This window comes from Adiantum capillus-veneris, chromosome 18 (assembly GCF_014529385.1).
Source record: "Adiantum capillus-veneris isolate H3 chromosome 18, ASM1452938v2, whole genome shotgun sequence".
Classification (NCBI taxonomy): Eukaryota; Viridiplantae; Streptophyta; class Polypodiopsida; order Polypodiales; family Pteridaceae; genus Adiantum; species Adiantum capillus-veneris.
In genome coordinates, this window is record NC_140948.1 from 32,518,226 (window position 1) to 32,661,068 (window position 142,843).

Genomic DNA, 142,843 nt, shown 5'->3' on the forward strand with positions numbered 1-142,843 from the left:
AAATTATTTTTAGAAAGTTTCACATATGGAGGCAATGGAGTACTCAATGCCTTTCCCCTCTCCATATTGAAACGCTTGAGCAATTTAGCAATGTACTCAGATTGAGACAAATAGACCGATTTCTTGCATCTGTCTTGCCTAATGCACATGCCAAGGATATGACTTGCTTCACCCATGTCTTTCATTTCAATGTTTGTATGTAACTTTGACTTCAAAGCTGAAATCTCATCCCTGCATTTCCGAGCAATTAACATATCATCCACTTAAAGGACCAAAATCAGCAAACTACCATCTTTAGCTCGCTTAGTGTAGAGGCAATGGTCCATATCGCTACGTTTGTAGCCTTGAGAGAGCATGAAATGAGTAGAATTTAAGATACTACTCCGTTGATGAGTGTTTTAGACCATAAAGAGTTTTTTCTAACTGACACACCAAATCTTCATTGCCCTTTTCAACAAAACCTTATGGCTGTTGCATATAAATTTCTTCTTGAAGATCACCATGCAAGAACACCATCTTGACATCCATCTGGTCAAGTTCCATGTCTTCTATAGCGACCAACGCAAGTACACATCGCAGAGTAATCATCTTGACAATACCCTGTTGCTGCTTAAATCCTTTAGCAACAAGTCGTGCCTTGTACTTGGGTTTATTATCATGAGGTATAATTTTTTGCTTTTACGCCTATTTGCATGGTAATGCCTTTTTACCTTTAGACAACCGAGATATACAACACACTCCATAACTTATTTTTGAATTTGAAAAAAAATTGTTGATCAAAAGTAAATTTTTGTATCTACCTTGCGATTTTGACTTGCAACTGGTGTTTTGATGATTTGATCAACTTTTAATTAGTTTTGCTATGATGTCCTTTACAAAACTTGTCACAAATGGTTGTCAACTACTCACTGCTCAAATCTCAGCTCCATACGATCAAGGGGGACATGGACCGCAATCCATGTTTGACCACATCTAAACATTAAATTTGGTCAGTTATATGCTTGCACCCTGTAGATGTTAGATTTTTACTTATTTCTAAAATTGGATTTCAAAAAGTCCAAAAGGCCCAAATTTTGGTCAAATTCCAAGGACTTTGAAGGGTTTTCCCAATTTCTTGATTTTGAATGAGTTTTTTGTGTCAATTTCTTCCCAAAAGTGTATATCCAATGATCCAGAACCACTCTAGACCCAACTTTCGGAAGAGGATGGGGTGTAGGAGGGCCTCTTTATTTGCCACAAGCTTATGGAGGTGATTAAAATTTTGAAAAATAGGTATATGCCATGTGTGCAAGAATGGTGGGTGTGTAAGAGATATGTAAGAGTGGTCAAAGGATGAAGTTTCCACCCCAAAAAGGAGGTGGATAGTTTTATGATTTTTGGCCTTCTATAACTCCCATGTATGATCTTCGATTTGAGAGAAGATCATAGGTCTACAATCTACGTGTCAAGCTCTTTCCATAGATATGCTACATGGTATAGTTTTACCTGCTAGATTTTAAATTCCATTTTGGGGAAAAAACTTTGAATTCAAATAAACTAGCCGTTTTGCCTGTTTGAATTCAAAAGCTATCCTTTGATTACTTTCTTTATACAAAAGGTTTGATTTTCTTAAACTACCAAATAAAGTTGTCCTCCTAGACCCCATTCTCTTCCTAATGATGGTATCAATTCCTAGCCAAAATCTCATAGGGAGTCATGGATCACGATCCATGTTCCTACACCAATTTGCATGAAACTTTCCAAGTCAACTCTCCTTGGCTTGGTTTACTCCATTTTGCACTTATTTTTAGATTTGTTTCAACTTTTTGAGTTTTGACCATCAAATTGTTAAATTTTTAGAGTTCATGGTCTTTCCTACCAGAATATGATTTTGATAGTTTTTTCCATGAACTTTCCAGCTCAATTTTATGGTTTTAGATGTTACCTAACCTACTCCTAAGTACTAAAATGAATCCTATGAACAAAAACACACAAATGGTGCAAACTAAACGAAAAATGAAGATGGAACAATACTTTCAAAGCATTAAAAAAAATGTAGAGTGAAATGATTTTGTATCTCACTTACAACTCCCAATACCTCTCAAGAGTAGATCTAGAAAGTCTTTGACTTCTAGCCTCTACAAAGCACTAAACCCCTTGTGTAGATGCATGACTGTTAAAGTGTAAATGTAATGGAAATCAAAATCATAGGTCTCAAAAATAAAAGCTACAACTAAGTCACTCACCAGCTAAGGATCCTCTCCCCAACAACAACTCCAATGTTAGCGGGTTGCTGCGAGACGGACATCTGTAGCATAGCTATCTGGCACAAACATAATGTCAATACGCAGGGAAGTGACTCAGATGGGGCACGAAGACTCTTTGAGGGTGTCAACCTCAAGAAGTTAACCTATGGAACTAAGCTATCTCTAGCACTAACAAATCTATCACTCTCAAATCTGACAAACTGACTATATCCTATGTCACCACTCTCGGTCTTCACGCCATTTTGGCACTCAAACAAAGTCCAAATGCAAAGAAACCTTAGGAGGAGGTCTAAGAAACCTAGGGAACAGTCCTAGAAAGTTGGTTATAATCCAACAAGGTACCAAAATCACGATCCATCATGATCAAGGTCCTAAAAATTGCAACAAAACATATCAGAAAGGTCGTTTTATGGTCTACGGACACTCTGCTAAGGACGAAACGTTAAAAAAAAACCATAAAGCACTCAAATAAGCCAATTTTGCTCGCAAATATGTAGTCATGAGAAACAACAAAATTGACAATGGCTACACTTAAATTAAAGAGTAGTAGACAAGGAGCACAATGTAATAATTGGAATCAAATTCGGATTACTATAGTTGACCTTGATTTAGTTTTTCTTTGAAAGCAACTTCCAAGTTTGATTCTTATGCAACGAGTCCATTTGTGATTGCATAGCTTTCTCCCACTTTGCCTTATCATCCATTGACATGGCTTCCTTATAGCAGGAAGGCTCTCCGCAATCTACCAACATAATGTAGTCCAATGAGGGAGTAAATCTATCAGGAGGCCTTGAAACTCTTGTAGACATTCTAATAACTGCTTGAGCCGATTGTCCCTTAGCAACATCTTGTACTACATAAGGATTCTGTACTTGTTGTCTGACATTAGGCACTTCAGCCCTACAACTTCATCTTCTTGGAAGATAACTCTCCTGACCTCCACTGTATGCACAGGCTTCTTATGCATCTTTTCGTCATTGAAGTATACATCATTGCTACGAACTATCTTTTTAGCTTCAGGATCCCATAACGGAAATCCCATCTCGCCAGGATTGCCATAGCCAAGAAATATGCATTACTTTGACTCAGGAACCAACTTGCTTCGAAACTCCTTTGGAACATGGCAATATGCTTCACAGCCAAAGACTCTAAGATGCTTGTAAGAAGGTGGCTTCCTAGAGCAAAGCTCTTTAGGTACCTTCTCATCTAAAGCCTTGTAAGGAGATCTATTAATAAGATGGACAACAATTGTTAACGCTTCCGCCCAAAATACATTAGGCAACTCTGCATTAGACAACATACTACATAACTTCTCTTGTATGGTAAGGTTCATCCTCTTAGCAACACCATTTTGTGGAGGGTTTGTGGAGTAGTCAACTCTCTTTTGATGCCTTTGAAATCACAAAAATTCCGAAAGTATTTAGTGACATACTCACCACCATTGTCTGACCTTAAGCACTTGACTTTCTTGCCAGACTGATTCTCCACTAATGCCACAAAATTCTGGAATTTTGAAAGAACTTCATCCTTCCTCCTGAGAGGATATACCCACACTTTCCTTGAGAAGTCATCAATGAATGTAACAAAGTACAATGAACCTCCCATGGATACGTTAGGCATAGGTCCACACACATCACTATGCACTAACTCTATTGGCTCACTTTTTCGAGTGCTTCCCCTTTTGTGTGGTGACTATGTTTGTTTACCATAAAGACAATGCTCACAAACTGAAAAATCTGAGAAATTGAAGTTAGGAACCATGTGCTACCACTAAAGAACCTTTGGTGATCTTCCACAAACTATCACCAAATGTGCAGTAATAGCCTGCGTCATCCAATTGTCCTTTACTAATCAAGCTTTTGGTAAGCTTCGTCACATGTCTCACATTCTTGAGCATGAATGAAGAACCATTCTAACATTTCATATGTACATCACTGACACCAACTATGTCGCAAGCAAAATTATTGCCAAGACGAACACGACCTTTACGGGCTGCATCATATGTAGTGAACCACTCCCTGTGAGGAGTCACATGAAACGATGCACTTGAGTCAAGAACCGAATCCTGTAAAGCATAGTCATCAATGGAAACCAAAAATGCTGAATCCATGGCAGATGTGAGATAGATGTTTCCATCAAAATCTTCAACAAAAACATTGTTGATCTCTTCAATCTTTATACTAATTTCCTTTGTCTTGCCTTCTTCCGACTTCTTGTCTTTACCTTTCTTGTGTTTCCACTTTCGACAGTCTTTCTTCATATGACCCTTTTTGTGACAATGATAGCACTCAATGTCTTTTTGGCCACGTGATTTTCTACGAGGTTTTCCTCTCTGATTCTGCTTGCCCTTTTCTTATCATCCACCACGAACAACGAGAGCATTGCTAGTACCACGAGAAGCATCAAGATTCTTCATGCTAGCCTCTTCAGTAAGAAAACTACCCTCAACATCAACACATGTTAAACCATCAATAGGTGGTGAGTTACTTATGGATGTGCCAAAAGTATCCCAACTTTCTGGCAATGTAACTAGCAAGAACATTGCTTTGACCGAATTGTCAAAATTGACTCCTTGTGCACAAAGCTGACTGAAAATTGTGTTGAACTAATTGATATGGCTGCACATGGATGTGCCCTCATCCATCTTCAAATCAACTAACTTTCTCAGCCAATAAACCTGTGATGCTGCACTTTGCTTCTCATACAGGTCACATAACTTCTTCCACAGCTCATAGCTAGTATTTTCCATGTTCACATTGAAGTACACATTCTTTGACAAAGTCAGCATGATGGTGGACCTGGCTAGCTTTTCATCCAACTCCTGTCAATCATACTCATCCATATCCTCAGGATTTATCTCCTTCATCTTTATCGACCGGATCTGCTTCCTCTGTACTAAGACATTGTAAATTTGCTCCTTCCAAAATGGGAAGTTAATGTCATCTAACTTCTCAATGGTGAACAAAGAGTTCTCTGATGATAAAGCCATCACTCGACAAGGAAAAAAAGTGATAGATCAGCTGCACTAAAGAAGATGATAGAAGACCTAATTTTTATTGACAGAGTCTCTCTGCAAAACTGACTAACCCAAAACAAATGTGTACAATGACAAAAACGTTGATCAAAGTGGCTAAACTAGCAAGAGAGCTAGAATCTCAAAGAACTGTCACCGTCAGTGTATCCAACTCTAGACAACTCTAGACAAGTGTCTCTGACCAACTGAACATTGTCAAACCATATACATAAAGATGACAACAATGACAAGAATGGCAGGGTCACACCAATACTGCACTAATCGCATAAACATACATCCTATGTCGATGTCGAGACTATGGGGATGTCGGGGGATCACTCCAAAACCTGTATCACCGAAAGGATCTCCACATTTGAGAATCCCCCAGCTCAATAAAACCTTACCACGACCCTCAACAATAGGCTTTGCATATTTCCATCACAATACATAAACGGCATAAGATCTTACATCAAGCACATAAACCCTTTTCTGTAACCATTGCCGGTGGTTTGTTTGATTTAACAGACCCTCAAGATCTTACATCAAATATGTATGTGACAGAGATTGCAGAAAGAGTTTGCAACGAGAAACTGTATGCAGAAGAACCTTCGAAGGTATACCACCCTGCTATCTAAACTGAATATCTCTCAACTTGTGCAAAATTTGCAGAAACTTCCTTCTGCAAAGTTGTAGACCACGCCAAAACGGTTGGGAATTTCAGGAATGGACATGAAATAAGCTGTTTTTACAGGTCAAAATAGATCTGTAAAAATCTACAACATGTACTTCATGACCTACAGGCAATCTAAGTGACGTATCTCAAAGTTGGTGAAGATTTTGAGAAAACTTTCTTTTGCAAAGTTGAAGAGGGCAAAAATCCAATGTGGGAAATGAGAATCGGCTTGAATGAAGACGTTTTGATAGGTCAAAATAAATATGCAAAAACGTGCTGCAGTTTTTGCTGCTTCTTCGCCTGCTTCCGCGTTGAGCTCCAATGGTGCTCCCAATCCCTGAGTTTTGATACCAGTTGAGGTGCGCGTGCCAAAGCGCGTGTGTCTGTGAAGCAATGGAGAAGCGAGAAGAAGAAAGGAGACACAAGTTTGGGTGGACTACAAACACAATGGTGTTAGGGTTATGAGTATTCTTTTATGTAGAATGAATGGTCAGTGTTAGTTCCCGGTTAGTAGTCTCCCGCCACCCAACACTTAGGCGCAACACGTTGGGCTTTTCCACCCAACAATTAAAAAGGGCCATCTCTACAAAAAAATAAGAGTTTTATGATTTTTTTGGCAAAATAGTTTGAAATTTTACTAAGACTTATGACTTAGAACTTATCACAATTTTCTTCCCGGGGAGCGTATTTTGACATGGAGATAATTCCAATGTTTTTTTCCCTCAGAAACAACCTATGGTAGAAGCAAGGTGTAAAAATATTCTTTCTAGCTTGACAAATAAAATGCCAAAACTTGTTAGGAAAAGATGACACTTAAGTGTCCAATTCTAGGATTAGTGTTATAAAAGTAGTGGAATCAAAAGAAATCTTGTTGTGGAGTTATTGCAAGGAAAGGCCCTCTAACTCTCTGGAAGCAGGCGCCGACCATCGTGTAGTCTCTCTCTCTCTCTAAAATGCAACTCTTTGGGCAATGGTTGGTTCTCTATGTCTTTCTCTCTTTCTCAATCCCTCGGTTGTGTAATTCATGCGAGAGGCAGCGAGTATGTGCCAACGATTTCATAAAAAGAAGGAAATGGGGAATCAATGGCAGATGCTTCACTTGGTTAAAAGTTAAAACGTGCGTGTGGGGAGAGCAAGGGTGGATGGCAGTCGGTGTGGCTGGGATGCAAACATGGGAGGTAGGGCATCACTCTACTGCCAATACTTTTGAGCGTGGTGAGGCAGGCACCGGGGGGATCAACTATTACCATATACATGTGGTAGTGATGTGTGTGAACACACTAGGACAGCCGGGGCATTTTTTCCCTCTTTAGGAGGTTTTTCCCCCCGTGCATTGTATATACGCCCATCACTCTAGGGCTATCTATCTTTCCATTGCACACTAAGTAACACACTCTCTATAGTGTGCCTTGAGCTGCCTTCGTCTTCTCCAAGCTGTGTGTGTTTCTCTGCAACCCTAATTCCAACATCAACAAGGCGTGTGGATGGAAAGCCTCGAAAATGCGCAAGCCAACTGCATTCTTTTTTTTTAAAAAAAAGGTCTCACATGGTGAAAGCATGTTTAGGTGGTACCAAAGAGGAGTTTCTTTGACATCGGTGTGGGTTGTTTAATTTCAAATGCTATAAGTAAAAGTATAAAGCCCTTTTGGTAGAGAGGGAGGGAATAAGGCACAAGCTTAAAAACTCTGAAAGCATTTAAAAGTAAAGACAAATATACAATTAAGGAAAAATACCTTCCCATTAAATGGTATTGAACATCCTCTCGCCTCCCTCCGTCTGGACTCTGCAACGCTCTCTCAATGGGTCCCTTAGTCCTTGGCACTCTAGCTATGCCATCTCTCTCTCTCTCTCTCTCTCTCTCTCTCTCTCTTTGTACTGGATCTAACTGTGAATTGGATCTACCACATTATAACTTTTTGTCTTAATTTGGCCCCATTCAAACATTTAACTAGCATTTCTTTGCTTTTTTATATATCTTGAATCATCAAATAGGGAAGTGCCATGCTTTCATCCGATGATTGGGATTAAGATTACCACTAACATGGTGGTTTTGGGGAGTATAATTGAAGAAAACACTTTGGCACACCACGTGGCATGAGGTTTACATGTATCGAGGGCATGTGATGCCAAGTGAATGCCTAAAAGGGATTTTGGGTGGCAGTTGGATTCTGAAAGACTCATTTTTAAAGGCTAATCATTTGAATGCGCTATTCGACATGACAGAGAGGTAGCGCGTCCTCTACGGGTGCATGCGGACTTCAACCACCGCTCTCTAAATTGGGAACCCATGCAACTGGAACCGCCACACAACCTAGGCACTAGTGGTAGGTGAATTGAATGCAACTTGCCTTGATCAATCCTCTCCGGAGTGGGCTCTATGGCCAGCTGAAAGAACATGCGAGGTGTTGGCAACACTTTATAAGGTGAGCTTTGATGCTCACTTAGCTTTCATTCAGCAAGAGGTACTTCTATTCTTTTTTTGCATATGCTACATCGGTTGTGTGTAAAGGCTTCAACTCTGCAATAATTTTTGAGATGGCCCCCAACAAAAAGACTCCTGCCAAATCTACAGAGGTACTCTGCACTGTCTGTATTGATTTATGGTCTTTTGAATATGTTGTGGTATGGTATATTGGAAACGAACTATTGGAATAATGCTGGGTAATCCAATGTTGTGGATTACACTTTTTTAGACAAAAATAGGTGATACTCATTAACAAAACGTTCTTGAATTCATCTAAGCTAATGAGGAATGAGAGAGGATATGTTTTTGGGTTGTATTACAGCACATCCTAGCCGATAATAAGGCCTGCCAATGCCCTCCTCTCTTAGAATGCCAGGTGGGTTTTTTTTTGGGATGCCGACCCTTGACTCTAATCTTTGTTTTGCAGTTGGATGACGGGTAAGGTGGACTGGCCATGTATTTAGATGTTGGCTGGAATAAGTTATGATGTTGTATTTTGAGTTTATAGTGGAGCTTCTGATTGGTTCCTTGCTGTTCAAAGGTATGGGGTATTCCTTACTGTCTCTTGCTGGTCCTTGCTGTTGCCAATTCCTTTTCTCTGATTTTACCAGATATTTACTATGCTTCAAGCCTTGTCTTAAGTACTGACAATTGCACTATCTGGATTATACAACCTGTATTTGGCCTTGGTATAAGGTATAGCTTGGCCTTAGGTCTAAGTTATTTGGATTTTCATAACCATATACCTATGTTCCTACTCTCTCTATCTGGCTTGTACGGGTTCCTTTGTCTGCTTGGGATTTGATAGGACTCTAAAGTAAATACGGTTGGCATATTAATGCTACTGTTACGATGGAGTGCTCATGAATAACTCTTATCTTGATGGTTTTGCAGCACTAATGGTATTACCTCTTGTTGAGTACTCATTTTAAATGAGTGTACCAGCTTTAGATTGTTTTAAAATCACAGATTAGTTTAAGGTTTGGTTTGGGGATTGGAATTTGAATAATATGGTATATATGGGCTCTTTTCGGCCTTAGGTAAAGGATTGCGTAGCCTTTGTATCTGGCTTTTACATCATTTTCTCTCTCTATGAGGTAACTGGTCTATATGGCTCGTTGTAGGCCTGATGGACAGCATAGCTAGACTACGGATTGGTTGGCCCTCGACTAACTCTTATTTTGATGGTTTTTGCAGCACTAATGGTATTACCTGTTGTTGAATATTCATTTTATATGAGTGTACCAACTACAGACTGTAGTAAAATCACAGATTAGTTTAAGGTTTGGTTTGGGGATTGGAATTTGAATAATATGGTATATATGGGCTCTTTTCGGCCTTAGATAGTGGATTGCGTAGCTGTTGAAAGGACTCCCTTTCAACAACGTTTCCATAAAGATTCCATTAAGATTCCTCAAAGATTTTGTAAAGATTCCACATGAAGATGGTGATGAAGTAATGAAGATGAAGATGGATGATGCAACATGAAGATACGAGTTCACGGACGTCATCGAATATCCCGTTATTATTATTTTGAGCCATTACAACCACTTTTGTAATGTTTACGGGAACCTCATATTTTAAGTCGGCACTTGTATTTTGGCCGCAGATGCTTGTATAATGAGTAAAGCCAACTCAGTTTCTTGTAATTAAGCTCTGTAGAAGCCTAGGGACAATTCAGGTCATTTGGCCGGACATTAGGTTTGAAGGCTTGGTATATAAGCTAAAACCTAAAGCTTTGTAAAGGACACATTACGTTATCTCAATTAATATACAGCGTGGGTTCTGCAGCACACAGTAGTGAGCTTCACGCACACACACCGTCGCGCACACTAATCACATTGCAGATATGAGAGTAGGAGCGTGTTAGCATCAAGGAGCTCTCCGCGTCGACGCAAGCAATGCAAGCCGAGGACCACATCGCGAGCTCGCCTGCTACGAGCTATATTTGGTCGTAAGTACCTCAAACGACATCCGTTCTGAATGATCGAGTAGTCGTTAGAATCAGGGCGAGAAGCTCTTCGTGTTGATGTCTTTGTAGATCAGTTCCGGACACTTTGGAAATTGTTGTTTTGAGTCTATCACGATAGCGATTAGAGATCTTACAGTTATGGTTTTCAGGGTTTAGTGTTTGGCCATATAGGATACATCCTTGTGAGTCTCGCCCTCCGATTTCGAGTCATTCTGATATGATTTGAGACTATTTCGAGCTTGTGATTAATGTGCGCGATGGTGTGTGTGTGTGAAGCTCCTCGTAGCAGGCGGGCTCGCGATGTGGTCCTCGGCTTGCATTGCTTGCGTCGACGCGGAGAGCTCCTCGATGCTAACACGCTCCTACTCTCATATCTGCAATGTGATTAGTGTGCGCGATGGTGTGTGTGTGTGAAGCTCACTACTGTGTGCTGCAGAACCCACGCTGTATATTAATTGAGATAACGTAATGTGTCCTTTACAAAGCCTTAGGTTTTAGCTTATATACCAAGCCTTCAAACCTAACGTCAGGCCAAATGACCTGAATTGTCCCTAGGCTTCTACAGAGCTTAATTACAAGAAACTAAGTTGGCTTTACTCATTATACAAGCATCTGCGGCCAAAATACAAGTGCCGACTTAAAATATGAGGTTCTCGTAAACATTACAAAAGTGGCTGTAATGGCTCAAAATAATAATAACGGGATATTTGATGACGTCCGTGAACTCGTATCTTCATGTTGCAGCATCCATCTTTATCTTCATTACTTCATCACCATCTTCATGTGGAATCTTTACAGAATCTTTGAGGAATCTTAATGAAATCTTTATGGAAACGTGTTGTTGAAAGGGCGTCCTTTCAACACTCTCCCCCTCCGAATTCTTGTCGTCCCCGACAAGACCCTATGTCTTTGCTGGCCTTGACGAGTTCTTGATGTCTTGGTGTTGGTTGAAGTTGTTGTGGCAGCCTCTTCTGCAGTTGGTTGCTTTGCGTGATGTTAAAGCTGCCTTGAAGTTGTACCTGTAGTGTATCTGAAGCATGGAACTCTCCCCCTCCGATTGGTTGTTGTATCTTGAATTGCATGAGGTTGTATCGACTTGTTGGTGCAACAGGTCATTGTCATTGTAGCTCTATTTTTCTTTTCCTGTGGTTGTTATCTGGAAGTTGTACCTGTAAGTTGACTTGAAGCTTTGTCAAACTGTTTTTTGGCCTCTCCCTTTTGACTTGTCAGTAGATTTGCAATTAGTAGTGTGGGGATATCGTGGTTCTTCTTGTTTTTGTTGTTATAAAATATAAAAGAGTAAAAGTAAAATATAGCCTATATACAAAATGAAGGTCTTGGATACCTGGATAAGACTAAAGGGAAAAACCCAGTGGGAAAAAATGTCTTTAGTCATAATTAAATGCGAGGCTATATGTACTTAGGTTCTGATGTTATAGAGTTATGCTGAGTTAAAGTACATATGGCCATATGGCTACTAGTATGGACTTGATATACATGGATAAGTGTTAGTAGCTTGAAGTCAGAGTCATTGCTATTGAGCAAAGACTTATAAAACCTGTTTCCGCTTGGTCATCGTCATTTTGTTTGTGTAAGTGCATGGGTGGAATAAAAAAGAGTGCCTAATGCATATGTCCAATGATGGGACATCTATATGCTTGCACAAAGTTATGCATGCTAAACAAGATGCGGTGCAAGAGAAGAGTATTGATGGATTCTTCATGGAGTTAGTGTAGCGAGCAAACATATAACATGAGTGCTTCAAAAGCTTTCACTACTCATAGAAGGGTTTTTGCTGTCGAGGTTTCTCCACTCTTCCTCACTGTGTCAAGTGCGTGAGTGTTTTTTTTTTTTTTTGGACTACTCCGTCTTCTCCACCTTGTATATTATATGGACTTTGATTCTTATGCTCACCTCTTCCAGCATGAGCGACATGACTTTATGTATGCTCAACTCTCCAGCTTGAGCTTATACCTATTAGCTAGACTCATAGACCACAGAAAAATATTACTTGAAGCTTGGGTCTGACACTTTGCTCATTTAGTGGCTTAGCTGCCCGACTCTAGACTCTTATGCCATGTAAGTTTAATGGCGACTTGGACTTACCTGATCGCGGCCTAAAATCCAATTCCATATGCTTTTGATGTTTAGGCCTTTCTTGTTAGTTTCTGTTTGAGATGCCATGTTGTCCAATACATTGGCATATTTCTGCTCTTCATTCCTTGGTAGCAAATTGTGGTCGCTTGATGAGACAGGTATTGATGTTGAAGCAATGGTTGATGACGTCTTCTTCTTCCAGATAGTGTTCTTCAAAACTGTGACCTCCGCATTTACCATTGCTTTCTTTTTGTTGTTAAGAGGCTGTAAAGGAGTTGTGTATCTTTCTTGTTGTTGAGCCTCAATCGCGGATATTGGAACCCACATTGTTCTTGGGCCTGGTGTGATCTCCTTTGCCACTTGCTTTCTTTCTTGTTTGACTTGATGGTACCTTGTCTTTAATTTCCAAATATGGCTATTACTTTTGTAAAAGCCTTGCTCTTGTAGTAATTGACGAGGGATCCATCGATAGGTTGTAGTACTCTTGGGTGTAGCGGGTGGATGCTCTTGATTTCTTGATGTTTCTTGCTTTTCCTGGGTGATTCCTTGATAAGCTACTACCTTAGGTAACCAGATTTGAAAGTTACCCTCATAGAATCCTTGTGCTTCGAGTAACTTGACTGGAATGAATCTTTGGACTTGCTTGGAGGTGATCTTCACTTGACTTTGTTGGGTAGTTTGGTAGAATTCTGATTTCATTACCCAGACTTGTCGTATGGTTTGTCCAGTGGAAGACCTTCTCTCTTGCTTTTTGTACGTGTCCTTTCTCTTGGTTGAGTTATGTGATTGACGTTGACGGCTTTGTTGATTCCTGACTGAGTGGTTGTCGTGAGATGGATATCGCCAGGTTGTCATCTTGGGCTTGTTGACCCAAACATCTGAATTTCCTTTCTTGTAGCCTTGTGCAATAATTGACGCGCTTGATGTGATCCATCCTGTTACCTTTGCTTGTTGAGGTTGTTCCTGTGATTGTATCCAAATTGGATCATTAACTTTAATATGTGCCTTGGATACTAGCACTTGGTTGACCTGTTTTGACTTCCTTTGGAGACTTTCGGGTGATGGAAACTTTGGTTGATAGACTTTTTGCTTGGGTTTCCATTGTTTTGTTGATGGTTTGGCTTTTGATGTAGAGGCTTTGTCTTGCACTTGCATTGGCTGGGCTAGAGACTATGGGCTTATTTTAGCTTTGCCTTTTTTAATAGCCAAGAATCTTTGAACTGTTGTAGGCTTGACCTCTGTTGCCACTTGATGGCTCGTCATGATGACCATTGTTGAAGATTCAGGCTCGTTTTCAAAGACTTGTGCCCATGGCTTGGACAAAATCAAGTGTGTTCCCATTTGTCGAGAATCTACTGCCAATAATTTTTCTTTGACATTCTGTGAGTGTAGTTGGACAGTAGCTTCTGCAATCCCCATACTTATAACATCCACTTCAGGTGAGAGATTTACCTTTATCTGAATATCATAAAGCTTTGGCTTACCTAGAAGTAACCACATGCCATATGACATGACATTAGTCATGGAATTTGTATCAATTTATGCCATAAAATTCATCTTGACTCCGTCTTGTGCACTTAGCAAAAATTTGATCTTCTTTGGTACTAGATTGCCTGTGTTCTCTTGAGTGACTTGAGCAATCTTTGGCCTGGACTCCTTGTCATCTTCTTCTTCATTGTTCACACTTCTGAGTTCATCTGTGTGTTCTAGCTCCTGCTTAACCACCATTTCCTCTGATATGTCTTTTGGAGAGACAAAATCAACATTTAGTTCTTGTAGAGTCATAGGCTCTTCTTCCTCGACTTCAGCTGTTGAAATGTCACCAATAGTGTCTGAACTTCCTGTCACTTGCTGCACCTCTTCTTTGATTGATTCCAAGTCTTCATATTGCTCGTTTGTAGGCGTTGGACCTGAAGCATCTTCTTTGGATCTTAGCCCTTCTTCCTGCAACTTTGCTTCATTGACTTGCGGATCCTCCTTTGTACTATGCATTCGAGTTGGAAAATTTGTAATCAAGTGTGTTATCGCACACTGATCGCAAAGTGCACCTATTTCTATGTGACCAGTATTCGGGCTAGGTATCTGGTTTTGTGTTATCCCCATAGCTGATAACCCTGTTTCTAACTCATACTCAGATTTTTCATCTGTCTCACCCATAACCCTTAGCATGTAGTAGGGGACTATGTCATACCCATTCTCATCGCAAAATTTTGTTGGTGTGGTCTCATTAACACAAACATCCAAAGTAGCCAATATCTGAGTCCACTCTAGCGGTTCTAACGCCTCTTCCGGAAAAGGTTCTCTTATGTAAGCATCATCTTCTAAGACCCTCTCTAAGGAATTCTCATTTCTCCCAAAGTCACTACACTCCGATGCTCCGCACATCCAGATTTCTTTCTTTTTGCCCATCCACGGATGGTCTGTTGATCCACTTTGTGTTGCAGAATCAAAATCTTCCACGGGTGTTCTAGTTACATCTTGGTAACTATGATTTCTCATATTTACACGTATTGTGGTTTCAGCATGTCTCAAGTATAGATAATCATAACCCCAATCTTGTACCATCTTGAGTTGCCTCATGAATGGTCTTCCAAGGATGATTTCATAGTTATTTTTCTTGCCAAAGTCAACTATGGCAAAAGTATGCGCATACTCTATACCACAAGAAGACACCACTATCGCTTCTAGAAATCCCATGGGTCTTTCCACATGCCCATCAGCTAACTGTAATTTTATTCTGGTTGTTCTAAAGGCGGGCTTACCCCATTTCTCCCATATTCGTTTTGTTGCTATGACAATTCCTGCTCCACTGTCAAGTATAGCTTTCGTTTCAATCCCATTGTAGTCGACAGGCAAAGTGACATTACCATCTTCTCCTTCACAGTACTCTTCTACTTTGTTCAGAGGTACTGGTCTTACATTTGATCTAGGCTTCTCGATCTCATCTAGCTCTTTTTCCAGGAACCTTAACGGGCTTTTGATCACAATTTTTTCCAAGCATTTTCCTATATCCGTCCACATACTTGGCCTGATTTTCAAAAGTTCTGCCAACGTAATTGTGCACTTCACTGGCGTGGATAGCAAGTCAGTCAAAATTTTTCTGTCCAATTCTTTTGTCCCCCCTAGCCTCTGTGATGGAACTCTCACAATCTCAGACTTTGCCTCAAAATCTCCCATGTACTGTGGCAAAGTTCTTAACGATGCATGTCTACTGTCTTCGGAGGCTATCGATCCTACGTCACCATGATATGACCTCGCATCAACACTCATTTGTGGTCTATCTAATGTGATTTCTGGAAATGGTGCTGGTCCAGCATCCTCTTCTCTTTTTTGGGCATCTCGGACAACCTTCCATAACTCCTCTGGCCACTGCTTCTCAACTATAGGAACATAGGGTGGGAAATCCCTCATTGATTCATCTGTTGTATTTTGGACTACCCTCGAGTCTTGCGACCTTGGCAGTGGTTCTTCCCTATGATCCAATTCTTCTCTAGGCAATTCATCTACTTTAATGCTCTCATCTTTGTGCACTGGGGTGACTATCCTATCCTTCAATTCTAGTGGAGGTGGTTCTAGCAATGCTTGAGCAGTTTCAATGAGCTGCTTACACATTTCTAGCCTCTGCTTCTCTAGTTCAAGATAAGGATGGGTCATCCATATTTGTTCTAAGGTCTGTCTATTCACCAATCTAGCCTCATAAGCCTGTAAAATCGCGTCTAAAGGCTCATTCACTTTGTCCACTAGGACATATCCTCCTGAACTAGCACTCTTGGGTGCTTCAGCTCGTTTAAGGGTTTCAACTTCCCTTTGCTGTGTCTGTTGCTCTTGAGTTGTTTCCAACTCAGCTGTAACAGCCTTTTCTTCCCCTATTTCCCTTTCTAGTCTCGCTTTCATTCTAGTCCTTCTTGCTCATCTAGAGTTTCTACGACTTTTGGAACTCTTACTAGTCTCTCCATTTGTAGGCTTCTGCTCTTGCACTTTTGCTTGTGCTCTTGTGACAACGTTTACTGGAGAAACTTGCTTACTTTCATCTTCTTGTTGTTTAAGCACCTGTTCTTTTGCAATTGTTTCTTGCTCTGTTGTTGTCGTCGTCTCTCCTTTTGTTGCGGCTCGTTCTTTCTCTGATTTGCTGGTAGAAGGAAAGGTAACATGTGGTTGAATTTTACCTTTCTTTCTTGGATTCTTAGGACAATCTAAAATCATATGTGTGATTGCACACTCATTACAATATACATTTATCGTGATATCATGGTGTGGACAATCCTTAATCAAGTGATCACTACTACCACATCTGTCACATGGACGTATTGGTTGTTGTGGCCATACTTGATATTGACCTTGAAGTGGCCTCTGATCTACCACATTTATTTCTATTTGAAGCTCATGACTCACATATGCATTTCTAGCAGCTATGGGTCTTTCACTTAAGAACACTTGTTCCGCTAAAGGATGATATCTAGGTGGTTGAGACATAACATGCTCAAACCCTGGTGGAGTCTCAGGTCTATAGTCAGGACAATGTTGCGTCAGATGGTCCCCTCCACATGTCATGCACCTTCGTTGTTGAGGAACTCTATAGGCTGGTACTTTGTCAGAGCGGTTGATGCGTTGCATCACATTCTCTATGATTTGCTCCTCAACATTTATTTGGTTTTGTCCTAGATTCCCTCTTTGATCCTCAAGATCGGCAGTTTTCTTTTTCTCACTCGCATCATTCATCTTCTTCTGACCATCTTCATAGAATTCAAAATTGTCAACTAGGTCAACTGCCGCTTTGGTCACCTCTTCCAAGGTTTGGTATCTTTTCACATATAGGTCCTTTTGAAGATTCTCATTCCTAAGCCCTCTGATGAAGCATAGGATCTGACGTTCTGGCGTGGGTAACTCTTGGGTAGGACATCTAGCAACATATTGCTTGAAACGCAGTATTGCATGTCGCAATGTTTCTGTTTCGCCTTGTTTAAATTCCTGAATCTTAGGAAGGGTGTTATGTTTTATGCCCCTCTTGGTGAATTCTTGAACAAATTCATCCAAAATTTTCTCAATGGTTGTGAACTTTCTCGGGTTCAATAGTTCAAACCATGCTTGTGCATTGTCCTCCAATGTAAGTCCAAAACCCTCATACTGTGTGTGGAAGTCCTCTACTCGTTCTGCTCGTAGGACTTGCTTGAAAGCCGAGACATGGGCGTATGGGTCTCCTATGCCATTGTACTTTCTATTTACCCATTTTCTTAGCTGAGATGGTCTTATACTTTGGGGTGAAAAGTATGGAACCATACTCCTCTCTGGTATCATTTCATCTCTCGTTATCGCTCTAGGAGGAAATCCAGGCGGTGGTCCCCTCTTTGGAATTCTCTTAGAAGTTCGTGTGTTTGGTGGATGTATCTGAGGTCCTTCATTGACCAAATATCCACTCATCTCTAATTTGGTTCGCGGATTTGTGCTTTCTACAGCTCTATATTCTCGTCTATACTTGTCAACAAATAAAGATGTCCATTGTCGGTCGACCTCGTATGTATAGACATATAAGAGCTTGTACTCTGTCAGCTCATCTGGGTAAGGCTCTAAGCAACTGTAAAGGTTGAATTGATTTCCATTAATATACCTATATAGTCCTTCACTTTCATGGTTATACGTCCAAACTCTCTCCACAAAATTGGTCTTTATGTACTGCAGGTTTGGAAGATCTATTCTAGGCAGGTGCTCATCTATCCCTGCCATCCATGTGCTTGTATAAGCTGAGTCTGAGTCTGATGTAGACATGACTTCTAGGCTTAATAGCTCTAGCTTGCCATAGTAATACCTCTCTCAGTGTGTTCAATTGTTTTGGTTAGGGAAATACTATGTCCAAAACCATGAGCGTTTTCTCACAATTCTCTCAAATTGTCGGTTTTAGACACCCCTGACTTCCGGATGCATTTTGAGGCCTTAAACAACGTTTTTTTCAAAACTGACCAAAATGTATGCCGGTGGCAACCATTTTGCTCAATTTACTCTAAGATCTGTAGTGCTGCTCTCAAGCTACGTTTTGATAAAAAAAAGTTTTGGAATCGGAGTCCGTATGTGAAAGTTATGACCAAAACAGTGAGATGTAATTTGGAAAGTTACTCTATCTGATGTTTTTGCAAGTGGTCAGTTTGAGCCCAAAATTGGTGTGTGCACTCCTTAGGCATTGATAAACCCAGTGGTATACTTGGTTTCAAAAATTTTCTCAAAATTTTTTCCTGACTTGTCTATCGCGATAGGCTCACCAAGTACCCCTTGCAGATGTCTAAATGCACTCAAACTTTGTGTACAGGGTATAATGGGCCTTCTGAACCCAAATATGAAGTCAGATTTGAATTTTGATTTTTCTACAGTGAATTTTTGAGTCTATCACGATAGACTCACCAGAGTGTTACTGGGATACAGTTTTTCAACTGTTTTCACAGATTTGAGTTCCCCCTTCTCTTGAGATACTACTCACCAAGTTTCAACCAATTTGGAATACTTTTCCTTTGTAACTTGCATCAAACAACAGTCTCTTTTCTGATCTTATGAAGTAATCCTCTTAGATGCACTTACAATACTCCAAATTTACTCAAATTTTAACCATAGGCTCACAACAATATGTAGAACAAGGCCCTAAGGTCAGTTTTCAAAAATTTCAATTTCTGTGAAAAAGCCCCAGTCTATCGCGATAGACTCAGCAGACTCTTCAATTTTGAAAATTTTCCAGATTTCTCTTTACCACTGTGTTCCCTATGCTCTGTACACCTTGCTCACCAATTTCCACTTGTTTTGGACTTTTTCTTAGGTCTCTTAACTCCAACTCTAGAATTCTGAGTCTATCTGATCACTAGAAAATAGACTTAGGATGACTTCCCAATGTCCAAAATCCACCAAATTTTGTGTGTAACCTCCTGAGAGGCTAAACAAGCTATGCTCCAGAGGGTTTTGAAAATTTCAATTTCTTTGGCCTTGCTTTGAGTCTATCGCGATAGACTCAGCAAGTACCCCTTTTATAGGTCAAACTTGAACTTTGACTATACCACTATGTTCCAACACCTCTCCTTAGTCCTCCTACCAATTTTCAAGTGGTTTGGACTTTTACTTTGTCAGTTAGACCAGATCTGGTGTTTTCTACAAGCTGAATCCTCTCAAATGGTCTTAGACCCACTTTCTGATGTCCAAATAACTTCAATATTTTTATGTGTCCTTGATAGCACCTTTCCAAGCTATGCCACACAGGTTTTTGAAAAATTCAGTTTCTATCACTGGGTTGTTAGTCTATCGCGATAGACTCACCAAATATGCTAAATGACACTTTTTTCAAACTTTCTCTTCACAGATGTGTTCCCTACCCTCTGTAGATCATGTATACCAAGTTTCACAAGATTTGGAAATTTGGTCAAGTCCCTTTACCCAATTTGTCTCTGAAGTCTGACTCAAAACACCAGACTTAAGGTTTGGTGGTCAAGTAGGTGTCCAAGTACACTCAACTTTTGGGAGCAGCCTTGTATTGATGTGTTTTACCTGTGGTATGAGGGGTTTTGCCTGATTGTGAGTCTATCTCCAATTCATCAGTCTATCGCGATAGGCTGAGAAGAGAGCCATTGGGAAGTGATTTTTTTCTCTTTTTGGACAGTAATTTGGTTCCCAATGCCCTTAGAAGCCTATCCCCAAAGTTTCATTCAATTTGGACTTCTTTTCCTTTGGATTCAAGCATTTCACAATTCACTTCCTTACACTCAGAAGAAGCAAATTCCCACTTAGATGCACAAGCACTGATGCAAATGCTTTGAAATTTCACATACAAGCTCTAGAGCATAAGCAAAACAAGGTCATATGCAAAACTTTTTTTTTTGAAAATTACAGATTTGGTTTCAATTTTTTTTGGGATTTTTTAGGGTTTTTTTTTGTTGGATTGGACCAAATCTGTGTTTTCCCCATACCTTAAGGTCTCCAATGCAAAAACAAGAACTCAAATCGGCTTTCAAACGACCATTTTAGAGCACTTTTACCAAAATCAGCATAATTCCGCCTTTTGTGTTTTCAAGCACATTTTCATGTCAAAATTGCTCTAGATCAACATCAGATGTCCTACACTATCTAAAGTCCTACTTTGGATGGTTGAATGGTTGTTTTTGCTTTTTGGCAAGCAAACAGCCTCCTACTTACCTTTTGCGTTTTTTTTTTCTCTTTCAAGTTATTCACAACCATAAGTCACAACCAAACACACAAACCATAAAACCTAATCTAAACACAGCAAAATAATATAACCATACCTCAACCTCATGGTGGACCACCTCGGCGAGACGCAGGCTCCCTGGCTATCCCTCAATTAAGAGATCACCTCTCTGACTTCCCACTAAGAAGGCAAATGGTGACAACACTCTAGAAAACTCTAGAGAAACGCTATACTATCAAACATGAGTGATGCGGTCTACACTAGTTTAGGCACTTCGTCCCCGGCAACGGCGCCAATGTTAGCGGGTACACCGCGACAGACGATGGAGCACAACGAGAGCACAGACCAACAAACTGTCAATCCGAGGACGTAGCTGACCCGACTAGGGGAGGCAATCTCTAGGTTTTCAACCCTGAGCTAGACATGAACAACACTCTACAGTCACTAATCCTACCACAACACTATCATAAAGCAAAGAAACAGACAACGCATTCTACGAAACACTACAAGCTCGAAACAGTCTCAAATCATATCGGAATGACTCGAAACCTGAGGGTAAGACTCACAAGGACATATCCTATATGGCCAAACACCTAAACCCTGAAAACCATAACTTTAAGACCTCTAGTCGCTACCGCGATAGACTCAAAACAACAATTTCCAAAGTGTTCGGAACTGATCTACAAAGACATCAACACGAAGAGCTTCTCGCCCTGATTCTAACGACTACTCGATCATTCAGAACGGATGTCGTTTGAGGTACTTACGACCAAATATAGCTCGTAGCAGGCCGGCTCGCGATGTGGTCCTCGGCTTGCATTGCTTGCGTCGACGCGGAGAGCTCCTCGATGCTAACACGCTCCTACTCTCATATCTGCAATGTGATTAATGTGCGCAATGATGTGTGTGCGTGAAGCTCACTACTGTGTGCTGTAGAACCCACGCCGTATATTAATTGAGATAACGTAATGTGTCCTTTACAAAGCCTTAAGTTTTAGCTTATATACCAAGTCTTCAAACCTAATGTCCGGCCAAATGACCTGAATTGTCCCTAGGCTTCTATAGAGCTTAATTACAAGAAACTAAGTTGGCTTTACTCATTATACAAGCATCTACGACCAAAATACAAGTGTAGACTTAAAATATGAGGTTCCCGTAAACATTACAAAAGTGGCTGTAATGGCTCAAAATAATAATAACGGGATATTCGATGACGTCCATGAACTCGTATCTTCATGTTGCAGCATCCATCTTCATCTTCATTACTTCATCACCATCTTCATGTGGAATCTTTATAGAATCTTTGAGGAATCTTTATGGAAACGTTGTTGAAAGGGTGTCCTTTCAACAGTAGCCTTTGTTTTTACATCAATTTCTCTCTGTGGTATCTGGTCTATATGACTCGTTTTAGGTTGGATGGATGGCATAAGTGGACTATGAACTGGTTGGCCCTCAAAAGATTTTTTTTCCAACTAATAACTCTAATCATGACTTTTTGCAGATCGAGGATGGTTTCAAATGTACTGTGACTTCAATATTGCCTAAACTTACTGAAATATGCTTTCTAATGAAAATATAAGATGGCGGAAATGCTTGTGGGGCTGATAGCTGTTCTTACAGTAGATAAATTATGTCGGACTGAACTTAATTGAGGCTTGACTACACAGTAGCATAAAAGAATATTGCTGTAACATGAACTTTGTTCTGGTTTTAAACTTCACTTTAAGGTATGGAAGGTACGAGTGGAAAAGAGTCCGACTTGAACTAAACACTATACTGTGGGGTGTTTTTCAAGTTTCTTCAATGTTGTTTTTTCATAAAAATAAACAAAGGGTTCTAGTTTATGGAACTACATATCACTATAACTCTAGCAGCACGATTTTTCTCTTTTTGGTACCTTGGTGACATGGATGACAACTAGGTCACCCCAGTTACCTGCAATGCTATTTGAAAGCTAATGGAAAGTTTTTTTTCTTACTGTGGATGCAGTTAAGGGTGCCCTTTCCTTGGCTGTTGAGTGAGAAGATGAAATGCTGTACTATTAACTGTTGAACTAAAACAGGACCATCTTACCTTTTTATGGCCTGTATAACTGAGATGTATTTTTGGAATATACTGTCTAAAGGAATACATTATTTTGTACTACAACTGTAGGCCAAGATCTTTGTAGAATGTCTCATGTGTTATGTATATTGTTAATAGTTTAAACTCCATAGAAGAAAGTTGGACTCACTTTTGGGCCTTTCAGTTCTAGAGAGAGAGTGGCGCTCGACCAATGAGGAAGAGGCTAACATTACATTGAGAATTGACATTTTGGAGCCAAGATATTTTAGAAAAAAAGGAGAAAATATTATTTTTGTTCACCAAATTGCACAATTTCATGCTTTCAAGGCATAAATGCCATAAGTCGTACTAACTCTGTACCGACAAATTTCAAAACTTTCATTGAAGACTCTATCTAGTATCTATGTTCCCGCCCAAATATGACTTTGAGTAGCTCTACTTCCCTCTCAAAACTTTCTTCCCTTTTTCATATTTGTGCTAACTTTTTTGTGTATTCTAGTGCACACCATGACTACTTCTCGAAGGCATAGAACTACCATTGACTCTGTTAGCATTTTTAACAGTTATACTACAGATGATCAAACATGGATACCATCTCGAATAACTATTGAAAGTTGGGTACTATTGCAAACTAGGAGGAAGAAGAGGAGGCAACGCAATGATTTCGTGGAGGCTTTCAAGGGACAAGTTAAAGAGTTTAAAGTGTGTGCACAAAGCAAGCGGGTGAAAGAGGTCCTCATACAACATGCTTTCCAGCATGCAGACTTAAGGTTGCAAACATCTCCTCCACGTTTTCCACGGCATCAACCCAACTGTAAATTATATTGAGCATCTCACTTAGTGCATGATTAAATTCGAGGATTAAGTGGTGGATATCATCTTTGGTTTGTTTCATATATTTATCCATCGAATAGGACGGATTGGCAACCAGTTGCGAGCATAGTTGGGATTTTTGATGCTTTCCATGCATTTATTGGTGAGCAAATGTACCGAGGAAGACAACACAAGGAACTTGCAGATAATGGAATATTCTTTTGTGATATGTCATATTTGGAACCGAGAACTTCCTTTGGTTGGGGTCGTGTAGCTCCTTTGTCACTTCCATCCTTTGACAACAAGGATTGGTCTTTGCCAGCTTCGCAAACTAGTGAAAGCTTTAGGAATAGGTTGTTTCAGGATATACAAAAGTCCCTCAAGTATTCAATTGCCACAAAAATAATTCGGCTCACACTATTTATGCCTCTTGAAGTGTTTGTAGATTTCTTCTTTGATTAGCAAATAAGAACTACCACAACAATGTTCATTTGCAAGTCTGAGAGCTGTTTGGACTTTTTAGATGATAATTGGGATAGGAAATAGTCATGGGCAAAAGAAGTCCATAATTTGCAAGTTTATTATAAGCTCTCAAAATTACATAGTGTTGTTTTACTATTTTAGATATCATCTTCTTAGTGGGCAGCTTATTCCACTCGACTAAGATACAAAATCTAGCCTCGAGAACAAACCTTTATCAATGGAGCTCTACTTTTGAGACAATCTACTTACTGTGATGGAGACAATGTCAAGCACAACTCTTGCACAACTCAGGGTAGATCTTACATGTGAAGAATTTCCACTTTTGCTGGAATAGTATGCATTCGGTCTCAACAATAGAAAGGTGCTTACTAAATGAATGAATTTTGATTGTCTTTAATACATTGAGACATAGAATCTAATTCTTTCTTCTTCTCAGATTCCAAGACGCAAGGAGAAAACAACATTGTGCAAGGAGTCCCTTTCAAATACACTTCACTTTTTTGCTTCCACCGAAAGCTAGGTCACATACATTGTGCATGCAATGAGCTTTGATGCCATGCAAACCATGATGTACTCTTCAAAATGACTAATACAAAGACATTTTGCACCGCTCAAACAATGTTTAAAAAAGGTACACTTTTCATTGTCTCAAAACTTTACAAATTCTGTTGTTTCTGTCAAGATCTATATAAAGAGAGGTAGTTATTGCTCCCTTCCCCTGCTACTTCTCCCATGTCCTCTCCCCCAGTTGGTGCCAATGGTCCCCTGTACTCTCTCTCGGTTGCTGTGACTGGTCCCTTGCCCTCTCCCCCCGGTTGATGCCACTACTCCCCTGCCCTCTTCCCCGGTTGCTACTTCTTCTCCCTCGGGGGACGCTGGTCTCGGGATCATGGGCCTCTTCCATGGCTTCCCATGCATCTTGCACCTGTGAAGCTTTCCTATGTTCTTGCTCTTGCCGTTGATGTGTAGCCCATTCCTCTACTTCTGCGGCGTCCACATAATATTGATCGATTGCTTCTTGCATATTTCAAACCTCCCCTTGAGTCTGATGGTAGCACTGTGGCATTTCGTCAATGCGAGCCTGTTTGAACTCCTCAGCTCTCGCCCCTTCCTCTCTTATACGTTTGTTTACCGAGATTATAATATGCTGGATGGCCACTACAAAAAAAATGTTGCACATCGTTTGGGGGTGTAGTTATGTATTTGAAGTTCCCGTAGAAGCGTGATAATAAGAAAGTAGGTAAAGATGTTGCTTCTTTTAATACAAACGTTGCAGCAAATAAACAATGGAATAACACGATTACTTACATTTGGTACATCCAAAATTTGACTGAGGAGCAACAAGGTATTCAAACAAGTTTGCCAGCCACAACTATAGTCATCAACTTGTGTGGGCACGGTGACTTGTTTGTGCCGGATGGTAGTCCTTAGATCATGTTCTAACAAAACATGCTCTACAAAACATACATATTTTTTTCGCGGAACTACATACGTAACCACTTGAGTCGGTAATACATTACAAAGAGATACTACTCCCAAATGTATCCAGATGTGCCTTACGTTTTTATACGACTGTGAAACAACTTGCTTTGCCTGGAGTTTGCATAGTAGACAATCTTATCTTCAAGGTCAAATAACAACAGACTCCAATGATCACTACACCAAAACCATCAAAGATGAGAAAAAAGATCCTAAATTCAACATGGTTTTTACAAGGCAAGAATAAACTCTTGATTGATTGTATGCAGTGACAATGAAAACACGCTAGATCAAAATTGACTCTGCTAAACTAGCCCAACAGAGCCAAAAAGAAAACTCCGTTGTTCTATAGCATAGGCAAGATCAACGGATCTATTACGTATATTTTGTTCTGAATATCAGTGGGCAGAAGCAAAATAGCATGCCTAACATGAATCAATGGCAAAGATTAGACTTTAGATATTTTAGCGGGCTGTCACTGCCACAAACACATGAGTCAATACCCAGCGATTGGGGCACCTATCAAATTCCATAAGCCACTGACTCGCTTGGTATTGACCCATGTCTTAGTGGTAGTGAGCCATCTAATGAACCAAGCGTGACTTATAAAGAAAAGCTTGAGATGTAACACATAGCAACGTTGACGACTGCCGCGAAGACATGGGTCAACACCGAGCAAGTGGTATAACTATCCAATTCCATAAGCCACTGACTCGCTTGGTATTGAGCCCATGTTTTAGCGGTAGTGAGCCATCTAATGAACCAAGCATGACTTATAAAGAAAAGCTTGAGATGTAACACATAGAAACGTTGACGTCTGTCACTAAGGCATGGGTCAATACCGAGAGAGCGGTATAACTATCCAATTGCATAAGCCACTGACTCGCTTGGTATTGACCCATGTCTTAGTGGAAGTGAGCCATTTAATGAACCAAGCGTGATTTATAAAGAGCTTGAGAAGTACCACATAACAATGTTGACGATCGCAGCCGTTGCGTTGGAGTTGGAGAAACTACACATGCACAGGAAGTTTTGTTGATTGAGGTTGAAAATGCAGGCCTCCTCTGACCTTCTAGGTAGCAGTATTTGTGCATGCAGAGGCATTGTGCTGATCAAAACTTGCAACTCCTCTTCATTTTCTTCGTTGATTTGCTCTAAAATAATCAACTCCTCTGACAAAGGCTCCTCATTGGATGACCCTTGTGAAGCAGGGCTTTCCCTTGACTTTCTTGAGCTTTATCCGTGGCTGCCTCATTCTCCTCCCTTAATGGCACAAGAAACTACACATGCACAAGAAGTTTTGTTGATTGAGGTTGAAAATGCAGACCTCCTCTGACCTTCTAGGTAGCAGTATTTGTGCATGCAGAGGCATTGTGCTAATCAAAACTTGCAACTCCTCTTCATTTTCTTCGTTGATTTGCTCTAAAATAATCAACTCCTCTGACAAAGGCTCCTCATTGGATGACCCTTGTGAAGCAGGGCTTTCCCTTGACTTTCTTGAGCTTTATCCGTGGCTGCCTCATTCTCCTCCCTTAATGGCACAAGCTCCTCCCTTACTGGCACAGGCTCCTCCCTTACTGGCATAGGTTCCTTCCTAGCAGGCATAGGGTCCTCCTTAACAGGCTCCTTCCTTACTGGCACATGCTCCTCCCTTACTGGCATGGGCTCTTCCCTAACTGGCTCTGGATACTCCCTAACTGGCTCCGGATCTTCCATGCCTTGCTCATTTTGCTTCATAATTGGTTCCTCCATAACTATCTGTGTTTCTTCAATGACCGCCTCAGGGTCCACCCTGGCCTACTCATGCCCCTCATTGGCTGGCTCAACCTGCCCATCTATGTCATTTCTCTTGACCCGTGATCGTGTCCTTCTTCTGCTCAATTCAACCCTAGAAGGCTCTATCTGTTGTGCACGAGGAGGGGGGATGTTAAGAATATCCATGGTTCTACTATCCCGGATAGGTATTGGCTGAAGCAGCCCATCGTAGTGCAAGTGTAGCCTCCGAAGAGTGTCAAAATCCCACGGCATGATAGTAACGTGGCGTGCATGGGCACCCAGGATATATCCATCACTGAAGAATTCAACGAGGTAGTCTTCTGCAATTTCTTGCAGGTAGAGAAGTACACTGCTGGCCCATCACATGCCCACTCTCCAATGCTCACAAATCTCTCGCACTACTCGTTGGAAAGGAAGACGTGGAATGGCCGATTGCATGTGTCGTTCGATCCTTTGCAGCTCTTGCAGGACACCTCTGTGTGCCTCATATCAGTGTCTTCTTGCTTGAGCATGCAAAGAGTCACCTGTTGCCTTTCTAGGCGTGGCCTTTGCATCAGGAATCTCTACCAATAGCATAACAGAAAATGACATGTCATTTGTTGCACAAGGGACTTAAGATTCTAGGGTCAACACAAAGCAAAGAAGTGCACCAAATACGGTTGTATTGCCTCTATGCAATTGATACTGACCTCAGAAAAGTATGATAGCAAACATCATTAATAAAGACGATGGTCAGTTCAAGCGAACAGGTGCAACAAACAGAGTTTTCCTTCCCTTATTCGCTTGGTATTGACCTCAGAAAAGTATAATAGCAAACATCATCAATAAAGACGATGGTCAGTACCAAGCGAACATGTGCAACGATGGTCAGTACCAAGCGGACAGGTACAACGAACAGAGTTTGCCTTTCCTTATTCGCTTGGTACTGACCTCATAAAAGTATAATAGCAAACATCATTAATAAAGACGATGGTTAGTACCAAGCGAACAGGTGCAACAAACAGAGTTTGCCTTCCCTTATTCGCTTTGTAATGGCCATAGAAAAGTATTATAGAAAACATCAGTAATGAAGACGATGGTCAGTACCAAGCGAATAGGTGCAACAAATAGAGTTTGCCTTCCCTTATTCGCTTGGTGCTGACCTCACAAAATACAAGTGCACAAAAATGTAGTAGCAAACCTCTTAACTGTGTAGAGTTTTGCATCACTAAAGTGCTACAGAATAGGAGTAAGAGGAGGATGCGCAAAAAGAAGGAGCATTAGAGAGTAAGAGGAGGATGCACAAAAAGGGTTGGGAGCACAAAAGAGATGGTTTGCTTACTGCGTAGCATCGACGGGGGCAGAGGTAAAATACTGGGCAGTAGAGGATGCGAAAAGAGGCAGAAGAGCGCTCAAGCTTTTACTATTTGCTCACTGCATGAACGCTCATCTGGGTGAGGGTATAGTTAAAATGTTTGGCGGGGGTACTGCCTCTAAACTTAGTATGCTTACATCGGCGAGGGTGAAAACTTCACTTATGCGCATGATTACACCCGAGATTGTGGTTGGTAGATCATATTGCATGGGAAACTGAGCCCGTTAATTACTCCCAAACTGGTTGTCCTTGAGAGCACAACCCATGTGCCTTTTCCGAGTGACCGTTTAGAGTCAGACGCCGATCGCCGTTGCAGTCGCCATCTCCATCTCCATCTCCAAGTAGAACAAACAGACCGTCCTTGCCTTTGCCTTTTCTGCGCTCTTCCCCTTGGCCACCTCTCGCAATCCTGCGTTGAGCGACCTCCACTGGTTTGAGTCCTTTGCTGCCGCCTCGCCATCGCCCTTGCCTTCGCCTTTTTGTCCTCTTCCTCCTGACCACCTTCTGGTTCTTGCTCTCAGCGACCTGGGACTTCACCATCCAACTCGGTGCCATTGGATATTGCAGAGACAGGTTCTCTCTCTCTCTCTCTCTCTCCCCCCCCCTCCCTGCCTGTGTGTTGTTAACTGTGTGTGCACCGAAGCCACTGTGTTACAGGGTTAGGGCACAAGGGGAACAACACTCCAAGAGCCAAGAGTGGTCGTTAGGGTAAGATTAGAAGTCTCACAACCTCAAGATTGGCATAGTTACAAATTGTATGTATTAGTTGAGATTCTCCAAGCACCGCATGGTTGGAATAATTACTCCTTATGTGACCGTGCCTGAGTTGTTATTCAATGCTATGTTTGGGCATAGTGAGTGAGTAGGCCTATATATTTTTTACTGATAACATTAAATTCTCTGTTCCAATCCACCTGTTTTGAATGGTCGTGGGTACAACGTAAATTCAACTTGGGTCAGAACCAAGTGAATAGGGCCCTTCGGAGATTCTTGGGGCCTGGTTCTGACTCTAGTCACATCACCTATTATGACATTAGCGCATGGGACAGAACCAAGCGAATAGAGACCTTGAGGGATACTCTAGGCCCAACATTTGCTTGGTTATGACACCAAATATAGACCAATTTTCAATAGTAGTTTCGGCTTGCTTTTTCTTTCAGACATGGGGATCATAGTCCTGGAGACAGACAATGTGGGCGAGGATACAGAGCATTTACTGATACCATTAAATGCTCTGTTCCAATCCACCTGTTCCGAATGGACATGGGTACAACGTAAATTCAACTTGGGTCAGAACCAAGCGAATAGGGCCCTTTGGAGATTCTTGAGACCCCTATTTGCCTGGTTCTGACTCTAGTCACGTCACCTATTATGACATTAGTGCATGGGACAGAACCAAGCGAATAGAGACCTTGAGGGATACTCGAGGCTCAATATTCGCTTGGTTATGACATCAAATATAGACCAATTTTGAATAGTAGTTTTAGCTTGCTTTTTCTTTCAATCATGGGGATCATAGTCCTGGAGGCAGATGATGTGGATGAGGATACACGTGAAGAAAAACTATTCACGTTCTTATACAATGCCCGTGCTCATCACCGTGCACCAGAACTATCAAGAATGTTTAATGTAGAGTTTTCTATACAAAGGATCATAGATTGCTCATTTGAGTACCTACAAACCCATTTGCAACAGTATGAGGTAGTCATTTGTGATAATTCCATGACAATTGATGGCATGAGATATATGCACCCAGCCGACCTTGACCCTGACAAGAGTGCGGCAGGGAGACTGAATCGCTGTCTAGAAAAGTGTCCCTCCAATGCATTGCTTGTACAAGATAGGTGTATGAAGCACTTAAAAAAGTGTCACTTAAGTGGAATTCAACCACGAGTTTGTCTGTTACGTGTACTTGCAAACGGATGGTGAGTCAGAAACTTCATAGTCAACAACTTTCAGTAGTTGTCCATTGGCATTGGAGGAAGAGTTAGAAGATGTGGAGGTGCAGTTGGACCCAGAAGAAGAGTGGATAGAGGTATTAAAGGAAACATTTGATGCGGGCTTAAATCTTGCTTCAAATGCAACATTAGGGTGCAAGCAAGAAAGCCCAAATAAGGAAGTGACTTTGCCTCTGAATTTCGCTCCCAACTTTGCTATGGTGGGCGACACCCACTACATTCTGCTCACAGATATCATGCATGAGTTGAATATACAAGAGGACTATTGTCTAGCTGCAATTGTGAATTTTTGTGAGGCAGACATGGGATTTGTGGATGATGATGGAGTGGACCAACATCTTACTGCTGACACAGTTGTCCACGACTCACGGTTCACTTCAGGGTGGCAACTGATCAAAGATACATTCAATGAATCGAAGTCCGGAGAGGCCAATTTTCCTATAGATGAGCAGTTTCAATTGACAACAAAATAACTCGGCTTGGAAAACATAGGTAGGCCCGTGGCACCCAGAGCTCAAGTAATGAATAGTCAGTCTATTCACTTGTGGGGAAGATCGATGCTGGAAATGGACGAGAATCAAATGGTAATTTTTAAAGGCATTCAGATGGTATTGGAGATGGCCCAATGATGAAATATCATGAACAATATTTTTGTTGATAGGTGCTAGTGTATGACGATAGTTTCCTTAGAAGAGCGGGAGGTTCACGACAAGGGCTTGTCACTGGAGTACAAGGCAAGGATGCGGAGTTGTCTCACTACATCGGGCGTTTCAACCACAAAAAGGTTTGTAGAAACAATTTAAGTACTTGGCAATTGTACTCATCTCACTTACGACCCATAAATGTTTTACAATCTCATGTGTGAAGCAAAGAAGACTCTCTCTCCTTCTCAAGCTTTAATGAAAAGCTCATCATCTACTCCAAGCTTGTGAGAAGGGAGGCCTACACCAACAACTCTTGGCTTTGTGATGCAAATCCAACCAAGAGCCAAGCTACAATGCAAGTGAACCACCTTTTCAATTATTCGACATAGTGCATGAAGTGTACAAACGTGAACTCTACTCAAAGAAATATCAAGTGTTGGGGTATAGGCGCCTGTGCCTTGCCCGACCGCCCAAAGTCTGGGCGCCCACTGACTTGTATAACTTATACATAGCATAAGTGTATAGGGGGCTGCTCACTCTTTGAGTCTCCCCACCCATATCTGTGTGGCGTGTGTCTCCTTCTCTCTCTCACTCTCCGTCAGTGGTGCTCTCCGATCCCCTTCAATTGGTATCAGAGCGACAGGTTTGACAGCGTAGATGGATGGCTTCGCGATGAACTTGTCGGCTATGGCGGAGAGGTCACAGATTGAGCAAAGAAATAGAGGAGGCTTGTGGACAGCCATACACAGGCTTGCAGGAGATCTCTCAGGAGCTTCCTAGTGCTCACAGATCAATCCACAGTTTCTCTACAGATCAGCCCACTGTGTACAACATTTTTCCTCTTCTCGGCAAGCTTTGCAACGGCTACATCGGCGACAAATTGGAGCTTGGAGCTTCCATAGACATGGAAGCATTGTGAGATTGATGCCTTCAGCTCACTCATCGAGGTGGGAAGTGAGTTTGAGCCTTTCTATGAGCTCAAAGAAGCACAAAAGAAAGGCGTTCAGTTTTTGGCAGTTTGACAATAGTCTACTGTTTTGCTCATAACTTGAGCTACAAAGCTCCGATTCCAAAACTTTTTGGTTCAAAACGAAGCTCGCTTCAAGCTCTACGCCTTTATAGAAGCAACCATTTTCTGAATTCGGAGTGCAGGTGGGTCTGAAGTTAAAAACACAGAGACTGTTTTTCAGGAGAATTTTGGGCTCTGTTGTTTTCTTTGCTGCAGACAGCTTACCCGTGCACACTGCAGGTAGCAGGCACATATGAGGTGTTACAAGATCGGGTTTGACTCCCAGGTATAGGTTGAGTCTAGTACTCCCATAGGTGTTTCCAATTGCAGTTGAGTGGTTCTTCTGCAGTGTTGTGGCTTGCATACATGGTCTTTGAGCGGGTAATGCTCTATGTATGCTTATGTGGTGAGTAGTAGATCTTGTGAGCAAGTGCAAAGGTTGGTTGTGGATGACATGTATGGTCACCTGTGGTACTCTTTGTGAGCATTTGTTGGACACAGGTTTGCAGAGCTTATGCATGTATGTTGAGTGTAGTTTGATGCGCATTGATTGCTCATTCTATTGACCTTGCAGGACAATGGTTATTTTGTGTTGATAGCCATTGTGCGTCAAAACTCTGGTGAAATTTTCCCAAGAGTTTTATGCGCATCATTTATGCGATCTACGTAGAGATTGCGGGTTGCACTCAGCATTTGCGTGTGGTGTTCTCTGCAGGGGGGAGATTTGTGCGTGTGTATGCATCGATACCGCACAGTGTGGGCTTGGTGATTAGCTCAAGGTTTGATAGGCGTACAATTATCTTGGCACACTCACATGAGTGAATATTGTGATGTATGCTTGTGTGGTTACGAGTTGGGTAGCCGGATTCGAGCACTAATGGCTTGAGATTTTTCAGCAGGTTTCAGCTACTACAGGTTTACAAGTTTACAGGCAGGTTTGAGGGCTTATTTGGGCGCTGAATTTTCAGCCATTGTTTGCTCTTTGCAAGTGTCCATGTATGGCTCAGTTGTAGGCTGGTCTAGGACACGTTTGTGACTTGTTTATGCAGCTGTTTAAGAGCTGAATTTTGGGGCTGTTTTGCAGCCATATTTTACAGCCATACAGGAGCTTGGTTTACTCTACAGGAGCTTCGTACACTTGGCATTTGGGATTTGCATCATTGCCATTTGTGGAGCATAGACTACTGCGAGATATTTTATGTGTGGATTCACATGAGCATTGTAGGTGCTGGTGAGCTCTTTTTTTGAGAGAATTTTCTCATTGTTGCAGGTTGCTTCTTTTGGATCAGTTGAGTGCATTTCATTGCTACCGTACCTAGAGTAGAGTTACAACTCTTGGTTATTTTTGACATTCACTTATAGTAGTCAATATGTGTGAGACTTTCGAGTCTAGGACAATGACTCATGAGAGACGGCGTTCTCGTTCGTGTCGACACTTGAGATGTTGGCATTGTGGTCACAGAGGGCACATTAGACGGCGATGCTTTCATCGTATGAGATAGCACAGGAGACATGCTAGTCTCAAGGATGCAATAGATGCTATAGGCTCCGTTGACTTGACAGTTGCAGTATCAGATACAGAGTCTGAGTACCGTAGTGACAGTGAGGTCACATTTGCTTCCTGTATTACTCCTGATTTTTTGATGTCTGAGGATAGTGCACTTCTTTTGCAGTGGGTGCTAGACATGGACGCTACTTTTCATGTCACTCCGTATCGCGACTGGTTCAGTAGCTATTCTAGCAGAGTGCATGGTAGTGTGCGATTGGCAGATGGGTCACTGCATGAGATTGTTGGTTCAGAAGATGTGAGACTGTCATTACTGAGCAGTGCATCGTACGTGCTCAGAGATGTGCATCATGTGCCAGATTTGACGATGAGTTTGATCTCCGTTGGTCAGCTCAGGGATAGTGGATGTCGGGTATCGCTCCTTAAGCGATCTTTTGCGTTGCATTTGGGTTCACTGGTGATTACGAGAGGTGCTAGAGTTGGCACATGGTACCCATTGAATGTAGTACTGGTGCAAGATGGTCGAGTCTCAATCTTGTGACAGACATGCAGAGAGCGAGAGACCTGGACAGTCTCTTTTGCTCATGGGTTGCAGGGTGCTTTGTATGGAGTGCAGAGGAGTGAGCTCGTTGTGCACACAGTTGGGGCAGGACTTGAGCAGTCACACAGAAAGGTGACAGAGGTAGACATGCATGCTTTGCTAGTGACTGAGCAAAGCAGAGAGTCAGTTGTGTGAGATACTTCTATGTAGGATAGACAGGTAGATCGGTCTTGCTCTAGTGAGTCACGACAGGAGGAAGTTGTGCAAGAGTCTATGCATAAGGAGTTAGAGCATGAGAGCTCTAGGGAGTAACAACAGATTGAGTGGTCATGTTTGCAGTGGATGATTGCAGAGGAGGTTGAGATGTCAGCGTTTATGCAGTCATTCGTTTCTATGCTACAGTGAGCATGGGGATATAGTTGTGCAGGATATGTCTTCCAACAGACACCTAGAGCAGCTGGTTTGCTCTGAGGTTGCACGACAGGTTGATTCGTCTTTTGCGAACAGTCAGGAGATGAATGTGGCTGACACGCCTTGTCAATCAGAGATGCCTATTTCCAGGGATATATATGTTGATGCATGCTTCGTAGAGCTAGCAGGGCCCGCTAGCATTGCATCGGCATTTGGTGGTCTCATGTATGAGATGCTGATCTTGAGATTGGATATCGCAGCTACAGTGGGAGCATTTGTAGTTGGGGTTGTCAGTCGTTTGTTGACTGATGATGGCATAGTGCACAAGGGAGATATGCAGGTATTGTGTACATACTTGCAGTACGTGTGCGGTACGTCTGGTGGTGTATGGACTTACATAGGAGCAGGACAGCCGGATGCACACGATCACAGCCAGCCAATGGACATCGGTTGAGAGCGGTTTTCTCTTGCCTTTTGTAGTCTTTAGACTAGGTTCTCTTGCTTAAAGGCACAGTCGCCTTTAAGTGGGAGGTTGTTGGGGTATAGGTACCTGTGCCTTGCCCAGCCGCACAGAGTCTGGGCGCCCACTGACTTGTATACCTTATACATAGCATAAGTGTATAGGGGGCTGCTCACTCTTTGAGTCTCCCCACCCATATCTGTGTGTCATGTGTCTCCTTCTCTCTCTCACTCTCCGTCTGTGGTGCTCTCCGATCCCCTTTATCAAGCACTGGCCTAAAAGTTTTATCTTGAAGATGTCTGTTGGGAGCTCTATTCCATTGTACACTCTCAAGAGATTGTGCATCAGCCATGCAAATATAAGCATGGATTTGCCACAACTGCTTCGTGTCTTATGTTGTACATACACTTAAGAGTCTCTAACTGCCATGTGCCATTCCATTGTATAGTTACCAAATCCTTTGACTGAAAGAATGACTCCGTTTCTTTGTTCACTGATGATAGAAGGAATTTGGGTTTGACTAAAAACCCAATCGAGGATTTCAGAATCTTCCTTATCAACCTGCAATGAAAAATGAAAATAGAAAATCAACACAAAAATAATCAATATTTTATTATTATAGAGTGAACTAAGTATACCTGAAATGATCATAGAGTTAACATGTTGTTTTCGGATTCCACGCTGAAGTATCGTGGATCCTCTTTTGTTGTTGATGGATCCAGATCTCTGTTCATGAGGGTAATGGTTACTCTCTCCAGCTTCTTGTTCTTCAGGACCTTGCACTCCATTAGGAAAAATATGAACCCTCTAGGGGCCCTTTGGGATTAAGGTTAATTAGAGGCCAACCAATGAGAAGAGGGTGGTGGACACACTCTATGCCCTCAAAAATGTAGGGGAACAAAGTAGTCTTACACTTCTTAAATGGGCTCTTACCTAGTGAGAAGGTGGGGTGGGGGTGGGTGGGCCATATGGAACCTCCAACTTCCCTCCTTTTTGATCCGGTTTTGAAAACATCCCAAAAATTTGAAATTTTTCAAAATTTTCAAAACTCGAATTTCATCTTCTGAAAACCCCCCTAAAACTATTTTATGGTCAAAAAAGCATTTTTTGATCTAAAAAAGTCAAAACGTGCACCCAAAAACCCTAAAATTCAAAAATTTTAAAAAACTTTTGAAAAATCTTTTTTTGCTATCCAGAGCTCCCCCAAAAGTAGTTATTAGGCAAAAAGTGATTTTCTCTCTCTAGAACCCCTTTTCCAACCCCTCCTTGGTTGCAACCATCACACTCATCCTCTACTCCAATACTCTCTCTCTCTACACCATCTCCATTGCTGCAGCAAGGAAGCTCCTCTCTCCTCCCCTACCACCTTCCATTGCCACACCAAGCAAGGGTTATCCACCTTCTCCTCCCATTGCCAGAAGGGTTAACCACCTTCTCATATCACTTTATCCCACCTACATTGTAGCAACAAGCAAGGTCCTTCTCCTCCACCTAGTTTTCTATGCTCAACCATGGCCAACTCTACTTCGCAAAGGCGGCCAAAGGATGAGGTCACATCAGTTGCATGCCACAACACTAGAGGTGTAGATGATGAGTGGGTGCCACAAGAGTTCACCAAAGGTGCTTGGGTATACATGCAACCATCTGCTATTGGCGCTCATCGTGTGCGGTATCGTGTAAACTTGGATCTTCATTGGAAAGGAAAGCTCCCTTGCTTCAAGAACCGCAAAGACAAGGGGACCGTAGCCATTGTGCAACATGTTTTCTCAATGTCAACCATGCACCTGCAACAACCACCTCGATTTCCAACACATTGTAAGTACATGTTTTGAGAATACAAAGCTAGGCGTGAAATCACAGTGTAATGTTATTATGGATTCATACTTAACATTTGTCATGCATTTATAGTTATATTTCCATCCACGTTGGTGGAGGAGCAGCCACTACATAGTCTCTCCGGCACATTCAATGCTATACATGCGGATATTGGAGCAATAATGTTCCCACATCTTTGCCCAACCAAACTGGTTCAAAGAAGGATTTTCTTCTATTCTCACTCCTATATTGTCCCTACTTCTACACAAGCATTTGGAATGCTTGAACCAATCAAAGTAACTTCCTTATTAAGTATGGAGTGGCCGGTCCCAGATTTGTGGTCGGTAGCATCTTTCAAGCAAAAGATGATAATGGATGTCCAAAACTCTTTGAAATACTCTAAAGCTTCTAGGTTTGTGGGCTTGAGTTGGTGTTTGCCTATTCATTGTTTTGTGCACATTTTTAAAGAGTTTGGATTTGTGGAGACTACCACAATGCTTGTATGTAAAGATGCGCATTACGAGGAATTAGGAAGGCTTTTAGAAGAGGACTGGGGTTTTGTGGAGGGCATGCACAACGGGGACCGGTACCGTTGTAAAGTTGGAGCTTCAGGTATTGGAATGCGCTATTTGAAATCCCGCACCTCCTTGTACATACGATTTCACTATGATCCTTGGATGTGCAAGCTTGGAGTGTGGACTCCCTTACAGAGTGTAGACGGCGCTATTTCAATCTTTGACATTACAGTGAAGATGCCCAATGATGCTTTGGAGGCAGTCCAAGTGAACAAGCATTGGACTCTCAGTAATGTTCGAGAACATTTGGTTATTATGGGTTTTGAGGCCCTTCAACAAGCATAGTTTCGTTTACAAGGTCACAAGGTGAGAATCCTTCCATCACATTTTCAATACATCATGGTTTGTCGATCATTGGATGCTTATTGTAATGAATGTCCGCAGATTGGGAAGAGAATGGAAGACAAATTGAAGGTCGAGGAGGACCGGGGGATAGATGGAACTATGCTATAGATCTTATAACTTTGTAACTCTTGCAATTTTCATATTGATCCCCGCTGTAATCAACATGATTTGCTTCGGCAAATCATGCCTTTGAATATAATTTTTTGCATTGGGATGAGAAATCATTTTTTGGTGAAAGTGCCTTTTTTTTTTTAATGTCTTAAAAAAAGGGTCCATTATAAAAGGGGGGCCACCTAACTCATTCACTATTTTCACTTTTACAACTCTTGAGCTCCTCCGCTCTCTATCTACACCCTAGGCTAGACATGGATGCTTCCACAGCCTCTGCATCTGCACCCACATCCACCCCTTTGTCACGCTTCATCCTCTTCCTCGAGGACACCAAATACAAAGGGAAGTTGGACCTCCACACCTTTTTTACTCGTCTCCCTGACCTTGGCGCCACATTTGCCCTTCACATGGATGCATTTGAGGAGATTTTTGCGTTCATGGAGGAGCACATCATAAAACATTCTGTATCTATCCCCCCACATGTAGGGATCTGGGTGCCTTGCGATCTTTTGCGCTATATACACAAAGGTGATCGCCCATTCTCCAAGAATTTGCAACGATTCCAAGAAATTGCAACCGATACAGGCCATTACTTGGACGAGCAAGCCCCTGGGGTGTCAGCGCTCAAGAAGCGCAAGTTGGGGGTGGAGTACCTTTCTTGGCTCACAACATTTATCTTCTTGGTGAGCGAGGAACCTGATCTGGAGGAGCTCCGCTTACCACAGCTTCAAGTTGGGTCCTTTATCAAGGACACCAAGGAGCAGCAGGTTATACCCATGAACCCTGCAGCGGAAGGAAAAGCACACTGGCTCGAGTACCCTAGGGGTCTTGAGGAAGTGGTTGAGAAATCCATAGTTGCGGCTGGCCCTAGTGACACTCCAGTGCCACTACCACTGACGGATGTGGCTATCCCAGAGGTAGAAATAAGCTGCTTCTCCTCAGTGTTAGTGGATGGGGAGGAGTATGTGTTCCTGCATGATTTGGAGAAAGCATTTGGCCTGCGCATGGATGAATGCTTGAGTGTGCTATGCAAGAGCAGCAAATGTCCCTTAGACAATACGCCAGATGCCCTAGAAAGCAAGCTCTTGCCACATGGGGACTCTGTTGCTGACACTATTGCAGTTGTATGTGCGGAGGTCCTGGTAGCAGAGCAGTTTCACGTGGCCGATGAAGATTTCCAAGCCACGCAAGCCAAGGTTGAGGCTGCTAGGATGCCTATGCCATTATGCAACCTCCCATCTGATGATCCAAAGCTCGTATCTGTGGTGCATGGGAGCATTGACTTGGATGCAAAGGGCAACAGGGAGGAGGACGACAAGGAGAAGGAGGTAAACTGTATCCTAATTTTCATGTTACTATTTCATCCTTCATTGTCTTTTTTCTCAACCTTCATCGGTTTATGACAGGATGTTGTGGAGGTTGATGATTTTGCTACAAGGATGGGTGGCAAGCGGACGGGCTTTGGACCTCAAGCTTCCCTTGCACATTACCTAGGATAACTCCCCCCTGGTGATGTGGCCATTATCCATAATGAATTTACTCCCCAAGCCCATGCCATTTTATGACTTGGTCGTTAAAAGCTTTGAGCAAGTTTTTGTGTTTGAGCACCATTGCTCAAACTGCGCATCAAGTGTTCCTAGTGCGTAGATCCCTTGTATGCACAGCGTTTGGCACTGGCTTTCGTGGTAAAGTGATTGCCCAGATAGGGATACATGCTTCCATTGGCTCAACTGACCCAAAGGCCATAGCGCAGTCCCTCTTGACTGGGGAGTTGCCTTACGCGCAAAATAGGCGCCAGGAAATGGTCAAAAAAATTATGAACTCCTCAGATACATGATGTAAAATCACCGTTTTGGAAGGAATAAAAAATATTTGAAATTGTCTCTCTATATTGCAAATTCTTTTGAATGTGATTTGTCAATCTTCAAAATTGTTTCAATTGGTGATATGAACTTTTTTTTGATTGGTGACTTTGTAATTTCAAGTTTTGTATGTAATTGCAGTCAATTTCAGTAAATTTGTGCTTTTTAAGTACCCTTGGGGGTAGATAAGCCTATAAGGGGGAAAAAAAAGCTTGGCCACAAGAGCGCGAAAATGGCCCATCCATCAGTTTTGGATGGACCATTTGCGTGCCCTTGTGGCCAGGCTTTTTTTTGCCCCTATTAAGCTAATCTACCCCCTAGGATACCTACAAAGCACAAATTGATTGCAATGGATTGGTTTTGCATCACTCATTTAGATGCACCCTTTTTATGGCAATTCCAGCATATGTTCACACTCAAGGACACTAGAAAAGGTGAAATCAATTATGAGATGAAGTTTCCAGCACACTATCACCTGCTTCAGCTATACCTAGTACACCCCTACACCAAAAAGTCCAATTACATTGGACATTTGAAAAATCCAAATTACTGTTGTATAGACACTTGGTTTCACAATATGTTATTTATTTTTATATCCTATAGGGAATTCAAAGCTTGAAATGGCCAAAAAAGGGTGTCCACAAGGATCCATGTAAAATAATGATGCAAAACCAATAGGTTTTAGTAAATTTGTGCTTTGTAGGTATCCTAGGGGGTAGATAAGTCTACAAGGGGGAAAAAAAAGCCTGGCCACAAGGGCCCGCAAATGGCCCATCCATCACTTTTGAATAGGCCATTTGTGCGCCCTTGTGGCCAAGCTTTTTTTTCCCCTAGTAGGCTAATCTACCCCCTAGGATACCTACAAAGCACAAATTTATTGCAATGGATTGGTTTTGTATCATTCATTTAGATGCACCCTTTTTATGGTAATTCCAGCATATGTTCACACTCAAGGACACTAGAAAAGGTGAAATCAATTATGAAATGAAGTTTCCAACACACTATCACCTGCTTTAGCTCTACCTAGTACACCCTTGCACCAAAAAGTCCAATTACATTGGACATTTGAAAAATCCAAATTAATGTTGCATAGACGCTTGAAATGGCCAAAAAAGGGTGTCCAAAAGGATCCATGTAAAATAATGATGCAAAACCAATAGGTTTTAGTAAATTTGTGCTTTTTAAGTACCCTTGGGGGTAGATAAGCCTACAAGGGGCAAAAAAAAGCCTGGCCACAAGGGCGCGCAAATGGCCCATCCATCACTTTTGGATGGGCCATTTGCGCGCCCTTGTGGCCAGGAGTTTTTTTTGCCCCTTATAGGTTTATCTACCCTCAAGGGTACTTAAAAAGCATAAATTTACTGAAATTGACTGCAATTACATACAGAACTTGAAATTACAAAGTCATTTCATTACAAAGATAATAGACACAGTAGACACAACTGTTGATCATATTGTCATTGGAAAGTCAAATCATTACAAAGATAAGGGTGTGCAATACAAACAAAGGGGTAACTTCGGCTAATGCTCGAAGTCTCGTCGTAATCGATGTGCAAGCTGCATATCTTTTGGCTGTATTGTCACTCGCTTTGCATGTATGGCGCATAGGTTGGTATCTTCCAACACCGAAATGATGTGGGCCTCTGCAGCTTCTTGAATAGCCTCTAGCGCTATTGCTTGCATTCTATACTGATTTCCATAGCTTTGAAGCACCTCCTTCACAGTGCGAGCAAAGGGGGCGCGTCGAATCAAAAGCTCCGTCGTCTTCTGGTAGTGGCGGATTTCTGCAAATGCCCTTGCTATTTTTCGGCGCCGCTTTGGTTTTCTTGGGGGCACTTGCACATTTGCTGGCGGGCGGCGTTTAGGCTTCTTGAAAAAACTTAGACTTGCGCCTGTTTACATGCTTAGGGGCTGGTTCTGCAGCCTCTTCTGATTCTTCCTCTTCCCTTGGCTGCCGATCTTGTCGTGTGGGGAGAGCTCCCTGGCCTCCAGGCAATGTCTTCCCCCCAACGGCCACCCGGTGTGTGTGCGGTATTTTTTCTCGCAGCCATGGTGACTCACTCTCTGATTCAGTGTCTGTATGGACCACCCGAGTCCTGGATGGTCCTGCTTGTGATTGGTGGCGCGACGACTGCTCCCTATCGGACTCTGTTGTTTGCTGGCCCTCTTCTTCTCTCCAGCGCTGGGCACGTTGCTTCATTCTCCTTCTAAGTGTTATATCTTGAGGAGGTGGAGATTCAACAGTCCTCGATGACTCTCGTGCCCTACCACCATGCCCACTACCAGATGAGTTCCTGGAACGGCCAGGCGTTCGTGGCCGTTTTCTTGTGCCTTTAAGCCATCACGGCTTCTCACATCCTTGGAGGGTGTTTTTGTTGGCAGGTGGATGCTCTTTCGCGGTTTGTTTGGTGCGCACCATTTCGTTGGTAAGAGCTCACCTGTTCTTAAGAAATGAGCGGTTTTTGAGAGCATGCAATATTTATAAGGGCCCTGTTCACACTAATTTTTTTTTTAAAAGTATTATTTTTTAAATAAACATGTCGCTAAGAGTTGGACCTTGAGTTCACGTTTAGTGACTCGCGCAGTATCCACTTTGATCCTTGTCGCACTCAGCAGCACCGCCATGCAGCATGCTTGGTGGGACCTTGCGACATTTGCCACTTGTTGCTATGCTCTTGACGACTCCATTTCCGCACTTCAATAGCAATCTTGGATTGTCGTGCACGCTCCATTGTGAGCTTACGAGCAAATGTTGTGCGAAAAAACCAATTGAACATCTCCTCCAAATAATTGGATTGCACCATTCCACCACCATGTCGAGTATTTTTGAAGTACACTCCCCTTGCTCGATAATGGGACTTCTCCATGCCTTGAGTGCTAAAAATTTCAAGCGATCCATGTGCATAAAAAATGCACCATGCGCAAACAAGATATGCTGTTCACATAAGTAAACGATCCACATTATTAAATAAAAACAATCCCTTGTAATGAATACACCATGTAAAATGACTTACCATGTAATGTGTGATGTTATTTTCACCCCAAGAAAGGGTGAAGACCTTGGTAAAATCCGCCAAGGCTTCTTGAAATGATTGGCGTTGTTCTGTTAAGGCCCATAAGCTTGACCATTTTATCAAAATGTGCCCAAACTTGCTTGCGCTTGTTTGCAAGCTCGCCATTTGAATCATTGTCGGTAGTAGCTTTGCATAACTCCTTCCAAAGCTCCCAAAGGTTACCTGCCTACTGGTTGGAGCTGTTTTGAGCATCATATCGACTTGGCTTTCCTTGGGAAACTTTCTTCAAAAAGTGTCTAGCTTTTTGTCCACTCATTGACACTTGTTGAGCAATTTCATGGGCCTCCCCTGTGTTTTTTGCAGCAACGATAGACACATTTCCACCGTGACAGCCAATGGAACTCAAGAGTACCTCCACTCTTTCGATCGCTTCCTGGGACTTTTCCAACGGTTTCATTGTGAAAGCATAGTCAATGTGGAGCTTCAATCGCCTATCAAAAATGTGCATGAATGCGTGTAATGTACAAAAATGTACATTTGATAGAGGAAATCGAAAGATTGGATTCCAAGCGTGGTCCTTTTGATCACGGTCTGGGGCATTGAGCATGGGACATCTCAGAATAGACGCTTCCCATTCTTTACCTTCATCTCCGACATCACGACAATCTAACCCTTGTTCTCCATGCCCTTGCCATGGAAGCATGGAACCGGCCTTTGCAGTGCTCTTATGTGATTTGTTTCCATTAGGTTTGTACCCTCGAGTGCAAAATGGACAAGGCATGAGAGAAGAAGCCCCTTGTTTGTAGCCAAGCAAACACTTTATGGTCTTCAAATCCCCACCTAAGTGCCACTCTACATCATAACTACCAAAACCCTCAATCTCCAACTTCTGACCTGCAATTTGGGAGTGTATTACTTCTGTGATCCATGGAGTTCTCTCAAAAATCCATGAAAGTACTCCATTGGTCTCTTTGGGCACCTCAATAGCACCCAACCACCAAACGTCTTTCTCTGATTGCACGCTAAAAGATGGGGTGGGAGATGGCTCGATTGAATCCCTTCGCTTGGTTTGCAGAAGGGCCTCGTTCATTAGAGTGACACTTAGCCTCTCTAACCTTCGGCCTTTCACTATTTGACACTCATCGAGTTTCAACACAAAAGCGACTTTTGTGCCAAGCACTACAAAATAAATAGTGCTAAGACCTTAAACTTCAGAGTTATAATAAGAATAATACCAAAGAAAAAAGTAAAGTGTGTCACCTTCTTCAGGTAACTCGTAAAATCTAAGCATGGCTTCTTGAAGCCTTCTAAGATCCACGAAAATATTGTTCCACATTGTGTAAGGAAAGACCTTCTCCGAAGGTCTTATGGATTGTTTCGTACCTTTTCCCCTTGTCTTTGTTGCGAACGAAGCATAAAGGGAAGTTGGCATTGTGTCCTCAATGTGTAGGTATGTCCCAATGCGGGAGAACACATCTTCGTTTGTGGCCTTCTTTGCGAGCTTGACCTTGTGAGGAACGGGAAATAGGTTTTCCACAATGCCATATTCTTTGAGGGCATCCTTTAGGAGTTGGAAAATAGCATGATAGGCTTTGGTGCTGATTCCAGCCTCATCACAAGCTTGTTGAATGTCATCATCACTAACCACATTTCTTAATTTACGCATAAGGTCCTTGGTGACTGCATCCTTAATGTGCTTACCTCCAGGTGATTGTAAGATAGAAATCACGTCCTGGGTATTGAGACAACTAGTGAGAAGGTTGACTCGATCATCTTGGCTTGTTCCACCGCATGCCTCCTGGATGAAGTTTCTAGCAACAAATAAACATAAATGTTAGAAAATAGTGTGAAGTAAGAATGCATCATGCAAGTAAAGACCAAATCACTTTGTGGCTGTAACTCGTCGTTTGCGTGCTCCTCCCGAATGTGCAAGAGTTTCAATGGATGAATACGTGCGTTTGCGTTCCCTTGCACCAAGGGGTGTTTCTTTCAAGTATGTGATGGTGTTGGTAAGCTTCTGGATGTGGGACTCCTTTTCTTGCATTTGTTGTTCAAGAGTTTTAACTACCCTCTCCGAAGAGGCAACACTCTCTTGTAATGCTGTCGTCTTGAGGTGAAGAGCTTGACATTCGTGCATCCACATATGCAAAGAAGCACCTGCACCCATACACAACCGCTTGCAATAGCCTAACAAACCTGCTTCTCCCCTCCCAAGAAATTGAAGAAATGTGGAAAGGCTATTGGTGGATGGAAGCGGCTTATAGGATCGTAAGGGTACAAATGTCCATCCACCCAAATGTCAACATTGGTCTCATAAGCGGTGCGACGTTCCTGTGATGACTTTTTCACCTTCACTAGTGGTCTTCGGTGCAAATGCCGTGGGTAAGCGAATATGTATGCTTTTGGTGTGCGGAGTACGTGGTGGTGGAAGCAAACCATTTGTGATGTCCGTGAGCACCATGGAAGCTGTTGCGTGAGGAAGCAAATGATGAAAAGATAGAGGGGGAAGGGTAGAGAAGTTGAGGAAGATGGGAGGAGAGAAGGAGGGAGGGGGGGGAGGGAGAGATTGGGGAGGAGGAGGAAGGTAGGGGCAGGGAGGGAGAGGAGAGGGAGAGAGAGAGAGGAGGGAGGAGGGAGGAGAGAGGAGGAGGAGAGAACAAAATGTTTATTAGTTTTTGGGGGAAAAGAGTTTTGAAAAACTGGACTTTCTAAGCTTGTGGGTTAAAAAATGGGTCAAAAAATGATTTTTGGATATGTATATATGTTGGGAGGGAGTTTTAAGTTAGAAACAAGTAAAAATGATTTTTTTTTAAAAAAAGTCAAATTTTGTCTCTTTGTGACCCACGTTTTTGCTGATGTGGACACACCCCTATGCTTCCTTCACTTTAAAAAAAGCTAGAGAGAGAAAGTAACCCTTTAGGTCCACATCCTACATTTGTCTAAAAAAAAGGCTAGAAAAGCCTACTCAAAACTACCTTTTTCAATGCCCTTGCCCCCTAAACCCCACACAACATTAGCCTTAATCCCTAAAAATTAGGATTCCTTACAAGGCCCATACAAGGTTCATATTTCTCCTAATGTGTGGAGCTTCAAAACAAACTTGAGAACCCCACCGCATGCCTCTTGACTGATGTCAAAGAAGTGAACTACATACCTTTGCAATGCTTCAAGATCAACAAAGAGGTTGTTGTGCTTGTTAAACGGTACCTCTTTGCCGCCCTTGCCTAAGAACGTTGCTTCAATATAGAATGGTGACCCAAGTTTCTTAAACACCTCATCGTTTACGTGCCGGCGAGTAGGCTTTACATGTGATGGATTTGGCAGCAATGATCCTCTCTGTAGTTTATTTTGAAACTTTTTAGCTAATGCTTTGAAGAGTGCCTTGTATCCCATCTGCGAGATGCCACTCTCATCAAGTATTGCTTGCACTTCCATTGATTCTAGTTGATTCTCGTTAATGAAGGAGGTAAGGAGCCTTTCTTTCAACTTACAATTTTTTTTTGAGTTATCATCTCTTCAAGTACTTCTTTTGGAACTAGACAGTTGTAATGAACTCCGGCATTAAAGCCTACACCGTTCGAGTTTGGATGCAGTAAAGACCTACCAAAAAAGCACCATGCATTATGATCATGTATAGGAAAGTGTATTCGTTTCTTAGTGAAGCACATTGAAGATACAAAAGCAGAAACAAACTTTGAGTTACCTTAAAGCTCGTATTCGTTTTTTCAAGCCACCACTACCAATCTTCATGTGTTCTCAATGTTGCACAGATCTCATTTTCTTTTCCGACTACCAAGCACGGTGTCTCTCTCGCAAACTTGTGATCTTCTTCTCAGGGCTTTGGATTGTCTCTTTGTTTGATGAAATCTTCCGAGAGCATGCTTCATTAAGTTTCTTCAGCTGCATGTTCTCCATCGCCAAGAGGTTTATTTGCCTTTCCGCATTCAATCCTCTCATTTCCAAATGTTTGGTGTATCCCAATAGCTCATCCTTGCCATCGCCTGTGAAATGTAAGAGGTTAGTGATATTAGCAAAGGGAGGTGGCGCATTTGTCGTAGGATCCTTTGGATAAATAGAACCATTGATCCACAAATCCAAATGATGTTCCTTGTTTGTCCTTCTAAGTTCTTTCTCTCGTTGAGATAAGAAAGACTCCCTCCTACATTTCTGTAACGGTGTGTACTCTTGCAATACATCAACATGAAGATGATGTGTGTTCTTTCTTTGGGTAAGTGTTGAAGATGAAGGGGTTGAGGATTGCAAGTTCAAATTGTTGTTTTCATAAAAAAAAAGAAGCGTTCTCCATTTCTAGAGTTGATAGAGAAATAGACAGACACTCGAAACTCATGAAATATCTCAGCTTTTGGGAGGGAAGGCCATATTCTCATGTTTAGAGTTGATAGAGTTTGTGTGGATTATGTTTCTAGAGGGAACGCTTGTAAGTTGGCATTTCAAATCATTAGTCATACGGTTAGTTGGATTCGTGACAAGAGAACGAAGGATAAGAATGATAAAGACGGCGGCTACCTACCAAAGAATGTCATTTTGGCTTTTTGTTGGTGCAAAAAAGTATCACATAAAATGCACAATTTAACATTTTCATTTTCTCTCTCTAAACTGACGTGGAACTTCTTACAAGGCCCAAAAGTGAGTCCAACTTTTCCTAATGTATCTCTCTCTCTCTCTCTCTCTCTCTCTCTCTCTCCCCCCCCCCCCCCCCGTAGCCTCAGCTTCCAGGCTTAGAGCTATTCCTATGCAGAGTTGTCCCGCCTTAGCTTCTGCTTTCAGACTCAGAGCTATGTCTGAATTCCGGCTTTTGGGCATAGAGTGTTATCTATCCTTCATAGCCTCTGCAACTCCTAGCTTTCTCATTGTCCATCGGATGGTGGCTACTGCGGTATCTCAACAGCGTAGAAGGATGGTGACATTGATGAAAAAAAGGCAAAAGAAAATGTAGGGCCATTCAAAGTGTTGGCATAATCAAACAAACGGACTTTCCTAAGGGTCTTCAAATGAAGATTCTATAGCGACTCCTCCTTTATCCAACGTTCTTAGTGTTGCAACACACATCAGAGACAATTTAGCGAGTCCTTTTCTCTAAAATTTGTTATGCATTATGTGAGGTGAAGACACCTCATTCAAGTAATGAGTTGTTTTTGAAATGGGCTACTATCATGGTATGCCTTAATGGAGCGAGTGGGGGTGAAAATAAATTGAGCAGTAGAGATGTTACCAAGGCTTTAGTACTTCACCGAAGAGATGTCATAACTGCCAATTTTTGGTTGCAACATGATGTGGAGGAGGGGTCACTTTCCTTAGATGCTTGTCACTGTCAATTGCATAGAAGAAGAACCTTAATGACAATTAGGAATTCTGGTGGGTGGAAACCCGCATATCCCCAAACAATAAAGATGTTTTTCGAAAGAGAATAGGAAAGAGTACGCATGTACTATGTTGAGTGTATCTACTCGATTTTCCTTAAGTACATCAGCTTGAACATCTTGATAGTGTGTCATAATGCTTTATTATGTGTTATTTAGGTGCTTTACTATGTGCTTGTAATCTTTTCAAAATGCTTTACGGTGCTCAAAGGTGCCTCCAACTCTTTTCATGTGTATGGTAGTCCATTATAGTACTTGACGATGATATATAGTGCTTGACAAAAATTGATAAATGATTCCAACTGCTCATGATTCCTTTTGAGTGCATTTAGGTGCTTCCAAATGCCTTTAATGATTCCAAATGCTTTAGGGTCTTCCAAGTGCTTGTCAATCCATTCTTATGCATTACCACTTCTTATATTAGTTGTCACAAATTAAGGAATGATTACAAATGCTTCTTAGTGCCATTGAGTGCTTCCAACTGCTTCCAAAGAGTGTTTGTCAGTGCATTACAATACCTAACCAATCTTTATGGTCCTTCATAGAGCTTTATAATCCTTGTCGCTGCATTAAAGTGCTTGATTATGCTTTATGGTTCTTAAGAGAGATTCATAGGTGTTTACATGCTTCCAAGGGCTTCTCACTAAGTGCTTTCATTCAATTCTAACTGATGAAAAGTGCTTTAAAATCCTACAAGCCTCCAATATCCTCCAAGCACTCCTAAATGCCTCAAAGTGCTTCACTTTTTATTCCAAGTGCTTTTGAGTGCCTCCATGTGCTGTGATTATGATTGCTTCTTAGTGCTTTAAAAAGCTTCCAAGTACTTGAAAGTGCTTCTGAAGACTTTTAAGTGCTTGTTCCTAAGTGCTTCCAAGGTCTTATGAATTCTTCTTAGTGCTTCAAGTGCTTCCAAAAGCTTCCAAATACTTCATAGTGCTTTGAAGAGCTCATGAAAAACTCCAAGTGCTTCAAAGTGCTTATGAAGAAAGTCCTTTGGGTGTTGTCATGTGCTTCCAAATGCTTCCATGTGCTGCTGAATGCTTTTGAGTGCTCCCAATGCTTCCAAGGTCATGAAAAACTCCAAATGCTTCAAAGTGCTTGTGAAGAAAGTCATTTGAGTGTTGTCATGTGATTCCAAATGCTTCCATGTGCCGATGAATGCTTTTGAGTGCTTCCATGTGTCGATGAATGCTTTTGAGTGCTTCCATGTGTCGCTGAATGCTTTTGAGTGCTTCCAAGGTCTTGTGTCTGCTCCTGAGTGCTTTCAAGTGCTTCCAAAAGCTTCCAAATACTTTAAAGTGCCTTGAAGATCTCATGAAAGAATCCAAGTGCTTCTGAAGAAATTCCTTTGAATGTTTTCATGTTCTTCCAAATGCTTCATGTGTTGTTAAGTGATTTTCATTGCTTCCCAATGCTTTTGAAAGCTTTGAAGTGCTTGCAAGTGCTTTTGAATACTTTCAAGTGCTTCCAAAAGCTAAATTCATGAGTGATTCCAAGTCCGTGTGAGCGCTAATGAGTGATTTTGGACGTTTCAGAGTGCTTCGTCGTTGATTTTGAGTAATTGGAAGTGCAAACAAGTCCTTCCAAGTAATATTATGTGCTTGTGAGCGACTCTGTGTACTTCTTAGTGCTTCCAAGTGCTTCTAAGTGCATCTTAGAGCTACCCATATGTGTTTTATTGTGCTTGCAAGTAGTCTCCTATACTTCATAGTATTTTTTAATGTGTTTTCTATGTCAAGAAGAGAATTCTACATGCGGTTCCAAGAAGCTCATCCTAACAATAGGATATCCCTCGGATGCTTTGAGGGTCTAAAGCCATACTTCGTATGCAGGTTGAAGGATCACAACACTTGCTGTTGTGAATACCATGCCGAGCTTGCATACTTCAAAGAAGCCTTCAATCTAATGCACCAGGAAGATACGGGCTACATGGAACGTCATGCTTTTGTAGGTGTCTTGTTTGCAGTTCTCGTGATGGAACAATGTAGTGCACATCATCCAATGCCACATTTACATGCTTAATAAACCTATGGGATTTGTATTGTGTCCAAAGCCCATTGACAAGGCTTACTGCCATAGGAAATGTCTTTTGGGAACATACAAACATTGTGGCCTTTAAAGGCTCTCATTGTGTTCAAGAAAATAGAGTGATGATATCCCTAGGTTACGATGATTGTGAAGCTTTTTAACGAGGTTCTTACACAGAAAGTGGATGAAAAATGTAGCACAAAATCTCGAAAAGACCTTGTGGTTTGGCAGGTCACTCCGATGAGTTTCTTTTCTTACTTTAAAGAAAATTGGGAAAGCTCATCAAACACAACTACATGTATAGATGGCAAGCTCAAAAACTCAAGGAATGTTCGGGTAACTTTCTTGACAATGTTGTGGTGTCTATAGCAGATTTTGCAGAGAATTACTACTTTTCAAGGTGCAGAATGAGATTCAATCAAAGCATTGGTGTTCAACTTAGGTCATAATTTTGATTTACATTTCATATTTACGTGATGTGTTGGTGCCATTCAAAAGATGATCCACTTCTACATCTATAATGACAAGACACATGACACTTTGTTTATGCATCACTATTTTCTTTTGCACAATGAGTGGCTGAAAAGTCAAGGCTATAATGTCAAGCAACACTGGTTGTGGTCCGATGGTGCTGCTTCACAATTCAAAGTAACACGGCCATTCTATTTTGTATGTTGATTCTTCAATATGACCGGTATCGAGATACCCCTTCGTAAAGACCCTTCCCATGGCCGAAAGCAATGGTGTAGTTCTCAAAAGAGCTCTCACACATGAATAGTTGAAACCTTACGGATGGGTGTTACATAGTGCTCCAAGTGTTGTTGCATTCTTCAATGCAACCCTCAAAAAACAATGTCCATAGACATGGAAGAAAGTTGATCGCTTATTCTGGGAGGTCAAGCTCAGTGATGTCAACAAAGACATAAAGTGGGATTGCATGCGCATCAAAGGGTCTCAATTCTTTCACTGTGTCAATGGCTAGAGTCAAACAAATATGCATGCACTAAGGCACAAACTATTGTCTTGCTTTTTGCCATGCGTGAATCAAACGTCAATGGAGGAGATGCACAAGCAAACACCACATGGAGGGGTGGGAGTACTTTCAAATACAACCCACAGTTAGGGATGAAAGCGATGAAGAAGCATCAAATGAGGATGAGGATGAGTATGCCCCCATATATGTTGGCCACCATGATGACACAAGTTATTCCTTGATGGTTGGCCAAAAGCTTGTAGTGAATGTAGGGGAGCCAAGTGCATACTTCTACATCCTCAAATGCACTAAGACACAATGCTTGACCATAAACTTTGAAAGGGATGAATAGCACAAATGTATTAAGAAAACTTCATTTGTCATTGACTATTCTTCAACAAGGTAGCAGGAAATATCTTAATCATGTTATTTGCTACTATGCCCAAACTTCTCTACTTTTAGCAAAAAATTAAAGAGGAAAATAAATTACGTTTTGGTAACAATTATGTTCTAGAAGGTCAGGTAAACATTTGGTGGAGTTTCAAAAAAAATTGATTTTTTTTCTCTTTTGCTTGCTTTTTGTGTTTTTTGGTGCTTTTTTTGTGAAAAACAAGGCCGGATCCTTAATCTATGAGTCCCGAGGATGGTATGGTTCAATTTTGTAAAAATTTTCTTTTTGAAGACTTTTCACGCTATTTTTAGCTTTTCATGATTTTATGTGCTTTTTGGTGAAAAGAAAGTCCTGGACAAAGGGAACTCGTTGTTCAATTTTAGATTTTTTTTCTTTTTATGCTATTCTTCGCTTTTTGTGCGTTTTGGTATTTTCAAAAAGCAATGTGCTTTTTAGAAAGACCTAAATCTAAAAGTAATTTTTAGTCACCATTGGGTATAAAAACGACCATATGGTGAAGAAACAAGGTTAAACAAAGTTTTTATGAGAATTATTTTTAAAAAAAGCGACACCGTAAATTTGTCAGAGCAGTATGGAAAAGTAATAATTGTGCCAAGGCATCACAATGCAGTCTAGCTCGATTACGATCACATAAGTTATCGAGATACCGTTCCAATTAATCAATTTGCTGTGTCTAATGTTCACCTACTTTGAGAGAGTAATTGTGCATCAATTCGTGTAAGCTTTTAGTATCCATCTTTCTTGGTGTGGCTTTCCACTGAGATGGTACTACCCTAACCTCCAAATTGGTTTCATGTTCTCTCGAATATGATGGTGGAGTTCATAGAGAGTGTGGTTTGGTCTCTTCAGATGCTATAGACCCACATCACCATATAGAGATTGTATATCTCCTGGGTAAAACTCATGATCCATGTTGAATTCAGTGATAGGGGCAAGCTTAAAGGTCTAACTACCTTCTTTTGCACTCCTAATTGCTTCCCATAAGGCTTGTGGCCATGGCTCTTCCACTTTGGGAATTGCCATCATTACTTGTGACTTAGAGTCATATGTGGTATTAGCCACTACCCTTGTGTCCAATGGTGTTTAAGTCTCATGTGATCATTTGTTTCGTTTCTTTTGTGCTCAATTTTCCTGTCCTTTTGTAGATTAAAGCTTATTGTTCAGGGATGTTTAGTTTCTCTGGCTCCATTAGAGCTTGAGTTGTCTCTATGAGCCATTTGCACATTTCAAGTCTTTGTTTTTTGACTTCAGCATGTGGATATGTCATCCATATCTGTTCTAGTATCGGGTTTGTTTTTACTCTAGCCTCATAAGCTTGTAATAGAGCCTCTAAAGATTCTATAACATTTTCCACAGGATTGAACCTCTAAATGATATCTTGGATGACACGGCTCCTTCTATTTGATCCTTGTTTTTTCTTTCTTATTTCAACCACTCTTTGGTTTGTTGCAACTCCATTTTTTAGGCATTTTTCTCTTTCAATATTTTTGCTTTCATTTCGTCTTGTTTATCCTTCCAAGATTTTCTTTGATTCCATTGATAAGCTCTCAATTTCCATGTGAACAGGCAGTTTGTGTTTGTGCTCGACACGTTTGTCTTAGCAGCTTCTTGAGCTTGAGCTCTATTCATCGCATTTATAGGAACTATGGGTTCTACCTCAAATCCACTCAAAGAAGGCATCACTCCTACCACGTTCATTGTTTCTTTCTCCTTAAAATCATGATTTTTGGGACAATCTGAAAGAACATGACTGATTGCACGTTCATCAATTACAACCAAAAAGTCTCTTCATGTTCACCCTTGTGTGGACAACTCCTTGCCCAATGATCGCCTCCACACTCATAGCATGGTCCTACTTGTTGCATAGATGATGGTGCAATTGATGGTTGTTATTTTTCTATAGGAATGGTGTTTGATCCATACTCTCAATTGGCTATAAACATTAAGATGTTCTCATCCATCATAAAATGAACATACAATGGTTGCAATCTCCCAACACCTGGAACAATCCTATTTTGACCCATTGAAAATCTTGGAGTTGGCAATTGATGCCCTAATTGAGGTTTGTAAGGTCTCTCCCACACATAGTTCTAGCCAAAGTCTAGGCTCCATCGTCGTGTTACTTCTTCTACTAGGTCATCTAGATTGGACATTGGTAAAGATTGAGTAACCGTATCATGTTGGTTTCACTAGAAAATGAGGAGACATGGCTTCTCCATGGCTTGTCATGGATTCAAGATCCTTTGTAACCTCACCATAAGCTTTGTAGTTGTCCACAAGGTATAAAGCTTCTTTAGTGAGTTTCTCAAAGGTCGTGCATTAACAACTACAAGGTATAAAGCTTCTTTAGTGCGTTTCTCAAAGCTCGTGCATTCTTTCAAGTGTAGATCTTTTTTGAAAGTTTCATTTTGTAAGCCCTCTTTAAAGAGAACTAATAATCTTAACTCTTGTGGAGGACTTCTCTCAAGGTATTGTTTGGATTGAAGCAATTCTTTCTTGACCTTTTCATTGTCCTTTTGCTTGAAATCATAGATTTGTGTACTGTGTTTTGCTTAATCCCCCTTTTAGAGAACTCCTCCACAAATTCTTTGAAGAGTTGTTCAACGTTTGAAAAAGCCTCTATGCTCAATGGATGAAACCAAGTCATCACTATTCTTCCAAGGTTAGATCGAATCCCTTATATTATGTATGCAAATCAGGTACTTGTTCAACCCTTATCGCTTGTTTAAACAATGACATATGTGTGTACGGATCCCTTGACCCATTTTACTTTGTCTTGACACATTTGACCACTTGAGATGGTCTCATCTTTTGTGGTTCAGTCACCCATCTCACCAATTCAGGGTTCTTGCAAAGACGGGTCTCGCTCTCGCTTCTCGTCTTGGAGAAAATCCTGGTAGAATTTTCTCTGTTATATTCTCTGGCATCATTTTTGAAAATCTATGTCCAAATCGTGGTTCCATTGACCCCATAGATTGTGTCTCAACTCCTTGTGTTTTGGTCTCAAAGATCATTGGTGCACTCACACTTGGCTGAAAGTATGTAGAGATTGGAATACCCTTGCATGTATATCTTTCTAGGTCAATTGGATCAACAAGTTTTTATTATCTTTCATACTTATCTACCATCAAAACTTGCACTCCTTGGACATCTGTATACGTGAATGCATAGAGGTTCGTATGGTCTGTCAACTCTCTAGAGTTGGGTTCTACACACTTATAGAAGTTATGTGATCCCTATTTGTGAACCTATACAAGCCCTCATGAGCATAATCTGTCAAAACGTTCTTGGATTTTTTGGTTTTAATAAAGCTCACATTGGGTTTGGTGATCAATGGATGTTTCTTCTCTAGGTCTTCAGCAATTTTCGTTCTTGTATTTCCAGGAACACGCATTTGAGTTGAGGTGTATAATGGTTGGTGTGATTTCCAATGAGGTGTATAATCACTTGGAAAAGATCCATGAGCCATGCCTTGAGGTGTGGTGTTGTATGTTTGACACATCTCTACGTTCCTTCTCAATCCCACTGTCAAGGGTGTTGCAACATTTCTTGCAGTTTGCATATCTCTGAGTTAGTAGAAAATCCTAGTGGTGGATGATTTAATAGGGCTAACGCTCACTCAATACTCTCAAGATAGTCTTTGACAAGCCCACCTTGACTTAGTGCAACTTATCCCTTTTTGTCCCTTGTCAAGTCTCTCAAAAGGCAGGTCTTTGTGATCCTTTGGTATGGAAATTGCTTTTGGGTACCCTGCTAAAAATTTGGAATTTGGAAACCTGAAAAAATTTGGCTCTAAAAATTTTAATGGTGTTTCTTATTGCTCACAAATTTTTATCTAGGCTTTATTCGGCTCAATTTGGAGTTGTGTAATTTTGGTCAACTTCACTTACAACACTCAAAACGGTCTCAAGACCAGGACACAGGAACTCAAGTTTATCTACAGGCTCATCAAGTCAGATGCCCCCACTATGAAGAGGTACATGGATCACAATCCATGACCCTTGTCAAATTTTGACAGTAACTAGTCAAGGTCATCTATAGGCTCTGTACCAATTTTCATCAATTTTTGAGGTTGGGGAACATGGATCACGATCCATGTTCTGCCACATCTCTGTACTTGATCTCTTTAGAGCTTGTTACACTCTATGTATTCAAGCTATATCTCACAACTTTTTGAATTTGGAATTGTTTTGACTCGTCAAATGCCAAACCCTAGGTCTGATCTGTGGTTTCGAGCCTATCTTCTGTTTTGCTACATTTTGACCCAAATTTGCTCAATTTTTTTTTTCAAAGTTGGACTTGGGGATATGCTTTCTTATATATGCACTACAACCTGAAAAAACTTCAAGGCAACCTGTCACCCATGTAGACATGGATTATGATCCATGTTTGGAGGCCAAATTGAGTTTTGTGGTACCATTAGGCTCAACATGATTACTAGATGCTATGGTATCAAACTTTTTTGGGTTTGGACCTCCAGATTGAAAATTAGGTCAATTTTTGCACTTTCTTAAAGTACTTGGACAATTTTGGGATCTTGACTTGGTTTTTGATGTCCAAATGAGATGAAATTTTGGGATTTTACTAGAAATAGCATGTAGATTAAAGTGGCTAGGTTATGGCTCAAAAATTTGGGAAAGGACATGGATCGCGTTCCATGTTTAGAGACCTTTTGAACCCAAATTTGAACCACTTATAGATGAAGGTATTATAAGTGATATCAATTGTTAAAATTAGGGTTGCAAGGAAACACACAACTTGGAGAAGATGAAGAAGCTCAAGGCACACAACAGAAAGTATATTGCTTAGTGCACAATAGAAAGATAAGTTATCCCTAGAATGATGGGTGTATATACAATGCATGGGGAAAAACTTCTTGGTGAGGGAAACAATGCCTCGGCGGTCCTAAGTGTGTTCACACACATCACTACCACATATATAGTAACACAGAGAATAACTTGAACACTATCCTCAAGGAATGATTTAAGCACTATAGTAACTCCTAGTGCGAGTGAGCACTTTTCTAGAAGCATCCTACCAACAAATTGCTCAAAATTTTAAGCAACATCCATGATAGTAATCAAATAACAACATGATCAACCGGGGGTTTCTAATGATCGAGAAAAAAAAACTGAGCGTAGACAAATTTCGAGTGTATCTAAGGAAAAATTAGAATGAGCTATTGTGTAACCACCCAATATAATAGACCCCTTTGTTGTGGAAATGTCTAGTAAGAGTTCCACAACGCGCCAGCTTGTTGTTGACTCAGCTGCACCCGTGGCCTCTCTAGCTGGCCTAATCGCCTCATCCTTAGCCTTCACAGAAATTATAAGCTCATGTTTCAAGCTCCCCATAACATTTTATTGGTTTGTAACTCCATAAGTGCCAACTCATACCGCTACTTTTTAGCATCTAGTTCTACTTGCGGTCAACATTTCTTTTCCAAGAAAATTTGCACTTTCCTTCTCCACATAATGCACTTTGTCATTCTTACAAGCACCATTCATCCCATTAAGCTTCACTGTTAATTTGTCAACATTTTGCTTGGCTAGAGCCAAATCCTGCATCAAGTTGGACTTGGATCTCTCTATCAAACTCCTATCATCATCTTGTCCATCTCCCTCATTGTCAACTTCTGCTATAAAATAGTAATAACTTATGAGAAGCCTCTTCCACTAATCTTCATGCGTTGTTTCAAGCACATTTATACAACAAATGGAAGTGTCTACGTGCAAGGCGCATGAAAATCACAAATTGTGACTAGGATGAGCAGAAGCGTCCAAGGAACGGAGGTTTCTAAATACAAGTTCCATCATATACACATGCATCTCATAACTGTCTAGACAAGAAGATTGAAATTCATTAAAGCTTTCTCAAAACATTTTTCATGTAATACTGATTTTGCGATTTCGCAAGCAAATTAGTGATGCATAACAATTCTCAACATCAAATATTTATTTGGGAAAATGGATGCACTGGCTCACAAATTGAAGTGCCCACCCACATGCATTTCAAGGTAATCAAGCACGCAAACAAGCAACCAATTAATGGCGTCCAATAGGAAGAATGAATGGTTATAAACATAGTGGAGGGTTAAGTTGGGGCTCCGATGCTTCAGATCGCTCACAGATCCTTCAAATCCTTCATATCCAAGCAAGGTTTGGATTGACTTTCAAAGGAAGAGTGGAAGAGAAACAAGAACCAAGGGGTAAAGGAGGCAGAGATAGTCTTACAGTGAAGACGCAGGTGTACGCCACCGTCCTCCCGCTCTTTGTGAGTGCGTGCATGACCTGATCGATGAGAGTTATATATGGAAGTAGAGCGCGGTATATTGCAGTGTGCACCTTTTTCTGATTAGGATGCCTTTTGAAGCGGCTTGCCAAACGGCTATGCGCGCGCGCGTGTGTGTGTGTGTGTGTGTGTGAGAGAGAGAGAGAGAGAGAGTGTTGATGAGAGCACCCATTTCCATCTGGCATCAAGACGGACACTTGGCTGTCCCGCTCCAGCCAACCACCTCTATGTTCTACAATGGCTACAACACGTCATAGCTGGTGAGCTGAGCTGGGAGGCTGGCGAGAGAGAGAGAGAGAGAGAGAGAGAGAGAGTTCCAATTGAAAGGTCGCTGGCCACAAATGAGTGCGCAACCATGCGGATTGGTAACTTCCATGCCATGGGCATCAAACTGGTTGTTGTGTTCCTTGAGCAGTTATCTCCGTCCACCGCCTACATGCAAGCATGGTGCCTCACCATTGAATTTTGCTGCAAGCTGTAGCCGTTGGCGGCATCGCAAGCCATGTACACACAAGTGCAGTTTGCTGCTACAACAAATCTGCGCCTAACCATGCATCACACGACAGTTTTCTGCTACCTTCGTTGGCTACATCGCAAGCCATATCACGCTACTGGTTGTAGCAGCAAACTAATAGGCAGCTACCGTCGGAATCACTTATTCCTCATTTTTAGAAAAAATATTTGGGAAAATTATCAAAATATCCCTCTAATTTGTGGAAATTCCGAAGGTACCCCCAATACCATAAATTCCCAAAATGCCCTCCAAAATTTCCAAAATTCCTAAAATACCCCTCATTGTGAAATTAAATATCTCTGAAGATAAGAAATTTGCAGCTTTTCGTAAGAATGATTGTCTATCAATACAAGATGCAAAAACTAAAATTTGAATTGGTTATGTAGGTATTGTTTTTTGGCATAATTGCCTTTTTTAAAAGATAATTTGTGACATATTACATGCTAATCACTCAAAACGGGATCTCAATTATAAAAAAGAAATAAAGATTTAAAAATGTTGAACAATCCAACCAAAAGAGATACAAAGATATTTTGGGAATTTTTTTAATTTTAGGGGTATTTTGAAAATTTCCACAAATTAGAGGGGTATTTAGGTAATTTTCTCAAATATATATTGCTTGTCAAGCAGAAAGCGGCCATCTGAGATGGCGAGCCCTCCTTGGCTGCAAGAAAAGAAAATGGTGGTCTCCTCACCTTGTCAGAGGACCGGCCTTACCGGCCTGACCATCTTTTCTCTTGCGCGTAGCCGATGGCCATTCTCCAAAAGTGGGAGCGTGAATGTAGCTTGTAGGCTTTGGGCCTTGGCAGTCAGCAAGAAATGCGCACGCTTTACCACTTGACCACGGGCCACTCACTAAAAAACATGGCCAACATTTTGCTTATAGCCCAATGTGACACTATGAGGCTGCCTCTATCCAAATGGAAACTAGGCGGTTTCTCTTTGACATGTGGTTTAACCATACATTTTATGCATTCTCTGAATTTTGGGGCACTTGAATTTAATTTGAAGCAACAAGCTTGTTGGATAAGGACAACTAGACAATTGTTGACCATATGGCTGATGATCCACCACCACCTGTCTTGGCTATAACATTGGTGGCTCTGGTGTTTTTTGCAAGCAAAATATTATGCGTAATCAACCATCGCAATTTCAAATTTGTTTTAGTATTGGCATTTCTAAAGAGACTCACTTGTTAATTTTGTTGCTCCAAAATACTTGCTCGCCATCTCGTATAATCTGATCAACCCCAATTATCTCTCGTAAGTAAACAAGGATAATGCCTCTTAACATGGTAACCTTCTAAATTGTAATCCTCTAATATGCCTCAATCATTTTGAGCCTTCAATTGGAGCAATATTGACAGTCTATCCCTACCTCTTCACCATTATCGATCTTATATGCACTTACAAAGAACAGAAATCTCCTTATACTATGCTTTCTTTTGTAAAGGTTAATCTCTTTGAATGAGTATTTATCTACAAAATTGTTACTATATACATGTGGTAGTGATGTGTGTGAACACGCTTAGGACTGCCGGGGCATTTTTTCCCTCACTAGGAGGTTTTCCCCCCGTGCATACGCCCATCATACTAGGGCTATCAATCTTTCCATGGCACACTATCTAATACTCTCTCTATTGTGTGCCTTGAGCTTCCTTCGTCTTCTCCAAGCTGTGTGTATTTTCCTGCAACTCTTTCCGACGATTGGTATTAGAATAGGTTGCGTCCTCCCGGGCTTACTCGCCAGTAGCTCGAGCACACGTCTGCTCACTTTCTACGATTTCAATGCGCTTTGGCAAGCGTTTGTAGGTCGACAAAAATTTTGAGGTAGCTCTTAGAGCTTAGTCTGCTCATATTTATGACGCAGGCTCATTTCAACCTCTGTTTCCACTACAGGCAGTACTGCACAAGCTATTTCGTCATTTTGTACAGAGTTTTTGTCAGTGCCGTTTTTTTGCATAATAGGTCCCTTATAGTCTTCTACGGTTTGTGCTACACGTGTTGTTCTCGCTCCGTTTGTCCTCTTTTCGGGCAGTTTTCACATCATGTGCAGCATTTACCATGGTTGACAACAACACAGATGTGTTCAAGATGTTTGCTGCCGAGGACAGATTGGATGGGGATAATTACTCTATGTGACTTACATGATGCAACATGTTCTTGTGTTAAAGGGTATCTGGAATATTGTGCAGGGCATTGATGTATGTCCTGGTTCTGGAGGATGTAGGCGATGTTGAGGATGTTGCAGGTCTTGTTGCAAGGATTGCTGCTATTAGAGTTGTTTTGCCTACGGTAGAACAAGCTTGTTGAGATGTAAAGGACGCGCATGCTCATACGTTTATTGCGTTGTCTATGAAGCGCACCATTACTCCTCACATTCATTCAGTGAAATTTGCAAAACAGGTTTGGGGATATTCTGGCTCGTCTTTATGCAGACCGCAATGAGGCAAAAATTGCATTGATGCGTAAAGAGCTGGAGTCAAAGATTATGCATGAGGAAGATGATGGATACTTTCCTTGCTGGTGTCAATGATATCAATGAGCAACTTATTTCTGTAGGTGAAGTCGTTTCAGACAATTCCCTTATGTAGACTATTCTTGATGCCTTGCCAGACTCTTACCAGACTTTTGCTAGTACTTGGAGACTTATGACCTAAGGAAATCCTTAAGTTGTCAAGTTTGATGCATTGTTGACATTGCTGTTGCAAGAGTCACTTAAAAAAAAAAAAAAGGACTAGAGTGCGAGCGTGCACAGCGTGCAGTTGAACAGGCTTTTATTGCTACTCAAAGTAAGGGCGGTAATAGCAATGCAGCCACTTCTTATGGTTCTTCTACGAGTGAAAAATCACATGTTCCCAGTGCTTCTATTGGCAAAAATTCGTCTGAAAATTCTGGTGATAAGGAAAAAAAGAAGATGTGTTGCCATTATTGTAAAGCTAATGATCACTTGATCAAGCAGTGTCCTAGGTTAAAGGCCAAAGAGGCTAAGAAGAAAGAGGATGGTTCCACTGCAAATGCTGGTTCCACTACAAATGCAGCTATTGTTGAGTCTTCTGTGAAAGGAGACTGTGATGCTAACGTTGATGCAGAATGGGCTTTTAGTGTAGAGTGTACCTATAATCCTGCTGTCCATGATGCATGCATGTCAATTCTTGCAGATTCACATGTGTGGAATTTTGACAGTGATGCTACAAAGCACATTACCTCACATCGTAATTTGTTCACCTCTCTTGAGTCTGTCCCTCAAGGGAATTCAGTTACATGTGCCAACAATGCCTCTTATCTGGTTTACGGAGTTGGAAAGATTGTGCTTATTGCTGCAAATGGTAGTTCTTTCACACTTGTTGATGCACTTTATGTACCTGGGGTAAAGAAGAATCTTTTGTCTGTATCTGCACTTGCTCGACTTTGACTTGGTAGTCAAGTTTGTGGATGACGGATGTACAGTACATGATCTGAGTTTTGGTGATGAAATTGTTGTATCTGGCATATTATGTCGTTGACTGTATAAGCTCACTTTGTATGACAAGTGTGAGCAGAATTTTGCAAATGCAGTTGTGGATTCTAAGGCTATTTCAGATGCAAAACTTTGACATACACGTTTTGGGCATTTGAATTTTGCCAGTTTGTTGCGTTTGTAGAAATCTGATATGGATACTTCTTTGTCGCCTTTTGAAGCACCTGTCAAACATGTTTGTGAAGGCTGTATTTTGGGTAAGATGTAACGTTCTAAGTTTCCAAAGGATGGTTCAGTTAGGGCCACATGAAGGTTGCATCTTGTGCATAGTGATGGTTGTGGGCCCATGCAAACTCTGTCCTTGGAAAATTACCTTTACTTGTGACTTTCATTGATGATTACTCCAGGCATGCATGTGTATTTTCACTTAAATAAATTCTAGCTATGACTGAAAATGTCTCAAAATGTACTATGGGTACCCTCCGTTCCGATTGAGGGGGGGAGTATATGTCTCATGAATTTAATGCTTTCTGGCTAGTCGTGGGATAAAACACCAAGGTACAATGCTTTATACGCCTCGGCAAAATGGTGTTGCTGAGAGGAAAAACAGGTCACTTACGGAAATGGTACGATGTATGGTCAAAAGTCAAGCTTTAGACTTACTTCCCTTTGTGGATTGATCATGCCCTTAGGGCATGGCACTTCCCTTTACTCTATGTGCCAGCTCTTGTTCACCGCATGTCTCCACGGGAGATTTGTTACCATATACATGTGGTAGTGATGTGCGTGAACACACTTAGGACCGTCGGGGCATTTTTTCCCTCACTAGGAGAGTTTTTCCCATGCATTGTATATACGCCCATCATACTAAGGCTATCAATCTTTCCATTACACACTAAGTAATACTCTCTTTATTGTGTGCTTGAGCTTCCTTCGTCTTCTCCAAGCTGTGTTTTCTTGCAACCCTAATTCCAATAAGCATTACTGATGCTTATGCTCCTACATGCTAATTTCTAGCTTAAACCACCTCAAGGGATAAATGAAATGATGGAAAATTTCCAAATTACCCTTGCAATTTGTGGAATTTTCCAAAATACCCCTCAAATTTAAAAAATTCCCAAAATGCTCCTCATATTTTCTTCCCACCCAAAATGCCCTGTAATGTTTCCAAATTCCCAAAATACTCCTTAGTCATCCCCCAAACATCCCCAAAAACATGTTTTTGTGCAGCTTTTCATAGGAAGATTGGTCTCGATAGAAGATGATAAAAGCGGGATTTTGGATGGCATTGTGGGCTCTCTACATAAAATGGCTCATTATTTGCAGACGCAAAAGCCTCTATTTGTGAGCTCATCTGTGAAAACTTTTGTTTAGGACACTTAAAAGATAGATTTATATTGTCAAACAAATAAATCCTGCAAATTTTGGGGCAATTCATTCAAATTGGTCCAAGAATATTTGGGAAATTTTAAAATTTGAGGGGTATTTTGGGAATTCCCACATCTTTTAGGAGAAGGGTTCAATCACTTGACCAACGTTTGCCCTGCTCTCTTGTTTAGGCCTGTCAAAGCTAACGGATTCTGCCTCATATCTGCTCATTCAACAGGGTAGAGTATGACAAATTAGATGCAGTTAATCATGTTGCCTACACACATAAAAGAAGGATTCTGCATAGATATTGGACATGGAAATGTACACACCAGTCTCCCTTCCATCAAGTTCCAATGCTTGTTCAAAGAGAAACATGCCAAGCTTCTTATTTGTCTGCTTCCTACAACCCCCCAACAGTGTTTGCCACACGACAATCGAAGGATGAAATGGCATTGAGTCGACCATCATGAATGCCTTTTCTAGGCTTCCTGCACGTGCAAAAAGATCAATGATGCAACCACAATGCTCAAGATCTGGAAGAATTTCAAAGTATCTAATCATACACTCAAGGTACTTTTCACCTTCATCCAGTAAACCTGCATGCGCACAAGCCTTCAACACGCTGAGAAACGTAACCAAAACTGGACAATGGCCTTCCCCTAACATCCTGTTGAAAGCATCAAACACTTTCAGACTCTCACCGGCATCAGCGTACCCTGTGATTAACACAGTCCACAGGCCGCTACCATAACCTGAGAGCTTATCAAATGTCCTCTGTGCTTCCAACAGCAAGCCACACTTCGCATATATGTCGACCATAGCAACGCTTATCATTGGATCAATTTCCATGCCTCTCTGAAAAATCTGGTTGCATAGTTCTAGGCCTTTACACACGTTCTCTGTGCCAGCACAAGCTTTCAAGCCACAAACAAGTGTGACATTGCCAATAGAATAACCAAATTTCTGCATTTGGTCAAGGCAGTCTAGCACCATGTGGGCATTCCCATGTTCAAGATAACTTGCAATCAACACAGTCCATGTAACTTCAGTTTGAATAAAAAGCTTGTCAAATACGTCCTGCCCTTCCACAAGTGCATGGCACTTGCAATACATAAGAACCAAAGTGCAGCCCACATTGCAATCTTGCTCCAAACCCCGTTTTGCTATATCCATATGTAAATCCACACCCTTGTCTAGAGCTCCGAGCTTGGCAGACGCTCTCAGAGCAAGGGTGTACATGACTACATCAGGTGAGACACCTTCAGACTGCATCTGCTTCCAACACTCAAATACTTCTTTAGCACAGCCATTGTCAACAAGCCCTGTTATATGAGCTGTCCAACAGAAAATGGACTTCACTGGAATATTACTGAATATTTGATGTGCTTCCACTAGTAGTCCCCATTGACTATATGTTTCTATTAATGTGCAACCCACAATAGCATTTTCATTCAGCCCTTTCTTGATAATTTCACTATGCAATTGTTGGCCCTTATCGAGAAGTCCTAGGGTACTGCATGCATGCAAGGAGCAAGTGTAAGTGGCAGAGTCCGGATTCATGGCCTCATATAGCATCATGTCAAAACAATAGAGTGACTCTTCATACTCCTCACAATCCAGACAGCCCTTGATGAGTGTGTTCCATGTGCTTGTGCTTCGCACTAGAAGCTTGTCAATAGTTTCACGAGCTTCTGCACAGAGGCCACAATTGACATACATGTCAATCAAGCTGTTGACAAGAAAAAGGTCATTGTCAAAACCCTTTCTTAAAATCTCTGCATGAAGTTGTCGTCCTTTATTTGCATCTACTAAACTTGCACAAACCTTTAAGCAGCAAGAATAAATTGTGGCCCCAAAAGGAAGGTTTTCATTTTGCATTTGTTCAATCAAAAGTAATGCTTCTTCATTATGACCGTGTTCAACAGAACCTAAACAGAGTACAGTCCATGAGACTTTGTCTTTAACTGCGAGCCGACCAAGCAAGTTTCTTGCTTCCACCAACATGCCATACTTAGAGTAAACATCAATCAAAGTGTTCGCAACAAAAAGGCTTTCCTCAAGCCCCCTCTTTAAAACTGCAATGTGTATGTCCAGCACCTCAGATTCAGCTTCCATGTCACCACATGCTTTCAAAACATGCAGGAAAGTGACGTCATTAGGAGAAACCTTGGAACATTGCATCTGTTTGAAACATGCAAGTGCCTCTTTTGCTTGTTGATGTTCCACATATCCTCCAATGAGTACATTCCAAGACACAACAGATCGATTTTGTAAACGATCAAACACTGCTTGTGCTTCTGCAGGCGAGCTACTCTTGGCATACATGTCAACCAAAGTGTTCCCAACCGAAGGGTCTATGTCTTTCCCCTTGTCAATAATCAGAACATGAACTTCCTTACCAGAATTTAATGAACCCAACTTGCCAAAAGCTTGTAGCACACAATTGATAGTCACAAAATCTGGCAAAATGCCCTCATTCTGCAGCTGTCGGAAACACTCCAATGTCTTTTCACTATGCCCATGTTCTATTAAGCCTGAGAGCAATGCATTCCATGTAATTACGTTTCGCTTGGTAAGCGTTTGGAAAACTTTAAGAGCCTCTCCAACAAAATTGTTCTTTGCATACATGTCGATCAAAGTGCTATTGACAACAACATTCTCTTCTAGTCCTATCATTGTGAGACCAGCATGTAATTGTTGACCCTTGGCTACGACACCTGCAACACTACAAGCTTTCAAGCTGCCACTGAAAGTAAAAGCATCTGAATATACACCCTCTTGTTGCATTTTGTCAAAGCAAGCAAGGGCCGCCTCCTCTTGACCGTTTTCTACATATCCATTAATCAGAGCAGTCCAGCAAACAACATCTCTTTTTGAGAGTGTAGTGAACGTGTCGTACGCTTTGTCCATGGAACCACACTTGGCATACATGTCAACAAGCGTGCTTTGGAGAAATGCATCTGTTTGAAGTAAGCCACATTCAATTAAATGTTGATGTATCTGACTACCTATGTCCAAATCCTTCTGCTCAATGCATGCCTTTAGTAGGGCCAAGAGACAGTACCCATTAAGATGATGTGTTGAATCATGCTCCTGAATTTTTACATACAATTTGATAGCATGTAATGGCTTTCCATGTCTTACATATCCTATAATGAGGTCATTCAATGATACACTACAATAATTCAACACATGCTCAAAATCATGTTGCTCATGTGTCAAACGCCCACTTTCAGCCAACTGAAACTCAACCTTACTCCCAAGCATCCAATGAGCTACTAACCCAATTTTGTGGATGTGAGAATGCAACAGAATTTGGTTCCTTCTCTCTGGAAGACATCTCTGAAGCGTGGATACCAACCCTCCTATGACAGGGAAGGGCGGCATGGGCTGTTCTTGAGACAGGACAAGATGTTATATTTCTCCTAGCTGATCTTCCTGCACTTCCATCTCTTCCTTCTCCTCTTCATCACCTCCATCATAAGGGCGACTGTCATCTTACTACTAGCCGCGTCAACATGTTCTCAACGCAGCGCTCTCTCGCTCTCTCTCTCTCTCTGCCTGCTAACCAACTATTTTGCTTCCGGCCTTTCAAATTGTTATAGTTTTTTTGGAGAGAAGCGTATACTGTATGGGGTACGTACGGGGCACCAGCTAAGTATATCTGGCCGATTTTAAGAAAATGGAGGGAAAGGGAGAATCTATAAAAGATGCTTGTTTTTTTAATGGGAGGCAGGCAACGTGGGGGGCACTGGGAGCGTCAAATTTGGTAGCTCTGGCGGGCGGCGCTCCTGGCTATGGGGCAAGTAAAGCGGCATCGACGCTTGAATAGGTCTCCCGCTCGCTTCACACGACATGTGGGCGGCATGCATCCCTCTACAGCCTTCTAGAAACCTCTCTCTCTCTCTCTCTCTCTCTCTCTCTCTCCTCTTGACGCAGGGTGTCAATCGAACCAGCCACAGTGAAACTGAAGCAGGAGCCATATCGTGGGCTTGAGGGAGGGGATAAGGGAGCCGTTGGCTCTGTTCGTCGATCTCTGAAGGGGGGTGGGGGGAGGAGGTGCAAACGGAGGGAATAGCGGAGGCACACGAAATGGAGGGGGGAGTTGGCACATCGCGGGGGGGGGGGGGGCGGATATATTCGTAGGGGTTCTCTGTCTCTCTCGCTCGCTTGCTCGCGACAGGTCGCAGAGAGAGAGAGAGGGGAGGTCGACCTAGATTTTCCCTTTGGGGAAACGGGGGTGGAAAGAGAATATTCGTCAGCATTTGATAAAGAAACCGAGTTATTAGTGTGCCAGTAGTATGTCGATAAATATGTCTGTTAATACTGACAAAGTACGTTTTTCATGGCATCTCCTTCGGATACTTTCGCTTGGGTTTTATTTTTCGGAGGTCCAAGTGGCGGCGGACTCCAGAGCTTTCTCTTGCGACGAGCACCAAGTGGCTCGGGATTCGGGAAGCCTCTTTCGAAAGGCGGTGTAACCTCTCTCCCTCCCTCTCTCTCTCTCTCTCTCTCTCTCGCACACATCAAGGTGTGCAGCATGGCGCTCTCTCTCTGTGACCAGGCATGGAAGGGGGAATCGGAGGTGTGAGGTGGGTGACCGCCTCTGTCAAGGCAGCCAAGGGGCTTGTCAAGCCAGGGCTTCTCTCTCTCTCTCTAACTTGAGGCATCTTTTTGAGATGCTCTTTCCTCATTGGTGGGGGAGGGGATGTGTATCATTGTGGCCATCCCTCTCTCTCTCTCTCTCTCTCTCTCTAAGAACCCTATCGAATACTCTTGGGATAGTTTCCTACGACGTTAAAACTCCTTCTCCTCCTCCTCCTCCTCCTCTCTCTCTCTCTCTCTCTCTCTCTCTCTCTGTGTGAACCCTCTTGAATACTGTGGGTCGACAGCCGTTATCCAAGCTTCAGCGGATGTAAAGTTGACTCTGGTAGGGTGCGACGTGGAGCTGTCTACCCATGTGGAAGCTTGTCGTCGATGCTCATGAAGGTGGTGGGTGGTTCTGAAGTTCCATCATCTTCCTTGCGAGGCTCCCTCTCTGGCCTGTCGAGCAGACCATGCGAAGCTCTCTCTCTCTCTCTCTCTCTCTCTCTGTGCGTGTGGTGTGGCCGGATGTATGAGCGGAGCATGTGCGTGAGGAGGTGGTGGAGTCTGTTACTCTGCAGTGAAAGCACAACACGTTGTGGGTGAAGGTTGGACAATTGGGGCGGGGGCCGCGGGCCAGCCTCTCTCTCCTTCTCTCTTGCACGCGTGATACTAGTGAAGGGGATCGAAGTAGGGTCACAAGTGCAGAGGCGGATGTTGGGTGCTGCACGTGTAGTGGTGTGTACGCTAGCAGCAGAGGATGATAGAAAAGGGGGCGAGGGGAGTGCACACAGGAATAAAGGGTGGGTGCTCTCTCTCTCTCTCTCTCTCAGATCTGAACACATCTCTCTCTCTCTCTCTCTCTCTCTCTCTCTCGCCCGTTCGTGCAGGTTCACGAGCATGATAGGAGCTGCCTCTGAATCTCTCTCGCCCTCCCCGTGCGCTCTGCCCCGCGTACCCGCACCCGCAGGTGAGTCTCTCTATCTCCCACCCCACACCCGCTGCTCCTGCACTCTCTCTCTCTCTCTCTTCCCCCCCCCCCCCCCTTTTCGCGCAGGTAAGTCTCTCTCTTTTCCGCCCCGCGCGCTGTCCCCCCCCCCCCCTTGTTGCCCCTGCTCTATCGCGTTTTCATTTGCCCCCTGCTCTATCACGTTTTCATTTTCCACTTTCATTTTTTATTTATATTTTGCCTATCGTGCTCTACCGCGTACTCTGTCGTGTTTTCATTTATCCTTCGCCTATTGTGCTGCCCTCTGCAGTCTGGTCCAACCCTGCGAGCTGTCCCACCCCCCCCCCCCCCCCTACCCCCCGCCCCCCGCCCCCGCATACCATGCCCTCGGCTCGTCCTCCCTCCCCCAACTGCCCGCGCCCCTCGCGCTGTCCCACTTGCCTAGTCCTGCCCATGCGTTGCCCCTTCCCTCCACTTGCCACGCCCTTGCACTGTTCCTCCCCTGCCATATCTACTCGCGTTTCCCTCACTCGCCCAGCTACCACGCCCGCTTCTAGTGTGGATGCACACGTGCGCTTAGTGACTCTTTTTTGGACGACGATCAAGCATGAGGAAGTTGAACGATAAAACCGACCCCTTAGAGGATGCCATCCAAATGTGCAAAGAGAAAATGACAAAGACCATTACCAAGATGAACCGCAATCTCTTGGGCACAATAAAAATGCTCGAAGGACGCGTGCTGATCCAAGAGAGCAAGATAAATACACCGAGTGAAGACTCAGGACGAAGAGATTGCATCACTTAAGAAAGATCTCGCCGAAGCACGATCAAGAAACACATTGGAAGAGGGCGAACTTCAACCCTCAGTAATTGAAGAAATCAACACGATCAAGGAGCAAGTGCGGGCCATCAAAGAGGGAGAAGAGCAACACAAAGAGATGACGACTTCTTGGGCGGATGTTCTTACCAAAACTCAACAGAAGGCGGATGAAGCCGAGAAATGGATCAAGGTGGCCAAGAAAGGAAAAGACAAGGAGATAACGTCCACGTCCACACCCACTATCATTAATCAGACACTAGAGGATGTTACCATATACATGTGATAGTGATGTGTGTGAACACACTAGGACCGTCGGGGCATTTTTTCCCTCTTTAGGAGGTTTTTTCCTCCATGCATTGTATATACGCCCATCCCTCTAGGGCTATTTATCTTTCCATTGCACACTAAGTAACACACTCTCTATTGTGTGCCTTGAGCTTCCTTCATCTTCTCCAAGCTGTGTGTATTTCTCCGGAACCCTAATTCCAACGATTGGTATCAGAAAAGGTTGCGTCCTCCCGGGCTTAGTCGCCAGCTGCTCCAGTACACGTCTACTCACTTTCTCCGAGTTCAGTGAGCTTTGGCGAGCGTTCGCAGGTCGACAAATACTTTGGACAAGCTCGTAGAGCTTGGTCTGCTCAGATTTTCGATTTGGGCTCATTTCTGCCTCCATTTCCACTATATGCAGTACTGCACAGGCTATTTCGTCATTTTGTGTAGGATTTCTGTCAGTGCCGTTTTCTGCATAAGAGGTGCCCTTTAGTCTTCTACGGTTTGTGCTATATAGCATAGGTTGTTCCTGCTCCGTTTCTCCTATTTTCGGGCAGTTTTCACATCAGGTGCATCATTTACCATGGCTGACAACAACAACACAGATATGTTCAAGATGTTTGCTGCTGAGGACAGGTTGGATGGGGACAACTACCCTATGTGGGCTTATATGATGTAACATGTTCTTGTGTCAAAGGGTGTCTGGAACATTGTGCAGGGCATTGATGTACGTCTTGGTTCTGAGGATGTAGGCGATGTTGAGGATGTTGCAGGTCTTGCTGCAAGGATTGCAGCTGTTAGAGTTGTTTTACCTACGGCAGAACAAGCTCGTTGGGATGTTAAGGATGCGCAGGCTCATGCATTGATTGCGTTGTCTGTGAAGCGCACCATTGTTCCTCACATCAGTTCAACGAAATCTGCAAAACAGGCTTGGGATATTCTAGTAGGTCTTTATGTAAGCCGCAATGAGGCTAAAATTGCTTTGCTGCGTAAAGAGTTGGAGTCGAAGATTATGCATGAGGAAGATGACATGGAAACTTTCCTTGCTAGTGTTAAGGATATCAATGAGCAACTTATTTCTACAGGTGAAGTTATTTCAGACAGTTCCCTTGTGCAGACGGTTCTTGATGCCTTACCAGATTCTTACCAGACTTTTGCTAGTACTTGGAGACTTATGACCCAAGGAAATCCAGAAGTTGTCAAGTTTGATGCATTATGCACATTGCTGTTGCAAGAGTCACGTTCCAGAAAAAACAGGACTAGATAGCGTGCAGTTGAACAGGCTTTTATTGCTTCTCAAAGAAAGGGCGGTAATAGCAATGCAGCCACTTCTTATGGTTCTGCTGCGAGTGGCAAAAATTCTGTTCCTAATGCTTCTGCTGACAGCAATTCGTATGGAAATTCTGGTGATAAGGGCAAAACGAAGATGCATTGCCATTATTGTAAAGCCAATGATCACTTGATCAAGTCGTGTCCTAAGTTGAAGGCCAAAGAGGCTAAGAAGAAAGAGGGTGGTTCCACTACAAATGCTGGTTCCACTACAAATGCATCCATTGTTGAGTCTTCTGTGAAAGGAGACTGTGTTGCTGATGTTGATGCAGAAAGGGCTTTTAGCGCAGAGTGCACTTACAATCCTGCTGTCCATGATGCATGCTTGTCAGTTGCTGCAGATTCACATGTGTGGTATTTCGACAGTGGTGCTACAAAGCACATTATCTCACATCGTGAATTGTTTACCTATCTCGAGTCTGTTTCTCATGGGAATTCAGTCACTTGTGCCAACAACGCCTCTTATCCAGCTCAAGGAGTTGAAAAGATTGTGCTCACTACTGCTAATGGCAGCTCCTTCACACTTGTTGATGCACTTTATGTATCTGGGATCAAGAAGAATCTCTTGTCTGTATCCGCACTTGCTAGACTTGGACTTGTAGTCAAATTTGTGGATGACAGATGTACGGTTCATGATCTCAGTTTTGGTGATGAAATTGTTGCATCTGGGCTTTTGTGCCGTGGGCTGTATAAGCTCACTTTGTATGACAAGTGTGGACAAAATTTTGCAAATGCTGTTGCAGATTCAAGGGCTATTTCAGATGCAAAACTTTTGCATGCACGTTTTGGTCATCTGAATTTTGCCAGTTTGCTGCGTTTGCAAAAATCTGATATGGTTGATTCTTTGCCGCCTCTTGAAGCACCTGTCAAACATGTTTGTGAAGGCTGTATTCTGGGTAAGATACAACATTCTAAATTTTCAAAGGATGGTTCAGTTCGGGCCACATGCAGGTTGCAGCTTGTGCATAGTGATGTTTGTGGGCCCATGCAAACTCCGTCTTGGGAAATTACCTGTACTTCGTGACTTTCATTGATGATTACTCCAAGCATGCATGGGTATTTCCGCTTAAAGCGAAGTCCGAAGTTTTTATGTGCTTCAAACAATTTCTGGCTATGGCTGAAAATGTCTCGAAATGTACTATGGGCACCCTCCGTTCCGATCGAGGGGGGGAGTATATGTCTAATGAATTTAATGCATTTCTGGCTAGTCATGGGATAAAACACCAATGTACAGTGTCTTATACACCTCAGCAAAATGGTGTTGCTATGAGGAAAAACAGGTCATTGACGGAAATGACATGATGTATGGTCAGAAGTCAAGCTTTGCTGCATATTCTTTGGCTTGAGGCTATCATGTGTGCCACTTATGTACTTAACAGGTGTCCTACGAAAGCTTTGCAGTCTATTACTCCATATGAAGCATGGCATGATAGAAAGCCTTCTATTGAGCACATGCGTGTTTTTGGTTGTTTGGCATATGCTTTGGTGCCACAAACACAACGCAAAAAATTGGATGATAAGGCTGTCAAATGTATTTTTGTTGGTTATAGTGCTGAAAGCAAAGGTTATAGGTTGTATCATCCGCAAACAAAGCGTATTCTAGTTTCACCGGATGTAGTGTTTGCGGAAGATTCTGTTCAGTCCTTGATGTCTTGTACTAGAGACAGTAATGTAAGCTCACAGGACATTTATGACACTTTGTTGCCTCTTTTCAGTGGTGGAAGTTCGAATGTAAATTCCCGTGAGACAAATGTACAGCCTATGGGGGTTTCTGAAAATGTTACAGATCAGCCTATTACTGATGCAGATGTACATGATGTAATTGATGAGGAAAGGGCTGAAAAAGAGCAGGCTAGAGGTATGCCAAAATGTCTGGTGCACACTTTGCGTGACAGTTAATTGGATGCACCTTTTTCTAGTCGTACTCGTTCAGGCTCTCATCATGCATCTTATGCATCAGATTGTTATGCTTTGGCTGTCTACCTTACATGATGTTGAGGAGCCTCTGTCTTTTAATGAAGCACAGAATTCAAAAAATTGGATGGCTGCCATGCAATCAGAATATGATGCACTTATAGAAAATGACACATGGACTTTATGTGATTTGCCTCCTAGAAAAAAGGCCATTGGTACGAAGTGGGTTTACAAGTTGAAACGCAAGCCGGATGGTGAGATTGATCGCCATAAGTCTCGACTTGTTGCAAAAGGTTATGCACAACAAAAAGGCATAGATTATGAAGAGACCTTTTCTCCCACTTGTCGTATGACTACTGTGCATTTTCTATGTGCATTGGCAGCTCACTTGGGTTGGGATGTACATCAATCAAACATTGTTACTGCTTTCTTGAATGGTGGCATATTTGAGGAAGTTTATGTAACGCAGCCTCGCGGTTTTGTCATAAAAGGACAAGAGGACAAAGTGTGCAGATGTAAGAAGGCTTTGTATGGGTTGAAGCAATCTCCTCGTGCTTGGTATGAGAAAGTTGACACTCATTTGGTTGAACAAGGCTTTCGTAACAGTCCAACAGAAAGCACATTGTATGTAAAGCATGAGGGTGATGTACTTCTCATCGTGGTTCTTTATGTTGATGATTTGCTGATCACTGGACCAAATGAGAGACATATTGCTGAATTTAAGGCTGATTTGAATGCTACTTTCAAGATGAAAGATTTGGGAATGTTGCATCATTACTTGGGTATACAGTTTAAGCAGTGTGATGGTGGTATTGCCTTGTGTCAGAAAAATTACATAGAGACATTGCTATGTAAGTTTGGACTTGAGGATTGCAAACCTATTGCCACTCCCATGGAAACAGGTTTGAAGTTGAGTCTACATGATGCTGGCGATCCTACTTATGTCACTCTTTACCAAACTGCTGTTGGCTGCCTCATTTATGTATGCAACACGAGGCCGGATATTCAGTTTGCAGTCTCACAAGTCAGCAGATTTATGCATAGCCCAGGGTCTAAGCATTGGCAGGCTCTCAAGAGGATTTTCCGCTACCTTAGTGGCACTTTACATCTTGGCTTGTTTTATCCCAAGGGGGGATCATTGCCGCCAGACTTACATGCTTTTTCGGACTCAGATTGGGCCGGTTGTTTTGACACGCGAGTGTCCACAAGTGGTTTTTGTTTCATGCTTGGCAGTTCATGTATATCATGGTTGAGCAAGAAGCAACCAAGCAACCTACTGTGGCCACTTCGAGTTGTGAGGCTGAGTACAGGGCAGTCTTCACAGCTACGGTTGAGTGTGTATTGCTCAGACGCCTTATGGCTGATTTGGTGTTGGACAGGACACTACCAACACTATCTACACTGACAGTGAGAGTGCATTGGCAGTTGCGAGGAACCTAGTTTTTCATGCTCGCACAAAGCACATTGAGGTGCATTACCACTATGTCAGGGAGAGGCTCTCAGCAGGAGAGATCAGCTTGGTTATGTGCCAACACAGGACAACCTTGTAGATCTTTTCTCAAAGGCATTGTCTCGTGAGAAGCTTGAAGCTTTCCGCAAAGCTTTGGGTTTACTCCCCTTTGTGGACTGATCCTGTCCTCAGGGCATGGCACTTCCCTTTACTCATGTGCCAGCTCTCGTTCACCGCATCACTCCAGGGGGGATTTGTTACCATATACATGTGGTAGTAATGTGTGTGAACACACTAGGACCGCTGGGGCATTTTTTTCCTCTTTAGGAGGTATTTTCCCCCGTGCATTGCATATACGCCCATCACTCTAGGGCTATCTATCTTTCCATTGCACACTAAGTAACACACTCTCTATTGTGTGCATTGAGCTTCCTTCGTCTTCTCCAAGTTGTGTGTGTTTCTCTGCAACCCTAATTCCAACAGAGAAGGAGCAAAGAAGACGGGTGCGTGCTTTACATGTGAGAATTTGCGCTCTTAAAGACAAAGGAAATGTGGACAAAGAGGTAAAAGAACTCATGGCCTTGATGGGGGTTCATGAGCAGACACACACAAGAGCCTGGAGAGTGGGCAACATAAAGAAAAATGGAAGCAGTGGGGAAACCTCAAAAGAAATAGCACTCATCCTCCGTTTTCCCTCCATGGAAGCGAAGAAGTCCTTCTTGAAGAAAAGACCAACTCTTAAAGGGACGGGCATCTTTCTTGGGGATGATCTTTACCTCTCGCAGATCGCTCATATGCAGGAATTAATGCCGGAGATTAGAGCGGCAAGGGGAAAAGGCAAGATTTCCTTTTAACGAGATGGAAGAGTGGTAATACTAGAGCGACGCTCCACATGACGGTGCGAGACTTATTGTAATAGGACTAATCTTTGAAGTTCTTAAAGTCGAAAAGAATGTAGCAGGACATATCTTTCGTTTAGCACGATTTGAAAGATTGTTGAATAGTCTATTAAATAAAGCTTATATGAATGAGTTTGAGATATTAAGAGAAAACATATATTCTTTTTTTTAAATAATACACTAAAGACGTATTTGATAAAGATTAATGAATAACAGATAGTCTGTCTATGAACAATAAAATTGAGATTTTTATTAATATCAATGTTTTATATTTATGTGTTTTAGCTTAAAATGCATGGGTAGGCTTAAAATAAGTTGAAAAAGTAGTGGAGATCCAAAAATAGAGCTTTTATGAGTCGCGACCTAAAAGTTGCGTTTTCAACCAAAGAAAGACGTTTTTCGCAATTCTGTGTATGCGACCTTGTAGACCAGACCTATTCCCGTCGTTTTGAGTACCTGGATTGATCTGTTCTGAGTTTGTTTGTAGAAGTTATGATGAAAGTAAACAGAAAGCAGCAGCAGTGTAGTATACACAGGGACAGTCAGACATACAACATCATATAGCTCTCCCTGCTATCAACCAAGAAGTGGATTGTTTCTTCATGGTAGAGTATGACAATTGAGATTATGAAGGTATATAATTATGTTTTTTTACTTTGATTATCATGTTGAATTGGTTACACGAGTATGTTCTTTTGGCTATTTTGTAGGCGATGCAAAAATCAATGTGTGAAACAGGATCTGTGCAAAGTGTCATGATAGAAATCTAACCTTTACGGATTGCTTAGCGATCACGTTCTTATATTATTCTCGCAGGTATACTTGGTGCGAAAATCGTGCAGGCTTTTTGAGGAAAAGAAGGATAAACGCACGACGGGTGGTGCGTTTGGGGATCATTCACCGATCTCTTCTTCTGCGAGTGCGAGTGCGAGTGCGAGTAAGACGCTGCATGCAAGAGAACTGAAGCTCGGGGGTGGTCCGGAGGTTCGACCTCCGTACAACGGAGTGCGTCCATATTCAATTGCTCCTCTGTTTTATCAAAACTCTACAAAATTTCATCAATACAAAGATCTCTTTTTCTGTCGATCTCTATTATTCTGTTCCTGTGACAATTGGTATCAGAGCAACCGGTTGATTCTGGACATAGAAGGATATGAAAGGAGGATGAAGGAGCAAGAAGGCCTTATTCGACGACTATGGGAAGATCTGAAACAAGAAAATCGAGAGTGTGCTGATGCTCTGCAGGGCAAAGCAGCACGAGAGTCTGATATCTATGTGGACTTGATGGCAAACATGAAGGCGAAAATCATGGTACTCTACCAGGAAACAATAATCATCGTGGCGACGATGGGGCACCTGGCGGTGGTGATGATGGGAACGGTGGTGGACGTAGAGGTCGTCAATGCGAAAAAAAGAAACGATGACGATATGGGAAAAGCGACAACCAAATCATTCTTAACGAAGGCTAAACTTAAAGATTTTGATGGCATAAGAAAGATATGCGAAGATTTAGAAGTGTGGATTGAAGAACTCAAAGATTTAGAAGCGTGGATTGAAGAACTCAAAGATTTGGATTATACTTTCAATATCGAGAACATGATCACTAGACTTTCGAATGCTCGAGCAAGGTGACCGATAAGACAATACGTACCAAGGTGGCTCAATTGGAGACTTTTGACGATGTGTACGATAAAGGTAAGTCATCTACCCCTTCTTTGTGATGTTTTATGTCTTTGATACTTCCTTTGAAAGCTTCCATGATTGAATTTATGCTTAAAAGTTGAGATTTAAATTTGAATTTGTTAATTGATTTGGATAGTATTCATTGCTTCTTATCGTCTAAATTGATTGAGAAATTAAACTTGAAATTAAATCGAGAAGCTAAAAGACTTGTGGAGTTAACTAGTGGTCATAATAGTTTCACGAAAGAGTTAGTAGAAAATTTATTTTTTTCTTTTGAAGAGTCGGAAGCATAAAGATGGTTTCTATGTCATAAACATTGATATGCATGATGTTATCATTTGTATCAATTAGATGATTGAAAATCATGTTTTGATTGATTGTTAAGAAAGAAAAATCTATCTTTAATCATTTGATGATGATAAGTCACACTCTTCGTGGAAAGAAAGAGATTCTAAATCTAGTTTTGGCCATGGAATTGATAAAATGATTTAGATAAGAGTGTGAGACGTTTCTTGTGTTTGCTAATGAGATTAAAGAATAATCTGGGGATAATAAAAAAGAGACAAATTCGAAATTTGTAGAGAATCTCTTATATGAATTTAAGGATGTGTTTCCGGACGATCTTCCTGGTATGCCTCCGCCTAGAGCGGTAGACCATGCCATAGATCTATATCCAGGAGCAACACCTTATTCAAGGGCTCCATATAGGTTCAACATTGATGAGCTTAAAGAGCTCAAGATACAACTTGATGATCTTTTGAAAAAGGGTTTCATTAAACCTAGTGTATCTCCTTGGGGTAGTCCTGTGTTATTCCAAAAGAAAAAGGATGGTACACTGTAGGTTATGCATTGACTATAGGGGATTAAACAAACATACCATTTTAAGAACAAATATCCTTTTCCTCGTATAGATGAATTGCTTAGCCATTTGAGTGGTGACACAATATTTTCAAAGGTCGACCTTCGTTCTGGCTACCATCAAATCCGCATTAAGGCAAAGGATATTCCAAAGACTACTTTTCGTACACGTTATGGGCATTATGAATTTACAGTTCTTGCTTTTGGTTTGACTAATGCACCAATAACTTTCATGTGCTTAATGAATAATATTTTTCACCCGTATCTTGATGACTTCATTCTGGTATTCTTGGATGATATTTTTGTGTATTCTAAGAATGAAGAAGATCATGCATTGCACTTAAAGAAGAAAACATTTGAGGTTTTGCGTGAACATAAGTTGTATGCCAAAGCAAGTAAGTGCTCTTTTGCAAAGGATCAAATTGTGTATTTGGGAAGAGTGATTTCTAAAGAGGGGATTCACATTGATCTTGACAAAGTTAAGACTATTGTGGAGTGGCCAACACCAAAGTCATTAAGGGATGTGAGAAGCTTTATGGGTCTAGCACAATATGAGAGAGCACACATTAAAGATTTCTCTAAGATAGCAAGTCCCTTGACCGAACTGACCAAGAAAGACAAGGGTTTTGTGTGGACTTCTAGCTGGGAGACTGCTTTTGAGACCTTGAAGGCTAAAATAGCGAAAAATTGTGTTTTAAAAGTTCCTGAGATGGGCAAACCATTTGTTGTGTCCTGTGACGCTAGTGGTGAACAATTAGGTTGTGTTTTGACACAAGAAGGAAGAGTGGTTGCATATGAGTCTAGGAAATTAAGACGACATGAATTGAACTATGCAACACATGATCTAGAATTGCTTGTTGCTGTTGTTCATGCATTGAATCATTGGCGTCATCTCTTGCTTGGTATAAAATTTGAATTGCGTACTAATCATCAAAGCTTGAATTATATTTTTACTCAACCATTGTTAAATAACAGACAAAGGAGATGGATTGAATTTTTGGCTGAGTATGATTTTGATTTGAAGTATTTATGTGGAAAAGAAAATAAAGTTGCAGATGCATTGAGTCGTAGGTCCATGTGTAATTTGTTGACTGTTGTGCGATCCAATTTGATTGATGAGATACATGCCGAAGTTGAAAATGATTCTTTTTACATGCCTCTTTTGAAATTCTTGCGGGAGAATATTGGTGAGATGTATGAGAACAGATATCACTTGTATAAGGAAAATCTGTATTATTATGACCGCTTGTGTGTTCCTGCAAATTCTACTTTTAAGAGTCAAATTCTGCATGAGTGTCATAACTCACCTTTTTTTGGTCATCCTGGATTGAATAAGACATATGAAAAGATTAAGAGTTCATTCTTTTGGCCGCGTATGAAATTGGATGTTAAGAATTATGTGCGTGAATGCTTTCAATGTCAACAAGTTAAAATTGAACATAAGAGGATGCATGGTGACCTTCAACCCTTAGACATTCCTTTACAGAAGTGGGAGTCTATATCCATGGACTTTATCATTAGACTTCCTACTACTCGTGGAGGGTATGACTCGATCTTTGTGGTGGTAGATAAACTCACAAAACAAGCTCACTTCTTTCCTATAAAGATAACTGATACTGCATTGACCATTGCACGCTTGTTTGTGAAAGATATATTTTGTTTGCATGGCATGCCCAAGAGCATAGTGTCTGACAAAGATTCTAAGTTCACTTCTTATTTCTGGAGAGCGAGTTTTGACTCTATAGGTACGCAGTTACTCATGTCTACTGCTTTTCATCCTCAAACAGATGGGGAAACGGAGAGAGTGAATCGTATTTTAGAAGATATGTTACGAATGTATGTCATTGAAAACCAATCTAATTGGAATGAATATCTGCCTTTGGTTGAATTTGCATATAATAGTTTATATCATACATCTATTAGGATGACTCCGTTTGAGACCATGTATGGCTATAACTGTCCCACACCTATTAATTTTCTTAACTCGAGGAATAAGGTAGAACTGTCACGTGAGATGCTTGAGAAAATGGATAGCGAGTTGGCCAAAATCAGGGGGAATATTAGAGAAGCTCAAAAGAGACATAAATTGTATTATGATAAGAAACATCGTGTTGTGGAGTATGAAACTGGTGATATGATTTTTTTAAAGGTTATTCCTGAGAAGTCTCATTTGATTCTTGAAAAGGATAGAAGATTGTCTCCACGATTTGCTAGGCCGTTTAAAATTTTGAAGCGCATTGGTTCATTAACTTACAGATTTGAAATTGCCTTCTGATGTTAAAGTGCATCCTGTATTTCATGTGAGTTTATTGAAAAAGTATGTTTCTGATGTGCATCATGTTTTACAAGACAACTCTAAGTTGAAAGATGACGGACCATTGACAGTAGAACCAGACTTAGTGATAGATAGGCGTGTTAAACATCTGAGAAATAGAGACAATGTGGAAGTTTTGGTTAAGTGACAGAACTATCCAGTAGAGGAAGCATCATGGGTTGATCTTAGTGTTTTGCAAAGAGAATTTCCCTCTCTTTCCAACTCTGAGAACAGAGTTAATCTTGATAAGGGAAGAATGTAACATGACTAATCTTTGAAGTTCTTAAAGTCGAAAAGAATGTAGCAGGATATATCTTTCATTTAGCACGATTTGGAAGATTGTTGAATAGTTTACTAAATAAAGCTTATATGAATGAGTTTGAGATATTACGAGAGAACATATATTCTTTTTTTAAATAATACACTAAAGACGTATTTGATAAAGATTAATGAATAACAGATAGTCTGTTTATGAACAGTAAAATTGAGATTTTTATTAATATCGATGTTTTATATTTATGTGTTTTAGCTTAAAATGCATGGGTAGGCTTAAAATAAGTTGAAAAAGTAGTGGAGATAAAAAAATAGAGCTTTTATGAGTCGCGACCTAAAAGTTGCTTTTTCAGCTAAAGAAAAACGTTTTTTTGCAATTCTGTCTATGCTACCTTGTAGAACAGACCCATTCCCGTCGTTTTGAGTATCTGGATTGCTCTGTTCTGAGTTCGTTTGTAGAAGTTATGATGAAAATAAACAGAAGGCAGCAGCAGTCACTAAAAGAGGCTCTTTATATTAGCGGCGCTCACACAGGGATGCTCAAAAAAAATATTCCCGGCGTCGCTATGAGCGTCGCAAATTTCTTTGTAAATTTACGACGCTCATAGCGACGCTTATAGCGACGCTCATAGCGACGCCGGATGGGGTAAAAAAATAATCGAGCGCGTCCAAAAACTCAGATCTCAGATCTGAGTTTTTCGGCGCCCTCAAGCAAGGAGTAGGTAACGCTCTCCCTCACTCTCTCTCTCTCTCTCTCTCTCTCTCTTTTTCTTCTCCACACACACACACACACACACACACACACACACACACACACACACACACACACACGAGAAGAGGAAGGAGAGCCAGGTATGCTCCTTTCCTCTCCTCATTCTCATGTTCCCTTCCCCTCTTTCTCTCTCCCTCTCTCTCTCTCTCACACACACACATACACACACACACATAGTGTTTTTGAGAGAGAGAGAGAGAGAGAGAGAGAGAGAGAGAGAGAGAGAGAGTACAAACAAAAACAAAAACGCGCACATACACATACATAAACAAAGAATGCACACACACATTGAGAGAGAAAAAGAGAGAGAGAGCATGCATAAACAAAAAACGCACGCATTGAGAGAGGAAAAGAGAGAGAGAACATGCATAAACAAAAAACGCACACATTGAGAGAGGAAAAGAGAGAGAAAACATGCATACGATCTAAAAAAACGCACACACATTGAGAGAGAAAGAGAGAGAAATTAATTTAACGTCGTAGGAAACTAATTAAAATTAAAAGACCTAAAGATCTAGCCGACAAGGAGTTGAACTCAAGACCTATTATTCAAGAGGGAAATGGCATAATCAATCTACCATACTTGGTATGGGTGATAGAAAGGTTATACCATTTATCTCTTTTTATTGGCACACACATCCACACACGCGCACACACACAAGAAGAAGAGAGTTATAACGTCGTAGGAAACTATCTTAAAAGACGTTAAAGATTAGGTTATATGTAGACTTACATTAAATTAGATTTAGGTTTATTTTTAACTAGATTTACGTTTATTTAAGCTAGATTTAGATTTACGTTATATTAGATTAGATTTAGGTCTCCATAGACTGCGATGCCTGCATGAAGCGGGTGAAGAAAGCCCTCAATGGAATATAGGGTATTGCTGCCTTCACTCATGGTGGGCTCCGTCGATCCAAAAGTACTGGTGAAATGTCTTCAGAAGATAGGAAAGAAGGTGGATCTTCAGGGCGGCAAGAGTCACTACATCCCCGACACAATGACCATCTAGACAACCTCTAGTCATTAGACTTACGTTAAATTAGATTTAGCTTTATTTTTAGTTAGATTTACGTTTATTTAGATTTACGCTTATTTACGTTAGATCGAGTCCACGCAAGAATTACTTACGGTTTAGGGTTTAGAGTTAGACGAACAATGAAAAGATCTACTGTGAAAAGATGTTAAGATGAAGTGAAGTGCTACAGCTAGAGAAGAGGCAAAGGGGTTTTGTCCACTACATGCAGTATCATGTAGACGTGGGTGTGTAGATTTCTTGTACCCACAAATATAGGTATTGACCAATAAAGACGAGATTATAACCCGGTGGTTCTGATCTCCGTGCACCTCTAGACCGAGGTGTGCGGGGATTGGACATGACTAGAGAATGTGAGGTAGAGAGAGAGAGAGAGAGAGAGAGAGAGATAAGACGAAGAATGCCAATAGAATATTAAATTTGTTATCCAGGTTATAGGTTTTTTATCCTCATTATGAGTAGCGAAGAGGATGTGGGACCGTCCAACCGAAACACCTATCTCTCAACGAGGGTCTTATGTCCTTGTAATCAATGCAAGCATGCTGTGCGACGGACAAGACGTGTTTCTTTGCAGCACGTTCGCGAATTTGGTGAGTTCGATCCATCTATTATAGATCGAGTTGTTGCCAATTATAACTCGTCGGACTCTGACGCTGGCCAACAAGCAGCAATCTTGCAACCCAATAGACGTGTTCGCAGGCGCTTTGGTCAAGCAGCATATGTGAGGCCACAAGATGTAGCCTCTGACAGCTTGGGGGATGATCATGCAGAGCACATTCCCAACGAGGAAATGTTTGAGCCCGAGATTGATGAAATGATCGAGACGATCATGGATTCAGAAAGGCTTATCTATGATGATATGAAAAGTGAAGCTGATACGCCATTGTATAATGGAGCACGTATGTTTAGATTGAAAGCACTCCTGGTTCTTCTCAACATGCAGGCAAAGTTTGGATGGAGTGACACTAGCGTCACAGCGCTTTTCAGGTGATCTATTACCTGGCGCGCGGATATAAATCCCCGCCGGGCCCTTGTAGCAGAGACCAGACTGACTAGAGCCCACGCAGCATTGGGTAGACTGGAGAGGATGTGTTCGCAGGTTCAGTTTCAAGAGCCCCGGACGAAGCTCTGGCTCTTTGACACTTTGGTGGCTTTTGTATTGCTTGAGCTCTTAGATATGAAGCAATGCAACACTAATGTAGACGAATAATATTCTTTTTCCATGGCAAAAATCTCTGTGTGTGTGTGTGTGTGTGCGTGCGTTGGGCTTCACGTGGGCAGTCTGCTCTTTGAAAAATTCCTTCCCGCCGAAACCTTGAGGAACCAGGGTTTTGGGGGGGAGAAGGGTGGCACGGACGTGTGTTGGAACTGCAACGCAGGAAGGGGTTGGGGGTGGAAGGAGGCAAGTGTTCATATACAGGACGTGTCGACATGGAGGCGGTAGTTTACGTGAAAGAGGGAGGGGGAGGAATATCCGGGAGGAATCTTCGAAAGTAATGGGGTTTCCTATGTATGTTCGATCGTTTTTGAAAAACTGGAAAAGCCAAGAATCTAAAGCAGATGTTGTTTTCAAAGGGTGCGCACATGTAATTGAAAACAGACCGCTGCGGCAAAAAAACTTGAGCCGGCAAGAATCTTCTACCCGCTGCGTCAAACCCTTATAAGTAGGAAAAAACATGTAGTTTGCTATTGCGGCCGCTAGTCAGCTACAAAGCAAAAGAGGGAGAGAGCGATTTGATGGAGATGAGGCAAGCATGTGTGTGAAGAGGCCCTGACGGTTCCCTCCTGAATTCCAGGCTATGTGAATTTTCCTGCAGCCAAATTCTCGTGTGCGCAGCTCTTCACCAAGGAAAGTCGCTCTGTGTGTGTGTGTACACGTGTGTGTGTGTGTGGCCACTTCTATCGACCGCCGCCCACGGCGCGGGTGTCTTTGTATCTAGAAAGCTCTTTCAGAGGTGGTGGTGTTGTGTTTATAAGCGTCGGGTGCAGCTCTACGTCTCTCTCCTGCAGTCAACAAAAGCATGAGAGCAGTAAGCTTGGAGGGTGGTATGGTGTTCTCTCTCTCTCTCTCTCTCTCTCACACACACACACACACACACACACAAGGCGAGTAGGCTTGTGGGGCGATGGAAGGGAGGCTAAGAGAGGGTGCAAGGCGCGCAGAGGAGGGGGTGACGTGCAACGTCTCTGTGCAAGACTAGGGGAAAGCAGTAAAGCAAGGGTGGCTGATGCGGGTGCTGCCTGTGAGCAGGACTTGCGCAAGTGAGGTTTGCAACGAGGAGATAGCCGTAGCACATGGAGCTGGTGCGGCTAGCCAGCCAGCAAGGGGGAGGAGTAAGGTAGCCGGCTGCCATCGAGTGAATCTTGAGCATAGCAGGGCTGCCTGCCGCCGGAGGATCGAAGGTCCAAAAACTGCCAGCTAGGAGAGGAGGATGCGGGAAGAGACTGCAGAGGGTAAAGAACGCATGCCGGGGAGGGTCTGCCTTGGGCCACACCGGCCAGCCAGCCATGGTCCGACCACAAAAAGTGTTGGCCACTTCAGTGCACGTACCTCATTACAAGAGCTGGAGGAGGGTGAGTTGAGGGTTGGGGATATCCGGCGGCATCCTGTTGATTAATGGGATTTCATTAAGTAAGCCAGTATGTGAGAACACTAAGTTCTTTGCCTACAACCCTTCTTTTTGGAAAACATGGTGAGGTGTGGCCCAATGGCACAGGCCATAGACATGCCTTGAACCTTCTCTTTTTGACCGACTAGAGATAAGATGTTTTTGGCCTGCAGAGCAGCCTTAGTGAGAGTTTGGAAAGAAAGGTAGTTCATACATTTTGTCTTTTCTTCCCGCTTCTCACGCTACCTATTTGTGTGAGTTGGTTTGCTAAACTCTCTCGCTATTTTTGAACTGACAGTGTCCAGTCTTCTTCAATTGGCTATTCTTGCATGTATGAGTCTCCTTTGCGCGGCAACTTCGACACTCTCTGCACCTGGACACCTCTATTTTGAGGAAACTGAAGAAATCTGCTGATTAATTCGTGTGGCGCATTCAAAGCTATGCACATGTCATGCTCCTCGAATACATCTACAACACAGTCCACCAATGCAAGTAAGCTATCAGTTTTCTTTCAGCTCTTGAATCGTTAATGAGGCCTTCCCTCTTTCATTGTTTACTTGCAAAGCATCAGGCTCCTCAAATACATCTGCAACACAGTCCAACAACCCAAGTAAGCTATCATTTTTTTTTCAGCTCCTGAATTCCTCCATTGCTGCTGTTACTGCATTAATTAGACCCACGTTCTTTCATTGTTTACTTGCAAAGCATAAATTTTGGCATTTCTTCATGCTTCTGATCTGAATTGAGGTAATTGAGGTTCAACTTCAGTTCACTTCATTGTCTTTTACTGGAAGAGTTAATATGTGTAGCGTGCATAATGCACAGTGGATCTACCTCCTTTTGAATGTCACTGTGCAGGTATTGTTGCTCTTTTATGTTATCCTTATAAATTTTGTGGGTGCTAGCACTACAAGAGGCTATTCATATTAGCGACGCTCACACAGCGACGCTCAAAAAAAAATTCCCGGCGTCGCTATGAGCGTTGCAAATTTCTTTGTAAATTTGCGACGCTCATAGCGACGCCGGCTGGGCTAAAAAAATAACCGAGCGCGCCCAAAAACTCAGATCTCAGATCTGAGTTTTTCGGCGCCCTCAAACAAGGAGCAGGTAACGCTCTCCCTCACTCTCTCTCTCTCTCTCTCTCTCTCTCTTTTTCTTCTCCACACACACACACACACACACACACACACACACACACGAGGAGAGGAAGGAGAGCCAGGTATGCTCCTTCCCTCTCCTCATTCTCATGTTCCCTTCCCCTCTTTCTCTCTCCCTCTCTCTCTCTCTCTCACACACACACATACACACACACATAGTGTTTTTGAGAGAGAGAGAGAGAGAGAGAGAGAGTACAAACAAAAACAAAAACGCACACACACATACATAAACAAAGAATGCACACACACATTGAGAGAGAAAAAGAGAGAGAGAGAGAGAGAGAGAGAGAGAGAGAGAGAGAGAGAGAGAGAGAGTACAAACAAAAACAAAAACGCACACACACATACATAAACAAAGAATGCACACACACATTGAGAGAGAAAAAGAGAGAGAGAGAGCATGCATAAACAAAAAACGCACGCATTGAGAGAGGAAAAGAGAGAGAGAGAGAGAACATGCATAAACAAAAAACGCACACATTGAGAGAGGAAAAGAGAGAGAAAACATACATACGATCCAAAAAAACGCACACACATTGAGAGAGAAAGAGAGAGAAACTAATTTAACGTCGTAGGAAACTAATTAAAATTAAAAGACCTAAAGATCTAGCCGAAGAGGAGTTGAACTCAAGACCTATTATTCAAGAGGGAAATGGCATAATCAATCTATCATACTTGGCATGGGTGATAGAAAGGTTATACCATTTATCTCTTTTTATTGGCACACACATCCACACACGCGCACACACACAAGAAGAAGAGAGTTATAACGTCGTAGGAAACTATCTTAAAAGACGTTAAAGATTAGGTTATATGTAGACTTACATTAAATTAGATTTAGGTTTATTTTTAACTAGATTTACGTTTATTTACGCTAGATTTAGATTTACGTTATATTAGATTAGATTTAGGTCTCCATAGACTGTGATGCCTGCATGAAGCGGGTGAAGAAAGCCCTCAATGGAATATAGGGTATTGCTGCCTTCACTCATGGTGGGCTCCGTCGATCCAAAAGTACTGGTGAAATGTCTTCAGAAGATAGGGAAGAAGGTGGATCTTCAGGGCGGCAAGAGTCATTACATCCCCGACACAATGACCATCTAGACAATCTCTAGTCAGTCAACAGCAACTTCAAAGTTAGTAACAAGAGCAAGAACGGTCTAAAGGGCCAATTGCTGTCGTCAGATGTGGGTGGAGATGAGGCAGCGTCACCGCCGGAAGTTAACTCTCACATCTTTAGTGATGAGAATGCCAACTCTTGCCGAGTTATGTGAAAAATTATGTGTTAAATCAGTTTTAAGGTTCTTATAATCCCTGTTAGTTTAGTTCTTTGTTTTTAATATAACATAATTTACGTTAGATTTAGATTTATGTTATATTAGATTAGACTTAGGTTTATTTAGGTTTACCCACACACACACACACACACATACACACACACACACACACAAAAGAAGAAGAGAGTTTTAACGTCGTAGGAAACTATCCCAAAAGACGTTAAAGATTAGGTTAGATGTAGACTTACGTTAAATTAGATTTAGGTTTATTTTTAGTTAGATTTACGTTTATTTAGATTTACGCTTATTTATGTTAGATCGAGTCCACGCAAGAATTACTTACGGTTTAGGGTTTAGAGTTAGACGAACAGTGAAAAGATCTACAGTGAAAAGATGTTAAGATGCTGTGAAGTGCTACAGCTAGAGAAGAGGCAAAGGGGTTTTGTCCACTACATGCAGTATCATGTAGAAGTGGGTGTGTAGATTTCTTGTACCCACAAATATAGGTATTGACCAATAAAGACGAGATTATAACCCGGTGGTTCTGATCTCCGTGCACCTCTAGACCGAGGTGTGCGGGGATTGGACATGACTAGAGAATGTGAGGTAAAGAGAGAGAGAGAGAGAGAGAGAGAGAGAGAGAGAGAGAGAGAGAGAGAGAGAGAGAGAGAGAGAGAGATAAGACGAAGAATGCCAATAGAATATTAAATTTGTTGTCCAGGTTATAAGTTTTTAATCCTCATTATGAGTAGCGACGAGGATGTGGGACCGTCCAACCGACACACCTATCTCTCAACGAGGGTCTTATGTCCTTGTAATCAATGCAAGCATGCTGTGCGACGGACAAGACGTGTTTCTTTGCAGCACGTTCGCGAATTTGGCGAGTTCGATCCATCTATTATAGATCGAGTTGTTGCCAATTATAACTCGTCGGACTCTGACGCTGGCCAACAAGCAGCAATCTTGCAACCCAATAGACGTGTTCGCAGGCGCTTTGGTCAAGCAGCATATGTGAGGCCACAAGATGTAGCCTCTGACAGCTCGGGGGATGATCATGCAGAGCACATTCCCAACGAGGCAATGTTTGAGCCCGAGATTGATGAAATGATCGAGACGATCATGGATTCAGAAAGGCTTATCTATGATGATATGAAAAGTGAAGCCGATACGCCATTGTATAATGGAGCACGTATGTTTAGATTGAAAGCACTCCTGGTTCTTCTCAACATGCAGGCAAAGTTTGGATGGAGTGACCCTAGCGTCACACCGCTTTTCAGGTGATCTATTACAATTAGTTTACTTTAATAAAACTCTAAATGTATAATGATCTGATAGATTTTTACACGACTGTATCATATTTTTATGTTGTGTAGATTGCTGAAAGAGCACATACTACCAGCTGACAATGTGATGCCAGATTCCCGAGATGAAGCAAGAAAGATTTTGTGAAACTTGGGGATGGATTACAATTCTATCCACGCTTGTCCTAATGACTGCATTCTTTTCAGAGGGGAATACATAGACATGGAGAAGTGTCCGAAATGTGATTCCGAAAGATATCGAGTAGATCTCCACGGGACAAAAATTCCACAAAAGGTTTTGCGACATTTCCCTCTGCTTCCTCGCATCAAGCATTTCTTCGAATGTAAGTCCATGGCCGCCCTAGCATCATGGCATGAGGAGAATAAATCTTCGGATGGTGTGCTACGAATTCCTGCAGATTGCGTAGCGTGGAAACATATAGATGGAACATGGTCGGATTTTGCCAGGGAAGCTCAAAATTTGCGCTTAGGCCTGGCTATGGATGGCGTAAATCCATTTGGTCAAAGATCAACATCTTACAGTGTATGGCCCGTTGTCATCGTCAACTACAACATTCCCCCGTGGTTGACTACGAAGAAGGGGCACCTATGGCTAAGCTTGATTGTGCCAGGGCGATATAAAGTGGGGAATATGGATGTGTATCTTCGTCCACTATTGGAAGAGCTACAACAATTGTGGATTGGCATAGAGGTGGTGGATATGAGCCGACACACAGGACGACGGAATGCTTTGATCAGAGGCATTCTAATGTGGACCATGCATGACTATCCCAGGCTAACAGAATGCTCAGGTGATCTATTGACACTCCTCACTCAGACACTGTAAATCTTGTTTTTTCCCATAGTTGATCTATTATCATGTGTATACATGCAGGGCTTCAAACAAGCGGATATAGAGCATGTGTCACATGTGGACCTAGACTGAATGCACGTAGGGCACCCTCACTGAAGAAGCAAATCTACGAAGGTCATCAAGCGTATCTTCCAGAGAATCATGTGTTACGCGACGGCTTTTTGGGAAGAGAGCCACCAAGGATGTCTACACAAGCATGGTTAGAGCAGACGGAGATGTGCGATGACGGATTGCCTCCAGGGATGAAGAGACTATCTCTATGGTACGAGTTACCATACTGGCACCGACTCATGATCAATCACTTGCTCGATCCAATGCACATATTCAAGAATGTGGGTAATCTACTATGGGACCATCTGACCGGCAAGAAAGATACTTTGGGAGCCAGAGTTGACCTTAGAAATGTGGATCGTATGGAGCAATATTGGCCGCAAACAGCGTCTGATGGATCGATAAAACTCCCTAAAGCACCATGGATTTTCACAGGAGCCCAAGAACGCAAAGTAAAAGAGACCATTCGATCTTTGCGGACCCCCACTGGCGTAATGCACTCGCTCCGAACGTGTTTTACTAAAGAAGGAAAGCTTACCGGTTTGAAGTCACACGATTGGCATAAAATGTGTCAGGTACGTTCATAGTGGACTTTAATATCATTGCATAAAATGTGGACTTTAATATCATTGCTGCACATACTTTACAGTTTATTTTACCGGTTGCCATTCAGGGATGTTTGTCTCTCGACATCCGTAACACAATCTACAAACTTGCAAAGCTGGTGCAATGGATCTCACAAAAGGAGATCAACGTAGACTCCATACCATTCGCCAAACTAAATGCTGCGGAGCTTGTGTGCATGTTTGAACAGTCTAGTCGAGGACGTTCCTCTGATGCAGATCCTCTGGTGGCGGAACTCACTTACTTCGGCACGCTGCAAGAGATTTTGAGGATCGATTACAGAGGATTTTTTGTCGACTTGTTCGACGTGCAATGGTTCAAGATAATCATGGAGGGTCGCAACGCTACTGTGCGTAGAGGAGAGTCTGGTTTTCTTGAGATGGATTCTACTAAGAAATGGACTGACCTAAGAGACACTTTCGTACTACCCGAGCATTGTGAACAAGTATGTAAATAGTTAACATCCCCCTTTTACAAGTTATGTGCTTGAAAGCTCTCATGTAAGTTATGTGGCTCTGGCAGGTAATATTTCATCCTACAAAGTCTACATCAAACTGGTGGTACGTCATAGAGGTAGCCCCTCGTTTAAACGGAGAGCTCTATATAGATATAGAAAGTTATGCTGAGTTATGCGAGGATGAGAGAGAGATCTCTTAAAGCTACAAATATTGTATTTGAACAATTTTGCTCCGTGTTGTAAAAGCTCTGGCTCTCTAAGTACCTTCCATGGTGTATAACGCTCTTTTCTACTCACGCTCACATCTTTTGATTGAAAATTCTGAGTTTTCGACTTGCCTCTTCTATCACTCAATTCATTGCGTCATTGTATTTATATGCGTCATTACGTCATTGTATTTAATGGTCTTTGTGTCATTGTCTACTCTATTCATTCAATATTAAGTTTAAATATTCGTGTGTTTAATGCAGGTATGGATGATGAGGAGTTTCTTTCTTCTTTGTCACCGCAATAGAGACAATGGTATGTGGAGCGTCATCGCTCTGGCGCATCATCGCGCGTTCCTACTCCATCCGCATCTCCCTCTCTTTCGGAGCATTCGGCGCGCTCCGAAGCTTTGGCGTCGACGAGACGAGCTTCACACTCGTCTAGACACCGGCGCTCTAGTGGTGGCGGTGGCGGTTGTTGTGGGGATTCCGCCACCGATGCCTCCACACCGCCTCGTGTTCGACGAGGCTCTTTACCCTCCCCTTCTTTGCCCGCCCCCACACCAGCCACAACATCGCCATCTACGCCAGGTTTTGCACGGCTGACTGTTCCTAGAAGCTACACACCTCTACCTACTCCGCCAGGAGCCACCCCACTCGACACTCCTCGCTTCGGGGCCCAGACGCCGGTGGAGACACCTGACGTCCATACCCCCATCGACACGCCGCTAGAGACCCCTGCCGGGACACCCAGGTTCACGCGTCACCGGCCAGAGGGCTTGTCTTACTCCATCGACTTCAGCGGCGGCATCATCATGGATGATGACGGCAAGAAGGTGATCTCGCGCATGCGTGGTCTTTGCTCTCAACTGTTTAGACACTACATACTAAAAAAATGGAGTGAAGTACCAAGTGATTTAAAAAACAGAGTCATCAGCATACTTCATGATGAGTTTCCCGTTCCAACACGGGATCAACGCTTCAATGAAGACCTGATGAAGATTCGAATGCGCGAATACTGCAAACACAAGAGTTCCGAAGTGCAAAAAGCAATTAAGAATGGGTGGAACAGGCCAGATTGGCTGGCCAAAGAAGATTGGAAGAATGCGAAGAAAGCAGCGCGCGAAAATCCCGACAAGTGGAAGCAACAAAAGGATGCAGCCAGAGCACGAGTAGAGGCAGGGAGCTCGCACCACTTGGGGAGCGGTGGATGGGCATCATTTGAGGCCAATTTTGTAAGTGTTTTCACATTGCTCTTTATGTTCGATAGTTTAGGGTTTATGAGTTTTTTAATTCTAACCTAATGAAATCTTTGTATGTTTTGACAGTGGTCGATGACAGGACGTGATCCCACACCGTACGAGCGCGAGTACGCAGGCAGGAAGGGCTTAAACGCCCTGATGGACATTCTCAGTTCTCGCGGCGGCATGGTTAGTATTAGGGTTTACTCTTTTTTATTTTTTGTATTGTTTTATAAATGTCGTTATATGTTTATACTTACTGAAAGCTGTCTTATTGTCTTTTTTTGCAGAATCCGACAGATACGCCACTTGGACGCGATGAGACGTCTGACTAGACGACGTTAGTTTAGCCGTAGCTAGATAGCATTAGTTTAGGGTTTCTCATAGCTTATGTATCATGAGACGGATTTTATACGTCTTTTTGAACCATGTATATTATTACATTTGTCACCGCAGTTGCTTTTGCCAATCAATTCTTTATGCCTACGATGTTGTACAATTGTCATTATTACATTTGCCAATCAATTCATTTTGCCTATGATGTGTACAATTGTCAATTTTGCAAACAATGCGTCTTGTGGGTGACTATTTTGGGTCTATTATCTACCCTTGCACTTTTTAAAAAAAGTGAATCAAGTACAATATGGTTGATGGGTGGCAGGGCATTCAATGCCCTGCCACCAAAAAAAATTTCTCTCGGGCGTCGCTATAAGCGTCGCTATTTATGGCTCTGTAGCGTCGCTATGAGCGTCGCTATAGTCTTCTGTGTAAACGTCGCTATAACCGTCGCTATGAGCGTTGCTATATAGCGACGCATATAGCGACGCCTATAGCGACGCATATAGCGACGCTCTCGTAGCGACGCTCTCGTAGCGACGCTCGTAGCGACGGTTTTAGTGACGTCGGGGGTTATAAAAACCCAGTGTATTTTCGTCGCTAACAGCGTCACAAGAGCACACAACCTCTTGTAGTGTAGACTATGGCTGTAGAAATGATATGTGTATTGCGCTCTACTTAATTTTGTTCGAGCTCTTCTTCCTGTTGCATCTGCGAAACCAAGCTATTCTTGTTGCATCTGGAAAACGTTGAACTTTCCAAGGGGATAACGGTAAGTGCTCCTTTAGTTGTTTATGTTTTGTTTTGCTTCTACAAGAATAGAATTTCGAGTTAATTTGTGTCATTTGGAGTGTCCCACATCTTCAATGGGATTAGTACTTTGTTTTCCATCCAATTTAGTAGCTATAATAGTGTTTCATGGAAACCATAGTTTTGGTCATTTCATTAGGAGTGGCTGTAGGGTGCCAGCTGGGATGGTGTTAGAACCTTGCCCAATGTTGAGCTCTACTGTTAGGAAAATGCACTTGTCTAAGCACAGGCCCATATCTACCTCCGTCTGCAAAGCACCACTTGATGCTTGGCAACAAGCTACCGGAGGCGTCGAGAGACCTCCTTGGCTTGACTTTGTGTACTCAAATCGACACCTTTTGGATGATTACTTCTGATGCGTAGACATCTCAGATGCACAACAAAGGCTCCAACAGTCTGAACCTATTTGATGCGATCTATGGTGTCCTTCACTCCAAGGTGCTGTACTTCTACATCTCCATGATATCCAAAGATTATTTCTTGCCACTGATCGATATGTGGAGAGGGTTTGAAGAAGAGCATGTCATGCCCATTAGCGTCTACTTGTGATTGCAAATTTTCTCGTACACGCATCCAGCAGGTTACGTAAGCAGGCTATTGCGCATGTATAAGCCTGCAATTGTGCGATATATGTTTACCTATGGTCTCCTCCTCTTGGACGATAGTTGTGACGATATCCATGTGCATACCCGTTGACCCGACAAGCCTATGCATTAACTGTGCATTTCCTTCATGAGGGCCTGGCTCACACCCAGAGTGCATTGCAAAGAGCTTGAATATGGCCTTCCCTTCTTGCTGATAACAAAAGATCTTCTCTTTCTCGTTGTCACGCTTCTTTAGATTTTGCTCCCCCACACGATGACAATAGTAATCTTTCACCTCAGCCAGAAAGGGTTTGAATCTTACGTGCTTTTGCCGAATGCAAAGCACCACCTGATGCTTGGCAGCAAGCTGCTGGAGGCGCTGAGGGACCTCCTGAGCTTGACTCTATGTACTCAAATCAACGTGTTTTGGATGATTGCTTCTGATGCGCAGACATCCCAGATGCACAACAAAGAGCAAGAAGCGACACATACCTTAACGTATGCTTCGAGGATGCGATAAAGCTTGGCTCCAACAATCCAAACCTGTCTGATGCGATCTATGGTGTCCTTCACTCCAAGGTGCTACAGATCTGCATCTCCATGATATCGAAAGATTATGTCTTGCCACTGATCGATATGCCCATGCTAGCCCTCAAAAACATCTACATCCCTGCATCAATGCATACAATGGATAGCCCAAGCTGGCCTAAACTTGATCCTGATGCAGTGGTATGAATCAACCAACCCACTTTTTCCAGTCTCATTCTGAGCATCGGGAACATCATCACAATCCTCCATCCCTCTGACTTATCCTCCTCCTTAGGAGACGAGCAGAACCTCAAGTTATGGAACTCCTGCCAGCGTATATGTAATGAGCTAATTCTAGTATTTCTATCATGCAAAGCATGCCTCGCAGCCATAAGTGGATCCCTACTCCTTAATGTCTCAGCCCATTCCATGTCAAGTGCATCCTGATAACAAGGGATTTGATTCATCAAGTATGTGCAGTCCAAATAAACAAGAGCAACCTCCCCAAAACCACAAACACATCGCGCACAATTACATAATGACAAGAAATTGATGGCTCTGTTCTGTTGTTGTCTTGCCCCTTTCTGATGCTTTCTGATGTCTTGTCTTCTTTAATCTCTACTTGTGCTTGCAGCTTGTCCTGTATACACTTCCAGCAGGTTACATAACGAGGTTATTGTGCATGTATAAGGCTGCATCTGAGCGCAAGTGCACATGTACATGTGTACGTACATGTTTTGTCTTCTTTGAACTCTTTTTACCCTGTCCTGTTGCTGTCCTTCCCCTTTCTGATGCTTTCGTGTGTCATTGTGCGTATGCACATGCATAGACACAGATTGACTTCGAGTAATGCATAGACACAGATTGATCAAAACGTCCAAGTAATGCCGCTAGTGGCCATCACCCACCTCTTGGCTGAGAATGGCCTCCAGATACTTGAGTCACATCTTGCTGGTTTGTCTTTGGCCTGTGTGCATCCAACAATGGAAATCTTGGGCTGAGAGATTCTGACACATCAGCACGTGTAATTCTGGTCGCTGAGTTGGTGTGCTCTCATTGCTGCATGGAAAAATTTTACTTGGTGACTTGTGACAATGTCATTGGAGGAGGATCAATCTCATTACGACTGTTGATGTCTGACATCTGTCGGCTGCATCTATAAATTCTGTCGTGGAAACTGTTGTTAATGGACGTCTCAGATGCCGTGCCCCCTAACCCTCGACTGTGATGGAGAGTACCACGTCTAGCACTAATCAATACCTTCTTGTGGACCTCCCTGAACCACTGCCCCCAACAAGAGCGACAGTTCTTCCGGAAGGTTTGGATAAAGAGAAATTGTTGAAGATGATGACATCTGGCCTTGAAGGATAGCTCAAGACCACATTTCGCAGCTCAATGACACCTTTGACTTCAGTGAGCTTCAAACCATCCTCTACCTGGCAATTCATCTTCATTGGTTTATTCACCATTTCGATGATTTTGTATGCCGCCACCTTCCCATTACTAAAAGCACTTATATTCCCCATAGCTTGACCGAGAGCCTTGCATTACAAGGCAATAAATACAGAAAACCAATCATGCCAGATTTTTGAAGGAACTTCTAGATGCTATTTCACAGGGAAAAAAGTGCTTACATGCCCCCAAAAATTGCAGAGAAGATAGCACTTATGGCTTTCTCGCCTGTAGTCTCCTTACGACGAACAAGGACACCCCCATACCATAATATTAGGGCCCATGAAAAGAAGAGAATTGTGAATGTAACTCCAATACCCAATCCCTTGGCCAAACCCCCTTTATAACCTAATTTGAATGTCAAAGCTAAGGAGTCTGTAAAAGTAAAAGCCTGAGTAGCTCTCTTCTCACCAGCAAACGAATGAACAGTCAGAATCTGCCCAATTGTCTGTCCATAAAATCAACAAGGTGGTAATTAAGCCATTACTTTGTGCATTCAACATACACACACACACCCCATTCACCCATCTTTTTCTTAGTTTGTACCTGTTCTACAATGGCCCCTGCATTTCCATAAGTTTCTTGACTTTAATTCGTCAATCGCGTAAGTGTGTATGCATACAAGCCCCCAGAAAATGCTATTGCTGGTACAAGAGCCACTAAAACCAGGCATAATTTCCATTGCAACGAAAACCCCACTCCAAAACCTCCAACAAAAGTGCCCACATATTGCAAGAAATTTCCTGCCTGCAGATAAAACAAACTGCATATTGATCATGGATGAACATACAATAGGCAGTAGAATGCTCTTTTATGCAACTTGGGTCTGGATGCAAAGTCCCCTTGACCTCACCACACCATGATAAGGGCTATTGCCTACTTGAGTGGTCCATCCTTCTCTAAGGGTAGGTTATCCTTCAATGTTCCCAGAACGCGGCCCATATTCAACATCGTTTGTATGTTGTGGCTCCTGCGCATAATGGAGGGTTATGTCTGGGAGTCTATCTTTCACTGGAGCACACACGAGGAGGATAGTCAAAGTCGTGAGGCCCACAGGCTATTCATTTCACGAGGCAGATCCACCCATTTTATCTATCAGTTATATTGCTAGAGATGTGGATATGAGGCAGAAAGGTACACGTATACTACCAATTGCCATATGTAGATTACCAGCCTGGAGCAGTCCAGTTATTTAATTCCACAGATACAAGCACAAGGAGAAGAGGACCGAATTAGGTGAAACTGGAGCAGTGCCCTCTACGTCTTGCGAAAATTGCACAAAAACTTCAATTCTACAATCAGTACAATGGCTCCCCCCTCAAGAAAGAAAAACATTTGGACACATTTATCAACGAGAGGAAGAAATCAAATGAAAGATGGGAAAATGAATTTCATTTTTCGCCCTTATGATGAATGTGGAAGCAAAGGCAAGTATGGAAAACAAAATCTGACAGCAATCAGTTACCTTTTCACTTACAGCGTCTTGCACCAGCACTGTATCCTTGGCGATGCTATCGACTAGCGTGCCAGTGCGAGCATCCATGTCAAAGAAACCCACCTCTTGGCTGAGAATGGCCTCCAGATACTTGAGTCGCATCTTGCTGGTTTGTCTTTGGCCTGTCTGCATCCAACAATGGAAAGATTTCCTGTTGCTGTCCTCCCCCTTTCTGATGCTTTCGTGTGCTATGTGCTATTTTGATTTCTTTGATATGTGTTATTTTGATTTCTTTGATATGTGCTACTTTGATTGTCATTAATAATAATGATTATGATTAAGCCACAAACTGCTAATTGATTGAAACCAACATCTAATTGTCTTTTCTTCATTGTTTACAGGCTTAAACATGGATGGTAGCAACTTCGTCTCACGGGATGATAGAACACCTGAATGCAGTGAAGATTTTAGTGCAAATGACAGCATGGATGTGGAGTCCGGTACATTCTTCTGAATTGTCAACTTACACTTTCGCATTCAACTTCATTCACTAAAACTCGCTTTCCTCTCCTTCACAAACTCAAAATCGAGAATCTACATAGTCTTTCCACCTGAATACTACTTTTACAGATTCATGTCAAAATACGAAATCTCCTTCGTCCTCTCATGAACATCAACAAACTCCTTGCAAAACTCTTGCTATCTTACCCACGGCATCTTGCGCCCCTTTAGGAGTACCACCAAAGGTTTTTAAACGCATACAACAAAAAAACAAGGTAAAAAAGGACCTCCTTCCAAAATTCACACGAGAAGGTATGTTGTTTACAATTCTGAAAGCGAACAATATTTGTTAATTGCCTTGTATACAATTTGTGAAGTCATGTCCTTTTTCAGGCTTCTCCAACCCTCAGGCTGACAAAGGCAAACTCTCTCTTGTTGGCACACATAGCGAATCGACCCAGCTTGACCCTGAACACCACAACCTCAACTTAGTGCCTCATTCACCTAGCGCTATTCCTTTGTTGCATATTAGCGAGATCTCAGAATCCAGCCCTAGGTTTTCCTTGGAAGGAAAAATTTTAAATAGATATGGTACTTATAAGGTACCACCAGAACAAGCAAAATATGGGTGCTTCTTAAAAGTAGATCTGGTTGATGTCCAATGCATGCATACAATCACATTAGTTGTTGGGCAAGAATGCATTGAAAAGTATTCCAATAAACTATCTATTGGCGAGTTCATCAAGGTTGAAAATTTGTCAGTGAAACCGAGAATGATGGGGGAACTGCACCATACTCTCTTTACTTGGATGCAGCTGCATTTGTAATTAAGGCTGAACCTTTTCCAGTCAGCCTTAGCTTCTGTCTCCAAACCAGCATAAGAGCTTTCTTGGATGAAGCTCCTGCACTGCATGGAAGAGGAATAATGATGCCCCTGGCGACAGTAGCCTTTGTCATCATTCATAGAGAGGATCCATTGTCTACTTGTGGTACTGGTCGAGCAATTGGGGATCTCCTTGTGGCAGATGGTCCAACATCTTCAGACACAGCCATTGTAAGATTCTTCTTGTTTGTCTTTATCACAACATCAAAGTAATCATCTTGAACTTGTATTGATTGCTCTTATTTGTCGTGAAGCTCTCTTTTGTTAATGAACAAAAGACAGAGCTACAGTCACTGTTAGAGGACCTTGAAACAAATGATGTTTGCATGTATAATGGTCGAAATGTTGGCTCTTTCAAAGGTAGTTCAAACAAGCTATTTGTTAAGGACATGACCATCATCACACCTGCACAGAGCTCACAACTACGTGCAAAACTTACTTTTGTGTTTGAATCCCAAACCAAAGAACTTGGTTACGGAACTGAGGTTTGCCTATTATCTTTTTTGTTTTAGACTCTTATTTTCATTATCGAGTTTGACAATAGAATTAAGTTTCCAATGTTTCTATGCGTTGCTTTTACCGCTCATAGGTCACTGAGAGCCTTCGAATTGTGAACATCAACAGCATCCTCTTGGTGCAACAATGCGCTGCATGCAACTCTTCAAAGATTCATTGTGCAGGGAGCACAGGTTATTGCACATCTTGTGCAAAAACTTGTAGAATCAACAAGGTACCACAGTTAGAGGCAAAAATCACAACAGCAGACAACGTAATCAATGCAAAGATTCTTGGTGACATTGTAGATACAATTCTCTGCTTTGACAAGCCCTTCAAAGACCTTTACTTGGAATCAGCAATCGACGCACGAGATTCCCTTGCATCTACTGTGAAAATAAGAAGCTTCAAAGTTAGTGTCTCAGGACATATCACATCTTTTATCAAGCAAAGGGCTCTAGAAAATTGATGTGATTGTATCGAATTATTTACTTTGAACCTATGCTGATGCTTGTGTTCTTGTATTGATTTGTGGCTTTCAATCTAATTTTCATCGCAAGTTTCTATTTTTTAGCAACATCTCTCTCTCCCTCTCTCTCTGTCTCTCTCTCTCTCTCACACACACACACACCCCCACACACTCTCTCACTCACAAAAACACACACACACACACACACACACGCACATAGGCACACACATGCACATTTACATTGCATAATCCAACATCTAACCTTTTTGCAAGCATTAGCATTCTCTCTCTCTCTCTCTGTCTCTCTCTCTCTCACTCTCTCTCTCTCTCTCTCTGTCTCTCTCTCTCTCACTCTCTCTCTCTCTCTCTCTCTCTCTCTCTCTCTCTCTCTCTCTCTCTCTCACACACACACACACACACACACACACACACATCTATCTTATTAGATAACCATTTCTCTCTCACACAGATGACACAATGACACAACATCTCCTCGAAATCATACTCAAACATTCACATGACAGCTTTACCATTATTGCTAAAAAATTCATGGAAGCTCACCCTTCAACACCTTTCACATTGTCGTCAATTCTTTGTAAAGCAAAACGCATTAAAAAACCTTCCGAAAGACATTCAAACACTTAGACGTATAAACCAAGCCACAACCATCCACAAAAACAAAAACAAAGCCATTTCCACCTTCATAAAAGCAATAAATGATAAGCCCACTACTCCATGCAAATCTTGTGGTCGCTTAATGTTTAGATCACAATTAACATGTATCAAAAGAAATATTTTACAAGGTCAACGAGCCATACCCCGAGAAGACACAAACCTAGAAAAGGTATGCACAAGTTGCAAAGGATCTGTCAAATCTGCCTTCTCTCTCTCTCTTTGTCAACACTCAACACAATGGGTTTTAATACACCTTTGCCAAATGTTGCAGTTTTAAATAATGTAGAAGCACGCTTAGTATTCACACATATTCCATTTGCTAAGATAAGAGAACTTACTTTCGATGGACAATATGGAATTCGCGGAAGCGTTGTGAATGTCCTTGCAAACATCTCTGAAACCCACAAAGTGCTGCCACGTTTTGTGCACGAAGAAGCGTCTATTTTAATTGGAATTAAGAGAAAATTAGAGTATAAGCATTGTTATTTAAGTAACATGGTTAGACCATTAGTAACTATGAGGGCTACACAAGATCTACTGACTACTTCTTTATACTAGCAAGAAAATGTTACTTTGAATAAGTTCTGGTTGGATCATTTGGCACAAAGTAAAAAAAACTCAAATATGTCACTAGAAACTCCAATCAACCTAAACCTTGACGATGATGACGAGATTTACTCTGACGTTATGCTACATGGTATAGATACTCCTCAACAAGTTGTTGACTACAATGACAAAATTACATACGTTGCACCAAGTGAAGGAAACCATCCATTGGGATTATTTAATGACGAATTTTTTGAAGAGCTTAGCTTTCCAACCCTATTTTATGGAGAACCTAGAAGATATCACCAGTTTAAAACACATTACCAGACCATGGTAAAATGGGAGCTTATGCATAAAGATAGGCGCTTTTCACTAAATATTGAAAACTTGTTTTTCAAAGCTGTTAAAATTATGACTCAAAATGTATTGTCATCAATTTGGATTCGGTTACGTAAAGGAAAATTACAAGGTCTACCCTTACAAGCAAGTGATGTTCGTGAGGATACCAACATTGAACGCATCTTAGCTTCTCGAATTGGTTATAGAGATTTTGAAAGCTTGCGTTCCTCCCCAGAATACAAAGACAAACTTTAAAAAAATGCTTTTGCAATGATAAGACAATTAGGTCCTCCAACCTTCTTTGTCAGAGTCTCAGCATCAGAGAGACAATGGGATACGTTGCTCCACGCTTTACACGAAATAGTTACACTACCTAAAGAAACCAACGAAACCAACAACTCTTACCAAAAACGCCTAATTCGCTCAGATCCAGTCACTACTGCACGATACTACCTTCATAGATTCAAAGCTCTTAAAAGACTGTTGAAACACGACAACTCAATTTTAGGAAATTTGTTCGATTACTTCTTTGTCACAGAGTTTCAAAGTAGGGGTAGTCAACACGATCACGGGTTGATTTGGATTAAAGATGCTCCAATACTTGAAAATGCTCCCGATGACACCATACACTACAAGAGGCTATTCATATTAGTGACGCTCACACAGCGACGCTCAAAAAAAAAAAATCCCGGCGTCGCTATGAGCGTCGCAAATTTACAAGTAAATTTGCGACACTCATAGAGACACCGGATGGGCTAAAAAAAATAACAGAGAGCGCCCAAAAACTCAGATCTCAGATCTGAGTTTTTCGGCGCCCTCAAGCAAGGAGCAGGTAACGCTCTCCCTCTGTCTCTCTCTCTCTCTCTTTCTTCTCCACACACACACACACACACACACACGAGGAGAGGAAGGAGAGCCAGGTATGCTCCTTCCCTCTCCTCACTCTCATGTTCCCTTCCACTCTTTCTCTCTCCCTCTCTCTCTCTCTCTCTCACACACACACACACACACACACACACACGAGGAGAGGAAGGAGAGCCAGGTATGCTCCTTCCCTCTCCTCACTCTCATGTTCCCTTCCCCTCTTTCTCTCTCCCTCTCTCTCTCTCTCTCACACACACACACACACACACACACACATAGTGTTTTTGAGAGAGAGAGAGAGAGAGAGAGAGAGAGAGAGAGTACAAACATAAACAAAAACACACACACACATACATAAACAAAGAATGCACACACACATTGAGAGAGGAAAAGAGAGAGAGAGCATGCATAAACAAAAAACGCACACATTGAGAGAGGAAAAGAGAGAGAGAACATGCATAAACAAAAAACGCACACATTGAGAGAGGAAAAGAGAGAGAAAACATGCATAAACAAAAAAACGCACACACATTGAGAGAGAAACTAATTTAACGTCGTAGGAAACTAATTAAAATTAAAAGACCTAAAGATCTAGCCGACGAGGAGTTGAACTCAAGACCTATTATTCAAGAGGGAAATGGCATAACCAATCTATCATACTTGGCATGGGTGATAGAAAGGTTATACCATTTATCTCTTTTTATTGGCACACACATCTACACACGCGCACACACACAAGAAGAAGAGAGTTATAACGTCGTAGGAAACTATCCTAAAAGACGTTAAAGATTAGGTTAGATGTAGACTTACGTTAAATTAGATTTAGGTTTATTTAAGTTAAATTAGATTAGATTTAGGTTTATTTTTAGTTAGATTTACGTTTATTTACGCTAGATTTAGATTTACGTTATATTAGATTAGATTTAGGTCTCCATAGACTGCGATGCCTGCATGAAGCGGATGAAGAAAGCCCTCAATGGAATATAGGGTATTGCTGCCTTCACTCATGGTGGGCTCCGTCGATCCAAAAGTACTGGTGAAATGTCTTCAGAAGATAGGGAAGAAGGTGGATCTTCTGGGCGGCAAGAGTCACTACATCCCCGACAATGACCATCTAGACAACCTCTAGTCATTCAACAGCAACTTCAAAGTTAGTAACAAGAGCAAGAACGGTCCAAAGGGCCAATTGCTATCATCAAATGTGGATGGAGATGAGGTAGCGTCACCGCCGGAAGTTAACTCTCACATCTTTAGTGATGAGAATGCCAACTCTTGCCGAGTTATGTGAAAAATTATGTGTTAAATCAGTTTTAAGGTTCTTATAATCCCTGTTAGTTTAGTTCTTTGTTTTTAATATAACATAATTTACGTTAGATTTAGATTTATGTTATATTAGATTAGACTTAGGTTTATTTAGGTTTACCCACACACACACACACACACACACACACACACACAAGAAGAAGAGAGTTTTAACGTCGTAGGAAACTATCCCAAAAGACGTTAAAGATTAGGTTAGATGTAGACTTACGTTAAATTAGTTTTAGGTTTATTTTTAGTTAGATTTATGTTTATTTACGTTAGATCGAGTCTACGCAAGAATTACTTACGGTTTAGGGTTTAGAGTTAGATGAACAGTGAAAAGATCTACTGTAAAAAGATGTTAAGATGTTGTGAAGTGCTACAGCTAGAGAAGAGGCAAAGGGGTTTTGTCCACTACATGCAATATCATGTAGACGTGGGTCTGTAGATTTCTTGTACCCACAAATATAGGTATTGACCAATAAAGACGAGATTATAACCCGGTGGTTCTGATCTCCGTGCACCTCTAGACCGAGGTGTGCGGGGATTGGACATGATTAGAGAGAGAGAGAGAGAGAGAGAGAGAGAGAGAGAGAGAGAGAGAGAGAGAGAGTTTTTGCCAATTATAACTCGTCGGACTCTGACGCTGGCCAACAAGCAGGAATCTTGCAACCCAATAGACGTGTTCGCAGGCGCTTTGGTCAAGCAGCATATGTGAGGCCACAAGATGCCTCACATATGTGCGATAAAGCCCGGGACACGCTATGGCGAACCATAGATGATGAGCGCATATCTGGGATTGTCATGTGCAATCTCGGTGTTGAGAAGAAGATGACGGAAGATCTAGAGGCTAAAATCAACCGATTTTGCATGCTCCACAATCCAGTGATGCAAAAGTGGATTTCACAATATGAGGATGCAAAGCAAGAGCAACAAAGGGCACGAATCGAGTGGAGACGGGGAAGACGACCACCGATGCACTATCCGACGGGTCTGGAGAGCCTACCAACATTCATGAGCTTAAGATGGTTGCACAACCAATTGAAAAGCGCACAACAATGCGGTGATGAAGTGACTGAGGAAGAGTGGGAGTACTCTCGGGGTTGCACGACCAAGGTAAGTTTGCAATGTACGACTAGCTAGTGACTTTATTTCTAAACGTTTGAACGGCCACTCATAATCTTTGTTCGTTGTAGTATAAGTCATACACAGCAGCATTGTGTAAAGGTCGACATTTTAGGGTGGAACGGATCATCAAAAAGCGTTTTACTTTAGATTGTGGAATCATGGCAAAATTTGAACAGTCTAGTCGACGACGTTCCTCTGATGCAGATCCTGTGGTGGCGGAACTCACTTACTTCGGCACGCTACAAGAGATTTTGAGGATCGATTACAGAGGATTTTTTGTCGACTTATTCGACGTGCAATGGTTCAAGATAATCATGGAGGGTCGCAACGCTACTGTGCGTAGAAGAGAGTCTGGTTTTCTTGAGGTGGATTCTACTAAGAAATGGACTGACCTAAGAGACACTTTCGTACTACCCGAGCATTGTGAACAAGTAAGTATGTAAATAGTTAACATCCCCCTTTTACAAGTTATGTGCTTGAAAGCTCTCATGTAAGTTATGTGGCTCTGGCAGGTAATATTTCATCCTACAAAGTCTACATCAAACTGGTGGTACGTCATAGAGGTAGCCCCTCGTAGTGCAAGGACGTATGAAGGCTACCATGTACCAATCACAACGGCATCAATGGAGGAGATCAGAGAAGATGCTCAATCAGAAGCCGCTGCGGTGGTGCCAGACGAGCATCAAGATGCTACTACTCTATATGGGGTGCATGCAGAGGATCTACAAAATGAAACAGAGGATATGTGTTTAAATGGAGAGCTCTATATAGATATAGGAAGTTATGCTGAGTTATGCGAGGATGAGAGAGAGATCTCTTAAAGCCACAAATATTGTATTTGAACAATTTTGCTCCGTGTTGTAAAAGCTCTGGCTCTCTAAGTACCTTCCATGGTTTATAACGCTCTTTTCTACTCGCTCTCACATCTTTTGATTGAAAATTCTGAGTTTTCGACTTGCCTCTTCTATCACTCAATTCATTGCGTCATTGTATTTATAGGCATCATTACGTCATTGTATTTAATGGTCTTTGCGTCATTGTCTACTCTATTCATTCAATATTAAGTTTAAATATTCCTGTGTTTAATGCAGGTATGGATGATGAGGAGTTTCTTTCTTCTTTGTCACCGCAGCAGAGACAGTGGTACGTGGAGCGTCATCGCTCTGGCGCATCATCGCATGTTCCTACTCCATCCGCATCTCTCTCTCTTTCGGAGCATTTGGCGGGCTCCGAAGCTTCGGTGTCGACGAGACGATCTTCACACTCATCTAGACATCGGCGCTCTAGTGGTGGCGGTGGCAGTTGTTGTGGGGATTCCGCCGCCGATGCCTCCACACAGCCTCGTGTTCGACGAGGCTCTTTACCCTCCCCTTCTTTGCCCGCCCCCACACCAGCCACAACATCGCCATCTAAGCCAGGTTTTGCGCGGTTGACTGTTCCTAGCAGCTACACACCTCTACCTACTCCGCCAGGAGCCACCCCACTCGACACTCCTCGCTTCAGGGCCCAGACGCTGGTGGAGACACCTGACGTCCGTACCCCCATCGACATGCCGCTAGAGACCCCTGCCGGGACACCCAGGTTCACGCGTCACCGGCCAGAGGGCTTGCCTTACTCCGTCGACTTCAGCGGCGGCATCATCATGGATGATGACGGCAAGGAGGTGATCTCGCACATGCGTGGTCTTTTCTCTCAGCTGTTTAGACACTACATACTAAACAAATGGAGTGAAGTACCAAGTGATTTAAAAGACAGAGCCATCAGCATACTTCATGATGAGTTTCCCGTTCCAACACGGGATCAACGCTTCAATGAATACCTGATGAAGATTCGAATGCTCGAATACTGCAAACACAAGCGTTCCGAAGTGCAAAAAGCAGTCAAGCATGGGTGGAACAGGCCAGATTGGCTGGCCAAAGAAGATTGGAAGAATGCGAAGAAAGAAGCGCGCGAGAATCCCGACAAGTGGAAGCAACAAAAGGATGTAGCCAGAGCGCGAGTAGAGGCAGGGAGCTCGCACCACTTGGGGAGCGGTGGATGGGCATCATTTGAGGCCGATTTTGTAAGTGTTTTCGCATTGCTCTTTATGTTCGATAGTTTAGGGTTTATGAGTTTTTTAATTCTAACATAATGAAATCTTTGTATGTTTTGACAGTGGTCGATGACCGGACGTGATCCCACACTGTACGAGCGCGAGTATGCAGGCAGGAAGGGCTTAAACGCCCTGATGGACATTCTCAGTTCTCACGGCGGCATGGTTAGTATTAGGGTTTACTCTTTTCTATTTTTTGTATTGTTTTATAAATGTCGTTATATGTTTATACTTACTGAAAGCTGTCTTATTGTCGTTTTTTGCAGAATCTGACAGATACGCCGCTTGAACGCGATGAGACGTCTGACTAGACGACGTCAGTTTAGCCGTAGCTAGATAGAATTAGTTTAGGGTTTCTCATAGATTATGTATCATGAGACGGATTTTATACATCTTTTTGAACCATGTATATTATTACATTTGTCACCGCAGTTCATTTTGCCAATCAATTCTTTACGCCTATGATGTTGTACAATTGTCATTATTACATTTGCCAATCAATTCATTTTGCCTATGATGTGTACAATTGTCAATTTTACGCTTGTCAATTTTGCAAACAATGCATCTTGTGGGTGACTATTTTGGGTCTATTATATACCCTTGCACTTTTTTTAAAAAGTGAATCAAGTACAATATGGTTGATGGGTGGCAGGGCATTCAATGCCCTGTCACCAAAAAAAATTTCTCTCGGGTGTCGCTATAACCGTCGCTATTTATGGCTCTGTAGCGTCACTATGAGCGTCGCTATAGACTTCTGTGTAAACGTCACTATAACCGTCGCTATGAGCGTCTCTATATAGCGACGCTCTCGTAGCGACGCTTTTAGCGACGCCGGGGGTTATAAAAACCCAGTGTATTTCCGTCGCTAACAGCCTCACAAGAGCACACAACCTCTTGTAGTGATAATCACTTTCATTGATAAGTACATTAGCACAAACAAAACACTTATTTCTGAGAGCCTACGTGATGTATATACCCACAAACATCGAAAAACGTGTCAAAAAAAGGGAAGACGTGTCGTTTTGGCTTCCCTAGATTTCCAATGCCTTACACCATGATTCTTAGACCACTCGATTCTAACATGCAAAATAGTAAACTTCACAAACTAACACTTCGCGCTGTCAAAGAAAGCCTTCTTGAAGTTCAACCTGAATGCACTGTTACATTTGACTCATGGTTAAAAACTCTATCAATATCCCTTGAATCATAAATATACTCATTATGCACAAACATGAGTGAACCTACAATTTTCCTGCAACGTGAGCCAAAAAATGTTTACACAAATAATTTCAACCCAACACTAGCTACACTATGGGATGCCAACACTGACATACAATTTATACTCAATGCACATGGTGCAGCTAGTTATTGTACTTCATACATGACTAAGTTTGACAACACTCTAATCCAAGCCATAAAGAGTGAACTAGATTTCTGTGTGCAAAACAATTCAAACACCATCGAACGTCTGCGAAGAGTTTGCAACGCAATTCTCAATACACAACAAGTAAGCGCCCAACAAGCTGTCTATATTGCACTCTCATTACCACTACATAGCAGTACACGCGACTTCACTTTCATTAATACAAACACATCAACTGAACGAACATTATTACTAAAACGAAAGGCCGTTCTCCAAACACTTGATCCAAATAGTACATCAATATTCTTTTACTCCATAATTGACAAGTACGCAAAACGACCTAGCACACTTGCAAATATTTCTCTTGCAGATTTTGCTTCATTATACAAACAAATAGGCAACCAATATAGACCGCTTAAGAAAGCCAAGATCATACGATATATACGCTACAACATTGTCAAAAACCCAGATGCCTTCTATAGAGAACAATGCCTTTTATTTCTTCCTTGGATAATAGATGAGAACCAACATTTGCACAACTTAGGAACTTGGGAAAATGTATATTCAACGCACAAAGACCTCATTACTAACAATGAAGAAAAATACAACAAAGCAATTACAGTCTACAACACAACAAAGATCCATACCAATAGTACTTCAAATATTACCACATCTACCTCCTCTTGCAATCACAATCTCATCAATATTTCAACTGATTTAAATATGCATCCAAAAACACAAAAACCATTCTCTCTACATGCAACTAAAACTCTCACAATGTCAAATGCAGATTACTATCTTGCAGTGAGCAAACTAAACTCAGAGCAACGCCTAATCTTTGATGACATCATGCTAAGGAAAAGGGTAGAGCCAAACACTTCAATTCATTTGTTTCTCACAGGTGGTGCAGGCACAGGAAAAACATTTACACTATTACTACTAGTACAAGGATTGCTAAGATATTACAACTACCGCGCCAACTCCTCACTTGAAACACCAAAAGTACTCTTAATGGCCTACACAGGAAAAGCTGCTTTTAACATTGGAGGCACAACCATCCACTCTGCATTACTTTTACCGTTGATCACTTCTACAAACATAAGCCTTCATCCAGATAAACTAAATGCACTCTCTATACTTTACCAAGATCTTAAACTAGTCGTGTTTGACGAGGTCTCCTTAATAGGAAACAACATCTTCAAACTAGCAGACTCACGACTCCGAGCAATTAAAAGAGTGCACAATAAACCTTTTAGGGGCTTGGATGTTATACTATGTGGTGACCTTTGCCAAGCAAATCCTGTCAAAGATAGTTGGATTTTTACTCGCAAACTAGACTTATTGGAAACAGTATCACCTTCATACTGGCACACACACCCAAAATGTTATGAGCTTAAAACAACTATGCGGCAAGACGATCCAAACTTCATACAAATTCTAAATCGAATTAGAATAGGTACACAAACAAACTTAGACATAGACTACTTGAACAACTCGTACTTCAAATCTGTACCTACAAATGTATCTATCTCACATCTCTTTTACTCAAACGAAGACAAAGATAAACACAACAAAGAAGTCTTTGAGAAAGCTCTTGGCCATCCAAAAACATTCCTTGCCATTGAAAAACGACACAAGTCTTGCAATAAAACAATAGCTATACCCATTGACTCAAAGCTAACTGCGGGACTTCACTTAGCTCTACATCTTAAACTTGGCATTATAGTTGAGTTGTGTGCTGGCAACATAGACATTCTTGATGGTTTAGTCAATGGAGCTGATGGAATTTACAAAGCCCATACACTAACATCCCAAGGTCCTCTCTTATGGATAGAGTTTGGAAATCCTAAAATAGGTCAACGAAAACGATATGAACATAGTACCTTGTTCACCATATCAACACCAAAACATTGGACACCAATTGAAATGATCTCACGTGAGTTCCAAATAGGAAAAAACTCTTTGAATTCTATCACAAGAACTCAATTTCCAATTCAGCCAGCAGCTGCACGTACAATCCATAGAGCACAAGGCCTTACATTGCACACACTTGCATTTAACCCTCAAAACATCAGAGCACATGGCCTAACATACATTGCCCTCTCACGTGTTAAGGACCCAAACAACCTATACTTGCTAGAAAAAATAACATCACAACATATTCAAGTAGACCAACATGTGTTAAAGGAAATAAATAGACTACAAACACAAGCACAATGGATCCCATTACAACTGAACCTCTTTGCCTTTGCATTAGACCATTTTGTAATCCAATCACTTAACGTAAACAACTTTAATACTCACTATAAACAACTTTTAAATGACCAAATTTTTACATCTTCCCATGTCATTTGTCTACAAGAAACAAGGTTAAAATCAACTAACTCCACATTATTTCACAATTTTGAACATATACAATCATCAGGATTGGTTGGGGTATCTATCTTCTATAGGAGCATAGTTCACCTTTTATCGAGTGAAGTAATTACTACCAACAATGTCGAAGTAGTTATTGCAACACTACAAATAAAAGCACAAACATTCACGATAGCTTCATTGTACCGAAAACCAAACACACCATTTAAAAGCTTCTTACAAATCTTATCAAACATAATTACAAAACAAAAAATCACACATCCTTTATTGTTCTTTGGTGACTTCAACATCGACGCATCTTCAGATAATAAACAATATAATCACCTATCTTCATTCTTGCAACAACATAACTTCACCCAGCACATCACACAAAACACAACTATCTATAACTCCAAATTAGACTACATTTGGACATCACCAACTTTGCAAGGAATGATCACAGGAACAAACTTCTGCTATTGGAGTGATCACTCAACAACCTATGCCTTACTGCCTCTATCTATCTTCATTCTTGCAAGCCCTCGTGAATCCTCACCTTGTTTTATATAAGGAGCTAGAAATTTGATTGGTGAATGCTGCAATACGATTTCAATAACAATTTATGAGTACCGTTGTGCGTTGAGTAGGTTTAAGAATCTGGACCTATCCTATGTGAATAGGATGTAAGAATCTTGCCAGGTTGGACCTATCTTATGTGGATAGGTGAATAGGCTGCCAAGAAGGTGTGGTTGCCAAGACGTTATCATTTGTTATGAAAAGCTAGGGTTTTGTGGGAGTTGTTTTCTCATGGTTCCTCCACCCTCTCACTTTTGCATTTCCATGACCAGTCATCCCCTTTTTCTTTGGAACCCTAGGCTTTTCCCCTTCTATTGCTTTGCTTTTGTGTGAATCCGGCTTGCTCATCTTCTCTTCCTCCATACCCTTGCCTTTTCCTCAACATTTTTTGACGAACTTGAAGCATTGAAGCGGGATAGTAGAGACTTGGTTCACCATCATGCTTGAGGTGTTCAAGCGGGACAACACCCAAGAAGAAGTGGACGATGGTAATCCTTGTTGACGAGCTTCGTGTGTTACCTTGCTTTGGATGATAAGATGTGACTAGGATAATAGTTGTTTTTACCTTCTTGTTTTGAGCTTGTTGGACACAGTTATGAAAATGCCACGTGTATACGGAATTCTACATTGGTGTTTTATCCCATGACTCGCCAAAAATGCATTAAATTCATGAGACATACTCCCCCCCTCAATTTGAATGGAGGGTGTCCATACTACATTTAGAGACATTTTTAGCCATAATAAAAAATTGCTTGAAAGACATGAAAACTTATCGAGAATAACTTCAGCTACAAAAATGTCTTGCTCATTGATATCCTTGATATCATCAAAAAAGTGTCCATGCCATCTTCCTCTTGCATAATCTTTGACTCAGGCTCTTGATGCAGCAATGCAATTTTAGCCTCATTGTGACTTGCATAAAGACCAGGTAGAGTATCCTAAGTCTGTTTTACTGATTTTGTTGAACAATGTAAGGAGTAATAGTACACTTCATAAATAATGAAATTAATACATGAGCTTGCACATGAGCGGTATGTTCTTGAATCTTAAGTTACAATAGTGTTGTGTAGATTATTGTGCGTGCGAACCTGCCTTATCGGTGCCTCAAAACAAGAACACCCACACCCCTTCCAATCAACACATAATCACTTAGTCCCTCAATCTATCTGGGTCTATCTCGCATGTTGTTGGTTGTCATCAAACCACCTCACACACACATATTGTTTATCAATAATTGGTGCTTGTCAACTAATACAGCAACCCAACCCACTTGCCTCACCATGCGGGCTGCTTGCCAATAATTGGTGCTAATCAACACACACACACACACACACACACACACACACACACACACACACACACACACACACACACACACACACACACACACACACACACACACACACACACACACACACACACACTAAAGTACTGGTCTATGCTTGCTTTAGTTCAACTATCTCCCACCACTTCGGTTTTTTCCCCCCCTATTGGGACTATAGAGCTTTCTTTGCTCTTCCATACTTTCCTTGTAGTGGGGCTAGGCGCTTGCATAATCGAAGTGTGAAAATTTGGGTATCATTATAAGGGGTAGGCGGCCCTGTCTACTCTCTTCTACTCTCTGAGTATGGACTTCCCAGGCAATGGCAATCGCGGGCCGAATGTGGGATTGCACAGTAAGGGGCGGCCAGGCGCATTCATCCCCACCTCTCTGGAAACGTGCACACCTACATATTTAAACAGAGGTGAGGGCACACCTTGGCCCTCACTTAGCCTTGGATTAGGTTTTCTTCTCTCTGCTCTGTATCGTTACTGTCTGAACTTGTTGAGCGATGGAGCTTGCTGCTCAAACATCTCAGGTGCCTTGTTTTACCTGCTTTAGCTTTTTTCAGTTATGGTACTATGCATGGTTGGCTCCGAGTGAGATCTGGTTGGTGTAAATACTGTTAATTGATCTTGAAATTAAACTACTGTGTCGAACATGTTCAGATTGTACCTTGAGACCTCTTATGCATAAAAAAGGGGAGGCTGAGTTGCTCTAGAAAACTTGGGCGGATTGTGGTTTAATACTAGTTGTTGTACTAGCTCTATTTCAAGCCATGGAAGGTTTATAGCTACTGGTTGTTATGGCTCTATTTTCAGCCGCTGCAGGTTGAGCACTACTAACTGTAAGATTGGCGCTTGTAATAACCGGTTGTATAAGTTTGTTGCAGGTGGTTGTACTTAAACCACTGAGGGTTGCTTGTTACATTTATTTAAAGATGATCTTCTTTAAACAAACTGATGTGCATGACTGGCTGGGGTCTTGAGACCTCGTATTGGTAGCTATTTCTGTTGAAACACTGGCGTGGACTGAGGTTCCTCTTGCAAGTAGGTATGGGCTCTGTGCTTGCAACTAAGGATTGTTGATTTCACTAATTGTTATCATAACCACCTGGCAGTTTGATGCTGCAGGGGTTGCTCTGAACTTGCCGATAAAGGCTGTGTGTTTTTTAAAAAAAAACTGTGTTGAGCTATTGCATAGTTGGCTTGGGTCTTGACCTTGTTTTGCATGTGGTAAATGACCTCTATCGAACACTGGCAAGGATTGAAAGTTTCTAGCAGTCTCTATGCTAGCAGCTAAGGGTTGTTTTTTCAATAACCGGTTATCTTACCTACCTAGTAAAATGTTGATACTGATGTGTTAGCTTATGGGTTTCCCTGGTCGTAACCTTTCTCTTGGATATTCAATATTCAAAGGGGGAAGGAGCTTGACTGGCAGGATTCAGAAACTGTTGGTTTTGATAAAACTGGTTGCCACACTTGGGCTTATCACAATTGGAATTCCATAGCAGATAAGGGGATGGAGTGGTTTTTTAAAGTAACCATGACAGTTGAAACTTTAAAGCATCATACTTTATTCGGGCCGGATACTACAGTCCGTGATAACTTGGAATTCTGAAGGTAAGTATACAGCTGATACTTTCGGCTTTGGGAAAAAGCTATGGTTGGTAATCCATGAGTCTACTTAGTATAGATGGAGTTTTTGATACTCTGTTGATTGGTCATACTGTCATTTTTTGTTGCAAAAAGGGAGATGATACATTAACCTCTTTTTTTATACCATTAGGCATCTTAAACAGTTTAAGTCGTTCTTGACCTCTTGGTGTGTAAAGGAATACCAATGACACCTTGAAATTGTTTCTTAGGAAGGTAAGTATATGGTTACTACTGCAAAGCATAGCTACCAAGCTATGGTGTTAAAAATAGATCTCACTATGATTAAATTGATATATGGATTCTTGGTGGGCTTCACAGCTCAGTAAAAAAGGTAGAAGGTAACACTCATCTTTTGATGTAATAAGTAAAAGATTGCCATCATACAAGTTCTAATTAATAACCTAGCTTGTCTAAAGTAAATAAAATCTGTAAGATGGACATGGATAACAACTGATAGGGTCCATTGATACCTGTAAAACACATCCAAGGCTAACTGAATTGTTGTCTTGTTTGGATGGATGCAGGTAAGGACTCTATCCTATCTTGGAGGGTTTTCTTTTCTTTTGGCAAGCAACCTTACTTAATGAAGCACTCACTGAAGAACGGGGAAGTTCTTTTACTACTGGTCTAACTGAAAAAGGATCTCTTTCCTACAATCATTCTACCTAAATAATTCTGATATTGAGTTATTTTTGTACTTATCTATTCATTGTTCCTTGGCTAGCTGTCTTTTGAATGTAAAAATTCAATTATGTCTTATTAGTTAAGATTTAAACAGCTACACACACACACACACACACACACACACACACACACACACACACACACACACACACACACACACACACACACACACACACACACACACACACACGCACACACAGTGGTACTTAATGAAGTTCCTGGCTTATTTTTTTAACTTCACCTCCACACCATGGGACTAGGCCCATCTCTAATACTTGCAAGTAGGTTTTTTCCTAAGTAGTTTACTACCCTATTACCAAAACTTTTTGTGAAGGCGCAGGGGCTTTCTCTCTGCAACCATAGGCGGCCTCACTGTCGTGTAATGGATTCGGTACACTCATGGCGATTCTGCTCATTCCTACGATCTGGCGGGCCACCTCCCTCCTCTATATAAAGAGGTGAGGGTGCTTCTTTGGCCCTCACTTAGCTTTGTTTGGAAAGTTTTGCATTGTGTTTTGACATTGAAGCAGGGAGCTCACTACTATTGACACACAGGTCGGCCTCCTTGCCCTTGTGTATTTCCTTGCAGGTTTTTGTTTTTATAAAAAAGAAAAGGGGACCATTGTTTACTTTGAAATAACTGCTGTAGAGGGTGTTTTGCTCTTGCTCTAAAACCTTGTTGTGATACTCCATGGTAGGAAGCATATATGGCTAAACATGCGATGTCATGATGACTGTGGTAAGTCGCGGGCACTATAAAAAGTAAAGGTGTTATTCGTATTTACTGGTTGCTTATGGCATGAGGTTTTCACTGGCTTTTTTTGATGAGGACTCTTGTTTGCCACTCTGCTGAACTTGACTATATTTGTTGAGGGTAACTAAGCATATCGAGGTGGCCTAATGGGCTTCAAAATACTACTTGCATTAGATTATATTGTTGTTGTTTTTGACAATGGTCGTAAAAATAGTCCTTCTTAGCTAGACGGATATGGATTACCAACTGCTGGGCCGCTTAATAAAATTCTGTCATTAATTAAAGTTTGAGTATGTGATTACTCTACTTTAACAATGGGTTGTCCTCTTGGGATTGCTGCTGCGTTATCTTGCTTGACAAAAAGTTCTTGGTGGTAATCGATTAAGGGCCTACCGATGACCTGTTAGTACATGGATTTTGTAAACTTGCTAGACATATATAATTACTTAAGGGGTCGGAGTTTTCTATCTTACTTTGCTCTGGCTCTTGGAATGTTTTGAGCCTGGTTGCACCATCCGGTTGTTCTTACTACCTAATGGGCTAGGTTAAGCTATACATTGCATTGCCAAAAATACATAGACTGTTGGCTAATTGTGTTTTTCTCTGTCCAGTTGCGCTGTAGTTTGTTTTTGTAAAAAATGTTGGGCCGATTGTACCATGGCCGCACTAAGGACTATACTGTATTCAGCTAGGATATATTTACTTGGTCTAATGGTGCTCCTCTCATAAACTTTGAGTACTAAGGTAAGTATAAACATGGTAAATAACATGACATATGGGGTATTTTTTTTTTAGTGAAAGAGAAAAGATGGGTAAGTTGTAATGGTTTCTTCAGAGATCATTCTACCGCAATGGACTTCTGACCTGTTGTTTTTTTTTTACTAAAGTTTGAGAACTTGGATTTTTTTTTTGGGAAAACTTCTCACTTTTAGTACACTTGATTGTGTTTCTACGAACTAAATGACTTCAAAAGGATGGTGAATTTAAACACTTGGGGTGATGGCCTTCTAATCAGAATGATAGTCTTTAAAAACTCTGGTTTTTTTGATAAAAAATGGGGGATAATAATTAACATTTTTTCTAAAAATCTATGCACATAGCTTGGTAAAGTTTTTAAAAAAATCTTGTAAGATGGACATGGATAAAAAATGGTATGGTCCATTGATACCTGTAAAACACATCCAAGGCTAACTGAATTGTTGTTTTGTTTGGATGGATGCAGGTAAGGACTCTATCTTATCTTGGAGGGTTTTTTTTTTAACTTTGGCAAGCTGACCTACATTGGATTGCACACTCCCTTATGATTTGGGAAGTTCTTCTACTATCTGTATATTGGAATGGGACCTCATTCGTACAAACATTGTACAAAAATGATTCTAATATTGAGTTGTTTTTGTACTTATCTTTTCGTTTTTCTAAAGCCAGCTGTCTTTTGAATGTAAAAGTTCAATTATGTTTTATTATCTAAGGTAAAATAGCTACATACACATCCTATACATAAGGTTTTTATTTCTAAAGAAACCGGGATGCTGGCTTTGGAAATTAATTCCAAACTTTAGCTCTATGATGGACCCACAGTCTATAATCCCTTGAGTGGTTGACTGGTGTTAGGTGGTCCTTCATAGACTCTATTACTGGTCTCTTGCTCACGGCTATTGTAGTCTTTGACTTTATCGGTTTAAGGTTTGTAGGCCGAAACTAGAGTTACTGTTTTTATTTATGTTCAAACTGTTCTTTTTTTAGGACCACATACCCTTTAGAAAGACTGCCTGCATGAGTACTAAACACAACCCTGAGAATCATGCAAAGATTCTCGAACAGATTAAGTTGTACCTTAAGGACCATAAACCAAAGAATGCTTTGGCAGTTAGAACTAGACCCTTCCTTACTAGGAAAGCCAAAGATTGTATTACTTACTACGGTAAGAAAAAATAGCCTCACCACACTTTTTTGAAATATTGCAGACTCTTGCTCTCTCACAATTGAAATTGACATCTGAGCCCCTCTCAGTGGCCACATCTCTTGCACTCAGATGTGTTAGCAGCTTGGATGCTTCTCAACTAATATATGACTCGGCTCTTACCTCTGACAAGAAATTGTCTATCTTACAATGCTATCTTTTAATGATTGGGTTAAAATTTTGGGATAAGGACTCCAAGGAAGGGGTAAATTTGATTACCCAATACATAGCCCAGCTTCCCATACTTTCTTCACAATACCAACAAGAGCTTGCCGTATTCTCTTCCTCAGGAGCTGATCTGTCTTTCTAAGGAAGCTGTGCGGTCTCAATCCCTCTTTTGTCTGTACACCGGCTACTCCGACTATCCTGCAAATTGGTGGTATCTTTTGTAGGGATAGTGCAGCTCTTGAAGCAGTAAAATAATTTTAGAGTAATCTTTGTTCCCTCAATGACTCTAACCTCTTGGAGATGGTACCAAAGATCTCTAAAGTTTTTCCTATCTTACCTATTAGACAAATTGAAATTGAATCCCTGGGGTTGATCATCAGCTTTGGGTCCTGCCCAACAAGGCGTTCTTAGCACCCATTCTGAGTGAAACTTGGGTATACCTTGCCAACCTCCCTGCCTCTACTATGGAGGACTGCAGACTCAAGATTTTAAAAGGTGAACAATTTCTTGACAAAGGGGAGCTCATCAAAGCACCCTTCAACCTCAATCTCATTGACCACTCCAAATGCCCTTCCAATAATGGCCTCTACATCCGTACTAAAGGAAACATGGAATTTGTTAAAAGTAACCCAGATTTCTACACTGAATCCATCTTGAATGTCTTTTGACCTTATGTAAAATGTGCCTGCAGATTTCTTGACCCTAAAGCCTCTTGTGAATCCAGCATCATGTGGTTCGATCATACCATTTGGTTTATTCTCAACCATCTTGACCTGATCTTCCCAGAAAAACCAGTGGATTTTCACTTCTCTCTCATTTGTTCTTGGTTGGGTGGCCAAGCTAAGAAAATTGTAATTGCGCAGATTGCCTTTAATATCTTTCATGGATTGATGTTGGATATCTTGAAGGAATTAAAATATGACGAACCTGGGATTTACCTTACTACTTATGCTAACTACAAAGGCGTTAAGATCATCACTAGTTTACTTAAACCATGTATTGATGAGGATGACTCCCCTGCTCTGAAAAGACCCAACTCTTTGACTACCCCCAACTCCTTTACTTCCTTTTTAACTCCTAGCTCATCTTCTGGCCGGGGGAAAGCTCGTAGCTACAATAGGGATAGAGACAGGATTTCCCCCATCAAGAATTTCCTTGAATTGTAATCCTTGGTGATATTGCAGGTTACTACAAACCCTTGCGGTAGAAGAACTCTCTGTCTCTTTCACAATGTACTTCTCGATTGGATTCAAACTAAAAACTTTTTTCGTGAGTGTTTTGACCTTCTTTTCGGCAATCACAAATTACTTGATAATATACTCATTGGATGGAAGTATCATCAACCCGTGAAAAATTTGGTTTATAGTAATGACTTTCTTCGGCAATATTCTGTTCCCGAATGTACATGCTATCAATTTGTCACTTTTTGCAGGAACTTCGAGGCATATGGAAAACATGTTTGTACTTTGTGATCTTAGCATTATTGAAAATATAAAAGTACAGAAAATCTTGGCCAATGGGCTCAATCATATACCTAACTTTCCCAAAAACCCTTACCTTGCTCTATCAGCTATACTAAGCTGCCTCGCTAACCTTGTCAGTGCTCTCCAACTGGAGATGACAGTCCTACTGGACTTAACTAAAGTTGTGAAGGAATGCTTCCTTAGAAAAATATCACAAATTCCTAGAAAATGGTTATCCTCTGATGAATCCTGGCTTACATCACAGATGGATTTTGATTTTCAAAATATCTCTGATAAATGGTTTGTAGTCAGGCTTGACAAAATCTCTAACTATTCCACTCTTATTTGCAAAAACCTTGCTTGGAAGGCTATCCGCGATCGAGTATTTGGAAAGGAATTCTGTAGAATTAACTCTTCATTACAAAAATTACCAATAACATCTCAAAATGCGTAAGGAATCTAGGCTACTTTGTACAGAACTCTAAGCTACCAGTATTGTTTCCCACCTATAAGATTCATAAGCATAAGTTCAGATGAATATCTGATGCTTCCAATGATATCTTTACTGATGTCACCAAGGATATCATGCTTTGCCTTGACCTTATACTACCTGAGTTTGTGCTTATTTGTGCCACTAAACAAAAAATCTACCACGACTTCCTTTAAATACAATACAACCCCTTTTGGCTTACAAAAAACTCTACATAAGTCTCACTTAACCTCCCACATCAAATCTTCCACATTTTCATTGTGGATATTACATAATGCTACGAAAACATTCCCCTTGATGGGGATCTTGGCCTTAAGACTGTTCTTGCCAAGGTGATTAAAATGGATTTCTCCAATGCTAGAAAGAAGAAACTTTTTTACATCTCTCTATCCAAAAAACCTAGGTGGATTAAAAAGACTCACTCCTTACACTTCAATGAAGAAAAGATTTGTTTCTACATCTTATGGATGCTTAATAATTGTACTATAGTTTCTGACGGTTTCTACTTCAACCATTCCCTAGGCATCCCCATGGGGTTCTCATGTTCTCCACTTATGTGTAATATCTACCTTGCTTTCTTTGAATACAAATGGTTTCTCAGAGCCATGGAATCTTGCAAAAATAATCTTTCATAGTTCGGACATACCTATAGGTATATAGATGACTTATTAAGCATCAACAATAAAGCCTTCCTCAAAGAAATTTGTCTGATTTATCCTCACTACCTAAAAATTGAACCTACATCTATACATGGGCTCATTACCCCCAATGGGGCTTTTTGCACACCGGTTCAATTCCTTAACCTTTCCATATCTCTTCATGTTCCTTCTGTCGGAGGATATGACCTAAGGTTTGTTTGGAAAAGGGATCTCCTGAAATTGTCACCTGTGGAGTTCATAAAAAGGACTAGCAATATGCCTCACAAGGTTGTTATTAGCTCGTGTATCAGCCTACTACATTTAATTTGCTATTCCTCCTCTGACTATTTCCTTGCCTGGGAGGATGTTAAATTATTAATAAGAAAGTATTTCCTTAACGGGTTTAACAGAAACCAGGTCTTAAACATATTACACAATCTCTCACTCAGCATGATTGGCCTGGGTTACACGTTAACCAAGATAATCTCATTTCTCTAATAAGGTAGTAGGCCCATACACTGTGGGCCTACTACCGACCCATTGTGTATGGTGCCTCGGTTGGGGGAGTACACACACACACACACACACACACACACACACACACACACACACACACACACACACACACACACACACACACACACACATACACACACTATGGTACTTAATGAAGTTTTTGGCTTATTTTTTTAACTTCACCTCCACACCATGGGACTAGGCCCGTCTCTAATACTTGCAAGTAGGTTTTTCCTAAGTAGTTTACTACCCTACTCACTGTCGTGTAATGGACTCGATACACTCATGGCGATTCTGCTCATTACTACGATCTGGCAGGCCACCTCCCTCCTCTATATAAAGACGTGAGGGCGCTTCTTTGGCCCTCACTTAGCTTTGTTTGGTTGTTGCTTTGCCTAGAAAGTTTTGTGTTGTGTTTTGACATTGAAGCAGGGAGCTCACTACTATTGACACACATGTCGGCCTCCTTGCCCTTGTGTATTTCCTTGCAGGTTTTTGTTTTTATAAAAAAGAAAAGGGGACCATTGTTTACTTTGAAATAACTATTGTAGAGGGTGTTTTGCTCTTGCTCTAAAACCTTGTTGTGATACTCCATGGTCGGAAGCATATATGGCTAAACATGCTATGTCATGATGACTGTGGTAAGTCGTGGGCACTATAAAAAATAAAGGTGTTATTCGTATTTACTTGTTGCTTATGGAATGAGGTTTTCAACTAGCTTTTTTGATGAGGATCTTGTCTTCTGCTCTGCTCAACTTGACTATATTTGTTGAGGGTAACTAAGCATAGCGAGGTGGCCTAATGGGCAACATACTACTTGGATTAGCTGATATTGTTGCTTTTTTTTGCTACTGGTCATAAAAATAGTCCTTCTCAGTTAGCGGTATGGATTACCAACTACTAGGCCGCTTGATAAAATCATGTCATTAATTTGTTTGAGTATGTGATTACTCTACTTTAGCAATGGGTTGTCCTCTTGGGATTGCTGCTGCGTTACCTTGCTTGACAAAAAGTTCTCGATGATAATCGGTTAAGAGCCTACCGATGATCTGTTAGTACATGTATTTTGTAAACTTGCTAGACATATAATTACTTAAGGGGTCGGAGTTTTCTATCTTACTTTGCTCTGGATCTTGGAATGTTTTGAGCCCGGTTGCACCATCCGGTTGCTCTTACTACCTAATGGGCTAGGTTAAGCTATACATTGCATTGCCTAAAAACACATAGATTGTTGGCTAACTGTGTTGTTCTCTGCCCAATTGCACTATAGTTTGTTTTTGTAAAAAATGTTGGGCCGATTGTACCATGGATGCACTAAGGACTATACTGTATTCAGTTAGGATATATTTACTTGGGCTAATGGTGCTCCTCTCATAAACTTTGAGTACCAAGGTAAGTATAGACATGGTAAATAACATGACATATGGGGTATATTTTTTTTAATTTTTTTCAATGAAAGAGAAAAGATGGTTAAGTTTTAATGGTTTCTTTAGAGATCATTCTACCGCAATGGACTTCTGACCTGTTGTTTTTTTGACTAAATTTTGAGAACTTGGAATTTTTTTAGGGAAAAAATTCTCACTTTTAGTACACTTGATTGGGTTTCTAGGAACTAAATGACTTCAAAATGATGGTGGATTCAGACACTTGGGGTGATGGCCTTCTAATAAGAATGATAGTCTTTAAAAACTCTGGTTTTTTATTTTAAAAAATGGGGGATAATAATTAACATTTTTTCTAAAAATCTATGGACGTAGCTTGGTAAAGTGTTTTAAAAAAGCTTGGAAGATGGACATGGATAACAATTGGTATGGTCCATTGATACCTGTAAAACACATCCAAGGCTAACTGAATTGTTGTCTTGTTTGGATGGATGTAGGTAAGGACTCTATCTTATCTTGGAGGGTTTTTTTTTAAACTTTGGCAAGCTGACCTACACTGGATTGCACACTCACTTATGATTTGGGAAGTTCTTCTACTATCTGTATACTGAAATGGAACCTCATTCTTACAAACATTGTACAAAAATGAATCTAATACTGAGTTGTTTTTGTACTTATCTTTTCATTTTTCTAAAGCTAGCTGTCTTTTGAATGTAAAAGTTCAATTATGTCTTATTATCTAAGGTAAAACAACTACACACACACACACACACACACACACACACACACACACACACACACACACACACACACACACACACGCGTGCACGCACACACACATGGCATGTTATAGCTTGTTGCTTTTTCCCTGGTATATTTTGCTGGGATTGTTGGCCTGGGGTACCTTTGATGAATAACATGCTTGTATTCACTGGGCAAAAAAAAAATTAGGTGGTTCCTTAATGGTACCTAACCCTTTGTTGTTAAAGGGGTTAAGGGCGGGTTGCCCATCTCTACAAATACTATTGTCTACTACCTAATAACGAGGTCGCTACCTCCTGGCGGGTCTACGTTTTAGCACTCTAATGCTCTTCTCTCTATCTGTGTGTGTGTGTGTGTGTGTGTGTGTGTGTGTGTGTGTGTGTGTGTGTGTGTGTGTGTGTGTGTGTGTGTGTGTGTGTGTGTGTGTGTGTGTGTGTGTGTGTGTGTGTGTGTGTGTACATGGCGGCGCTGTTGCACCATCCCCCTCTTGAAGACAGGCCCACCTTACGGCTGTGAACGAAGGTGGTTACCTGCTCCAAATCCTATAAAAAGGTGAGCTTTACATGCTCACTTAGCATTGGTGGTGTGTGTGTGTGTGTACTTGTGAGTAGTTGTCCATAGCATAGGACCCTGAGAGCTTTACCTGCAAAGGGGTTGTGTTAAGTGTCAGATCTATGGAAACTCAAGCTCAGGTGATTTATGGCTTTCAAATGGAATGCTCTCCGATCTGTTGAAGTTATTCTTAAACTTTTGGTGAACAACCCTATATAGTGGGGTTGCCCTACTTGTAAGGTGTTAGGCAAGCGGCTTGTATTTTTTGATAATGCTGTCATGGCAGTTATACTATGGTGATGTACCTCTGGGTTGGTTATCATGCTTACCACTCTTGTTCAAATATGGAACTACATGATGTTGTGTATATGGATCTTGGGCAAAAGTGATAGGGTGAATGACCCTATATGATAGGGTTGACCTATTTGTAGAGGGTAAACTTAGGGTCAGGTATTCTCTATTAAGGTTGCCGCGCTTGGTATGTTACTGATGATGTGCCTCTAAGTTTGTTATCAAGCTTACCATTACCGCTTGGACACGGTCTATACCGTTTTAGTGTTGTGGATATAGAGCTTTGGCAAATTTTCTCACTTAGCCAAGAGTGGTTGGTTGTGTACTGGGTTAAGTTTGATACTAGCCACAAAGGTTATTCTACTGATGTTTGCTTTTGGGTTTGATATCGAGCTTACCAATATTGCTCAGATACGGTCTATGCCACTTTAGTGTTATACAGATCCTTTGAAAATTTCTCAAACGTGGCCAAATATGGTTATTAAGGGTTGGTTGTGTGAACAGGGGTATGGCTGATTGTGGTCGAATATGGTTAAGATAATTGTTATGTAAGGTTGTGGATTATAGTAGATACGGTTGTAAATGGGTTGCTTATGACGCTGTTAATTGCTGCTTATTGCATCGAATGTATGGGCTAGGGCGACTCAATTTCCTAGCTTTTGGAAAAAATGTGGAGTTTCTATATGTTGTATGTTTTTAGGCAATTTCACTAATACTTACTACCTTACATATGGTTTTGACTCCGTCTAGGAAGGTGTAGGACTTACTTACTAATATCTTTTAATGTTACACGTGACTCCAAAGTATAGATTGAGTGCACGTATGAGCATTGTCACTGACCCTGAGAAAATAGAGGCAATTAATGCCAAACTCTGTAAAGTCAAGAAACAGGTATATGTGCCAAATTTTGAGGCTAATTTGCCTCATAAAACTCATCTCCGGCCTTATCTCATGAGAGCTTGTAAAGCTAAAGAGGCTCCAAATGTTTTTTCCCCCTGTAAATGAAACCATCTTTGAATATATGTGTAGCTTCACATTTCTTATTATTTATCTTTGAAAGCATTTTAGTTGGGTGACATCTATAACATGTGGGATACCCATGCATCACCTCCATACGGTGCCAATGCTAACTGAAAGTTGTGTTGTTTCCATGGGTGAAGGTGAGGGTTACCTTCTCAATTATGGTTTTCAAAGTCCTTTGGCTTGAAGATGGCAGACTTATATGTCTTCAGGCTCTCGTTTCTCTTGTACTTATGTATAAAGTCCGTTTAGTATATGAATGGAAATTATACCACCTTTTCATTAAATAGTTTCTAGTGTCTTTTGTAATTTGAAAGGATTCTTTGGTGTTTATGCTATATTTTTATTGGAACACACACACACACACACACACAGACTTACTTGGTCACTTCATCTAACATTAATTGTTGCATCCAACTACACACACACACACACACACACACACACACACCTTCTAGCTATGCATTTTTACTTTGGTTCCCTAATAACTCTTGATTTGGCACTTCATCGGGGTGTGGTTGCTCTAGCACTTCATTTGGAGGTGATTTTGATTGTGCTCTGAATCACTTTATCTAGCTAGGTATAGTGACATCCAACTATATACCCTCATTTTAACTTGAGTTGTTGAGTTAACTGATGCCTTGTGGGAGATTACCTTAGTCTTTGTTGTGCACCTCCCTTAACGATAATTCCTAACTTTTGATATGCATAATATATTGGATAAGTATAACTGTCTACCATAAAATTTTATCTGGTAAACCCCTCACCCATTGGTTACAATGCTTACCCAATGGGATGAACCCCTTAATATAACTCTTACTAGGTTTTTTAAACCCCATTTTTGCCTCATGCCTGGGCAAGATTCAGGGCTTCCTATTTGGTCGGGATACCTAAGATATGGCGCCCTGCCCTTGTTATGATGATCACTGCCTAGCTATCTCCCTTGATTTCTCTGCAAAACCCTTTCCCCATCCACCGAATGTGCAACGCAATGTCTAGTGCCTTGGTGGATACTTGAACTCAGTGCCCCTTCAAGTGGCTGCTCTTTGCAGGATACGATTTGCCTCGTCTTGGACATATGACCTCAATTCCCCCTTCATTCAATCATTTTTGGCATCTAGCCCCTCGCTTTACAAACTGGCAGGGCACTGGGCTACATCACTGCATGGTTTCCTTCAACCCCTACATATACAAGTGAGGGATGTGTGTTCTTCACTTAGGCTTGGTTTTGTTTTTTTGAAAAGAGGGAGAGAGAGATAGTGTGAGTAGGACATATGATTGGCTATGAATTTCCCCGAGCACTTTTGTGACTATTTGGAATGCTTCTGCTCCACATGTTCTACATTTCACTCAAAACCCAGTTTTAGAAAATTTCTAATGCTATACCACTATGAGACTTTTTGGAAGGGTACTAGCTCTTGATTGGATGATTGGATGTTTATGATAGGATTTGGTTCTTGCCTTGGAACATTGATTCTAAAAAGGATGTTTTTTGTCCTTGTTGGGTGTTGAATGCAAAGAGAAAATGTAGCTTTCCACTAACTTTGCTTTGAGCTCGCATTAGTAAATATTAAATATGTGCATTAGGACTTGAATTCCATGCTGACTAATTTAATCGGCCTAATTGGATCAAATGGTTCCATTTATGGTTATTGATTATAGAAAGAGAGTTGTTTATTGACTGGTTGTCGGTTGATGTTTAGGCTAGTTCACTTGGTAATCATATGGATCGTAAACTCTTTATTACAACATCTTCAAAGGTTTTATTTATTTACCATTAACAGTGTGTGCTGTGTATTTTACCACATTGGCATTTAACCTGATTGGCTTCTGTTCTAACTGGTTTTTTTACTAATGTTAATTTCTAAAATACTTGTTATAATCGGGTGTTGTAAGGATATTCTGAAACTTAAAATCTTACATTCTTGATCTTACTAAACTTTGAATTTGTTATATGCCTATAATGGGAAGACTTAGGCACAAAAAATGGTGAGAACGGTTCCTAATGATGGTCTTTTGTCTAAAAAAAGGTGAACTCTGGCCTTGTTCTGAGCTGGATACACTTTTGAGAAAAATTGATATACAAGCTAGGCAAGACCTTGTGCTTATGTTATATGAAATAAAAGATGGGGGATTCTAGCACTAGCTTCTGACCAGCATATGGTTATTGATCTAGTTTTGATGATTTAGTACCTAAAATTTGGCATAACCAGAGATTCTACCAGCATATGGTTACTGATTTGGTTTTATGCTGTTGTGATATGGGGAAACCTGTTTGCATGTTACCTTTTCAAGCTCTTTAGTGTGATACTACCATGAGACGGTGGTATCCTTTTTCATACATACATATTCAAGTGGACCTACTTCAGAATTGAAGATCACTCTCCCTAGCTGGGGCTTGATATTTAAAGAGTCTCAAGGCATGATAATGGATCATGGTGATTTGAGTTGTACTATAGTTTCAATGGCTGGTTATTGTTGATGATTGATGTCTTGATTTAAGATCTATTTTATAGCTGGACTTTTGATCATGGTCTCTAGCTGTTGCTAGTATGGTCTTTTTTTTAATGGGATTGAATTCTACCTGATGACCCGACTTTTTTTGGTTAGAGTCTGTTGGTGAGGAAGTTAATTTTTAAAGAAAAGCTCCGCCTAAATATGTATCTACTGGTAATACTGGGTATTTTCAATAAAAGGTTTTTGGCAAGATCTACTATATAATAGTACTTGATCTTGTCTAAGTTCTAGGAGATATGAGACCATGTATATAGTGGAAATACTTGATTAGGAGCTTTTTTATCTACTTTGGCCAGGAACTATAAATCTATGGGAGTGTTGAGCTCCATAGTCAAGGAAAAGGCAAGCTATATAAAGAAAGAACTTGTGGGACTCTCTTAAATTGGGTTTTCATATCTCTCCCCCAACTCTCATCATTGAGGTGGTTGCCTTGGGCTGTACTACCCCATTGATTGGACATACTATCAAATGCTCTCTCGGTTGTTTCCATGTTTTGTTATGTTGTAGGTCTCATACCCATGACGATTTCTTGGATTGAGTAGCCGTGGTATTTTGTCTATTCATCCTCCTTTGGAGTTATCAAAACAAAGTTACAACAATCCTTAGAGATGTACGGGAAGGTCTATTGGTCCTTTCTCCCTGATCTTGAAAATATACATTATTTTCAAGGGTGTCAACTACCCTCATTTAGCATGAGCTATCCATATCAAGTTTGTGACATTATTGTCCAAACAGTAAGCTATGAGTTGTGGGTTATCGTTAGGTATGTGTTTGAGAGGTTTGGCATCTATCTGGTTATACCCTTCTGACTCTAACATTGGTGGCCCCTCCTTAGTGGCCATGTTTGGAATCAGTGTATCAACTTTCGAGCCCCATCACTCTAGTGTTGGGATCTCCAATTTTTAGATATTCCACTCCGTTTTGATTCATATAGAAGGTTTCTTTTTTGTTAGCCCTAAACTCCTCTTCGAATTCAATTGTGTGGTCATCAACCTCATCACATACTCTTCATTGGGATCCACGTAAATTTGAGCCCCATGCTTGTTGATCTTATAGAAGCTCAAAATGTGTTTGAACTTGAGAGAGGTTCTAGTCCTTGATTGAGTAAAAAAGGAAGACATTTCAAAACTTGATTTGGAATAAGCGTTAGACCCTTCCTTAACTATAGTCTCTAAAATCCCCCCTTGGTTCACACTTTCCTTAGTAGATACTCTACTCTCAGTTTCTCTATTATAGCCTTGATTTGCTATGATAGGGTCTAACCTAAGATACGTAAAGACTCAAAATACTCAATGGAAACAAATACTTGGACTTAGTACGGATACCAACCCGTTTCAATTGCCGTAAATCTAATTTGGTTGTTGCTTAAGCTGGATCGTGATCACTCTTGTAAAATCAAAGGTGATGAAGTTAGTCCACCAATAAACAAATATATACAAGGACTCTTGGTCAAAATTTTCAGCTTCAAAGTAGCCAAAGGACCAATCTGTAACCTTCAAATCCAAAAAACTCAATTTTAAGTAGCAAACAGTGTCCTATTGGCTTCAAACTTTCTAGGCTATCAGTATGAGGTGTCTATCAGCCTTGTGAACAAAAAAATGTCAAAAATGAGCTCTCTGGCTATTAGGAGGTAATAAGCGCGCTTATTATCTATTGAGTAAAAACATCTTCATTTTCCACTTTTGTTGGCCCACAATGGTCAATCATGTATTCGAGAAGCCTTGAATGAGGTTTACAATTTTTTGGACAAGTTGAGCTCAATCTCTTAATAATTTTTGTGTCTGGCAGCTTCAGATGTAAATCAAGTGGTCATGCAAGTCAAATGGTGTCCAAATTACTTGAAATTTCTCCCAAGTACTCTATTACTACTCTAGACCCAATCCCCTTTGAAAAAATGTCCAAAAGTTGAGTTTTTGGGGTAAGAGATAATAAGCGTGCTTATTATCTCGGGGGTCAAAATGATGACTTTCTTGGCTTTGTGCTAGATATTCACACCTTAAACAAGTCACAAATCAAGTTTAGTGGAATTTGGTTTAATGTTGAAGTTTTTAGGCCAGATTTTGTATTTGTAGTTTGCTTTCAATGATTTTTGACATATCTAGTAATTTACAAATCCAACTACTACCAAACTTGAATTAGGGTCTTAATACAATATGTTGATGCATGTGGAGCTAAAAAATGGTCAAAATTTTACTTATTCAAGTCTCAACATAATAAGTGCACTTATTATGTAAGTGCCCAATTTTGCAAGTTTTTTCCACTTTTTCACTTCCCACAGTTCTAACAAAGTGTTTTAAGACTTGTCAAGGAATATTATCAATTTATGTTCAATTTCAAGTGTTCTAAGCCCCAATTGTATGTTCATTTAGAGTGAAGGGTGTTTTGGTCCAATTTTGTCGCCATATGTAATTATAATCTCTTGAGCCTTCACAAAACTACTAACATATCACCTAAACAAGATATGCAATTGAAAAAAGTTCAATTTTAGGCCTTTATAAAAAGCACTTATTACCTACATGCTAGAATTTGCACTTTTTTGGAATTTTGATTGCATTCAGATTTTATGCAGCCTATTGCAAATACTTTTGGCCAACAAAACTCACATTTGCATGCATCTATCATAGGGGAGATAATAAGCCCATTTTTTTGTAGAACTTTGAGTTTTTTCTTGAAAGATAATTTTTGACTTACTAGCGGGTTGCTACAACCTTTCCAAGATCAATGATGACCAAAAATATTATTTTGATGCTTTGTACTCACCTTATAAGTCTCGTACCTGAAAAATATGAAATTTCTACAAACAACTTCTCTGATGACAATTAAGAGGTTTGAAACCTTCCTCGATGCCAATCCTCGCTATCTTATTGCAGTGATGACAAGATCCACAAACATTAATGTCATACCGTGGGACGGAGTCAACTCGACTAGTGCATGGAGGCTATGAGAGGGTGACAATCTCTTAGAAAACACACTTAATCCCTATCTACTCAAAGCTACACTCAACTGCATGTCAGGCAACAAATGCTATCTACAAGACTCCAAGCAAAATCTCGTCGATTCACTACGCAAACGAAGTTCAAACGAGATGAAACTTATAGGATGACTAGGCAACATCTAAAGACACCTTCAATGTATAAAATGGAGTTTCTTAATGTAAATCCTAAGTTATCATCAAATCAAGGAGAAGGTGAGCTACAACAAAAACACAGTTATATCACAAGAGAAGCACAATTTTGCCAAGAGCTTTCACCTATGAACGTGATGAAGCAAATGGCACTTCAACAGACACTTCACAAGGAACTTATGAGCTTGAAAATATGACAAGAGAGTACACAATGCTCTTCAGAAACATCGTAACACTTATTATCCAAAAAGAACTCTTTTAGGTTTTACAAAAATTGGCTTTTATACTTTAGCCAAAGGTTTTGGACCTAGGGCTTTACAAAGATGGTGATGGGTCCTCTAAAATCTTCATTATTTTTGTTTTGGTAAAAATATTGATGAGATCAAGATCCTAACTTGGATTCTTTCAAATTCTCCGTGTTCAAAAATTCTCTAATACGCTACCTTTGAAAGGTTATCAATATTCTCTAATAGTACTAGCTTAATGTACTTTATAATAAACATTGTGGCACCCTTCTAGTCGTCCCACTCTATAAGTATGTCCTCTAAAATATTACATTAATCTCTTTGAACTGAAGGTGTGAGCATGTCCTCGTTTGCATATGAGTGATACCGTTCTTATGAGAGTGAGCGGTTCATCACATGCATCTACATGTTGCCATGGAGCATAGCATTTCTAAATATGAAATAATCAACAAAGTAAGGAAAATTCTTGGAAAATTCATATGGTGTTTTCCATCCATCTATATGGTGTATGCTGGCGAAGTCAATGAGGCATTGAGATCTATTATAGCCATTGAATAGGATCTTTACATTGTGTGGGTTATGGATATGAACCTCTTATAAAGTTCAAAGAATGATTCCCATGGCATTGGATTAAAAGAATGGGTGCAATTATTTATACATTTCCTTCCCCACACATTAAACATAACATTGTTAAAACATCGTGGAGCCATTACTAAAGGAAGGAAAACTCTTGTTGATCACCTCTCCTTCATTGATCTCGTGATAAGCTTGTGGACGTGGTTGTAAAATAGTTGATTGGTGATGGTGATTTCTTTCCCCATATTGGATTGTACCCACTCAATACTCCCCATTGGTGTCGCTATGTGCTTAGGTAGTCTAAATTCAAGGTTCCTCACAACGTAGTGGCACCATGCTTTGTGCTCATCCGTTCTGAACTATGGGTTCCCTGCAGCATAGTGGTACCATACTCTAAAGGTATTTGGTACTACACAGTCTATGGATATCAGTCTCTTCTTCTCCGTCACATTACATCTGGTAGTGATGAGATGTTGTACCTCAACTCCCATCTATAGACTCTCTTCAACTATCAACCATGAGAGTATGTTTACCCATATCCCATGAGGTAAAAATGTCAATCATCTATACACACACCCCATCACTCAAGTTAGTCAAAAACTAGAAAAACGTAGGTTACAACTCAAAGATTATTACCTCAAAACAACTCAAACCGACTCAAAATCATTTTTTTTTCAATTATAAATGATAAAAGGTCACATTCTACTTTGGGAAAGGTACATAAATATGTAAGGTCCAATAAACCAATTCTTGGATCCTATGATAGAGGTTCTACCCTTGTATCTACTCACATCTCGGGTTTAAAAAATTCAAAACTTCTACTTGAGCACTTAAGTTTACATCTTCTTCCTTAAACCATTCTTCTCCACGAGAGATATATGTCTGTGATAATGCACAAATGAAATTTCCATGAGCATGTTGCTCATTAACATCCTCCCTATAGAAATACTCGCTTGGTTTCATCACCCTAGATATGCTTGAGCAAAATACGAAACACAACTTGGCTTCTCATATTATCAAAAGTGATAATGATATTGTGAGGATTGTACTTAAGAATAAGACCATAGACTTTACTAAACCAATCTTGAGGTGCATAGTAGAATCAATTCCTGCTATTTGACTTCTTTCATACTCTAAATATGACCTTCTCGCAGAAGCCATAACTTTGATTAAGCATGAGTGCTTTCTTACCAATACATATATCACAGTTGCATACTTCTGAAGGTGAGCATATATTAATGTTAAGGACATATCCTTGAATGTCACCTTCTTGAATCTGTTCCTTAACCCAAAGCTATGGGTCGGCCATGTATACGTGCGTTCAATTTTTGGGTTGGCACACAATTCCCATGCTATGTAGGTTGGCATACTTCAACTCCCCAACACACATTGAATCCAATAGCATAGTTGAAAAAGACATTTCTCGTTAAGTCACTTGGGAGTTCATCTAGATGATTAAGGAGGTCCATTTAAAAACAAGACAAGCAGAGAGAAGACTTAGTACCCATGGATACCAAAGTCCAATCTACACTATTTATTCATTGAAATTTAATTTTTAATGGGTTCTTACAATATTACACATGCCATGAAGCTAACTCTTTAAATACCCTCTTAACTCGCATCACTAGAAATTCCCTCATATCTCTCATATGATCATGTGGTCTATAGTTATCTTCCAATATTTCCTTCCCTATGATGGCAGCAATTGCTTCAAATTTTTTGGCAACTTTGACAATTCTAAGCATCTGTGAGCACATTGCGAAGTAATAATACATATTCCCTAGGCCTAACCATGTCCTAAGTTAGAGTAGCTTGAGGTTGGCAAACCAATTCTTTATGATATCATCAATATATATAAAGAATTAACAAAACGTTTCTTAGTTACAAGGTAGGTACTATCAACACTCTTCCAACAAGTCATGGTCCATGGTATTGTGAAGACTTTGGTCCCAATTTGAGATAGAAACATTACTTTGCATCCCTTGGTAATTGTGTCATCATGTTGTTGAACACTAGGGCCAAAAATTTGTTTCCCTTACTAAAGCATTCAGACATCACTTTAGGAGCCATTTTTGACTGCAAAACAACCATTCAAAAATCCTTAATACATTTATATGCCACTCCAATCAATTATTTGTCTCGGGGGGTTCACTATGTGTAAAACTACCATATCACATACGTTCAAGACATGTTTGTAAAACCCCTTATCTGTGAATTTTGTTAGGAATATAATGTACCCTTTTCTTTTAAAATCTGTAAGTTTTTTTCAAATTTGAAAAAGTAATGCCCTTCTGTATATATATTTATGTAAGTTTCAAGAACTTTAAATACCCTTATGTTGAACTTACGTGATATGTTACATTTTTATTGGGTGACCTCCCCGGGTTATTTGTAACCCAATACTACGCTAATCCACACAAGAAACAATTCAAGAAAGCATCACCAATCATTTCACTCATAAATGCTCATGAATACAATATTCTTTGTCAAGCAACATGCATGAATGCGTGCATGATGCATGACTAAACTGACTAATATCAAGCTTCACGATATCCCCACAATCTTAGGCCCTGATACTAGGTGAGAGATACCCCTCCCGAGGGGTCTATGCAAAAATTATACAATTTACACTTTTATATAAATTCAATATACATCAAAGTTGTAAAAGTGTTTCCATAAGGGAGGAGTTCTCAACACCTGACCTAACATGGAGTTTAAGCCATGAGTCGGGATTCCATCCAAAGATTCCTAGCGTCTAGTGCTACCCCTATATGTGTGGTGTGAATGAAAGAGTACTCAATAAAAGGACTAAGTGGAGAGTGAATATATGTGTACACCCGGTTGCGAGAAGAGAGAGAGAGAGAGAGAGAGAGAGAGAGAGAGAGAGAGAGAGAGAGAGAGAGAATTGGAGGGTGAAATAGAGTGTGCGGAGACACATGAGAAGACGTTTCCCAAAGAGAGAGAGAGAGAGAGAGAGAGAGAGAGAGAGAGAGAGAGAGAGAGAGAAGTGGAGGGTGAAATAGAGTACACAAAGACACATGATAAAGACAAAAGAGAATCTTTAAATGCCCCATCTAAATGAAACACGCAACCATGAATTAATGCAAGTAAAAAATTTGGATATACCATAACTTCAAAATATAAATGACCTTGTGTAGGGATCAAATGTTCCACCCATCCACTTCCGTTCCTACTATGGACAGAGAGTACACAAAGACACATGATAAAGACAAAAGAGAATCTTTAAATGCCCCATCTAAATGAAACACCCGACCATGAATTAATGCAAGTAAAAAATTTGGATATACCATAACTTCAAAATATAAATGACCTTGTGTAAGGATCAAATGTTCCACCCATCCACTTCCGTTCCTACTATGGACAGAGAGAATTTCACTTTGTAGGGAACGAGCCAGAACACCTCCAACTTACATGAGATGGACATAAGCTGAGTCCGCTTCGCCTCTCTTCATGAATTCAAGCTCTAAAAGGATTTCAAATACCAATAGGTGGTAGGAAATCAACACCAACCATATTAGTTTAGGTGCCATACCTCTTTGATGTCCAACACCGGGTGTTTAATCAAAGCCAAGGCAAGATAGACGATGCGTTAGCCGTGTAGGTCATTCAATCCCCACACACTAATCATGTAAATGAGCCTAACAAAAAAGAAAAAGATTGAGGCAACACACATAATGCATGAGTCCAATCTAAATAGACTTTTTCATATGCACAAACAATCATTTCCAAGCAGTGAGATTGTACAACGTCTCTACTCTTACACATCCACCATTAAAATGCCTCATTAAACACTTACACTCCAATCTAAATAGCCTTTTGCATATGCACAAACAATCCTTCCCAAGCAGTGAAATTGTACAGTGTCTCTACCCTTACACGTCCACCATAAAACCATTAAACCACTCCATAATGCAATCCAAAATAGTAAACCATAATCTAATCCTTGTGAGCACTCCACTGAACTCATGGGGATGCATATCCAACCTGCAAAACCACTTTAGCACATAACATGGCTTCAAAAATTTTGACAGCACAATTATTAAAAAAATGATCTAAGAGCCACACCTACTTCCACCATCAAAATCACTACCATGATCCATGAGGGATCCCAGCGCTTTACCATAAACCATATTCCTTACTGAACCAACTCCCACACTTGGAGTTTTGACTATATACACAGCAACCAAACCAAGCCAACACACATGGCCCTTAAGGAATGAAATTTTTATACGTAAAAGAAATCCCACTAGCAACTAAACATAGCTTTAGAATCCCGTTTTGATAATGTTTATCACACCTCAATCTCCTTGCACATAAAGTTAGTTTTGACCTAGAAGGGAGAAAAGTACTATACACATGCATACGAGACATCCACATTCATCCATGAGGTTTCATAAATAATATGACATTGCCACATCAACCCAATCATGATGCGAAACAGCCCCACCACTTTGGTCAAGCATATGACGTAACTTCATATATATGCAAAAAAAAACTTTTTTCTGTTTTCAGATGTATGCATGACATGCATGTGAAATTATTTGACCTCAAAACAATGCATCAATCTCAATTCCATAACATAATCTAACACCTTATCACATCACTTTGCACGTATGAGACTTACGCGAACAACTGTGACATAAAAGGAAAGGCACCTTACCCATATTTGTATGTACAATTTGGGTTGACTAACCCTATACCCCCATATAGTTTTATGGACATCAAACACTTGAAAGAAACTAGCTACAACAAACCATAAAACATATATGAACCACTCATCAAACTCACGACTCCATATGGTACTCCCTCTCTACAAGCGTATAGGTATCCCCGTACAAGGAACAATTAATAACTCGCACTCAGAAAGTGATATTGGTAACCTAAATACATCTATCATCAATTTTAATCAAGTTTTTGATTTGGTTAAGTGGGTTCTTTCATTTGATGAATGTATATAGTGGTTCTCCAAGCTGCCTCTATCCAAAATATTAACTAAGTACAATGGACAACAAGGTGTATTTTGACCATAACTCTTTACTCCTGTGGAATTTTGTGTCACACACATAGATAAGATATTCTATATGATTTTTTTATTTATTAGTTCAAAGGGTTTGACAGATTCATAGCGGTTTGGGAGATACCATCAACCTAGTGTCCCTACTACCCACGTGATGTGAACCGAAAAACGCTTTCTATGCACCTACAAGACCATAAACGCACTTTATGAATATATCATCATGCTAAACATGATGAAACAAGCATGGAGTATCCTGGTACACATTTGAAAAGCCCATACATACTTATGTATATGTAATGAAACCATTGAGAGGGTAGTTACTCAGAAACCAAATAAAGAGAGAAAGAGATGATGGCTATGGAGTTTAGAGCTTCTTATGGTGATTGAGAAGTGATTACCAGTGGTTGGAAGGCTTCTTGATTTTCCACAAGAGAGAGACAATGAGAGCTACATAGAGGTTTTCACCCAAAGTCGATGGAGTGTGCGTACACCGTGAAAAGAGAAGAATATAATAGGTAGAGAAAAAGTGGTCTTCTTCTTCTTTCCACGAACGAGAGAGAAAATATTATGGAGATTGTGATGGAGAGCTTACACCACTCCCAATAATAGGTATGTATAGCCTTGCGGTAGTAGATACAACTATTAGTACACTAGAAAATGAGCACTAGGGATGCTTTTATAGACACTCTACCAAGCTGGAGTGTTTCCCAAGCCAGTAGTTTGTCCCCTCTCAGCTTGGATCAGCTCCCATATTTTTGGAACTTTGCTAAAGACAAGCCGTTGCTTTTGGTGGTCAACCCTCACCCCCTTCCCTTCAGTGGGCAAAAATCTAGAGAAGATGGGATTGATAATTCTTCTTCAAGATATTCCCTTAGGTGACCAAAGGTGTAAAATGACAAAACAAAAACCTAAGGCAAAACCTGTGTATGTAAACAATCTGGGAGATTATTGTGAACGAGAAGAAGGAAACACCACCTTACCAATGGAACACAGAGGAGTCAAAACAATAGCCATACTTGATAGTGGGGTTGGAGTAGCCATAGCCACCAAATAAATTTAGAAAAAATGGAAAAATTTGGCTCTTAGAAAAACCGGAGTGAAACTGCAACTCATAGATGGTTATGTAGAGAGACTGATGGGTATATTGGAACATATCATAGTGACATCTTGTGGGATAGAGTACAAGCATACCTTTGCAGTAGTGGATTTTGGCATATCATAGTAACATCTTGTGGAATAGAGTACAAGCAAACCTTTGCAGTAGTGGATTGTTGGCAAGTGCAACAATTTTGATGTCATTCAAGGGAGATCAGTTATGCGTCAACTTAAAATGGTACAAGATTGGGGCTATGACCATATCTACTTGAGGTACAAAGAGGTTACAACAAGGATTAATGTGAAAGACCATAGCTATAGAGATGTCACAAAGACACCTACTGAGGAATTTGATTCAACAAAAATTAACGAGAAGGAGATACCTACATGGTTACAAACCAAAGCATATCTTTGGATGTGTGGAGCTTCCAATTGTGAGGGTTTCTTAAGAGAAGATTGTGAACTACAGAGACCAATAGAGGACAAAGATGACATCCTAGAACCATTCTCTAAGGATTTATTTGACCCGTTTGAACGGGACCAAATACTGCCTACTCTAATGCGTGCACCAAATGAAACAACGCCTCTAAAGTTTTGTGATGAGGATGGCTATGACATAGCTACCTATTTTATGATAAAAGTGTTGAAGGAAGCTAATGAAAATTATGAGTATGAAAGCAAAAGAGGTGAGACAAGCAATGTCATGAAGCATGATGCAAAAGCACAAAACAAAGAAAGAAAAGCTACCACAAGAATATATCATCATTGACGTACCTGAAGAATCGACAATACTCCTTTCAAAGAAGCTGACTCCAATAAATGCACCATTGAAAGTGGATGAGGAAGCAATGTTTCCAAGTTCCACATCAAATGCTCAACAAACTCAAGATAAAGAGAAGAACACAAGGATAAGGCAAAATATGATTATGTGAAGAAACAAGGTTTAAAATTACATATTCATCTAAGATAGATCCTTATGCTACAAAGAATCTAATGTCTTATGGAAATTGGAAAATGATGGAAAATCAACCAATCAAAGAGCTTGAAGAAATAGTACACACAAGTTCTAAAATGCCAATTCCTAGCTTTGGCATGGCAAAAACCATACTCAAGCTTGAGTATTGGGGATTTCACAACACTTTCTATATAATCTACTCCCATCACATTAAAGATATTTTGGTCCTGACAAAAAGTTGGATGAATATCCTCTTTCGACAACAAAAAAAAGGCTTCAAGAACGACAACAATAGTCCCAGAAGCTTCTCAAATTCATGCAGAGAAGAAACAAACAACCAAATCAGAAAAAGGTCAAGCTAAAGCAAACACCATAGGAGATCAATCTCGCAATTCAACTTTACCTTCTATGAGTCTCCATAAAACTTCCTACACAACCTCTACATCAAAAGCCAAAACATTGACAATGCAATGGAAAGCGGAGAAAAAGGTTTACCAGAAAAACTGAGGTAATAGCCTGGACCTACCCATGTCAAAAAAAAAAGTTCTGCAAAGAGAAAGTTGAGCTATCAATGGATGACAAACACCTTAATCAGGAGAAAGAACAATCACAAAAGGCAAAAGAAAAGACCTTTTAAGAAACAAGCAACGGGACAAGTATGGATACCAAAGTTAAACTTCAACCAAGCTACTCAAAGCACAAGGATTTTATGAAGGTAAATCTTAAGTATGGTTAGCAAAAGTGCAAAAGACGGTCACACAGAGACAAAAAACAAGATGGGTTCCGAAATTAATATTGGAAACTCAATCACAGAGAGCCCACAAACATCTACAACCGCTTCTCATGGGAGATAAAACAAAGACTCCATTAATCCAAACTACAATCGTAGAACCTATTTCACAAAGCAATATCGACATAACGCAAACAAACCAAGAGGTGCAGAAGTATGCCAACCTACTGGACAAAATGGTGGCATCCAAAGACCAAAACAATGAAAGAGGCCTAAATCTTGAGTACCTATGGAATTGGCTTTCTAGCCTTGAACATATACTTCCAAGTATCAAGTAAAAAATACATGGCATAAGAGTCAGAGTTGGCAGCTAAGCCACTAAGAGTTCCAAAGCTTCAAGTAATATTGTTTGTGGTGTAAGAGTCTTAGCTAAATTGCTCAAGCTAGAAGAGTTGAGCATATTTATGTGTGTTGCTCATGCTCGTATAGGTGAGAATAAGAGTCAAAGTCTATGTATTTTAAGTTTGGTGAAGTGAAGGAGGAAGTCCAAAATACACTCACGCATTGAGCACAGTGAGGTATGAGTGGAGAAGCTTCTACATTGAAAACCCTTCTCCAAAACATGGAAACTATTGCGACATCCTTTGATGTCACATATGCTACATTTGTTTCTTGCAGCACCCATCAACTCCATCTTTCACGCTGTATGCTTTTGTTTGACAAATTTTTTGTATAAATATAAAGTGTCCCATAATTGACACTTGCATTAGACACTCATCCTTTGTTTCTCCCAAGCACTCACCTTGCATGAACAAATATTTCAAGTCTAACTGCTTAACTCCAATAAGAGCGTATACCAAAAGGTACTTTTTCTCCATCGGATTTTTACCTTTGTCTCATCCAGATTTTTAGACCCTAATTTAGAAGCACTCATCACTATCCTCTTGTACATATTCCTTCTACATTGGGCACTAGCAATAAGGAAATCGCTTCCCATATCAATCATCAAAGAATCAAAGAAACAATTGTAGCTCTCCACATGCTTATCAAAAGCAACTCTTATCTTCAAGGACAACACCAAAGATCCATTAAACAATGGCAAGTCGAAGATGGGCATACAAAAACATCTGACGAGCACTGAAGAATTGAGCAAGAGAGCTATCAATGAAAATCATAAGGAGCTTACATAATAGTTTAAAGTTGGTGAAATATTGCAAAGGACTCATATTGCAGTGGAACTTGGGGGCAAGATCCATCACAAAGTTCACTACCCAAAGTGGCTTAGTTTCCAAAAAGGCAACAAATAGGAGAATGCCCAAAAAATACAAATCCCAACTCACGTATCAACCAGAACACATTAGATATAAATCACTCAGGGAGGAAGCGGGGGGGGGGGGGGGGGGAAAGGTGTCATCAATGACAAAGAAATTTCAAAGCTAAGGACCAACCTTAAAGACAAACATGAAGACAGTCCTTCCAACCAGATTGCACATGGTCGTATCAAGGGGATGACACAAGCTTTGAAGAAGGGGGGGGGGGGGGGGGGGTGTTTGGCCATTTCAACATGCGGACACCCACCTAGCTAGAAACCCCATTTTTAACATATTTGTACTCTATTATTTCTCCGATCTATTGTAGATATACCTTGTGTAAATCCTGATCCTAGAGTACCTAATTTGTTCTGTGAATTGTAATCATTTCATGATATTTGTAGAGGCTTTGTGAAGACCTTTAGAAAGACCTAGGTATAAAAGACAATAACATTAGTATAAACGGGAAGCTTATCTTTTGGAGGACAAGGAAGCTTTGTGTAGGTATGCTCAAGCGGCGAAGTAGCTACAACTTGTAGTCAACTTTTCTAATGATTGGATAATCTGATTTTGATTCTAAAACTTGCCTTGCATTCCTCTAATCTTGCTCTTTCATTCAAGTGTAAGTAGTTCAAATTCTATCGAGGTTTGTGACTACATGTCTGCGAGCCTAATCTTCAGGTTTGAGTGTTGAAATCACTATTTTTGATATTTTGACCATAGGAGAGTGTTAGTAGATCTTAAGACGACATGTTTGGGTTGTTCTATTGTAGTTTTGGTGACTTGTACATCATGGATCGTGATTTGGGTACCTTGTCAAATTGCCACCAGACTTCGTAGATATGTCCTCTTAGACCTAATATAGCTTCCCTTAAAGTTTCGTGGCTATCCAAGTCCGTTAAGTCGACAAAATGGTGTGATGACCGAGAGCAGTGAGAAAGGACATAGGTAGATTTTCCAATTTGGGAGTTGGTGATTCGCTTGTTGAGTTGATGTGTTTGCTTGTTAGGTTCACTTCTTGAGGACCGACAACCTTAGAGAGTCTTTGTGCCCCATCCGAGTCACTTCTCTGAGTATTGAAATTAGTATGTTAGTACCAGATAGCTATGTTAGTGGCGACCCACTAACATTCGTCTGATTAGAAATTTTTTTTACAAAGATTCCTATCCTCTCATGAACTAGACTTACTTTTCACTCACTTTTGTCCTTCACATGGCTATCCCCACCATTGATAATTACTATCTTTACATTGCATGCACAATAACATGTGCATTTAATCCATTTTCAAACTAAAACACAAACTTACGAGGAAACTCTTCATGTCTCCTAGCTTCAACCTATAAACAACAGCTATCATGCACACCATAGATGTGTCCATCCATCCAGCATCACATGCAACCATACCCACATCCGCTAAAGAGACCTTCATATAAGAAATTCCTTTCAGCATTGAATGCACTTAATATCTTTCTATTTCAATCAACAACACACAAAGGCTCAAGCAAAAATACCTATATTTTCTCTTCTGACAAGCTCTCAAGCTCCACTTACACCTCCTCTATTGGTTCCAGCTTCTACAAGTCATCCTCAAGAACCTGTTCTTTAGCCAAGTCGGGTGTGTAATCAAACCATACCTCTTCACCTAATAGGGACTCACCATCACAAAGAAAAAGTAAGGGTTGCCCAACCCCCTACTCAGATACATCAAGCTTCTTTGCTTCAAGGTCACTGTCATCCATGAGAACTACCTTTGTGACATCATATTTAATGTCCAACGGCCCTTCCTCCAAGACCATAAGCTCCATCTACTTACTATTCACTTCAAAACCTTGCATTGGCTTTACAAAAATGATCAGCAATACCTTGTCTTCTGGCCTTCAAGCTCCACATCTGTTTCTGCTTCATTCTCCACCACACGTATGGTCGTCTCCTTGGATTTCTTTTCTGAATAAAGGTCTTTAAAATCTATTATGGCCTTGAATTTAGCTTTGCTTGCCATCTCTTCTAGAACATCTTCCTCATTGAAACGAGCATGAATCTCTTCTTCACAACACATGTATGGTATGTGCACATCCATGCAAATTTTATGCACCAATAGCTTATCGACTAGAATCTCCTCTCACTTGGCTTCATAAACCACTTTTGCTTTTGTAGAAGCTTCTTGGACAATCTGAGCAAGAACATGTACGTACTCTTTACAAGCTTTCAACAGCTCTCTGCTTGGATCCTCCCAAACAAAAAAAACAGGATGGCACCACAAACATCACCCTTTGCACTTTTTGAGGCCTTGCAAGCACACAAGGCATCATCTACAACCTTTCAGTCCTTCTACCAACTTGAATCACGCAAGGCATCATCTACGACCTTTCAAATGGCAACCTTTCAACCCTTCTACCAAGGTTTACCATATTGGCATATGGTAAGCTGTTTGTCTCATAGGTTGTCTCTTCCCATCTTAAAGTCCACACAAACCACTTCTGCATGCGACAAATTCACCACTGCTAGCTTCTTCTTCACCTTTCTCCTCTTGATTCTTATAGCTTGGACATCCTCATTGTAGCTTTCCGAATCTTCATAATCCACCTTCTCTCAAACATGAGGATGTAAGCAAGGTAGGAATTTATCCAG

The 142,843-nt window shown here is 41.1% G+C and overlaps 4 protein-coding genes and 1 pseudogene across 4 annotated transcripts; 2 read left to right on the forward strand and 3 right to left on the reverse strand.

The window, feature by feature from the left end:
• Positions 1–63,325: 63,325 nt before the first annotated feature.
• Positions 63,326–66,989, reverse strand: LOC147435448 (pentatricopeptide repeat-containing protein At4g39530-like). Its single transcript, XM_086488517.1, has one exon. The coding sequence runs from the start codon at positions 66,670–66,672 to the stop codon at positions 63,547–63,549; it is 3,126 nt and encodes a 1,041-aa protein (XP_086344643.1). The 5' UTR covers positions 66,673–66,989; the 3' UTR covers positions 63,326–63,546.
• Positions 66,990–67,002: 13 nt separating this feature from the next.
• LOC147435449 (uncharacterized) lies at positions 67,003–68,902 on the reverse strand. The gene has a single exon (XM_086488518.1). It carries the CDS (start codon positions 67,548–67,550, stop codon positions 67,008–67,010), a length of 543 nt encoding a protein of 180 aa, XP_086344644.1. The 5' UTR covers positions 67,551–68,902; the 3' UTR covers positions 67,003–67,007.
• Positions 68,903–88,123: 19,221 nt separating this feature from the next.
• On the forward strand, positions 88,124–92,715 carry LOC147435450 (uncharacterized). The gene is made up of 3 exons (XM_086487959.1): positions 88,124–92,227; positions 92,321–92,422; positions 92,524–92,715. The coding sequence occupies exons 1-3, from the start codon at positions 91,808–91,810 to the stop codon at positions 92,566–92,568; spliced, it is 567 nt and encodes a 188-aa protein (XP_086344085.1). The 5' UTR covers positions 88,124–91,807; the 3' UTR covers positions 92,569–92,715.
• A 3,816-nt stretch (positions 92,716–96,531) lies between these two features.
• Positions 96,532–97,570, reverse strand: LOC147435451 (ABC transporter B family member 19-like). Its single transcript, XM_086487960.1, has 2 exons — positions 97,409–97,570; positions 96,532–96,690 (listed from the first exon to the last, which is right to left on the reverse strand). Exons 1-2 carry the CDS (start codon positions 97,568–97,570, stop codon positions 96,532–96,534), a joined length of 321 nt encoding a protein of 106 aa, XP_086344086.1.
• Positions 97,571–97,787: 217 nt separating this feature from the next.
• Positions 97,788–99,726, forward strand: LOC147435452 (uncharacterized; annotated as a pseudogene).
• The last annotated feature ends 43,117 nt before the right edge of the window (positions 99,727–142,843 follow it).

Bases quoted from the DNA above. Each gene is read 5' to 3' on its own strand.
- LOC147435448 (XM_086488517.1), bottom strand. From the start codon at position 66,672: ATGCCGCCCTTCCCTGTCATAGGAGGGTTGGTATCCACGCTTCAGAGA.
- LOC147435449 (XM_086488518.1), bottom strand. From the start codon at position 67,550: ATGCTGACGAATATTCTCTTTCCACCCCCGTTTCCCCAAAGGGAAAAT.
- LOC147435450 (XM_086487959.1), top strand. From the start codon at position 91,808: ATGGATGATGACGGCAAGAAGGTGATCTCGCGCATGCGTGGTCTTTGC. The intron at 92,228-92,320 runs GTAAGTGTTTTC...ATGTTTTGACAG, and splicing joins CATCATTTGAGGCCAATTTT to TGGTCGATGACAGGACGTGA. The intron at 92,423-92,523 runs GTTAGTATTAGG...CTTTTTTTGCAG, and splicing joins TCAGTTCTCGCGGCGGCATG to AATCCGACAGATACGCCACT.
- LOC147435451 (XM_086487960.1), bottom strand. From the start codon at position 97,570: ATGCAGACAGGCCAAAGACAAACCAGCAAGATGCGACTCAAGTATCTG. The intron at 96,691-97,408 runs GTAACTGATTGC...TTTTATCTGCAG, and splicing joins AAGACGCTGTAAGTGAAAAG to GCAGGAAATTTCTTGCAATA.